General features: G+C 45.0%; 2 protein-coding genes across 3 annotated transcripts; one reads left to right on the plus strand and one right to left on the minus strand.

The window, feature by feature from the left end:
- Window positions 1-6034: 6034 nt before the first annotated feature.
- Window positions 6035-80525, minus strand: SGPL1 (sphingosine-1-phosphate lyase 1). Of its 2 annotated transcripts, none has more exons than XM_049789148.1 (15): window positions 80410-80525; window positions 79565-79632; window positions 48527-48689; window positions 44770-44837; window positions 34705-34852; window positions 29305-29381; window positions 26276-26404; window positions 18781-18869; window positions 15460-15565; window positions 12737-12835; window positions 11777-11926; window positions 9824-10062; window positions 9003-9149; window positions 7524-7644; window positions 6035-6493 (listed from the first exon to the last, which is right to left on the minus strand). In XM_049789148.1, the coding sequence occupies exons 2-15, from the start codon at window positions 79589-79591 to the stop codon at window positions 6353-6355; spliced, it is 1704 nt and encodes a 567-aa protein (XP_049645105.1). In that variant the 5' UTR covers window positions 79592-79632; window positions 80410-80525; the 3' UTR covers window positions 6035-6352. The 2 variants fall into 2 exon arrangements, with proteins under 2 accessions (XP_049645105.1, XP_049645104.1); XM_049789147.1 differs by having other exon boundaries at window positions 48527-48692.
- Window positions 80526-112344: 31819 nt separating this feature from the next.
- On the plus strand, window positions 112345-126238 carry TBATA (thymus, brain and testes associated). Its single transcript, XM_049788105.1, has 9 exons — window positions 112345-112391; window positions 113790-114010; window positions 116169-116321; window positions 119388-119473; window positions 121126-121293; window positions 123319-123400; window positions 123682-123823; window positions 124920-124966; window positions 126159-126238. The coding sequence occupies exons 1-9, from the start codon at window positions 112345-112347 to the stop codon at window positions 126236-126238; spliced, it is 1026 nt and encodes a 341-aa protein (XP_049644062.1).
- The last annotated feature ends 17941 nt before the right edge of the window (window positions 126239-144179 follow it).

Raw genomic sequence — 144179 nt, forward strand, 5'->3', positions numbered from 1 at the left:
GAAACCTCCAACATCTTAGAGGCTGGGGCCCGGGAGTGACCCCACAGGTAGCATCCCTAGTAGGGAGCTGGTCTCTTCCTTTGTCTTGGCCAATGTTTCCCACACATCCCCCCCCAGAAGCAGTGTCCAGGCTGCCCAGAGGTCCTGAGTGAAGTAGTCATCACCTAGGAGGGAGCTGGACCATCTACCCGCATCCAGGCCTTCCCTCAGCCCTAGAGGCGACCCAGTGACCCTCCAGAACTCTAACTGGCTCTTCCCCCAACAGGCATTTGGCTTCATGACGAGAGTAGCGCTGCAGGCAGAGAAGCTCGACCACCATCCTGAATGGTTTAATGTCTACAACAAGGTGAGTGTGACCATGGGCTTTGGGTGGGGCTTGGTCCTTGGACCAACCACTCCCTCTAGCTTAGTTGTGAGAGAACTTGATAATGCTAGGTGTGATCTTGGTGGTCTCCACTCCACTCCACTGGAGCTGAGCACATCTAAAGAGGCCCCCGAGTCATGGGAGCACTGTTGGGGAATGCCCCTATGGCAGAAGAAATGGCCAAGGGTCCGTAGATTTAAAAATGGCTAGCTAGAGGGGCTGGGACAGGTGAGGAATAAACCCAGTTACAGCCCCCAGCAGACAGAGCAGAACATTTGCTTAATGGGGTGGAAAGTCATAAAACACCAGCCAGGCACCAAGTGGACTCTGCCCACTGTGTCCCGGCTGGAAGAGGCCCCTACAATGGCTGCACCAGGCCAAAAGGGCTTAGTGTTCAGTGTCCAGCCAGCCCCAAGGTGGCTCATGGTAGCCAGATACTCTGTTTCCCTTCCATCACTGAAGTTCCCATTGTTTTAGGAGATGGGAGAAGGCAATTTTGGGAGGGTCTCCTCAAGGACATCAGGGGCTCCCCGGGAGACTGGTCCCTGGCTGTTCTCAGTCTATGTTTAGCACCCAGAGCCAGGACTCTCAGGTTCAGAGGGGAAGGCTGTGCCTCCACCAGCCGGCCCGAATCTGGTCTCCTTGCAGGTTCACATCACGCTGAGTACTCACGAGTGTGCGGGTCTTTCTGAACGAGACATCAATCTGGCCAGCTTCATTGAGCAAGTGGCAGTGTCCATGACATAGGCCTCTCACTCCCGTACCCCCTTCCTCCATCCCTTCATCATATTCTTCATGGGAAAAGAGGGAACTGCAGAGATGTGTAGGGACAAGTCTGTGCAGAAGGGGGAACCCAGATATCTGCCCCCCCCCCCCATGAAGCTCTGTATCCTGGGGATGCTCTGTGGTGACCTGTAGACTCTGAGTTCAGCTTTCCTCTGCCCCTTCCACCAGCAGCCAAGAGGTCCTTGCCAGGCTGTCTTGCTCCCTCTCTGTTCTCATTCCCCAAAAGGCGTGCTTAAGCCAGAGCCTATTGACAAACACATGTTTCCGGGCCACCAATAAAACTCCTGCTTCCCCTGGAATCAGACTCTTTATTTGTTCCAAGTTAGTCCAGACTGGACTCCACAGATGTTGAAAGTTGCCCTGCTGTCAGGCCATGCTTTTCAAGGTTCCAGGGGCAGGAAGAACAAACAGACTGACTGAGCTACCTTCCCTGGAGGAAAAAAATAGTGAGTATCACTAGGCAGGATGGAATCATTAATGCTAGATGCAGGGAGAAGACACAAGCTGAAGGTGCCAGGAAGGGAGTAAGGGGTTTAGATGCTTGACTTGCATGTGGCCACCCTGGCTTGATCCCTGGTACCACATACAGATTCTAGAACAAGGCTAGGAATGATCCCTTATCAGGGAGCCAGTGGGAGGGAGGAGAAAGAAAAGGGAGGGAAGGAGAAAAGGAGGGAGAAAGGCAGGAAGCTGCCTAGGTTCTAAATTAGCTGTTAAAAACAGGGTTATGGCTGGAGTAATAACACAGCAGGAAGGGTATTTGCCTTGCAGGCAGCCAACTCTAGTTGCTAGCTAATTGTTAGTTTATCCCATAGGGTCCCCCAGCCACCATCACCCCTAGCCTGCCAGGAATAATTTCTGTACTCAGCCAGGAGTAACCAACCCCTGAGCACCACCAGGTGTGGCACAAAAAACAAAGCAACCCCCCATCCCCAAATAAAAAGAGTGTCACTTGACGTTGCATCTAGAGCCATCACAGCCGAGTCACCCTGGACAATCCTCAAACAAGGGAAGAAGTGACAGCGGAGAGGTGGGTGGCAAAGAGTGTCCTCTGATAGCCCCGAGGGACTATCAGAACAGTCTCTGCAGCCTCTGCTGAAGAGAATGAATCATGCCAGTGTCCACAGCAAGCTCTTGGCAAAACTCAGCCAAGGCCAATTCCTGGTCTGTTGGGACCTGAATACCACTTCCAGCTCTGCACTCAGGAATAGCTCCTGGTGGTGCTTGGGGGACCATATGGGATGTTGATTCAAACCCAGGTTGGCCACTGCAAGACAAGTGTCCTACCTGCTGTACTACAGCTCTGGCCCCCTCTGACAATGTTAATCTAAAAGTCCCTTTGGACCCAGGTGACTGCAGATCCCAGTCCTGAAACTACCAGGTCTGAGGGCCAACCAGCACTACTACATCGTCAGCTGCTAATTCAGGGCACAGAGACTGGAAAATACCAACTGAGAGGGCACTGCTGGGAATAAGGCACCTTCCCGCAGAACACAAGCACGGGCAACACACGTTTAGAAATAAATGTTTATTCTACAATTAATGCAAATAATTAAAATGGTAAGGGCAGATGTTCAGGAGAGATTATGAAAAAAGAAACAGGGAAAGGGAAGCAGTGGACTCCAAGTCAAGAAAAGGCTCTGAAATGCCTGACTTGTTTCCTGGGACAGAGCTGGTGGCAGTCCACAGGGCTTCGTCCTCCCTTCTGTCACAACTGCGTTTAGCTCAAAGCAGGTCAGCATTACTAAAATGCCACAGAGTAGACCAAGGGGCCCACGTCTATAACCCCTTTCCCCCACTTCACAGACCGGTCTGGCCTCCGAGTCAAGTATATACACGTCTCGCAGTGGTCCTCAAACTATGGCCTGTGGGCCACATACTGTAATTGTTCCCATTTTGTTTCTTTTCTTTTTTTCTTTTGTTTTGATTTTTGGGTCACACCCGGCAGTGCTCAGGGGTTACTCCTGGCTCCACGTTCAGAAATCGCTCCTGACAGGCTCGGGGGACCATATGGGATGCCGGGATTCGAACCACTGACCTTCTGCATGCAAGGCAAATGCCTTACCTCCAAGCTATCTCTCTGGCCCCCCGTTTTGTTTCTTTACTTCAAAATAAGATATATGCAGTGGGCATAGGAATTTGTTCATAGTTTTTGATTTTACTATAGTCCAACCCTCCAACAGTCTGAGGGACATGAACTGGCCCCTGTTTAAAAAGTTTGAGGACCACTGCCTAGGGATCGGCCTCTGTTTGCTTCTGGGAAAGTCTAGATGGACCCAGAGTCACACTGGGAAAGCTGGGACAGATTTTTCCCTTCCTCTTAGAGGGAGTGAATCACCAGGCAGTTTTTTTTTTTTTTTTTTTTTTTTTTACAAAGATAAATGACTCTGAGGCTTTTCTCTGAGCCCCAAACCAAGTTCAGAGTTAGGACAAGAGTCAGGGTCAACTGGATCGACAGCCACTTGGTCCCCTGGCTAGAGACCACTCCCAAAGACTCAGTCACAGTAGATGATGAGGGTGACCCCCACCCCCCCCCCCAAAACATAGAGTCACGCTGTAGACCCAAGAAAGCCCTGGTTACAGAGTAGGGTCACAACAATCAGTGGGCCCTAATATCAGCAGAGAGCAGAAGCATCTCCCCACCAGGGGGCGGCCAACCCTTCACAAGCAGCTAGTTCAGGGCAGAGAAAGCCCTGAACCCCAGCTGGGATCTAGCTCCCTGTGCCTGAATAAACATAAGCCAACAACATGATGAAGATTGGGGTGTGGGGTGGAGGGGAGAGGTAATTTAATGACTTAATTGCTTTTGAAGAGATTATTGCTGCAGTTAGGGAGGGAGCGCTGAAAAGGGCTGGGGAGGGTAGGGTAGAGGAGGGTTCAAGACACACAGAAGAGTTAAGAGGCCAAGTACCATTTCCAAGTATAAAAACCAGTGATATTCAAAATGACAGGGCAGTGTGTTCAACAAGACAGCTGAATCAGTCACAGGACAGGGTGGTTTTTTGCAGAGACCAGTGTGACCTCTGTCCTTGCAACACACTATTATTAAGACATTTCTCCACTCCCACCCCTTCCCCATCAGTCAGACAGACACACAGAGACGACAAACCACTGCATGTTCAGTTAAAACAAAGGCGTGTGATTATCAGAGGGGATGCAGAGACCATGAACTCAGGTGGTCATGACCTCAGTAGTAAAGAACGGAGCCCTGGGGGACCCTGGGAAATGGCAGCTCATGCTTATGTGTTGATCTACTGAGCTGCAATTGAGCCTGCTGGAGGTTTGGACGTCTGGGCCTCTGGGCTACCTCCCACATCATGAACACACAGGAGGTGCCAGGGGCGAGTCCTGCCCAGTGCCGATCGTGGCTCTTCTCAATAGGTGCCCACCAGTCTGATGGCTGCTGGCCCATCACAGTTACGTGGAAGTACAGTGCTGAGGAGCCCAAAGGGAGTGGGAGACTCAGTCCCCTGGACTGTCCTGGCCAGTGTTACTGGGAAGGATGGTCAAAGGGGACCAGCCTCAAGAGGCTGACTATGGGGCATCCCTGAGCAGGATAATGGGACAGAGAAAATGGCTCTTTATTATCCTAAGTCCTCCTCTGCCCCTGTGAAAACATCACGGACAAGTCTGTTTGTTTCCCCAAGGTCCTGAGTCAGGCCAGGCCCAGGACTGTGTCTGGCTGAGGAAAAAGGCACATGGGATAGGGTCATTTTCTGAGCTGGCAGGGGCTCCACCTCAGTCAGGGCCCATGACAGGAAAGAAGGTAGGAAATGGGCACAGGGTTTGGCCCTGCCCTGTACCACCCTGAGCAACTTGTGTCATGAAGGACTCCAGGCCCAAGGCCACAGGTGACACTCACAATTTTTTCCTATTTCCAAGTATTTTCTCGCATCCTATTCAAGGCCTTAAAGTATCCAGTACCTACGGCTAAGTTCTCTCTAGTACCATGGGGAGCTGAATGAAGGGAAGAGGCAAGAAGAGGCAATGAGAGGAAAATGCCTTTTCCTGGACACTCTCGGGTCATCTCACACCTGAGAGGAGAACCAAGGCAGCTTGGGAAAGTGAGAAGCAGCTGCCTCTCAAGCAAACATCTCATCTGTGGTGGCCTAAAGTGAAGGGGAAAGAAAAGGGCTACTATGGGGACACATTGGAAGCCGGGTGTTCTTCTTACTCTTGTATGGAGAGGAAAAAAAAAAAAAAAGAAAAGAAAAAGGTTTCCCATCAATTTTGGCCCAGAAGGTTCTGACTGATCACTGCCAACTCACAAAGGCCAAAGGCCAGAAGAGGCCCAAGGCCTCCAGAATCTCCTATCACTTCCTTGTTCCATGAAATGGGACAAGCCAACATGAATATCATCACTTCAACCAAAGTCTCCAAAGATGATGGCAACCAAGTATCACGAGGGGCTACAAGCACAGAAGACAGGGACAAGGAACTACACTAGATGCTGCCTTTTACTGCTTTTAAGTTAGCAAGACCACATGCACCTGCCTAACAGGAATGGCCAGTCCATCAGTGTCCTGGAAAAAGTTAACGAGCAGCTGTAATAACAGTGCCTGGAACATAGACAACCTATCAACTCACAAGGGACAAAGGCACAAAGATGAAGCCACAATTATGCTCTCCTCCCCTATTCTTATCTTCTGTGTGCCCCCGTCTCCCAGCCCCCATTCTACCTCAGGTCCAAACAGAGAGCTGAATAGGACTCTGTGCTTGGGGCAGAGTTGACACCTGTCCGGGAAAGCATGTCAAACAGATTCACCCCATGTGACTCCATCTGATAAAGGTACCAATCTGTATGAAATAATAAAAGACAAAGTTCTGTCTCATAAAGTGTCCCCCAGTGCCCCTAAAGGAAGCAAGACAGGTGGGAGTTATCCACACGATTAAGTCAAGTCAAAAATGAGATAAGGTTAGAGACAGAATGGTTAAGACGATTGTGAGGATCACGATCCAAAGGGCAAAAAACCGATTACTTAAGAGAATCCTTTGGGGCATTCACAGTCAAGGCCACTAAAGAATGAGAGGAAGAGGAGGAAGAAAAGGAGGTCAAAGAGGAGGAGGAAGATCCTGAGGATCTGGTTATCCATGGCCTGTCTTCTTGTGCTCTATCGAGCAAAATTGAATGCTGCAACCATGTGGCCTGGCCCCTACCCCAAGAACCTTCTGAAGATCAGAAGCCTCTGGTGGGTTCTAGGTTCAATGGGGTTTGGGGGAACCGTTCATCTGGTTGGTCTGAGGCACACTGTCCGTGCTGAAAAGGCTCTCCAAGAAGACTGAGGATAATTCCGCCACCAGGTTCCGGTCTACAGTTGCCTGGGCCATGCCATAGATGGCGCCCTAGAAATTCAGCAAGAGAATTGTTATTACTCACAGGGGGCAAAGGCACAAAGATGAAGCCACAATTATGATCCCCTCCCCTGTTCTTACCTTCCATGAACCCCCCTCTACTGGCCCTCATACTACCTCAGATCCCAAGTCAATGGATGAGAGATAGCAATGGATGAGAGATAGCTGGAGAGATAGCACACCAGTAGGGTGTTTGCCTTGTATGCAGTCAACCTGGGAAGGATCCGGTTTGAAACCTGGTATCCCATATGGTTCCCCAGCTGCCAGGGGTGATTTCTGAGTGCAAAGCCAGAAGTAACCCCTGAGCACTGCTGGGTGTGGCTCCCAATCAATCAATAAAGTTTAAAAAAAAAAAAAAAAAGAGGGCCCGGAGAGATAGCACAGCGCCGTTTGCCTTGCAAGCAGCTGATCCAGGACCAAAGATGGTTGGTTCGAATCCCGGTGTCCCATATGGTCCCCCGTGCCTGCCAGGAGCTATTTCTGAGCAGACAGCCAGGAGTAACCCCTGAGCACTGCTGCGTGTGGCCCAAAAACAAACAAAAAAAAAAGAATGTCAGAATTTTGTTTAAAAAAAAAAAAGGAACCTTGTAAAGGAAAGTTCTCAAACTTGTCCAGATGAAACATACAATAGGATTTTCTGTAGGAAATTCTAGAAAGAAAACACATCGGCTTCCTCTCCTATGCCAAAATTGCTTTACAAATGACCATCACCACCTCAGACCTTTGTATGTCCTGTTTTCAAAAGTATAAGGTGTTTTATACTTTTTTATACTTTTATATACTTTTTTATACTCTTCTGAAGCAAATGAAAAATTAAAAAATACCCTGGGAATGTATGAGAGGTCACCAAACCCCAGTACAAATAATAAAGAGAGGCTTTATAATAATAAATGGAGCAGAAACAGGAAATGGTGTGAGGTCATCTAATCCCTTCAACAGCCACATCCTCGGTAGCACACTCCCCCCACCCCGTCCATACCTTTCCTGTAGTTTTTGCTTTGGGGTCCCCCCATGTCCATACCATTCCCGTGGTTTTCGCTTTAGGGTTCTTCATGATCTGAGTGACGGATTCCCGGACGTCCTTCAGAAACTGTATGGCCACTCGCTTCCGGGTATGCACTAAGGTGACGCAGAAATGTATACTAGGGAAGGAGAGAGACAAAGAAATGAAGCTTGGGAGAAAAGAGGGGTACAAAAATGTGCTCCCATACAGTCACCTCCTGTGCCACAGGGCCATGCTTGCACTACTTTGTGTAAACTTAGAACTGGTGCAAGTCACCCAAGTAAGTGGTTTTCAGCCCTGAGTGTTGGTCCCATCTGATGTTACGAGGCTGGGCAGGTGTTAAGGTTTCTCAAACTAAGACCCAAACAGGCAGGGTTCAGCTCAAAACTGTCCAAAAGCAAGTCCTTCGATTGTGTAGCCTTCTATAGAAATGATTTGATCCCAGGGACTGGAGCCTCTGGGTGAAGTCTGGAAGCCTTCAGACTAAGAAACTCAAACTCCCCAAAAACAGAGAATGGGGTACTGAAGGAGAGCAGAGGGGAGCAGGCAGTGTCCAGATGAGACTGGCAATGGAAGAGGTACAAGTCCCAGGTAGACCCTGAGGATAAAGTGTGTGGGAATGCTGAGTTAAAGGGTATCAAAGAATCCTTGATGAGACCCTAATTCCAACTGTAGTGCTAAGATCAGGGAGATCAATGTGTTTCTGGTGTGGGTGCTGAGAATGAAAAGTTGGAGCTAAATGTCATTCAGGTTATGAATCTAGTTATAAGAATTCATGGAGACAGGATGGACTGGGGAGCACAGAACGTGGAAAGAGTGAGAAGGAAGAGGCCGGAGTGACAGCACAATGGTATAGCACTTGCCAATCTGGGCTCGATCCCCAGTATCCCAGATGGGCCCGAGTGCAGAGCCAGGAGTGGCCAGGTATAGCTAAAAGATTATTAAAAAAAAAAAAAGCATGAGAAGGGGCAGGGTGGGGATCTTGTCACCAGTCACTGGTCTCAAGAAGCATGTTACTTCATATTCTGAGTTTCATCTTATTTATCTACTTGTTTTGGTGTGGGGCCACACCCAGTGGTTTCCAGGGGTCACTTCAGACACTGCACGCAGGGATCACTCCTGGTGGTGCTCAGGGGACCTTCTGGGACAGCATCTTTGTCCCCTTTCCAGTGCCTACTTTCTCCAAAAAATGCACATTATAGATTCCATGTCATATCTACTGAGTAAGTATTCTCGGAAAGGGAATCAGCAAGCAGCCTGCATTTTACCAGGCAAGGCAAGCAAGTACCTTCAGTACTGTTTCTCCAGCCCCTTTGTGTGTGTTTCAGAATAAAAGGAACTTGCTCTTCACATGGAGCAGCCCAAGCAAGATGGAACTCCTGCAGAGACTACAAGAACCCACAAGGGGCTGGGCCCTAGCAGTCATCATTACCATCAAAGTTTTTCAAAAGTGGCAGCGGAGAGAAACATAGCCAAGAGATGCTTCTGCAGGGTTACCTGGAAGGGAATTGTAGCTGGTTCAAGTTCCAGCCCTTAGCAGACATCAGGTTCGAGAGTCGAAATATGTCAAAGTCCCGGGAAGCCAGAGCAATGACTGACACCTGAGGGTTCCCCAAAACAAAGATGCCTTTGATGGTCTCCAATCTTGAATGGGGAAACAAACAGGGGAGGAGGGAGACAAAAAGAAAATTGAGTCATACATAGGCCATTCATCACCTCATTAGTCACCCAACCTCTCTCCCTTAGAACAGGAACCTAATTGAGGGGGAAGATGGGGTCCTTCCTTCTTCCTGGTGGTTTAGGAGAATCTCATCTTCTAAAATAAGAAGGTTCATGGCTCAAAGGCCCCATTTCTGCCTAGACCAGAGTTTGGAGTTAGGTCTAGGATGGAAGCAGTGGCTGTCACCTGTCTGCTTAGCTTCTGCCTCCGAGAGGTCCCCGGGGCCACACAAGGTGGCAAAGATGTACCTCAGCTAATCCTGGGGAAGGAATCCTTTCCTCTCTACAGTCTCCTAAAGTCATGCTTGCAAGTCCTAAAGCCACACAGGACTGTGATTCCCAAAGCCTGTGAACCCCAGGGAGACTTAGTAACAGCATATGACCATGTGTTAGAGTGTGCAGCCTAGTAGTTTTATCCCTAGATTGAGCTCTTCACTTCTCTCCCCCCACCATCTTCTCTCTCTCTCACTCTCTCATACTCTCTCTCTCTCTCTCTCCCTCTCTCCCTCTCCCCCCACCAGGCATGTGCAGGCAGGAGCTTTGTATCTCTAAGCAGACAGAGCAGGAGATGAAGCCGAGTCCCCACCCTCCATACATACTCAGACTTGAGGAAGCGAGTGGTTTTGATGATCTGTTTGGTGGCTTCCACATAGCCGCTCTCACCGAAGTACATCAGGGTGGCCCAGCAGGCTGCACTGATACCGCCAGGCCTTGAGCCCGCAATGTTTGGCGAAGCATAGAGGCCACCTTGCCAGTCTGTGGCCACGAAGAACTGATGGGCCCTGTACTTCTTTTCACTGTACAACACCACTGAGGAACCTTTGGGGGCATAGCCATACTGAGGAGGAGAGATCAAGGGGGGAGGTAGAGAGAGAAAGAGAGTCAGAAAGAGTCAGTACTTGTTCAGTCCTTCCCACAGAAGACCTGCCCCTGGGGTGCCTGCCTAGCACATGCCCACTTTTTCCTGCATGGGCCCATTTCTCAGCGCCATTCCCACTCACTCATGAAAAGAATCTATATGGGATATTGAAGTGCCAAGACCATGTAAGAAATGGAGGTCAAGAGTTCTATTTTGGGGTCAGGGCACTTGAGGCTCCGCAAGAAAACGCTTTATTGAGTTAAAAGCTTTACTTCCTGTGTTTTCCTTCAAGAAACACTCCAGAGCAGTGTGTCAGGACGGAAGTGAAGATAAATTTCCAGAGAAGCCAAGAAAGGTTTGATTCAATCCATTTGGGGCAACATGATCTGATTCTTACCTCTTTTTCCTTTTGCTTATAATAGTACAAAAAAAAACCCAAAAAAACGATGGTTTTCAGAATCTGGAGCTGACTGAATCCAGCCTTAAAATAAACTATGTAGGCCGGAGCAATAGCACAGCAGGGAGATGCTTGCCTTGCATATGGCCAATGTGGGTTCGATCCTCAGCATCCCATCTGGTCCCCCAAGCCTGCCAGGAGTGGTTGGTTACTAAGCACAGAGCCTGTAGTAACCTCTGAGCACTGCCAAGTGTGGCACAAAAACAAAACAAACAAAAACTATGTGAGGGCTGGGAGGAGCTTAAAGGATACCCATTTGGTTTCCTAGACCACTGGATGTGACACTGATGACCCCAGCAGTCTGGGGTCCCCCAGTAACCCCCCCCTAGCCTGAGTACTAAACATCAAATATACATTATGGGGGGTGCTAGGAGCCCTGAGCACTGAACCCTGAGAGCGCATGCACATGCACATACAAAATCAAATAAATGAAACTATTGGCTTGGCTTCCTTCATATAAAATGCAACCTCACAAACTCACTGACACTGATGTAGAATCAACCTCCCCCCTCAAAAAACAAACGAACAAACAAACTACACAGGGTTTGGTGTAGGAAAAGGAGCTGGAAAGGTGGTAAGGCAGGAAGACCAGCTCTGGGTCACTCTTGCTGGCCAGGACTTGACTAATTCTCTGGTCTAAAGCAAACTCCGAAGGAGAATTACAGCAGGCAGAGACTCCCGAGGCCACCTCCACCTCTGGATCAGTCTATCTGCTCTGGGTGGCTGGCACAGACAAAATGCAAATTCCAGTTTACAGAACTTCCCACTCCCCATAAGACATTATTAACAGAGTCTTGTCGCTTGAATGTCAGGAGTATAAAAGCTTCCACGTTACTGTTGTTCTCTGAGGGATTACAGTATTGACATCCCATCACTCCCAATAATCTTAAGGCTGCAGGGAGCCTTTTCCTAAGGCCACTGCTGGGGCCTCTCACAGTGTCAGTCAGTAGAAATGGAACTGCTCTTAGCCATGGGATGCAACTAACAGGTCTCTTTGCTTGGGGCTAGAGTTATGAGTATGACACATGCTTTGGACACACCCAACCTGGATTTGATCCCTGGCACTACATCTGGTCCCCTGAAAGTGCCAGGAGGGATCTCTGAGCAAAGAACCTGGAGTCAGCCCTGAACAAAGCACAGTAAGTCTGTCGCCCTATCACCCTAACCCCCAAATAGATCCCTTTTCAGGACAGCTTGTCACCTCCACCTGAGAGAGAAGAGAAAGCCAGGACTCACCTTGTGAGTATCAGCTGAAATGCTGGTCACACCTTTCACCCGGAAGTCAAAGGGTTGCTCTAGTGGGTATCCTGCTTTTTCCATGAAGACAATGAGAAAACCCCCCAAACAAGCATCGACGTGGAGAGGTATTTTATATTTGACAGCCAGCTAGTTAAAAAAAAAAAAACACAAACAAATTTCATGAATGGTGCTGAAACAAAATCTTTGCAAGGCAAGAGTAAAAAGGTAGGAGCTAACCAACAGCTACCGTGTCCATTATCTCTTGTGTTCTAAGAAGCTCTCTGGGACCTTCCTAATAAAGCTCATTTATGTAATGTATTTAGCCTTCGATGTAATAAATTTGAATTACAGTGCCTCGTTTATGGGCAGGAGCAAAAACTTGTTGCAACACTGAGCAGGGGAGGGAGATAAGGTGTCCTGAGGTGTGCTGAATGTCCCCCTCTCGGAACACATCTCTAAATGCAGATCCTGAGAGGCTTATTCTCCAAGCCCATGTTCCCTCTTGAACATGCTCTCTCTGCTTCTTTGCTTGCTTATTTCCACTCTGGAAAAGTTAATGTTGTCTTTTGAACACTTCTCTTTATCTCTCCCTTTACATCTTTACTTTAAAAAAAAATAAAAGTTGATTTGGGGGCTAGAGTAATAGCACACTGAGGAGGGTATTTGCTTTGTACATGGCCGACCAGGTTTGATCCCCTGAGAGCCACCAAACAAAAGCCAATTTCCCCATCTGAATGGAAATATCAGTACTACTTTAGAATATGCGGTGTCAACAAAGCCATTTACTTCTCTACATCAGCCCCAAGCACAGCCAAGGAGGGTTCTCCAATAGGCTGGTGACAGCAACCAACTTGGGAGTGATCAAACTAAACCCCCATAATTCTCCCAGCCAAGGGCCATTCTCCTAGTTTCACCTCCCACAACCTGAATACCCAGCAGCCCATTGCTCCCACAAACCTTGGCCACTTCAGGGATAGGATCCATCACCCCATGAGGATAGCCTGGGGCAGAACAGACCAGCATGGCAGTGTTCTTGGAGATGGCTCTTCTCATGGCCTGGGGTGAAAAGGTGAAAGGTGAAAGATTAATGAGAAGACAACTACATCTCCTCTCCACTGCCAGGTATGATAGGTCATGAGTTTTTTTTTTTAAGAGTTGGGTTATGTGGACCACATCCAATAGCGCTCAAGGCAAACTCCTGGCTCAGTGCTCAGAAATCACTCCTGGTAGGCTTGGGGCCCATATGGGATGCCAGGGATCAAACCTGGTTGGTCGTGTGCAAGGCAAACGCCCTCCCTACTGTGTTATCACTCCCCACAGTGCTATCACTCTGGCCTCTAGATCAGGGGTGGCAAACACATCTCAAGCCACATGTGGCTCCCGACCAAAATAAATGCGGCTCTTTGCCTCTTATCATTTTGTATACTGTGGCTCTGCCACGTTTGGATTTTGTTCTGCTGCTTCTGAGGAAAGACCTCTGAGGAGAGATCTCCGAGCACGTAGTCCCGCCCCCAGGCTGAGTCCTCCCTCTCCCATCCCTCGGAAACAACTGCATGGGCCAGAGAGCGGGGGTCCCGTGTGTCACATGTTGTGTCACATCTTGCAGTTAGTTCTTAGTGTGGAGGACGCAGCGCACCCTCACCATCACTGCAGGATTTTGACCCTCACTCAAAATGGCAAAATGCAGTATGTGTTTAATAGATTATTGTTAAAATTAGATGCTTTTGTGTGAGTGTTTTGTCAGTTTAAAATTTTGGCTCTTTGTGTCGAATTTGTTCGCCACCCCTGCTCTATATCATGAATTTTTCTGAGATTTGCTTCCTCACTTCTCCCATCTAGGAGAAGTAGTGGAGTGTAACCCTTCCTCCAACTTCCGGTTTCCCTACCCTCTTCTTATGGTATGTAAAAGTCCACCTGGATTACAAAGCCTTCCCCCACCATGGTGGGTGGGTTCTGGATAATAAAGAATGCTGGCTTTGGGCACAAGAGAGAAAGCATAGGGTGGACAGGCAGCATGGGGCAGGAGAGAATGAGATGGCAGATAGGCTGCACATGGCAGAGGAAGGCCATGAGGAATAAAGTGAGCTGACTCTGATGAGAATCTTTCTGACTGCTTGATGTATTATTTCTCCGCCACTACTCAGCTTCATCAGACCCATCAGTCTAAGTGATTATAATCACAGTGCCAAAGGTGGTCTCACCCAACATGTGGACTATATTTTTATTTTTATTTTACAGTGGAGCACGGGCCAGAGGGACCCATGGTAGGCTAAGTCTCAGAGACAAACATAGAGCCTACAAAACTGCAAAAAAGAAAAAATCTTGGAAAATGAATAAGGACTCAGGCAAAAGAGCAGGTTCCACCTACCAGAGGTGGAACCTGAGCAAGTGGATCAGAATCGACCACAGTACATGGTAGATCTGACAGTACCCAGTAAATCTGAATTCAGAGTGCTCAATAGATCTGACAGCTCCTGGAAATTGCTGTGTGACAAATGGTTCCTCTGATTGCCTTTGGCTGTCCAGGGCTCTAAGGCAATTCTGAGAGCACTCTGGGAACAGGAACTTCTATTCAAATGTAGGGCATAAAAAGAACTCTATAGGATAGAAGCACAGTGATAGGGCTTTTGCCTTGCATGCAGCCGACCCTGAACAGGCCCAGATTCAATCCCTGGCATCCCATATGGTCCCCTCATCCTCTCAGGATCAATTTATGAGCGTAGGTCCAGGAATAACCCCTGAGTGCTGCTGAGTATGGGCCTCCCAAAAAAAAAAAAAAAAGAACTCTGTAAAGGGCCTTAGCACAGTGGAGAGGGCATTTGCCTTGTACATGGGTTTAATCACTGGTAATCATATGGTCCTAGAGCCTGCTAGGAGTAATTTCTGAGCACAGAGCCAAGGGGTTAATGTCTGATCGCCAGGTGTAGCAAAAAAACACCCTAAAAAACCAAAACTCTGTAAGGGACCAGGGACACAGCTGAGCCAAATTCAATTCCCAGCATCTCATATAGTCCCTAAAGTGACACCAACAGTGATTCCTGAGTGTAGAACCAGGAGTAAGTCCTGAACACTGCTGAGTTAGCCCAATAATTTAAAATAATAGTGATAATAATTAATAAAATAACAAAGACAGTGAGAAAGAATAGTTCTAATGCCAATAAACTGACAATTTCTTTCCAGAAAAAAGATCACTAAGGCAATCACTATGGTACAAATTCAGGCGAATTGAAAGAGACAAGTAAGTCACACTAAGCAAAGTGACTTTTTGGATTTCACTCTAGGCACAGCGTTGAGTCACAAACAGGCTGCTCAAGTCTCGAATGAGGGGATAGACTATCTTTCCAAGAGAATGTGGGATCTGCGCAGAGAATGAAACAGAATCACAGGCCAGGGGCAATGCTGCCTGCTACAAGGAGAGAGCAGCAGTAGCCAAGGGCCAGAGTGGTAGCACATCCAGTAAGGCCTTTGCCTTGTACATGGTCTACCTGGGTTCAATCCCCAGCATCCCATATGGTCCCCCAAGTCAGTCAAGAGTGATTTCTGAGCGCCTAGATAGGAGTAACCCCTAAGCGCTGTTGGGTGTCCTCCCCCACCCCCAAAAATAATAGCCTTAGCTACAGAAAAATAACCCATCAACCAGCCCGACAAGATAACAACCAGGGTCTTTCACAGGGACTTACCCTCACATCCACCTCCATCTTCTTGTTCAGAGGCACCCGGATAATCTTCATCCCAAAATAATTGGCTGCTTTGTCAAAGGCAGCGTGAGCACTTACTGCAGCCACACTAAAGGGGAAAGAGGAAGAGGTCAGCTCACATCATGAGCTAACCTTGTAACCAGGAGTAAACGCCCGCAACATTTTAAAGGCCTTTCTCTTGGTTTTCTCTTTTTGTTTTTTTTTTTGTTTGTTTGTTTTTTTTGTTTTGTTTTGGGGTCACACCCGGCAGCGCTCAGGGGTAACTCCTGGCTCTATGCTCGGAAACCGCTCCTGGCAGGCTCGGGGGACCATGTGGGATGCTGGGATTCAAACCACCGTCCTTCTGCAGGCAAGGCAAACACCCTACCTCCATGCTATCTCTCCGGTCCCATTGGTTTTCTTTTTCTGATTTTCAACAGGAAAACTTTGACCATATAGAAAATGATTTGGCCAGCTGGGAAATGCTGCAATTAGCCTCCAGACCACTTTTTGAGGGCTCTAAAGCCTAAACTTAAGGTAAGAGCTAAAGATATGGGAAACTGGAGGCAGGTCCACAGTGCACTGCAGGTTGGGAAGGGGGAGCCTTCCCCCCAGTTGGCTCATCGAGGAATAGCACTGCCCAGGGAGCAGCTGCCTGTGTGACAAAGACACGGACAGCACACATCAGACTGCAGGGCAGTGACGAGAAAATGAAAATCAGGTCATCTGTGGGCCCTTGCAGCTCTGAACAAAGCTAGGATCACGGGGAAAAACTGAAATGAGAATTCCCATTTGCCAAGCAGCATTTCAAGTGATACTAAGAAGAAAACCTATTAATCTCCGCCACACACACCTTTTTCTTGAAGTTAAAAAACAAATATTTATTTGAAGGCACTGAGAAAGGGGAGGAAGAGGATGAGAGAGAGACAGAGAGACAGAGACACAAAGAGAGAGACAGAGAGAATGAGACAGAGAGAAATAATTAACACACTCCAGAGAGATGGATGGGGCTAGAGCAATAGTACAGTGGAGAGGGCACATGACAAATGTGGGTTTGATCCCTGGCACCCCGAGCCTGACAGTAATTCCTGAGTGCAGGGCCAGGAGTAACCCCTGAGTACCCTGAGTGTGAGCAAAAAAAAAAAAACAAAAAAACAAACAAAACACAGAGAAAGAAGATGAGAAGATCACGGGCTTCTCTAGAGGTGGTCAGAGCCCTGGTACACAGCCCAGCATGAAAGCAGGAAAGTGCACATCTCAGGAGGGAAGATGTGGGCCACCTGTGCTCGGGATCATGGATCAAAATAACACATGCACCATCTTAAAATTGACTCACTCCTTTGAGGGGGGGGCATCTCTACTAAGTACCAAGCAACAAAGATTTATGCTTGAAGCATAATGGATGTGGGGTCCCATTTACTCCTTTATTTGTTATTTGTGTATCCTCAAAGAGCTCCCAGAATGAGAAATTGATTCCCATCCTCTTGTCCCCTTTTGGGGGTAGATCTTGGTATGTTTATCGGCAGCAAATAATGCACACAGACAGGAGGGTTAAAGGGTAAAAGGTTGGTCCTTTGTCAGCCTGCTGCTAGCTCCAAAAAACACCTCGAGCCACCCAGCAAACTCTCCTAAAAGCCCTCGAACACCTCACTCCCCAACTATTTATTCCGCTCTCAACAGCGCCCCCACACGGAAGGTCTAAGTGGGACAACAGGCAAAGAATAATCTTTGTGTGTGTTGTGTGTGTGTGTGGTTTTTTGGGTCACACCCGGCAGTGCTCAGGGGTTACTACTGGCTCCAGGCTCAGAAATCGCTCCTGCAGGCATGGGGGACCATATAGGACGCCAGAATTTGAACTGATGACCTTCTGCATGAAAGGCAAATGCCTTAACTCCATGCTATCTCTCTGGCCCCGCAAAGAATAATCTTAAGGAAATGTTTTCATATACAACAGATGGGGAGCTGATCTAGGCTGCAATCATTCTATGTAATACATTCCTTAGTCATAGACACTGTGGGAAAAAATCATAAACTTAAACAGGATGATATAACACACTGCAGAGAGTCAAGTATCTATGGGTGGGTGCAACCAAATATCCAAAATGATCTTTATGGGGTGGCAACGTGGTCATTTAAAATACATTTGCAAGGGCTGGAGCAATAGCACAGTGGGTAAAACATTTGCCTTATACGTGGCTGACCTGGGTTCAATCCCCAGCATGCCATATTGAGCGCAAAGCCAGGAATAACCCCTGAGCACCGCTGGATGTGGCCATAAACAAATAAACAAATAAGTAATGCATTTCCAAGCTCAAGAGATGGATAATATGAGGAAGAAGACACTTGACATGCATGTAGCCAAGTCTGGTTCAAAGCCAGAACCATAGTGACCCCTGAGCACTGCCAAGAATGACCTCAGAGCCCCGCAAGGTGTTGGCCCAAATCCTCCCCTTCCCTCAGCCCATATACTGGATATTTTTCCTCCCAGAAACAACCTTAGCTTCCTCTGAACAAGCTAAGAAATTTCTTGTTTAAGCTTTAGGTTGTTTATAATAAATGTAAGAGAATCCAAAGTTGTGCTCCCTAACATTTTTAGGAGGACTTCATTCTTGCTTGAAGTAGCACACTACACAAAAACTTACTGTAGGAGCAGATATTAAATCTTTAACATGAACTGGTGGGTGGATCCACTTAGGATTTGGCTGAATGAAGGGATCATAATGCTAAGTGTGCAGGACAAAAGAACAGGACTGAAATCGCCAGAGGGAAAAAAACTTATTTACATTTTTTTACTTTTTTTCTTTTCTTTTTTCTTTTTCTTTTTCTTTTTTTTTTTTTTTTTTTGGTTTTTGGGTCACACCTGGTGGTGCTCAGGGGTTAATCCTGGCTTTGTGCTCAGAAATCACTCTTGGCAGGCACAGGGGACTATATGGGATATCGTGATTCAAACTACAGTCCGTTCTGGATAGGCCACGTGCAAGACAAATATCCTACCACTGTGCTATCTCTCCGCCCCCCCTTTTTTTTCTGTTTCTTATAGAAAATAGACTTTATATAAACTTTCAATTACATGGGGCTGGAGCGACAGCACAATGGAGAAGGCCTTGCATGTGGCCAATCCAGGTTTGTTTCCTGGCATCCCATGCGGTTCCCCCAACCCTGCCAGAAACGATTCCTGAGTGCAGAGCCAGGAGTAATGCCTGAACGCTGCCAGGAGTGTCCCCTCGAAAACAAAACAAAACAAAAAAACCTTTCCATTACATATCATAAAAGAGGAGGGAGAAGGTGAGAGGAACAGAGAACTTCCTGCACGGACATACATACATTTCTGGATTTTTGATCCCATTCTCAAAGGCCAGGTCCCGGTAAGCTTTGCAAGCCATGAGGATGCTTTCTGTCCCTCCAGAGGTGACCTAGAAGAGAAAAATGGCACATCTGTGAAGCAGGACCCACAGAGCCAACAGAAAACTTTCATTTTTTTTTAAAGAATTTTGTTTATTTATTTTGGTTTGGTTTTTGGGCTACACCCGGTGGTGCTCAGGGATCACTCTTGGCAGACTTGAGGGACCATATGGGAATCAAATTCAGGTCCATCCCAGGTTGGCCACGTGCAAAGCGAAATGTCCTACCATTGTGCTATCTCTCTAGCCCCAAGAGAAACATTTACTACTTCACTCTAGACTCTATCGAATACAGAAACACTTGGTAGGTTTTGTGTGCATGACAGCACAAAGGGTCTTCCAGAGAGGAGATAGGGTCAACCTTAATCTTGGATTAAGGAAGAGTTAAAACAACAAAGAATGTGTAGAAGTTTCATACTGTAAACGTAAAAAACTTTTTTTGTTTGTTTGTTTTTGGACCATACCCAGTGGTACTCAAGGGTGACTCCTAGCTCTGTGCTCAGAAATTACTCCTGGTCGGGGATGGGGTGAGGGGAGACAATATCGGATGCCGGGGGGGAATTGAACTTGGTTCAGCTGTGTGCAAGGCAAAAAACCTTACCCACTGTGTTATTTCTCTGGCCCTAACCCTTTTTATTTTTAATATTCATTCCAGCTTCCTAAGGGGGATAGAGGCATGGTGAAGAGATATGGCAAGGACAGGGGATGAAGGGTGTTTGACTTGCCCAAGCTGACCCAGGTTCCATCCCTGGCATCAAGGATGATCTACCCCGAGGCTTACCAGGAGTTATCCCTAAGCACAGTCAGGAGTAAGTTCTGAGCATCACTGGGTATGGCTCAAAAACAAACAAAAAGGAAAAAAAGAAAAAAGAGATGGAATGAGAAAGGGTGATGATAAAAGTTTCCAAAACTATCATCCACAACAGAAATACCAGTGGCTACAAGTCTGTTTGCGACATGCTATCCTCATCTACAAAGCAAGACATTGAATTTGGGCTCAGATCATTGTGGCAGGTCTGTGCCTTCCTTTGTTTAGAAATGAAAAGAAGGGCTTTTAGCTGAAGGCAGAGCTACAAACCTGCAGTGGCGTGCAACTGCATGCTGCAGTCCAGTGCCTGTGGTCTTGCCGGAAACCTCAGGATGTCACATGAGGAGCCAGATGAGCTGGCCAGGAAACCCAGCAAAGCTCAAGTCTGTGGTGGCTTCCCCGAGGTCTGGGGCATGAGCTGAGCAAGAACATTTCCAAATCCCTGCTGATCGCCTTCCTGTTTGTTGTTTAATCTGTTGTCTAGTAAGTCCATACCATCATTTGCTGGGCAAATCCTACTTACTCCATTAGCCATAACATCAGAATTCCCTTGCAATTTTTATTTCTCATCCCTGAATGCGGAGTTGAAACTCACTCCCATTACTGCCTGTTACTCCTGTACCTTAAGATAAAGCTGGCTTTAGTTGCACTATACGAGGACAGTAGCATCAATGTTGATTTGCTGGGTCAGCCAACTATTTCCTACAGTTATAATAAGTCTCACAAATTTGGGCCAGATTGAGAGCACAGTGGGGAGGGTATTTGCCTTGCACATGGCTGACCTGGGTTCAATTCTTGGCACCTTATAGGGTCCCCTGAGCCTGCCAGGAGTAATTTCTGAGCATCACTGGGTATGGGGCTCCCCCCCCCCCAAAAAAAAGGGGCAAAAAATCATCTAATCAATAATCCTTAAATGCAGGCCAAAAAAAAAAAAGATTTTGTAAGCCTTATAGGAAGTGAAATACAGTTTGTTATTCCTCCCTCCAAATCCTAAAAATGCTAGTCAGTGAGATGGCATAATGGGTATGCCTTCCCTGGGCTGGATTCCCCGTACCACACGGATCCCTGAGCACAGAGGCATGAGTGAGCCCTGAACCCAAACCAAAGGCAAACCAAATAAATCCTAGGAAAGAGATTGGTCGAGGAGCAAATGTGCACATTCTCATTCCTCCCCCAAGTCTTCAGGAAAGCAAGGAAAGGATGGTGGTTGGGGTTCCTTATTATCATATTAGTATATGGTGGAGCCAGTGCTCACAGAAGTAACAGAAAAGGGAAGTTCTCTAGACTGACCTTCAGAGAGAAAACCATGGGCACAGAATGGGTGAAACATGCCCCAAGCAAAGAGTATCCATCACTCCCTTTGACAAAGTCGGGAGATCCTGTTGGGAAAGTTCTTGCAAAATACAAGGAAAGACCTATATATTCTCAGACAGTGGAACAAAGCTTTGACTGGACCTTGCTCTGATCAGCTATTCAGACAGAAAATCCACTATACACCAGAACAAAATAAACCATCTAGAATCACTTGGCTTAAAAAGGAGGCAAAACAAAAGAAAATGGCACCTAACTATGCAAACATAGTGTAACCCCCACCCCCCAAAATCAAAATACAAAATAAACCCAATTCAGAGTTAACAATTTAGAAAAGAAGAAATTGGGGGGAGGGGGCACATCTGGAATGCTCAAGGTTTACTCCTGGCTCTGTGATCAGAAATCACACCTGACAGGTTCAGAGACCAGATGGAATACTGGGGATTGAACCTGGGGATAGAATCTTGGCTGGCTGTATGCAAGGCAAATGCCCTGCCTGATGTGCTATCACACCAGCCCCTCTATTTTTAAATGCCGGTTAGGCATGGACTAGACCTTCCCATCTCAGTCTTTATAACTCTTAATTGCTATCTTTTTGGATTTCACTCTAGGTGCTTTTTCTTTGTCTTGCTCCATAAATGTGACTTAGAACCATGTAAATATTTTACACTTATTAAAAAAAAGGGACAAATAACTAAATCTGGGTCTAAAGCAAGAAACAGACAATGAGAGTCTGAACCATTTCATCAAATATAAATATTTCATCAAAGAGAGGAAACAGATTAAAAGGTCGGATGACATGCCTGCTCTTGCATGTACCTAAACTGCCAGGGTTGGCTCTGGTCAACCCATCACCAGATGTGAGAACAACTGGGTAGGCCTACTGCAGGGTTGGGCTTAAACATTCAACTCCTCAGATCACATGGTTGGGAGTAGCCCTGCTCCATAAAGTCCCCTGAGTACATTTTGGACCCCCTCAACCCCATTCCCCAGCCCAAAAATAAAAGTTTTCCTCCTCCCCTCTCTCCCCAAAAGGGGCAAAGGAAAGAAGAATGATAACTTGAGGGGTTGGAACATAGCATAGTGGGGAGGACATTGTCTTGCAAATGGTTCAATCTTAGGCAGCCCCATATGCCACCCCCAGCCTGCCAAGAGTAACCTCTGAGCACAATCAGGTGTGGCCCCAAAACAAACAAAAACAAAACAAAACAAAAATCAAAGAAACTCCCATTAAGCACAAAGAGGTCAGTTGAGTGACACTATAATGAATTTTAGCACTCACAATATTCAGCAAATCACTGAGCCTCCTTCAGACAGATGCTGATTTCCAGTTTTTAGCTAGCATAAACAATGCAGTCATGACTAGACATTTATGCCAAGAAACACATTCTCCTTCTAGGCTAGATGCTGGGCAGCATTTCCAGGCTAGAAGGTTCAGAATCTGCAACTATGAGATTAATCTGTTCGACCACTGTTTCCTCTATGGCTTCTTACAAGCCGAAGGCCTGGGATAAAAAAGCTCAGGGGCTGTAAATATATCATCCTCTCCCTTTGAAGTCCCCCTTTCCTGGCTAGACCATGCCCGGTTCCATTTTTAACACTTTTTAAATAATATGTTTATTTAAGCACCATGATTGCAAGCATGTTTATAGTTGGGTATCAGTTATAGAAAAGAATACCCCCCAACACCAGTGCAACCTTATACCACCAATGCCCCCATCTCCCTCCTCCTGCCTGTGTTCTAGATAGGCATTCTATTTCTCTCACTCACTACCATTGTCATGATAGATGTTTGTGTAGTTATTTCTCTAACTGCCACTCTTTGTGGTAAGCTTCATATCATGGGCCCAGTCCTTCCAGCACTCATCTCTATTGTCTCTGGGTATTATTACAATACTGTTTGTTGATGTTGTTGTTTTTGGGTCACACCCGGCAGCACTCAGGGGTTACTCTTGGCTCTATGATCAGAAATCACTCCTGGCGGGCTCAGGGGACCATATAGGATGCCGGTATTCAAACCACCGATCTTCTGCATTCAAACCACCGACTTTCTGCATGCAAGGCAAACACCACAATACTGTCTTTTATTTTTCTTATATCCCACCAATGATTCAAACTATTCTGTGTCTATTTCTCTCCCTCTGACTTATTTCACTCAGCATTATAGTTTCCATGTCCAACCATGTATAGGAAAATTTCATGACTTCATTTTTCCTGATGGCTGCATAGTATTCCATTGTGTATATGTACCAGTTTCTTTAGCCACTCATTTGTTGTTAGGCACCTGGGTTATTTCCAGATTCTGACCATTGTAAATAGTGTTGCGATGAATATAGGTGTACAAAGGGCGTTTTGTATTGTGTTTTTGTGTTCTTAGGGTATATCCCTAGAAATGGTGTAGCTGGATTACCATATTTGCCAGCGTATAAGACAACTGGGCGTATAAGACGACCCCCTAATTTTGCAGTTAAAACATAGGTTTAGGCCTATATTCGCTGTATCAGACAGAACGTTCCCGTGCTGCATGTGCTGCATGTGTTCCTGTGCTCATGTACCACAGTGAGCCAATCACAACAAGCAAAGGTTCAGAGCTTATACTGTAATAGACTTCCTCTCTGACTCTGGCCAATCTGAGCAGGCTTTTGACAGTGTAGATTCGGGTCCAGAACATTGTCTAATTTGCATGCATCAAAAGCCTGCTTGGATTGGCTGAGTTAGAGAGGCGGTCCGAGCAGCCTTGCAGTGATTGGTGCAGGATCGAGTTGGAAAACTCGTTTTGTGGCAAATTCAGACAATTTTTGTTTAGCGGCATATTGAAACATTTTTCGGGATATACTCGGCGTATAAGATGACCCCCAATTTTCGGTTGACTTGTTTCAAAAGTCATCTTATATGCCGGAAAATACGGTATATGGTAGCTCAATTTCCAGTTTTTTGGAACAATCTCCACATTGTTTTCCAAAAAGGCTGGACTAGATGGCATTCCCACCAGCAGTGAATGAGAGTTCTTTTCTTCCCACATTCCTGCCAGGACTGATGGTTCTTGTTTTTTATGATGTGTTTCAGTCTCTATGGTATGAGATGGTACCTCATCATTGTTTTGATTTGCATCTCCCTGATGATTAGTGATGTGGAGTATTTTTTCATGTGTCTTTTGGTCATTTGTATTTATTCTTTGAAGAAGTGCCTGTTCATTTCTTCTTCCCATTTTTTGATAGGGTTAGATGTTTTTTTCTTGATAAGTTCTGTCAGTATCTTATATATATTAGATATTAGCCCCTTATCTGTTGGGTATTGGGTGAATAGTTTCTCCTGTTCTGTGGATGGCCTTTGTATCCTAGTCACTATTTCCTTTGAGGTGCAGAAGCTTCTCAGTTTAATATAGTCCCATTTGTTTATCTCTGCTTCCACTTGTTTGGACAGTGATGATTCCTCCTTGCCGATGCCTTTAGTCTCAATGTCATGGAGTATTTTACCTAAGTGTTCTTCTATAAACCTTATGGTTCTGGGTCTCATGTCAAGGTCTTTAATCCATTTGGATTTGACCTTTGTGCATGGTGTTACATGGAGGTCTGAGTTCACTTTTTTGCATGTGGCTGACCAGTTGTTCCAATACTACTTGTTGAAGAGGCTTTCCTTACTCCATTTTGTGTTTCTTGCTCCTTTATCAAAGATTAATGGATTATATATCTGGGGAACATTCTCTGAATACTCAAGTCTATTCCACTGATCTGAGGTTCTGTCTTTATTCTAATTCCTGTTTTAATGACTATCGCAATTCCTTTAAGGATACCCAAGACAGTCTTCAAAGAAGTGGATCAAACACCCTTGAAATTCATTTGGAACATAAAAACCCATGAATTGCTAAAGCAACCCTTAGGAAAAAGAAGATGGGAGGAATCACTTTCCTCAACTTTAACAGTTTTGGCTTTTTTTTTTTTTTTTTTTGCAAAGTGTCTGCCAGGAATGACAGTCTTGTTAGCAAGTGAATATTTAAACAGGTTGATTTTTCATGGGGCCAACCTAACAGTAAGAAATAACACTTGTTATGGGGATGCTTGGATAAATCTGCAGGCTCATCAGTAACTAGGAAAAAAAAAAAAGCCTGGGGCCAGAGAGATAGCATGGAGGTTAGTGTTTGCCTTGCATGCAGAAGGACGGTGGTTTGAATTCTGGCATCCCATATGATCCCCTGAGCCTGCCAGGAGCGATTTCTGACCGTAGAGCCAGGAGGAACCCCTGAATGCTGCCAGGAGTGACCCAAAACACAAACCAAAAAAAGGAAAAAAAGCCTGTTAGGAGCAACACTTCCAAGGCATTCTGGATAAACCTATCAATCCTGCATCAGCAGAGCATTCATGCTGTCTAGAGAAGGGGATCTGGTCCAAACAGCCCAAACCAAGAGTTTATCCATTACAGTCCAGGGAAATTATCAAGCATCCACTACAAAGGATGTTCGTCTTTAAATCTAAATCCTCCTCCCTGTTCCTTTATTCTAAAGTAAAACTCGCTATACAGCAAAATAATAAAAGTTGATTTCAAGATCAAGTAAAACTACCAGTATATTTTTATAAATGGGGTATGAGAGGGTCACACTTGCTGATGCTTGGACTTTCAAACACCAGCAGATTTAGCCTCAACACTAAATAAACAAAACCTATAGAATAGTTTGTAAAGTCATATAGATAAATGGGTAGGTAGACAAGTAGATGGGTGAAGAAAAAGGAAAATAACAGTAAACAGGAAAATAATGTTTCTAAAACATTGAAAAGAAAAATGTCTAGAAGATATTCACTAAGATTCACCCAGATGCATCAAGTGTGAAAGGAGACAAATGTGGCACATAGCCAAGAAGATTCTAGCCATAAGTGAAGGTCATGATGCACACAGAGAACTTGCTGAGTGCAGGAAGCAAAGCCACTGGGTTACAGGTAACCCAAGATGTTGACCATTTATAGGTTAAAAAGTTTTAAATATAAAAATGATGAGTAGGGGCCGGAGTGGTGGTACAGAGCAGTAAGGCATCTGCCTTGCCAGCACTAAGACGGGCCGCAGATAGATCCCCCAGCGTCCCATGAGGTCCCCCAAATCAGGGGTGATTTTCGAGCGCACAGACAGGAGTAACCCCTGAGAATCACCCAAAGAAAACAAAAACAAAAAAATGATGATTAATATTTTTAAACTGCTATTATTCTGAATCTTCTTTATGAAGGATCATGTTTCTTGCATAATACAACAGTTTTCACAACTTCTATTTTAAACTGAAAGATGTGACTTGGGTCTACTTGTTTATACTCACACATCCACAAGAGTCTGGGCCGCCATTGAACAGGGAACACGTGATCCGCACAACCTCTGCCTCGATTTTACGAAGTCCTGGGAAAATGTCAGGATGCAATGGATTGCTCCAAGCGAAAGCTCCATAAGCCTGCAAGGAAATAAAAGGCAGATGTGAGTGATGTCTGACTAATAAGTTGCATACACTAAAGCAAAAGCATGGGGCCGGAGAGATAGCATGAAGGTAAGGTGTTTGCCTTGCATGCAGAAGGTCGGTGGTTTGAATCCCAGCATCCCATATGGTCCCCCGAGCCTGCCAGGAGCGATTTCTGAGTGTAGAGCCAGGAGGAACCCCTGAGCGCTGCCGGGTATGACCCAAAAAAAAAAACAAAAAACAAACAAACAAAAAGCAAAGGTGTGATTCTAAACGCTGAGAACATGGAAACACATGTTCTCCAACCTAAAGAAAATTCAAACATAACAGAGGAGGCAGACATGCGAGTAAACAATAATGTGGTAAAGAACCGATGTGACTTTAAAAAGAACCAACTAAAACACTAAATGGACTAGTTTTGAAATCTTAACTCTGCCTCTCAGTGACAGCTGTTTTATTAGTCTCAAATGACCTCTCTGCAGCCCAGATTCACCAAGTGTAAAAGGAAACAAACGTGGCACATAGCCAAAAAGATACTAGCCAGAAGTAAAGGCCGTGATGCCCACAGAGAGCTTGCTGAGTGCAGGAAGCAAAGCCACTGGGTTACAGATAACCCAAGATACTTGTCCACTATGTGAGAGGCTTGAAGTGGGGAGGAACAAGCATCCTGGGTAGTCTGGAGAGGTCTAGAGGGAAAGATTGAACATGAACAGAGCAGCTGGAATTAAGAGAAGTAAAGCACAGAGTAAGAGCACAGTTTACTGGGGAGAGGAAGATGATGGGCGAGGAGTGGAGAAGGAGAGGGAGGAGGAGGAGGAAGAGAGAGAGAAAGAGAAAGAGGAGGATAAAGAGGAGAAGGGGAAGAAGTAAAAAGAGGAGAGGTCCAGGACCCAAACTTGGTAAGAGGTCCCCACCTGGTGCCAGAGAGATAGCATGGAGGTAAGGCGTTTGCCTTATATGCAGAAGGACAATGGTTCGAATCCCGGCATCCCATATGGTCCCCTAGCCTGCCAGGAGTGATTTCTGAGTGTAGAGCCAGGAGTAACCCCTGAGCGCTGCTAGGTGTGACCCAAAAACCAACCAACCAAACAAACAAACAAAAAAAGAGGTTCTCACCCAACCAACGTGGGGGCTGATTCCTGCTGTGTGATTAGGCACCAGAGAGCCATTATAAAGGACTGTTGCCCTGTTCCCTCTCTTCTTTCTGTGGGAGGCAGCCCAGAAAACACCAAAGAACATAATTTCTCCAGGACCCAAACCTGGTAAGGGTGGGGGCTGATTCCTGCCATGTGATTGGGCACCAGAGAGTCATTATAAAGTTCTGCTGCCATACTCTCTGCCTGCTTTCTGGGTGGAGCCAGAGGAGCGCGGCCATCGGCCATCCGCTTTGCTCCACCGATGTGCGCATCTTTTAACCCTCAAACCCCACCTCAGCACATAGTAAAAACCACACATCACAATGGGGAAACATCACAATGGTGAAACAATGCAGGATAATCCCATGAATATAGAATAAAGATGGCTGCTCTGATAACCTGAAAAGTACCAAACAGCTAGGTATCCTCCTCAGATAAGGTGTTTAGAGAAGAATAATAGAGGATGCTCATGGAGCTCAAAGAAAGCATAGACTTGAATGGAACACAAGTAAGAATCAAGAGGATATGAAGATTAAAATTAGAAAACTTCATACTGAAAAAAAAAAGAAAACTTCATACTGAAATAAGAGGTCTGAAAAACTCGGTTTATGAATTGAAAACTTCAATGGAAAGTCTCTCCACTGGAGTAACGGCAGCTGCAAACAAGGTCAGTGTGCCAAAGAATGAGATGCAGAACAACTCCACACAGAAGAGATTGGAAGAGAACCTTAAAAAAATGATCAGACAATGGTCTAAACTACTCAAAGAATGTGAACAGATGAAAATAGAAGTTTTTGATAAATCCAACAGAAACAACATAGGAATCATTGAAGTCCCGGAGACACAGGAAAAGAATAAGAAGAGTTTGAGGAAGAGTAAGAAGAGGAAGAGGAGGAAGAAGAAGAAGAGTAAGAAGAAGAAGGTGAAGAAGAGTAAGAAGAAGGGGAAGATGAAAAGGAAGAAGAAAAAGGAGGAAGGAGAGTAAGAAGAAGGTGGAGTAAGAAGGGGAAGAGAAAGAAATAAAGGAGGAAGAAAAAAAAGAAGAGAAAAAAAGACAAGAAAAGAGGAGGAGGAGGAAGCTAAGGATGTGGTTCACTTTGTAGAGGAGATGGCCTATATATCTCAATGCCTAGATTTGATCCCAAATGATCTCACAATCATGCTCTATCATTCTCACAACTTGTATGAATTCATGTATATCTGTATGTATAAAAATATGTGATATACTTGTGCATGCTCACATCTAATAAAGCAACTGTAAAAAAATATAGGCAGGGTTGTGGAGAAGGAGGGAGGGGCAGTGGTTGTGAGAGTGTTGCACTGGTGAAGAGGGGGGTGTTCTGTTTATGACTGAAACCCAATTATAATCACGCTTGTAATCAAGGTGCTTAAATACAAATTTTAAGGTTGTGAGCTAACAATAATAAAAAAAAAAGAGGAGAGGAGAAAGAAGAGGAGGAGAAAGAGGAAGAGGAAAAAGGAGAGGAGGAGGAAGAGGAAGAGGAAGAGGAGGAAGAGGATGATGAAGAGGAGGAGGAGGAGCCGGGCCTGTCTATCCCAGCAACCCACTTTGGACACAGGTAGAAACCTAAATCTCATGCTATTCATAGACACGATGTTTTTGGATGACCCCGGGGCATGTTCGTCTATGTTTAAGTGATAAAAACCTGTCTAAATATTTAAGTCATCACAAAAGGGCATCAAGAAACAGGGTTAAGACACCGTGCAGAGCTCAGGCCCTGCATGGGACCAGAATCTCACCTGTACCAGGAGCTCCGTCAGCTTCTCCTCCCCATTGTACACAGCGCCTGACGCTCGTCCTTCTTGCCAAAAGACATCTGCAGAGAATGTAAAGACCAGGGGGTCAGTATACAGGGAAACCTTGCAAGGCAGATCCTCATAATGAGCAGGAAGAAATCCCTCTGAGTAGTAAAGAATAATGATTTGGGGAAAGCATATTTTTAGATCAAATCAAGAAAGAATTCCAGGGGGCCAGAGTGGTGGCTAAAGCAGTAGGGTATTAGCCTTGCACACGCTAATCTAAGACAAACCGCAATTCGATCCCCAGGCATTCCATATGGTCCCCTAAGCCAGGAGCAATTTCTGAGCGCAAAGCCAGGAGTCACCCTTGGGCATCACCAGGTGTGGCCCAAAAAGCAAAAAAAAAAAGGGGGGGGGAAGAATTCCAAGAAATAACACCCTGCCTGTAAAATATCTTCAGTCCCATCAAAGGTGTGAAAAAGAAATCCAGCAGCCTCTAGGCTAGTAATAATGCTATCTGGATCTGGGTCCCAATATCCCCCTTGATTTCACTCATTTTCTCATCTATCTATAACTCAGTTTGGCCCTTCCAGACAATTCCTCCTTCCATCCCTTCCTACTGCATCACAGGAAGCAGAATTTGTAGGAAAAAAAGCAAAGTATAAAACTTCAGTCTACACTGATCAGAGCTGGTGACAAGATACCAAATTCATGACTAGACAAATCACAGTGAAAAATCCTGGGCCCAGGATCCTCATTCAGAGGCAAGCACCTGCTTCCAGCTATTTAGGATGAAGCATGGGGATGGGGGGGCGCAGTGAGGAACAGGACCCTAGGCTCGATCTCAAAGGGGCTTGTGAGCCAGTACAACGGTAAAAGCTGCCTTGCATGCAGCTGACCCTGGTTGGATCCCAATACTGTATTGGGTCCCCAAAGCCCTGATAAGAGTGATCCTTAAAGCAAGGAGCCAGGAGTTAAGTAAGCTTTGAGCACAGCTGGGTATAGCCCCCAAACTAAAACCCAAACCAGCAAAAATTCAAAAGAAATTATTCCTGATCAGAAAATAAAACTAAGTTTCATCTTTCTGTCTCCAATGCACCCCCAGAGTCATTCCATATTACATATATATTAGGTCCTTTTGTGAGAACATGGCTGTGCATCATTTAAGGTGGACAATGAGAAAACAGTACAGAAACACCCCAACTGAAAAGGACTCTAAAATCAGTACTTCTGGGGCTGGAACAATAGTACAGTGGGTAGGGCATTTGCCTTGCATAAAGCCAACCCAGGTTCTATCTCCGGCATCATATGGTTCCCTAAGCACAGCCAGGAGTGATTTCTGAGTGTAGAGCCAGGAGTAAGCTCTGAGCACAGCTGGGTGCAGACTAACTTTGACATGCTGCCAGTCTGCTATGCCTTACTTTAGAGCAGTGCTTCTTAATTATTTTCTGTCATACCCCCCCTAGGAAGAAGAAAACATTTTTTGCACCCCCTGTGCGACTGTAAGTAGTATCTTTATTAAAAAAAAAAACTTTAATCTGCAAAACAAAAATATATAAAATAATTTGAGCTGATTTTTTAATCAGAGGTGATGTTTGGATTAATGGCTACAATGAGCTTGTTTTGCAATGTATAGCGGAGTTTGAAGCAGGACACAGCAACTCTCAGCTCCAGAAACATACAGAGACATAAACACAGGACTTAGCTTGTTATGACAGTGTTTGCCGAGGTCAAACGTGCTCCCCTTTACAGAGTCTCTCGCCCCCCCTCCCGGGGGGTGTGCCCCACTATTTGAGAAGCACTGCTTTAGAGGCTCTAGTCTGTGCCAAGGATGTCTTCAGAGCATTGCCTGCCAAACTTTTTAAAATAGGCAGCATGGATTCACTTCCAGTTCTTGGGTACTCCAGCGTAGAACAATGAGCAGTGACTCAAAAATGGAAGAAAAGAAATATGGTGGTAATGACCAGCCTTCAGAAGACAGGAAGTGTCGGTGGTACAGATCCCATAGTGAGCACCCCTGCTTTCTGGCACCATAAATATCAGACTGTGCCTTGTTTTATTACCCAACATAAAAGCCCCAAGCACACATAAATGAGATATTTTAAGAACTTGTAAAAATACATTGTGGTACTTTAAATGGGATCTTAGGGAGGGAAAGGACATTAGTGAGAAAAACTAGTGAACTAGATAAATAATTGAGTATTATAGAAACATTAATTGGGGGGGGTGGGCCACACCTAGAAGTGTTCAGGGGTTACCCTGGCTCTGCATTTAGGAATTTACTCTGAGTGGTACTCGGAGGACCATCTGGCATGCTGGGAATTGAACCTGGATTGACCAAGTGCAAGGCAAATGCCCTACCTGCTGTGCTATCCTTCTTGCCCGTGCTATCCTTCTTGCCCCCAACACCAATATTTTAGTTTTGCCCTATCTATTAAGCTGATTTTAGATGTGAGTAACATGGGAAGCTGGACAGAGTATATGAGAGACCTCAGAATTGTCTTTGCAAATTTACTATAATAGGCCAAATTTAAGTGTTTACTTTTTCGTTTTTTTATTGAATTACAAAGTTCTTGATGATTGAATTTCAGGCATTCAATATCCCATCCTCCATCCCTTCCAGTGTCCAATTCCTTCCACCAAAGCCCCCAGTTTCCTTCCCATCAGCCCACCCTAAGCCTGCCTCTATGGTAGACACACTTCTCTCTTTCTTTTCTTCTCACCCCCACTTTTAGGCACTTTGGTTCACAGTACTGTTACTGAGAGGATGTGATGTCATACATGCCACTTTACCTCCTTTCAAGACCTACTCTTGGTCCAGAGTAACCCCTGCCTCCTCTACTGCCTCCTCTTACCAAGCTAGGGGGTTCCTGCCCTGATCTATCCCACCCCCACACCCTAACTCTCACCCCAACCACAAGGGGCAATCTTCTTACTAAGGACCAGTTGTCATGTTTTCCATTTTTCTTTTATAATCAACTTGGTTTTCTTTGATGGGATTCATGGTGAATTTTTTTGTTCTTTAATTTCAATCTTTTCCAAATAACATAGTGAAGATTTATTTAGTTTTAAATAAAAATACTATATAAAAAGATAAATGATGATTAAATTTTTCAGAAATCTTTGCATACAAATTTAATTGTTGCCTTTTATCTTGTAGAAAATAAGTTACAAATTATGACAGAAACAAAATCAAACTATGTAGACAGAAGAAAAATACAACAAAGCCCTATTATTATGAGTTTTATACTACATATAAATGTTTTCCATTTTTATTGCCTTTGAGAGTTAGTTGTTCCCCAACTTATGTTTCTTTGAATCTTTTTGTATCATTCCTCTCCCCAGACTCACTTTACTCTGCATGGCAATCTCCATAAGGCTAACTTTTTAAAACTGCTTTAAAAACATAATAGTATGTAACCAATATGTGTTTGTGTTAGAATTACAAGTAAAGGGGCCAAAGCCATGGCACAAAGCAGTAAGGTGTCTGCCTTGCTGGCACTAGCCTAGGATAGACTATGGTTCGATCCCCTGGCATCCCATATGGTCCCCCGAGCCAGGAGTGATTTCTGAGTGCATAGCCAGGAGTAACCCCTGAGCGTCACTGGGTGTGGCCCAAAAAACAAACCAACAAAAACCAAACGAACAAAAAAGAACGAATTACAAGTAACATTTACTCAGCACTGTATCCAGGTATTACACATTCACATATGAGATTTCATTTAACATCTTGACTCACCCTTTCAGGTAAACACTATTACTAAACTAAGTCCTCAGTTAACATTGTCAACAGGGCCTGGAAAACTGTGGAATTGAACTTATGAGAACTTACTGAAAAGCATAATGACCAACAAGAATTAAGTTCTTCTGGGCTATTTCTGGGGACACACACATGGACATTCTCATTCTCTCTCTCTCTCTCTCTCTCTCTCTCTCTCTCTCTCTCTTTATATATATATATATATATATCTTTCTGTATCTCTCTCTTTGTATCTCTCTCTCTGTATCTCTCTCTCTCTCTCTGAACTTCTCAATAAATACCCTAAAATACTGGCTCTAGTTCAGAGGCAGGGGTTGTCCCAACAGCTCTGGAACAGTGGGACACTGCCAGAAAGAGTGTCAACCCCGCACAGGGTCATCCCTGCATCCCCACACTCAGGCTGTGCCGGACGCACAGATGAACCTAATGAGTGTGTGTCTCTGGGATACAGGAGGGAACCAAAGTACCAGCAACCTGAGGAACCACACAAACTCCACAGAGCAGGCCTGGTAAGTAAAAAGAGCAGCATTATTCAGGGTTCTACTGTCTCCCCATTGTGGAGCCAGTAATTGGGGCACAGAGAAGTAACTCACCCACCCAGATCATCCTGTAAGTATGATTCCATATACAGGCTGATTCCACAGGTTGGCTTTCATTTAACATTAAGCTTCCCTTAAGTGGCTTGTGTGTTTAATATATAAAAATACTAATATTATGGGGGGCGGAGGGCTGACACAAGTGGTAGGGCGTTTGTCTTGCACACGCTAACCTACAATGGACTGAGGTTCGATCCCCTGGTGTACCATATAGTCCCCCAAGCCAGGAGCGATTTCTGAGCGCATTGCCAGGAGTAACCCTTGAGCATCACCAGGAATGCCCCACCCCCCAAAAATACTAATATTATGATAGAGAAGGAGAAAGGAGTGAAAAATCTTTTAATTTATTTTGCCTTTTGGGAGTCACACTCAGTGGTGCTCAGGACTTACTTGGCTCTGCATTCAGAAATCACTCCTGGGGCTTGGGGACCATATGGGATGTCAGAGACTGAACCCTAGTCAGCTATATGCAAGGACCTACCCACTATCCTATCACTTTGGCCTTCCATGATTTTTTTTGGTGACAGAATTATGGTGGTTTTTATTTTTTCCCTTATGCAGATTTTATAGCTCCTATAGATGAAACTGCATTTCATTTTTATGACATGCATTCTATTTGGAAAAGGCAATTCTATTTTATTCAACAGATGAAAAGAAATAGACTAAAGTTCAGTGTCAGATTTCTTTGCCTTAGAGATGAAGGAGACACAGGTATAATTTGTAAAATCATAGATATTATTTGTGGAGGTCAAGGCTGGAGAGATACTACTTGCCTTGTAGGGCATTTGCCTTGCATGCAGCCAACCTGGGTTCAATCTCTGACACTCCATATGGTCCCCTGAGCACCACCAGAAGTAAATCCTGAGTTCAGAGCCAAGGGTAACCCCTGAGCACCACTGAGTGTGGTTCCAAACTAAAATGTGGAGTTCAATCAGCCTGTAAGATCAAGACTGACTTTCTGAGTACCTTGTACTTAACCTATGTCCACTGTTGAAAGGGCCCCAGGAGGGCCACACTGAGGATGCAGCCTGGAACAGTACCCACCCTTAGAGCTATATTCCTTGAGCCTCTCCAGAACAGCAGTTGGGCTGAGGCCTTGGGCAGGCAGCACTTTCACGTACTCTCGGTCTACTTGCAGGAAGGACATGTTCTTGTTGAGGTCCTCCTTGGCCTTGTTCACCTTCTCCTGGATCTGCAAAAGCAAGACACGCCAAGTTAAGGGAAATACAGAGAACCTGGCGGAGGGATAAAGAAACAGTGATGGCACCAAGTACCCACTTAGGGCTGTGGAGTTTCCTGTTGGGTGTTTCTCATAGGCAGGAGTACTGACAGGTATACTGCCAGGTGTACCCCTTACTCTCCCCCAAAAAACTTAATAAAAATAGAAATGTGCTGACATTTGGACTGTCTGTCTGCTTTCTGGAAGGTGTAAGTTTCTCAGACGTCTTGTCAGTCTTTGTTTAATTTTTAATTTTTTTTATTTAAATCATTTGTGATTTCAAATTTATTACTAGTTGAGTTTCAGACATACTGTGTTTCAGTCAGTCCCACCACCAGTGCCGACCTCCCTCCATCAATGTTCCCAGAGTCCATCCCATGTCACCATTACAGGCCTGTTTTTAAGTTTAGTAGTTCAAATTTGGGTCCATGATTTCAGTGCTATTGTCTCTGTGGCTTGGTTATTTAGTTCTGTCCTTTCTGACCCCACCAAGGCACCTGAGTCACCTTGGTACCTGGCCCCCGTTATTTCACATCTGTCTTTCTCCTCCCCCACCCAATCTCTTTCCTTCTCCTCTCTATACTCAGGGGCCAACAATGTTCTCGATATTCCCTCACCTCTATCTGAACCACTGTCTCACCTATTGTAGTTCCTCTAAGCATAACATACAGTATTTGTTTGGGGGCCAGACCCAGCAGTACTCCTGAGCTACTTGGCATAACTGCCCCCCTGGCAGTGCTCAGGGAAATAAGCAATGCCGGGGGACAGAACCTGGGCTATCTGAGAAATCTGGAAAGTCTTTTTTTTCTCTCTGAAGGCCCAGTCTTTCTGCTCTCTCTTCTGCCAGACTGGCATAACCACAGCTGAGCCTGACTCTGCATTTGCCTCAATCAGCTCTTCCCTCAGGGCTGCACCTGGACTTTGCACTGGTCTTTCCAGTAGATGCCTGTAGTCTATCGAAACAAAGGTGGAGCCAAGAGATAGCACAGTGGGGATCACAAACACCAGACCAGGCAATTTGGGGCACACATTTAACTGCTGAGCTATCTCCTCACACACAGCCGCAGGATCCTTAATTGTGATAAGAGGGAAGAGCATCCTGTCTGTGGCATAATAACCAATGATGGCCACTTCTTTCCCAGCTTTGGAGACATGATCTTAAATTAATTCACAGGCAGGACCACTGTGGAGGGCTGACAAGCAGTGACAAAAGATTTAGGCAAGGGGGACACAATGGAGGAAACTTCCATACCTTATGAAGCTTCTTTTAAGCTTCATAAGAGACAGAAAATGCAAGAATAAGAGACAGTGGGCAGGGGGCGAGAGTGATAGCACAACAGGTAGGGCATTTTCCTTGCATGTAGCCAACCCAGGTTCAATCCCCAGTATCCCATACGGTCCCCAGAAAGAAAAAAAAAGAAAGAAAGAAAGAAAGAAATGCTGGACAGGGGCAAGAGGTGGAATGATAGGTCCTGTGAGGAGAGGCCAGAGGGTCGGGTTGCACACAGAGGCCACGGGCCACAATCCACGAGTGTCCTGGAGGAAACATTTCAGCAATGTTTAAGGTCAAGCTGATGTGTCAGATTTCCTTACAACTCAGATGTTCTCATGTCTAGCTGTGAATTCAGACAACACTGGAAATCCCCTTACTTATGCCCCTTCCAGATATTCTGTAGCAGTAGAACAGTGGCAGGTAGAAATGATCACTGGGAAAGGTGAGCAGGCAACCTATGGTTGGGTGTCAGTCAAGTTCTAGATAAATTATTATGCTTTGGGGGATGGAGAAATAGTACAGCAGCAATTAGGATATATGTTAGGTTCCTTCTCTGTCACCACCTCGAGGTCCCCCCGAGGTCTGCAAGGAATGCTCCCTGAGCACAGAGCTATTCTAAGCTCTGAACACCCAAGTCTGTGAGTCCAAACAAAACTTGTGAATTGTTCCTGTCAACAGGAAAACATGCAGTAGGCCAGCCAAGTTCCCATACATAAGCCAGATGCTGTTACAGAAACAGACCAAGAGCCTGACCAGTATTTCCCCATCCCCATTCTTGCCTCAGCCTCTATCCCATTATTCAATGTTAATTTCTTCATTGAACTGATTTCAAAACTCAATGAAGATATATTTATATACTTGATGTCATCTTTCCCATTAAAAGGTAAGTTCCATTGAGGAAGGAACTTAACAGTGTTTACCACTTAGCACCAGCACTGGAGAGAGCTTTGAGCCCACAGATGCTCAACAGACAGGGTTTTCTGATTGGTAGGCTGGTTTGGGGCCACAGTTAGCAGTACTCAAGGCTGACTCCTGGCTCTGTGCTCAGGGATCACTCTTGGCAGGGTTCAGAAAAACAAGAGATGCGGGGGATGGAATGTAAGGTCAGCCCTCAGCAAGGCAAGTGCCCAGCCCACTGGACTATGCTGCAACTTCTTGGTAAACATGTTAATTAAGATGATATGGTTAGGGGCCGGAGAGAAAACACGGAGGTAAGTCATTTGCCTTGCATGCAGAAGGTCAGTGGTTCGAATCCCGGTATCCCGTATGGTCCCCCAAGCCTGCCAGGGGCAATTTCTGAGCGTAGAGTCAGGAGTAACCCCTGAGTGCTGCCAGGTGTGACCCAAAAAACAAAAAAAAAAAAAAAAAAGAAAGAAAAGATGATATGGTTAGGGGCCGGAGCAATAGCACAGCGGTCAACCCAGGATGGACCCGGGTTCGATCCCTGGCATTCCATATGGTCCCCTGAGTCTGCCAGGAGCAATTTCTGAGCACAGAGTCAGGAGTGACCCTTGAGTGCTGCCAGGTGTGACCTAAAAGCCAAAAAAATAAAAAGAAAAAGAAAAAGATATGATTAGTGAACAGAACACAGCACATATACACATATTCAAAATAACTTTGTTTCTGAGCTGCAAAGTCCCCTTAAAAAGTCAAAAAAGGGGGCCAGAGAGATAGCATGGAGGTAAGGCATTTGCCTTGCATGCAGGAGGTCATCAGTTCGAATCCCAGCGTCCCATATGGTCCCCCGTGCCTGCCAGGAGCAATTTCTGAGCCCGGAGCCAGGAATAACCCCTAAGCACTGCCGGGTGTGACCCAAAAACCACACACACACACACACACAAAAAAAAAAAATCAAAAAAGGGAAGGTGGCGCTAGAGGTAAGGTGTCTGCCTTACAAGCGCAAGAACTGCGGTTCGATCCCCCGGTGTCCCATATGGTCCCCCCAAGCCAGGGGCGATTTCTGAGCACATAGCCAGGAGTAACCCCTGAGCGTCAAACGGGTGTGACCCAAAAACAAAACAAAAAAAAAAATAAAACAAAAACAAATCAAAAAAGGATTATATAGTTTTAAATAATGTTCAATTATGTTATTTGACCAATCTAAGAAGGAGTTTCAAGACCAGAGATACAGCTCAGGAACAAGGAATTCATGAGTTTGACACTCCAAGAAACCTAAGACCATGTGACCTCCTGGTGCCATGCCTGGGAAGCCCCAAGCTAATTCTACTAAGATGGCCTTGGTTGTCCTCAACACCATAGGACCTGCCAGCTCCACAATGGACCAGCAGGCCTGTTGGTTGTTTCCAACCAACATTTTTATGGTAGTACAACTGCCATCCAAGTCACAGTTCAATGACAGTACAAATGCAGAATTGTCTGGTAGGCTTAGGAAAACTACAAAGCCTCCCTCAAATCCTGCACCTCTAAAGGCATATGCTACTATTGTTACCTTCCTGCTCCCAAGATAAAATCTATGGTTCCACTGCTCTCTAAGATCACAAATCCTAAAAACTTGAGGAAGGACTCAGGTACTTTGTGTGGACACACATAGAAGTTAATAGTCACAGTTTGTGTTTGTATTTTCCAGGTTGTTGTGGCTAAGTTACAGACGTGACTGACATAGGAAGGGACCATTACCATAATTGCATCCCTGGCCGAAGCAAGTGAAGATTTGGTGAAAGCCTGGTGAGTTTCTGCAGTCTTACGTCACACCACTTATTGGAGGGTCTCTGGGCCTGTTGAGTGCTACTTGGTGTCCCATAACCACCACCAAATTGGAGTAAGTTCCCAAGCCTTAGCATTTTTCTGACCCTAAATCCGAAGGAGAAAATTGTGACTATAGACAGAAAATAACACGTTTGTTGATCTACGGAGAAAGCTGTTATTCTTTTAATTCTAGTCCATTTCTTGTTCCTTTCTTCTCCTCTGTGTCTTACTGCAAAGGCTAAGGCAGATATACTCAAAGGGCTGAATGACTTAAAGAGCAAAGAATTATTCTTTTTCTTCATCTCCACTCCAGCATCCCTCCACTTTCCCACATAAAAGGCACATATAAAAATAATTGATTTAAGAAAAAATAGAGATGAACAAAATAGATTAGAAGAAAGAAGAAAACAAATAAAGAAAAAATAGGTAAATAAATTGGGCCAGCACATCAGAGAGAAAAGGTTTCCAATTTCTAGGGACTTCATCAATGGCAGGGGTGAACTTTGCTAAATTTTTGGATAGACATAATTTTCATGTTTGCTTGCTAAGCAATATGATAGCGAGCACTGTAAGAGGAGTCTACTTTATGTAGTATCCTCTCCTGTCTTGTGCATCAAGGTTCATTTCCTGAAAATAAACTGATAGCATAGGCATTATGTTTTAATGGTAACATCGTTTGAATTGGAGAAGGAGAAAAAAAGGAGAAGTAAAATTACAAAATAAATAAATGAAAAAGAAAAGAAGAAAAAGAAAAAATAAGATTAAAAAAAAGAGAGAAGGGACAATAGTAATCTGCAAAGACATAATCATTGAGTGAGGCCTGCAACATAAGTGCCTTGTGTCTTGCCTAGTTCAGTGGCCTCCATGGTCATAAGCTTTAGGTCATAGTAGAAGACATAATCATGAAGTATTTTATCAAGCTATTGTCAAATTGAGAACTGTATATGAAGTCTAATAAATTAGAGCACTGAATTTTTCTGAATTTTGTTCATCTACCTATTTTTCCTTAATTCAGTTATTTTTTAAGCGCTCTGGCTCATCCCATTATGGGTCAGAACTCCAACCACAACCTATGAATAGATTTCTAATGTCTATATTTAGAATAATTTTTCTATGTTTAGAATAATAATGTCTATATTAGAATAATTTCGGGCCCGGAGAGAAAGCACAGCGGCGTTTGCCTTGCAAGCAGCCTATCCAGGACCAAAGGTGGTTGGTTCGAATCCCAGTGTCCCATATGGTCCCCCGTGCCTGCCAGGAGCTATTTCTGAGCAGACAGCCAGGAGTAACCCCTGAGCACCGCCGGATGTGACCCCCCCAAAAAAAACAAACAAATGGCCCGGAGAGATAGCACAGCAGCGTTTGCCTTGCAAGCAGCCAATCCAGGACCAAAGGTGGTTGGTTCGAATCCCGGTGTCCCATATGGTCCCCCGTGCTGCCAGGAGCTATTTCTGAGCAGACAGCCAGGAGTAACCCCTGAGCATCGCCGGGTGTGGCCCAAAAACCAAAAAAAAAAAAAAAAAAAAAAGAAAAGAATAATTTCTAATGAGTTTGTATGCAGTGGGCTCCTCTATGTTTGCCTAATCTGTATTGTAAGCTGTCCATGCATATATTATAGATAGCCCTGTTAAATATTATTCCCTCCCCCCGCAATTCAGAATTCCTTCTATTCTCTCACCCTCTCAATCCTGATCCATTACCTCCTCTTTTTAATCCTCTTAACCCTCAGTTCCTAATTCTTTAGGAATTAGGGCTGTCAACCTAACCCCATTAAGTTGCCACCAATACCAAAAGCAAAAGGACATCCTCTCAATCCCTCATCTCTTGCTCCGGCAAGAAGCTGCAACCACCACTCGTGCTGACACAATCCATGCTGCCCTCTTTCTATCCCCCACCCCAATGTGGACTATTGCTTGCTACTGGATTCAGCTCTAGAGAGATCCCCAGCTTGAGGACACTACCTGATCCCTTACGGCTACAAACCATTTCTCAGACTTAGTTAGACCACAGTATAGGATGAAACTGTGCCCTGGATCTCATCCTCCTCCCCACAAGATTATCTCAAAATACTTAATGATCTAAGGGCAGGAAGCCCTACCACATCACCTAAAGATGAGATGATATCAAAAGACACTCTGTCCTTTGATCAGTGCAAAAATCAAGATCATTAAAATATAGAAGACTGATTACAACAATCATGACTAAGCAAAATTTCTGGAACCATAAAGAAAGACTAACCTAGACTCCATCCTAGGATCTGTGCAAAAGCCAAGATCTCCAATTACAGAGGACTGACAGTGATAACCACAACCAAGCAGAACATTACCTGGAACCACAAAGAAGGACTTTGGGGTTTGACAATGAACAGATACGAAGCCTGTAATTGGGCTCATGACAATATGTTTCAACAGCTGACACATCCTATATCTCTTAGGCCAAAGGAATTTCCTTTCTAATTTCCTCAATACTTGATGTGCCTATGCAAAACAAAATAAAACTTTGCCATAACAGTCCCCCTCTTTTTTTTTAAATTCATATTTATAGCTTCTAGACAGGGGATCCTATCCATTTTCTTTTCTTTTCTTTTCTTTTTTGGGGGGTGGGGCACACCCGGTATGCTCAGAGGTTACTCCTGGCTATTGCACTCAGAAATCACTCCTGGGTTGGGAAACCATATGGGACGCCAGGGATTGAACTCAGGTCCGTCCTGGGTCAGCTATGTGCAAGGCAAAGACCCTACCACTGTGCTTTTGCTCCGGCCCCCCTTTTATTTTTTAAATCAGAACCATAGAACATGAATCATCTTGTTCTGCTTCATATTTCTATGTCTTCCTACAAACTGAAAAATAAAGTGTATAGTACCAGGGACAAAGCAGTCTCTTGAGCATTGAATGGAAATAAAAAAATGATCAGTCTTAAATACCAACTCAAAGCTAATGACAATAGAATCAAGAGACCCAAACCACAACAAGCTATACACAAAAGGGACATGTTACATTAGCAGTCCAGGGAGCTAAGGGTGGAGGTATGGAATGCATGCTGGAGGCAGAGGGAGATCATCACTGGTGGTAGGAACTGCCCTAATTCACTCTCACTGTGTACCTTCAATATGACTGTGAAAGATTTGTAATTCACATTGGTCTCAATAAAAATTAAAGAAAAATAAAAGAAAGAATGAAAGAAAGAGAAAGAAGAAAGAAAAAGCAAGGAAGAAGGAAGGAAGAAAGAAAAAGAGAGAGAAAGAAAGAAAGAAAGAGGGGCCGGGTAGGTGGCGCTGGAGGTAAGGTGTCTGCCTTGCAAGCGCTAGCCAAGGAAGGACCGCGGTTCGATCCCCCGGCGTCCCATATGGTCCCCCCAAGCCAGGGGCGATTTCTGAGCACATAGCCAGGAGTAACCCCTGAGCATCAAACGGGTGTGGCCCAAAAACCAAAAAAAAAAAAAAAAAAAAAAAAAAAAAGAAAAGAAAGAAAGAAAGAAAGAGAGAAAAGAGAGAGAGAGAAAAGGGAGAAAGGAAAGAAAAGAAAAGAAAAGAAAAGAAAGAAAGAAAGAAAAAAGAAAGAAAGAAAGCAAGATATAAAGAAAGAGAGAGAGAGAGAGAGAGAAAGAAAGAAAGAAAGAAAGAAAGAAAAAAAAAGAAAGAAAGAAAAAAAGAAAGAAAGAAAGAAAAAAGAAAGAAAAAAGAAAGAAGAAGAGAAAGAAGAAAGAAAAAGAAAGAAAGAAAAAGAAAGAAAGAAAGAAAGAGGAGAGAGGAGAGAGAGAGAAGAAAGAAAGAAAGAAAGAAAGAAAAGAAAGAAGAAAGAAGAAAGAAAGAAAGAAAGAAAGAAAAGAAAGAAAGAAAGAAAGAAAGAAAGAAAGAAGAAAGAGAGAGAGAGAGAAAGAAAGAAAGAAAAAAAGAAAGAAAGAAAAAGAAAGAAAGAAAGAAAGAAAGAAAGAAAGAAAGAAGAAAGAAAGAAGAAAGAAAGAAAAGAAAGAAAGAAAGAAAAGAAAGAAAGAAGAAAGAAGAAAGAAAGAAGAAAGAAAGAAAGAAGAAAGAAAGAAAGAAGAAAGAAAGAAAGAAAGAAAAAGAAGAAAGAAAGAAAGAAAGAAAGAAAGAAAGAAAGAAAGAAGAAGAAAGAAAGAAAGAAAGAAAGAAAGAAAGAAAGAAAGAAAGAAAGAGGGGCCGGGCGGTGGCGCTGGAGGTAAGGTGCCTGCCTTGCCTGCGCTAGCCTAGGACGGACCGTGGTTCGATCCCCCGGCGTCCCATATGGTCCCCCAAGAAGCCAGGAGCAACTTCTGAGTGCATAGCCAGGAGTAACCCCTGAGCGTCACAGGGTGTGGCCCAAAAAAAAAAAAAAACGAAAGAAAGAAAGAAAGAAAGAAAGAAAGAAAGAAAGAAAGAAAGAAAGAAAGAAAGAAAGAAAGAAAGAAAGAAAGAAAGAAAGAAAGAAAGAAAGAAAGAAAGAAAGAAAGAAAGAAAGAAAGAAAGAAAGAAAGAAAGAAAGAAAGAAAGAAAGAAAGAAAGAAAGAAAGAAAGAAAAAGAAAAGGCACATATAGGGCCTGCTTCTGGCAGGCAGACACTTATGAGGCTCTTAGCAAGGTGGTCTGAATGGAGTTTGGATTCACATGGCTTTTGGCTGGACAGAAATGACATACTAAAAGGCAGGCAGCTGGGCAAGGTACAGGAGAGGAGAAAAAGCAGTTAGCCAGGGTTGTGCCTAGTTTTTATCTGGAGAATGATAAGGAGCTAGGGGGAAGGGGAAGGATCTTACTGTCAGCAAGGATAAGGGCAAAAGGGATGAAGAATTCACAAGAGAAAGGGACAAAGAGAAAGGAAACAACCTACAACCAGCATATTTAGCCCAGATCTGATCCTCTACTTGTTTCTGTAAGGGACATGTCCTAAAACATGCCAATTAATGCTTTCATAGAAGGTTTGGCCTGCAAAGCCCTCATGCCTTTTGCCAAAGCCTCATCTATAGCCACTAAAGTCCCCAGCCCCCAGAAAAATACCAGGGAAGTCCTCCCTTAAACATTAGTAAAATGACGTTAACAAATGTAGGTTGTTGAGCTAAAGTGATAGGATAAGATGTTTGCCTTGCATTACTTCTTGGGCTCAATCCCCAGCATTCTATATGGTCCCACAAGCACCACCAAGAGTGATCCCTGATTATAGAGCCAGGAGTAACCCCTGAACATGATTGGGTGTGGCCCCACACAAACAAAAAATAGATTGTTGAAATTGTCTTTTGCCTCAAAACAACTTCTGGGGTTTACAAATTCTCAGAATTAATGTTACAACAATTTGGCACTGAAACCCATGAGGTGACACATCTCTGAATTTAGTGTAAAGATTGCTTAAGGAACAAGGTCACTTCTGTTGGGGTTTCTCAAGTCAAATTCACCCTGCACAAATGTCTCATCCCTCCTTTGGTCAAGAATGAGGGAGAAAGTGTTTCTCCAGTTTAGCAAGTTCAACACTCCTAACCTCTGAAGTCAGACAGGGCGGGTTTGTCCTGGGCATTGCAAAACCTTAGCAGCTTCCTTGGCACCAACCACTAGATGCCAACAACCAATCCTACTCTCGAGAGATAGATCAAGGGGTGGATTGAAGGTACTTCAAGAATAGATTGAGGATCCAAGAATAGATTGAGAGATCCTGGACCTGGTGATGCGAACCTCATGGTTCTGTGCTCTGCCCCCTGGAAGAGGCTGAAGCCAGCCTTGTCTTGGGGGACCCTATGGTACTAGAAACTAAACTTGGGGCCCCATAGCTGCTCCCTCATTTGCACCATCTTTCTTAAGAGCATGTATTCTCTCCTGTTTCTACCACCAGAAATGTCCCCCAAACATGGTCCAGTGGTAGTTAAGTTCAGTCCATAGACATACAGAGGCCGGATGTCATTCCAGGAAGGACAGGGGAGATTCACGCACCTTTCGGCCAATGATGGGGAACTTCCTCATGAGCCTAAACCATTTCTTTTTAAACCGAGACCATAAACCTGGAAGAAAAGAAACAGTCCTATCAATTCAAGTTCCCTGGCCATGAACTTCACAGCACACACAGTGGACAATTCACTCATCCACCTCCTTCACAACTTTATTTGTCTTCAGGTGGCAAAAACAGAGTTTATTTCATTTCCATTAAAACCATTGTTTTTGTTTGTTTGTTTGTTTTTGAACCACACCCAACAGTGCTTAGGAGTTACTCCTAGAGATGCTGGGGGATTCTGGAGATTAAACCTTGGTTGGCCGTATGCAAGGCAAACGTTCCCTTTTCTACTATTGCTCCAGCCCCAAACCATTGCTTTTTCTTTTCTTTTTTTTGGTTTTTGGGCCATACTCAGCAATCTTAGGGTTACTCCTGGCTCTGCACTCAGAAATCCATCCTGGTGAGCTCAGGGGCCCATACTGAATGTTGGGGATCAAACCTGGGTTTGGTTGCGTGCAAGGCAAACATACCCTACCCACCGTACTATCACTCTAACCCTCCAATTATTTTTTAATTTAACAATTTTTTGAACAATTAACCTATTTGTGTGCACAATTACACATAATAATGGAAAGTCTCTTATCCGCATCTCTCGTCTGGCCCTCATCCTAGCATGAGATAATGTCAATCCGACTTCTAGGAACATTCCTTTCCAGAATTCCTTTATTTATATAAAAGCAAAAATAAAGAAATGTTCTAGAGGCTAAAGGAATGGCACAGAGGGCAGGAATGTAGGCCCACATTCAATCCCTAGTATCAAGTGGTTCTTTTATATACAAAACTTAAAACTTTACTAATAATTCCATTGACTTTGCTCATTTTGGGAGAGCCAAAGCAATAGTATAGTGGGAAGGGCTTTTGCCTTGTATGATGCCAAACTGGGTTTGATCCCCAGCATCCCAAATGGTCCAGAGCCTGCCAGGAGTAACTCGAGTTCCACCAGGAGTAGCCAAAAAAAAAAAAAAAAAAAAAAAAAACCACCACCACAACAACAAAAAACAAAAAAACAAAAAAAATGCCAAGTACATTCTGATACTGTCCAAGACCTTGTTTTTCTCCTTAGGAATATATTAAAGTAATCATTGTTTTTACTAGAGGGCCCTGGCCCACTACCAGAGAGATCTGGCTGGGATCTGCTAGTCTAGTACTGTGGCCTAGCAGTGCATTAATAAAATAAATTTAAAAAAAATTTTAAATATTGGGGCCAGAGAGATAGTACAATGGGTAAGGCACTTGCCTTGGGGCCTGGAGAGATAGCACAGCGGTGTTTGCCTTGCAAGCAGCCGATCCAGGACCAAAGGTGGTTGGTTCGAATCCCGGTGTCCCATATGGTCCCCCGTGCCTGCCAGGAGCTATTTCTGAGCAGACAGCCAGGAATAACCCCTGAGCATCGCCCAGTGTGGCCCAAAAACAAACAAACAAAAAAAAGGCACTGGCCTTACACACAGTCAACCTGGGTTCAATTTCTGGCATTCCATAAAGTCCCCCAAGCACTGCTAGGAGTTATTCCTGAGTAAAGAACCAGGAGTCAGTCCTAAGCAACATCCAAAAACAATTGAAGAAAAATTGAGGACTGGAATGATAGCACAACAGGTAAGGTGTTTTGCATGCAGCTGATCTAGGTTCAATCCACAGCAATCCATATGGTCCCTCAATTCTGCTAGATGTGATTTCTTTTTTAGTTTTTGGTTTTGGGCCACACATGTGATGCTCAAGAGTTATTCCTGGCTATGCGCTAGAAATCACTTCTGACTTGGGGGACCATATAGGATACTGGGGATTGAACCCAGGTCTGTCGTGGGCCAGCCGTATTCAAGGCAAACACCCTACTGCTATGCTATCACTCTGGTTCCTGCCAAGATTGATTTCTGAGCACACAGCCAGGATTAACCCCTGGAAACTGCTGAGTGTGGCCCAAACCCCCCCCCCAAAACCCAAAATATTAGGGCACTCTAATACAAGGTCAAAAATGCACTCTTCAGACTTCACACAAATTTTACACCTCAATTCTTTTATTAAGCCTACTTCACTGTGAAGAGTGGCAAAGAATCTAGGCGCATTGTTGTTTGTGGTGTCATCACTAGAAACTGGGAGTGCTTATCATGTCTCTTGACACAGCAATTTGACTCAGTAGCTGAACTATGGACACACTGCGTTAAAATCAGGACCATAAAGCCCTGGTCTGTGCTGGCAGACCCACAACAAAGACCATGAGCAATAAGATATCACTGAACAATGATCCCTAACCCCGCCATCCTCCTGACACCTGCAGTTCTGGCCTAACCCCCGTGTCTGTCCTGTGCTCCAACAATAGTACTCCCCTCAACAGGGATTCAGAGTTTCAAGTCTCAGCAAAATTTCTCAGGAGTTCAGACTTTAGACTCCTCTGGGCAATATACGAAAGAATGTTAACTTGATCAGTAATTGTGGGTGGGGGGACCTCCATAGAGCAAAGTGCTAAAATAACTTGGCAATGCTATCATAATTATCTTCCATCTCTGGAGAAGACAATTTTATCTACAACGAAAATAAAAACTGCATGTGAGGGCCAGAGATAATACAGTGGGTAAGGCACTTGCCCTGCCGGCGCCCATTCTGGGTTTGATCCCTGGCATACCTATGGTCCTTCAAGGCACCAAGAATGAGCCAAGAGAAGGCAAGAGTGAGGCCCAAATCAAAACCAAAAAAATCCAGGGTCCAATCACCAACACTTCAAAATAAATACACTCAGACTGCAAGTGGCAAAATAAAAACAGTGTTCTGTGTGAGTATGTTTGTTCTACTTTATGAAACTACAAGTGTTAAAAACTAGATTAAAAAAATGCTACCAATTGGTCATTTGTTTTAACCTTAAAAAATTAAACACAAAAATTAATTCCGGGCCGGGCGGTGGCGCTGGAGGTAAGGTGCCTGCCTTACCTGCGCTAGCCTAGGACGGACTGCGGTTCGATCCCCCGGCCTCCCATATGGTCCCCCAAGAAGCCAGGAGCAACTTCTGAGCGCATAGCCAGGAGTAACCCCTGAGCGTCACAGGGTGTGACCCAAAAACCAAAAAAAAAAAAAAAAAATTTATTCCGATGTAAAAATCATACAGATGTGGAAATAGTGAGGTGAAAAAAGGAAATTTAAATGTCAGGTAAAGGAAAATTGACCAACCGATCACTAGCAGCTGAATCTCACTGATGTCTATAAGTCACTCTCCCAAAAGTACTATTATTAGCTCAGGTATAGAAGGGCACAGACCCCTGAACATGGAGCACTGGCACTAAGCTTTCTCTCAGAGCCTGGGGTAGGACCTGGCGAGGTAGAAGGCCTTGACTGTGGGCCTGGCATGAGTTTCAGCCAAACATCACAGAATTTTCACTAAAAACAATAAACTAGAGTGAAAGCAATCTGGGCCCTGCTTGGGGGAGTCTGTGAGCTCCGGTTATGTGCAGGCAAGAAACTGGAACTGAAAGTGCCTCTTCTAGCTTGGGTGAGTGGCTGTGCAGTCTCACAATGACTCGCTTCTAAAAAGCGCTGATATGCCTGGCAAGTTCAGAAAAATCTGTGAAAGTAGTTGCCCTGGGAATGACGACTGAGTCAGTCTGACAAGGATTCCACCCTCAATCCATGAACAGATTTTTAAAAGTCAAAACCAGATCCAAAGGCAAAAAAAAAAAAAACACTTGGGAAGTATCAAGGGCCAGTCATACTCACTCTCAGGCTGGAAGACAAACTGGTAGAGCCATACCACCAACAGGGTCCAGAGCACGCTCCAGGCAATCAGCTGCCATGGCTCATACTTGGTACAGTGCCCATTGACGTAGTTTTTGGCTTTTGTGGAATAGACCTCCAGAATCTCAAAGTAGGGTTCGAAGGTCTTCTAGAAAGACAAAATTACATTCAGAAATCACATATGCTCCTAGTTTTTCCCAGCTGTCAGTATTCAAGGGCAAAAGCCATCTACAATGTCACCCTATGGCTACATATCTATCATGACTCAAGCCCTACAAAGCTCTCCCCCCCACCCCCGCCAGTCCCTCCAGTGTGCACTGGCTCTTACTAGTCAAGTGGAATTGGATGTAACTATTTGAGGGGGGGGGCACCTAGCAGCACACATGGGTTACTCCTGGCTCTGCACTCAGGAATTACTCCTAGCAGGTTCGGAGGACCATATGGGATGCTGGGAATTGAGCCCGGGTTGGCAGCGTGAAAGGCTCTTGCCTTGCTGTGCTATTGCTCCAACCCCAATTTGGATCAAGATTTTTGATCTTCTACCTAATCTGTAAAATAAAAGCTCAGCTAGATCATCACTTCCATTCTAAAAAATGGTTCTTCACCATTGTTCTTGGTTGCAGGCTCTGAAAAAATCTCAACCTGAAGGACTTTCCCTCCTCTACTTTATTTGAATGTTTTCCACCCTCTAAAGCAGGGGTCCTCAAACTTTTTAAACAGGGGGCCAGTTCACTGTCCTTCAGACTGTTGGAGGGCCAGATTATAGTAAAAACAAAAATTATGAACAAATTTCTATGCACACTGCATATATCTTATTTAGAAGTGAAGAAACAAAATGGGAATAAATACAATATGTGGCCCGCGGGCTGTAGTTTGAGGACCATTGCTCTAAAGGAACAGCAAACTGTTTCCATAAGGATCAGAGAAGAAAATATTTTAAGTTGTGCAGAAGGCCAAAAAGGCTGGTACCAACTCAGCTTGGCTCACTGAGCACAAACACAGTCCCAGCTGGGCAAACATATGCACCAGGAGCCCCAGAATGATTTCTTGACACACACTGAAACCCAATTCCACCTACTGTAAAAACAATTTCTTTCAGCAAAATTCAAAAATTCCATCATGAGCTCCTGGATGGTGCAAAAAACAGGCAACAGGTTGGTTTTGATACATAGGCCATATGACCGATGAAGTCTATTCAGAGGTCCTTATCTGATTAAAAACATTCTTTAAATTTGTTTTTAAATACATTTGGAGATTGAATGATAGCACAGCACAGGAGGGGGCATTTGCCTTGCATGTGGCCAACCTGGGTTTGATCCCTTGGCATCCTGTATGATCCCCAGAGCCCACCAGGAGTTATTTCTAAGTGCAGAGCCAGAAGTAACCCGAATACCACCAGGTGTGGCCCAAAAACCAAAACAACAATAAATTTTTTTCAACACACAGCACAAACAAACAAAAATCTGTGGGCCAGAGCAGTGGCGCAAGCAGTAGGGCATTTGTCTTGCACAGGCTAACCTAAGATGAACTGGGGGTGGACTGTGGTTAGAACCCCAAGTGTCCCATATGGTCTACCAAGCCAGAAGCGATTTCTGAGCACATAGCCAGGAGTAACCCCTGAGTGTCACCAGGTGAGGCCCAAAAAGGAAGGAAAGGAGGGAGGGAGGGAGGAAGGGAGGAAGGAAGGGAGGGAGGGAGGGAGGGAGGGAGGGAGGGAGGGAGGGAGGAAGGAGGGAGGGAGGAAGGAAGAGGAAGGAAGGAAGGAAGGAAGGAATGGAAGGAAGGAAGGAAGGAAGGAAGGAAGGAAGGAAGGAAGGAAGGAAGGAAGGAAGGAAGGAAGGAAGGAAGATCTGAACATTTACTAAAATATGCCACTCACAAAAACGAATCTCTTCTATTTAATTTTCAAAATTTGTCTGTGCCTCTTAACAGAATTTATCACACTCTGCCTTGCAGCCCACGTATATCGTTTATCTCCCTGAGCATATGGTGGATTCTAGACCACAAGCTCCCAGGGTGCTTTGCACAAAAATGCCCATTATTCATTTATTTTGCCAACACTTACTGAATATCCCCTCTTGTGGTCAGAGCAGGTAGGGTGTTTGCCTAGCATGCAGCCAACCTGGGTTCAATCCCTGGCACCCAGATGGTCTCCTGAGCCCTGCCAGGCGTGACCCCTAGCAGAGAGCTAGAAGTAAGGCCTGAACACGTCCTAGTATGGCTCCAAAACAAAACAAATCAAACATAAACATCTCCAGTGTTTTTTAAGCATTAAAGTGTGTGTGGGAAAGGGGAGATATTAATCTCTATCCATATGTTATCTATCTGGTTACTATATATTCATATTATAAAAGCACAGATTCTGGGGCTGGCGAGATGATGCTAGAGGTAAGGTGTCTGCCTTGCAAGCACTAGCCAAGGAAGGACCATGGTTCGATCCCCCGGAATCCCATATGGTCCCCCCAAGTCAGGGCCAATTTCTGAGTGCTTAGCCAGGAGTAAACCCTGAGCATCAAACAGGTGTCGCCCAAAAAACCAAAAAAAAAAAAAAAAGAGCACAGATTCTTTTTTGGGGGAGCGGGGGCCACACCTGGCAGTGCTCATGGGTTACTGCTGGCTCTGCACTCAGAAATTGCTCCTTGCAGGCTTGGGAATTGAACCCAGGTCCATCCTGGGTCGGCCACATGCAAGGCAAATGCCCTCCCGCTGAAAAGCACAGATTCTTGCTCTTACATTTGTGTATGCAGGTATAAATGCTTGGGCATACATATGTGTTTAAAATGATACATATTACCAAAAAGACAGACGTGAAATATGACTGAGCAAAGTCAATGAAATTATTAATGATAAAGTCGAAGGCTAGTTAAAGAGTGAAAGAATTATCTAAGCAGAGAAAAGCATTGGTGGGGGATGAGTTCTGAAAGATAAAGAGAAAAGAAGGAACTAGACAGTATGTAATGAGACCAAACCCTAAGCCTCTGATGACAGAAGTAGATTAACAAGCAGTAGAGAAAGTGAGAGACAGGAAGGGTAGGGCAGGCTGGGAATGACAGGGTACAGTGGAGGGCACTGGATAGTGGTAGTGGCCTCAAAGGGCAATAACTTTGTATATTAAGGCTGCGAACATTAAGATTATTGTAATCAAGTTACAAAACTTCAATTAAAAAAAAATTCGGGGCCGGAGAGATAGTGTAGTGCGGGTAAGGCTACATGCACATGACCAACCTTGGTTTGATATCCAGCACCCCATTTGATTCCCCTGACCCCTGCTAGGAGTAATCCCTGAGTGTAGAGCCAGGAGAAAGCCCTAAAGCACTAGCAGGTATGGCCTCAAAATAAAACTTCTGAAAATAACAGGAAGGAAGGTTGGTTCTCTATGCAAAAAAGAAGTTTCAAAGAAAATAGAGATATTTATATCAGGAGAGAGATAGTGGCTATAAATGCAGAGACAGGGTGAGAAAGGCAGGACTTGGGGTGTGTTTTAGAGAGCAAAGAGCCAGACATACACTCTGGAGTGAATAAAAAACTGGGACTATCTGGGGCCAGAGCAATAGCACAATGGGTAGGGCATTTGCTTCGCACACAGCAGATCCGGGTTTGATCCCCGTTATCCCACATAGTCCCCCGAGCCTGCCAGAAGTAATTCTTGAGTGCAGAGCCAGGAGTAACCCCTGAGTGCCACCGGGTGTGACCCAAACACCAAAAGCAAAATCAAAATAAGGCTGGAGATGGGGCCGGAGTGGTGGCGCAAGCAGTAAGGCGTCTGCCTCTCCCGTGATAGCGTAGAATGGACCACAGTTTGATCCCAAGCGTCCCATATGGTCCCCCAAGCCAGGAGTGATTTCTGAATGCATAGCCAGGAGTAACCCCTGAGCATCACTGGGTGGGGCCCAAGAACAACAACAAACGGCTGGAGGAAGGACATGAAAACCTAATTAAAATGACCTTGCAGAGATCAAAATGACCAAATGACCTGAGAGATAGTAGTCTGGTTAAGGTGCTCACAAGAAGCTAAGCCCAGATCCCAATTTAATCTCTGGCATCACATATGGCCTCAGCAGAGTAGAATGACCCCACATCACAGAGCCCTGAGTAAGCCCGGTTAACCCGAGGTGTAATCAAAAGCCCTTCCTCACCCGCCAAAAAAAAAAAAAGAGGAAAAAAGCAGAGTGGAAACATAAATTGACAGGTATTTTTTTTTTTGTAAAGTGCTGTTAGTATCTATTCACATTTGAAATGATATATATTCATTTTGACTTCAAAATTCTGTACCTACTTTGTACATATATACTTTGTATATAACTAGGCCTACTGAAGTATTCTATTCATCTCTTTATAACAGTTACAGAATACAAATAATTTCCATGTACAGAGAAATCATTAAGTGACAATACACATACTTTATAGCTATACTATGCTGCATTAAAGAAAAATCTCTAAAACATACTTTTGACTTGAAAAAAAATCAAATTGTAGAAAAACTAAAAGGATAGGTCTTGGGGCCGAAAGATAGCATGGAGGTAGGGCATTTGCCTTACATGCAGAAGGACGGTGGTTCGAATCCCAGCATCCCATATGGTCCCCAGAGCCTGCTAGAAGCGATTTCTGAGTGTAGAGCCAGGAGTAACCCCTGAGCGCTGCTGGGAGTGACCCAAAAACAAAAAGGATAGGTCTTTTTTGTTTTGTTTTGTTTTGTTTTGTTTTTTGGGTCACGCCGGGGTGCTCATGGTTCACTCCTGGCTGTCTGCTCAGAAATAGTTCCTGGGGGCCGGGAAGGTGGCGCTAGAGATAAGGTGTCTGCCTTACAAGCGCTAGCCAAGGAACGGACCGCGGTTCGATCCCCCGGCGTCCCATATGGTCCCCCCAAGCCAGGGGCGATTTCTGAGCACATAGCCAGGAGTAACCCCTGAGCGTCAAACGGGTGTGGCCCAAAAACCAAAAAAAAAAAAAAAAGAAAAGAAATAGTTCCTGGCAGGCACGGGGGACCATATGGGACACCGGGATTTGAACCAACCACCTTTGGTCCTGGAGCAAGGCAAACACCGCTGTGCTATCTCTCCGGGCCCCAATAGGTCTTTTTTATTGGTGGTGGGAGAACAAATGTGTCAGTGCTGGGAACAATGAGATGTATCTGTGAGTAAGTTCAGTTTCATGTGTGGGTTTTTTAATTGGCATAGTAGTCCTATTTCATTTGTTTTTAAGATAATTTAGCAATAGATAAATAAAAAGTTGACAATTTTTAAGAGGGTTACTGAAATCATCCCAGGAAATAAGTAAACTGAGTTTCATCTTAAGCACTATGGAATTGAAGAAGATCATATGGATATCATTGGAGTTTTGAGGGGATTTTGTTTGTTTAGCCTTTTGGGCCACACCCAACAGTGCTCAAGGCTGACTACCTGTGTCTGTGCTCAGGGATCACTCTTGGTGATGCTTGGAGGGCCATATATGGTGCCAAGATGTGAACCAGGGTCAGCCGCATGCAAAACAAGTGCCTTAAACCCTGTCATTGCTCCAGCCTGAGCCATATGGATTTGAAAGACATTTTTGGAGGTGGTAAAAATTTAAAAATAAAAATAAAGAGCTTGTTAACTCACTTGATTTAGAAAACATGGAGTAAGAGAACAGACTATAGAGCATTTCAAAATTTCAAGTTCTAGTTTGAGAGACTGGGGTGTTAAGTGGTATTGCCACAATGGGGAAGAGAAGTAGGGAAGTTGAAAAACAGAGAAGAGATTGTTGGGACCTGAGTTCTGAACAAGGCAGGACGCCATTTTGTAAGAACCACATGACAGAACATCACAATCCTATTTCCATTAACACCGCCCCAAGCTACCTGGCCATACCAAGTAGCCTATCAGGAAAGGTCAAGGGAGGAATAGGAAGGTACTCCTAGACAATAACCAATCATTATAAAGATCATCAGGAAAAAAATGGGAACCTCCCTATATAATCTTCCTCATGACCTTGGGCAGGATTCATTTCCTTTGGGAGATGACTCTGCCTAGCCAGTTTGGGGGGGGGGGCTTTTTGGGCAGATGAATTAAAGTATTAAACTGCATTCCCATGGTTGGAGTGATAGCACAGGGGCAAGGTGTTTGCCTTGCCCTTGGCTGACCCAGGACGAACTTGGTTTCAATCCCCGTTGTCCCATATGGTCCCCAGAGCCAGGAGCGATTTCTGGGAGCATAACCAGGAGTAACCCCTGAGCGTCACCAGGTGTGGCCCAAAAAACAATAAATAAATAAGTTTGTTTATTCTTATTCTAGTTGTGTGGTCTTGTCCTTTGGAGTCTGGACTCTAACAAGATTTCTCTGAAAAAGCTAATGATGTGCTTCATGAATATGTACAGGCAGTACTGTGGTAGGAGCTTGGAAACTCAGGAGGTAGACCAGAGGCCCCATAAATGTTAGTTGAAAACATTCATCCTCTTAGCTATTATTAAGCCACAGTCTAATTATCATTAGGCAAGTACTCGGCTCCCCAGAGGGGAGCCCATGGAAACAACTTATCTGCAACCCCCTCTTAGTTCTTGGTGACCATTCCCCAGGGCCCATAGTTGCAATCAACAACCTCAATCTTGCACAGCAGGGAGGAGTGGCAGGCAAGTGCTTCCACCAACCAAGGCATGTCAGCATTTCCAGAGCTATGTGAATCATCCAAGTGTGAAAATTGGAGTTAAACCAGATGGGTGAAGGGTGCAAGTGAATTAAGGGATAAGAGAAACATCAAATTAGCTATTTCCTTCCTCGTGATACTAGTTGCTAATTCATTCCAAAACGAAACGATAACAATGTCCAAAAAGGATTGCACCAAGTTTATGAGCCCTTTAGAGCAATGACTAAGAAAAGTAGTATCGCTATTGAAGAGAATTTAATGGTTTAAAGCCCATTCAGTTAATGAAGGTAGTCCTTGCTGATATTTTTAGGATTATGTTCAGCAATATAATTTTCTTGGGAACTTCCCCAAGAGGAAAGATGCGTCTTTAGCTCTATACTAAGCTCCTCCCTAACTGGGAGCCTTCTTTCTTTTCCTTATATATTTTTGTCTGTTTGACTGTTTTTGTTTTTGAGCCACACCAGGCAGAGCTCAGGGATTTCTCCTGGCTCTGCGCTCAGAAATCACTCCTGGCACGCTCAGGGGGAGCCATCTGGGATGCCAGGGATTGAACTTGGGTCTGTCCCAGGTCAGCCGAGTGCAAGGCAAATGCCCAACCACTGTTATTACGCCAGCCCATTTTTCCTTATACTTTCTAAGAAACCTTTTCTATTTCCTTTAAAAAAATTATGATAATGGGAGTCCTTGAATTCAAAGTCCTTGGAAATCTCCTTAAGAGGAAATAATATTTCTGCATTCTCTTCCTCCAAACACTGAATGAGGGGCTGGAGAACTGGGGAGCCTGGGATCAATCCCCAAGAATAAGCGGCTCTTGCTCCCTTGCAAAGCAACCCCAAGAGCAGCCCTTAAACACTGCAAGATATGACACCCTCCTACAAAAAACTAAAGCTGAATAACACAGACCCTGAACAAATTCTAGAGAGTTTTGTTTGGTGATGGTGATGGTGATGGTGATGGTGATGGTGATGGTGATGGTGATGGTGATGGTGATGGTGATGGTGATGGTGATGGTGATGGTGGTGGTGGTGGTGGTGGTAGTGGGGGGGAGAGAGAGAGAGAGAAAGAGAGAGAGCATGCACATGTGTATACGTGTTTGTGCGCGCACGTGTGTAAAACTATTTGGTTATGGAAATTACAATTTCTGGTTACTGTAGCAAGTACATGCCTAGCAGGTAGGTGTGAGCCCTGAGTCTGAGGCAGGACCCTCACAGATCTCCCCTCCACTACCAGTGTGATCTTGGGGTCTCCACATCCTGCACTGCCTGGTACACATCAGGCCATCCCTCCCCCACCACAGGGTTCCTGGGACCTGATGTTTGGCTCCTATTGCATAAGATAGAGAAATTGCATCTCCTGGCCTCAGCCCAAAGTTCCTCTAAGTTACTCCCAAACAAACCAAAGCAAACACCAAAGTTCCCTCTTCGGTGAAAAAGTACCCAGGACACCCTACTGCAACACTGGGCTCTGGGGGTACCATGTGCTATCTCTGGAAAAAAGATGAGCATGTCCTTGGGGACTTAACAAATGGTACAAATCCCAGACTGGGCCCTGATGAAACACACCAAACCCTAGGGAAAGCAGAGAATCAAAATGCTGAAGGAAACTTTAGGTATCAATCCCACATTTCCACTTTTGAAGGTTCCCTAAATGCAGGGTTGCCGGCAATCAGGGAAACTGGTCAAAGGGGGAGGGAGTCTTCCAATTTAATGCATAACCCCCCTATTCTGTTCTTCTTTTCTCCAGTTCTTCTCCAAGTGCATGAGCACTTGGCAGGGAGCTACTCATAACCTTCCCAAGAATAGGATTTTCTTTCAGACCTTAATGGTCTTTGCAGCACCTACCTTAAATATATGGTACAGTTCATAGCACGCTCAAATTGTATAGCTAGGTCATGGCTAAAAATAAATATCTAGAAGGCACAAAAACTTAAATAACTATAATGACTATCTCCCACCATGTCTTTTACTAAGAGTATTAAAAATGTTGTCTATATATATGTATATATATTTCCAGATTCATCTATAATTTAACACTAGTTTCTGGCTTAACTTAATCTACAAATCATATCTCTGGTAATACAATAACTATAAAGGGTCATTCATGAAGGACTTTGACTGTTCATCTCCACTGATTTACTTGGCCTCTATTTCCTTATCCAAAAGAGAATAATGGGGGCCGGGCAGTGGCGCTAAAGGTAAGGTGCCTGCCTTGCCAGAGCTAGCCTTGGACGGACCGCGGTTCGATTCCCCCGGTGTCCCATATGGTCCCCCAAGCCAGGAGCAACTTCTGAGCGCATAGCCAGTAGTAACCCCTGAGCGTTACCGGGTGTGGCCCAAAAACCAAAAAAAAAAAAAAAAAAAAAGAGAATAATGGTCATGTTGTACCTGTGTCTGTGAGTGGACACATTTGGGTGTTTCACCTCCAGTGATATTCAACAGAAGCCCTGGCAAAATTTCCAGTTTAAAGCATCCCTTTACACTGTCCAATATGTATTTATACCTGCTTAATATGTATTTATAAAATGACACAAAGAATATCAAAAAAATCTTTAAAAATCTTTTAAAGCTGTATTAAAGAAAAAAAGTGAATTTTAGTGACATGGAGATAAAAATAAAGTCTGAATTGTCAAATGACAATGCATAAAAAGAAAAACAGCCCTTCTCATCTTTCTTTTCCAATCTAAAGGTTTAACTAAAAGATTTAAATAAAAACCTAAAAAGAAAATTCAAAATAGCTCATATTTTATATTCAGCAAGCCTCGTAATGATTATATAATTAAGAATCTATTGGAAATTATGGAGTCATCATTGTCAACTTTTCTCTTTTATTTTTCATTTTGGGCCACACACATCAATGCTCAGGGGTTACTCCTGGCTTTATGCTCAGAAATTGCTCCAGGCCCAGGGGACCATATGAGATGCCGGGAATTGAAACCGGGTCTGTCCTGGGCATGTAAGGCAAACATCCTACTGCTCCAGCCCCATATCTACTTTTTTTTTGTTTTTTTTTTTTATTTTTGGGCCACACCCAGTGGTGCTCAGGGGTTACTCCTGGCTGTCTGCTCAGAAATAGCTCCTGGCAGGCAGGGGGGACCATATGGGACACCGGGATTCGAACCAACCACCTTTGGTCCTGGATCGGCTGCTTGCAATGCAAACGCCGCTGTGCTATCTCTTCGGGCCCATATCTACTTTTCTTAATCATGATGGATTCTCTCAGTTCCCATCACTTCAACCAATTCTGTGAATCTGGAACCTGCTACATGTTAGACCCCCAAATTTCAAACTTTCCAATACAGTCCTATAGAAATGTATTTTTGTGCAGTGACATGAAGAGAAAAGCCATTATCCTCACTTTGCAAAGCATCAGAATTTATTCTGATAGCCTGCTTGTCGGGCCAAGTTTAGGATCTACTGAAGTAACTGGTAAAGTCCAGGAGATTCTAAATTGCTTAGCCACATGTTTCTTTCCTATTGGTACTAATCCACAGCTTGCCAAGTGATATCAAACACTTTTGGTTCTCCAGTTACGTCAAGAGAACAGGAAATTCTCTAAGCAGACTTCCCAAGTGGCACTACTGTCTCCCTATCATTTTAAAAAGCAAAACCAATGTAGTATTACACCAACTAGGCAACTGTCAGACAATGGTACTACACACACACACACACACACACACACACACACACACACACACACACACACACACACAAGTTCACCAACTTTCCCAAAGAAAACATTCCAAAATGAATCATTACCAGGTGAGAAAACTATCTCAGTGGGTATTTCCATACCCATCCTGGATGAGGTTTATTTCCTTTGTGCAAATACAAATTGAATAAAGCCTTTCTCTATTAGTAAACAGAAGCACACCATCACCATCTGTACTAATTTTACTCAAATTGCAAGGTACCGACCATTTCCAGGCAGAAAAAAGTCCCGACTCTTTCACCAAGCTTCAAAATAAAATAATGGCTGTCAATATTTCCCAGCCCTGGTCTGGGCTGACCCTTCGAGACCTTTTCAAAAAGGGGTGGGGAAGAGGGCAGATTCCCCTTTCACATGGACTATAGTAGCCCAGCGCCACCCCCTACACCCTCTGACAGAAATGGCCCAGCACTACAACTTAACCTTATCAAGCTGCCAGATCACCATATTTATTTCAGATCTACAAATCCTACCTAGACCATATGGCCTGACTGCCATAATGTCAGCTCAGTAGTACCACAGGAAATCTGATAAGTAATGCAGAAATCTATCCACATCTACCCACTGAACAGAAGGCTCAAGTAGCACTAACCACAGCCCAGCAAATAAAACCTTAAGATGCTGACTTTAGTAACAATATGGAGAGATAAACAATCATTTCATTGTGACCTGTGTTAAGTTGTAATAACTCCTCCATTTGCCTTTGTCTTGTGTGTGCCTACAAGGAGGGAGGGTAGGGAAGTGGGTGAAAGACTGGGGACACTAATGAAGAGAAAGTCACACTGGTGATGAGATTGGTGTTTGAATGTGCCTGAAAGGACTATTTATGAGTAACTTGGAAAATTACAGTATTATAATAATAAAAATTCTTTTTTTTTTATGCAATGGTATCTCTTCTTCAGCAATTCCTGACCCTTCCCATCAATCATCCCTGAAATTCTTCTCTGCTATAAAGATGTCAAGTGTTTCCTACAGTTTCTGGCAGTCAACCACTATTTTCTGAGAGCCTCTTAAAAATATGTTATTCACAGGGGTCAAAGTTCACCCAGTGGCTCCACTTCAAACTTTCTCTTCTCTTGATAAACACTGGGTTAGGTAACTACCCATCAAGTAACAGGGAAATGACAACAAAAAGATCAAGAGGGGTCATGACAACATACATTAAAAAGGTAAGACGTGAACTTAACTAAACAGAATGAACATTTTTTGGGGGTGAGTCACACCAGGAAGCGCTAAGGGGTTACTCCTGGCTCTATGCTCAGAAACATCTCCTGGCAGGCTTGGGGGACCATATGGGTTGCCGGTTTCGAACTACCATCCTTCTGCATGCAAGGCATGCACTACCTCCATGCTATCTCTCTGGTCCCATAGAATGGACATTTTTTTATAAGTAATCTCATGGTTGTTGCTACACTAAAAATGATGGAAGAGGAAAAACTAATGGTTAAGTAATTGTTCTGGAGCAAACTGATATTATAAGCTATAAGCAGGCTAAAATACCAACTTCACATGCCGAATGGAATCCCAAGACATGGAAAAGAATACCAGAAAGAAGAATGCTAAAGAAAGAATACCAGAGAAAATAAGAATGCCAAAAAAAAAAAAAAAAAAAAAAAAAAAAAGGTGGAAAGCCAATGCACTAACAGTTAAGAAAATCAGGGTATAGTGTAGGCCTTGGCCTATAATCTGTACAACAAACAAACAAACAAGATCTCTAATTCCAGAGGTTTGACTGAGACAACTGCAACCAAGCAGATCTTCTAGAAACATAATGAAATATTCTATCCTAGGCTTCATCCTAGGATCGGGGCAAAAACCAAGACCACCAATTACAGAAGAGTGATTAAAACAACTGTGATGAAACACAACTCCTAGAATCGTAAAGACTCCTTCCTATATTCCATCTTTTGACCTGTGCAAATACCAAGATCTCTAGCTACAGAGGTATGATTTTATCATCCACGACAGAGCAAAAAATTTCCAGACACCACAAAAGGATTTAGGGAAGAATAAAAGAACAGAATAGAACAGAGCCTGTAGTTATTCCCATGACAGTATACTTCAAGGGCAGAAAAACCCTGTATCTCTTAAGCCAAGGGAATTCCCTTTCTAATCTCCCCAATATTTACTGTGCCTATGCAAGAAAAGAGAAGCACAAATAAATTTTTTTAGTTTTGTTATTGTTGTTGTTTGTTTGTTTTTTGTGCTTTGTTTTGTTTTTATTTCAGGATCGTGATTATTATGTGGTTGTGATCTATATTGCTGTCGTGCTTTTAGAGTTTTTTGTTTGATTTTTTTTTGTATTGTTGTTATGTTTTTCTTCCTTTTTCCCTGTCTTCTCTTAAATTGATATTTATAGCCTCTAGGACTCCTCCCATTTTTTGCTTGATTTTTGCCCCATTTTATTATTGTTTTTTTCTCTTTCCTTCAAACAGAACCACATAACTTGTTCCACCTCACAAATGGAGGGGGAAATAATGGAGGGTACCAAGACCAAACAGTCATATGAACATTAAGTAGAAATAAAAAAAAAAAACGATCAGACTTAAGCACTAAATCAAAATCCAATGACAACAGAATCGATACCCAATTTACAACATGCTAGACACAGCGGGGACCACTTATACTAGCAGCCCAAGGGGTAGAAGAGGAGGGTATGGGATGCATGCTGGGAACAGGGGTGGAGGGAGGACAGCATTGGTGGTGGGAATGCCCCTGATTCAATGTCACTATGTACCTAAAATATTACTGTGAAAGATCTGTAATCCATTTTGGTCAAAATAAAAATGAAAAAAAAGAAAGAAAGAAAGAAAGAAAATCAGGGTAGGGCTGGGGCAATGGCTCAAAGAATTGAAGTTCAAGTTTCACGTGTCTACGAAGGTTCCCATGTACCACACCAGGAGTAACCATGAAAGAACAGCAGATGTGCCCCTACCCCCTACCTTATCTTACCTTCTCTCTCTCACTCTCTCACTCTCTCTCTCTCTCTCTCTCTAATTCTCTTTTCTCACTCACACACACACACACACACACACACACACACACACACACACACACACACACAATCAGGATTAAAAGCCAAGGAAAACGGAAAACATTTCACCATCAGAAGATGACTATTTCAGAAGTTCCACAGAGACCTGGATTCCTTGCCTAAGAAAATGTAGCAATTCTGCTCAGCTGATCATAATGACCAGAGTTGACTAAGGCTTGGATGGCTAAACCTCAAGAGAGCCAGTTTCCCTCCATTCCAATCACACATACACAGCTCTCCAACTGCCTCTCCCAGTTTGAGAGACTTGGACTACAGACAACACCCACATCTCAGCTCTAAGAGTTCAGTCACTCTTTTCCTTTTTCCTTTTCCTTCAATAAACAATCCAGAATAGCAAGGCCTAATTCTATCACTGTGGAATCATTGACAAAGACCAGCTTTCTGGGCAAGCTACTTCCTTACAAAACTGTCCTCTTCTCAAGTCATGCCACCATGAATTGGCATTTCTCAGATGCCAACCATCCAGTGGACTTTACTTCATACTACTTCTCAAAAGACAAAGAGAAGATAACGCCATCAGCAAAGGGCATTGGGAGTCTGCTTATCTTAGAGAAGACACTCAACTCTGGAGAAGAATCAAACAATGGTTTTGACATCTGAACCCTCTCTCTCACCAGGTTTGAGTAAGAGTTCAAATAAGGGAATAGAGAGACCAATTTTATACCATGGAGAACAGCATATCTATCATGGTTTAAACTTTACATTTACTCAACCCAAGAGAAGGCATTTAAATACTGCTGACACTCCTGACTGTTCAGTGAAATCTGAGCAAATTTGATGCCGGGCTGATGCTGCACAGAATGTTTGCAAATCTGTACGCACACTTGGCTTTCACTCACAGCAGTTCACCTTTCCAGCAAGCTCCCCAGCCAAGCTCCAGGGGTATCCAGTTCATGAGCACTTTCTGCCTTCTGACATGGATATCACCAAAATCAGAAATGGCGATCATGACTCACTCAGCTTTGGAGCAACAAAATGCATTTTCCCCCCATAGCTCAGTTCCCAGAACCTAACTGTCAAATACACAGACTGTGAGAAGTGCCCCCTCCCTACCCCGGAAGTACCAAACTGACAGTTTTCAGAGTCATCTAGTTTCCTGAAGCAGTTGGAACAATGGCCCAAAGTCACTTCTACCCAGCAAACCATCAGGCTCAGGTCCCACCAAGGGTGTGAACTGCTGTAGTATTTTTCTCCTACTTGCAAACCTCATTCTTCGCTCAGCCTGGAAAACCCACACATGCTACTTGCTTCCAAAAGAAAGAAGAATAGAAACTGGTTTGAAATGTACACCAAGAAAAAGTTTAACAAAATCTGGGTGAAATTATTGTCCAGAGGGACTAAGAGATCGTCTAATATAATCCACTTTGGCGATGAAGAAAATGAGGTTCAAAGACAAATCCTAAAAATGACAAATTTCTCAGGAGTCAATTAATTCAAGGCAGAGCCTCAAAGTTCTTGTTATATATGCTTTACAAGGGATTCCATCAGACAAATATATGGAAGAAACCAGAAGTATGTCTTCTGGAAAATCTCCTCTGGGAATGGCATTCCAGCCTGGAATTCTTTCTGTACATCAGAACTCCTAATTCCCCTTTTTTTAAAATAAAGATCACCCGTAGTTGCTTATAGATTACTAAGCCCAAGTTGACTCACTGTCTGACCAGCTGCCAAACTGAGAGTCCTCTGTCTCTCAGACAGATGCCCTTTGAAACATTGCCATTTGCAATGCTGTTACTGAATGAAGTATCGTGCATATCACTTTATCCCCTTTCAGCATCCAGTTCTTGCCCAGATTGATCACTTCCAATTCTCATTGTCATAGTGGTTCCTTCTCTGCCCTCGCTGCATCCCTCACTCTTTGAGGCAAGTTTACCCACCATAGACCAGTCCTCCTAGCCCTCTTCTCTACTGCTTCTGGAATATTAATAGCATACAATCTATTTTCTAAATATCCCACGAATAAGTACGACCATTCTATGTCTATCCCTCTCTCTCTGACTCATTTTTCTCAGCATAATATTCTCCTTATCCATCTATGCAACAATGTTGAAAACCACAGTGTCTAAATTGGAAACAAAAAAGCAGGGGAGAGAGACTGGGTGGGGGGGAATGTCTGCCATAGAGGCAGGCAGGGTAGATGTCAGGTGGGAAACTGGGCCATTGGTGGTGGGAAATGTGCCCTGGTGAGAGATGTTGGAGACTGTACAGACTGAAACTCAATCATGAACAACTTTGTAACTGTGTATCCCATGGTGATTCAAAAATTTGTCTATAAAAATAATAATTAATAATAATCAAAATAGGGTTGGGGAGAGAGCATGGAGGCAAGGTGTTTGCCTTTCATGCAGAAGGATGGTGGTTCAACTCCCGGCATCCCATATGGTCCCCGTTGCCTGCCAGGGGCAATTTTCTGAGTGTAGAGTCAGGAGTAACCCCTGAGTGCTGCCGAGTGTGACCCCAAAACAAAAAATAAATCAAAATAAAGTAAAGAAAGGATATAAAGAAGATGAAGTGAGGTCAGAGAAAGGACCACTATGACAATAAGAGTTGGAAGTGATCCATCTGGGCAAGAACTGGGTGCTGAAAAGGGATAAAGTGATATGCATGTTACTCCATTCAGTAACCGCATTGCAAATGGGCAATATGCAAAATGCTCAAAGGGCATCTGTCTGAGAGAAAGAGGGCTCTCGGTTTGGCAGCTGGTCAGGCAGTGAGTCAACTTGGGCCTTAGTAATCTATAAGTAGAAGCCCTCACTCAGGGCCCATACAGATCGGCAACCCTCAAACCCATCAACTACTCCCCCAGGCTAGTCCTCAGGCTTGGACCAGCTGTTCCATGCAGTCATATCCCTTAAAGCAAAGCTTCACTTTTCCTTCCTCCTTTTTCACCTCTCACACAAGATCCAACATGTAATGAAATGGTTCTTCCAGAAGAACCAGAAATCCAAGCCTTCAAGCAGGACTCAGCTATTGAGGAAAAGAACAACCTGTTCTGGTCAGTTCAATGATCCTGACAGATAGCATTACAGATTAGGGATGAAGTTTAATTATAATAAGAGTTAATTTCTTGATTTGACTTTCCTTCAGCCCTAAAAGCACAGAAAGCAAAGCTTCATAGAACTTCCAAGTGCAAAATAAACAGGGCAGAAAAGGCTCTAGTCTTCCGTGCCTCGGAGGCATTACAGTTCATCAGGAAAAAATAAAGGGCCCAAAGGGAAAAGTCCTCTGAGCCATTAAACAAGTTAAGAATTGAGCAACAGGGGCCGGGCGGTGGCGCTCGAGGTAAGGTGCCTGCCTTACCTGCGCTAGCCTAGGAGACGGACCGCGGTTCGATCCCCCGGCGTCCCATATGGTCCCCCAAGCCAGGAGCGACTTCTGAGCGCATAGCCAGGAGTAACCCCTGAGCGTCACCGGGTGTGGCCCAAAAACCAAAAAAAAAAAAAAAAAAAAAAAGAATTGAGCAACAGATCCAAAAGGAGTATAGTCAAGCCCATGGTGAAAGTGACTGTCTGAGGAGGTAAAATCCAGACCACAGTATTCTCAAGAATTCTTTCTCCAGAATTCCCCCAGAGGTGTCAAGAGATACAAATATCTGAAAGAAGAAAGCTTAAAAGCCCATGCTTTTAAGACCTGCATCAAGAATCAGACACTGGGCAGGAGAGATGGCTCAATGGTTGGAGTGCATGCTGTGCTCATGATGAAAATTCAGGTTTGTTCCTCAGCACGCTATGGCTCCCTGTGCACTAGGAGTGACTTGCCCCATCAAACAAGCAAACGAACAAAAGAAAAGTAAACAAAAAAATCTCATATAAAATAATGGCAGGTTCAGACGAGGGGTCTGTGCTTGGCCAAGAAACATCCATTCTTGGGGTTCTGCTTGAGGCTCTAATTAATCTTCTGATTAATCATAATCCTGTCCCAGCAGAAAGATACTGTAGAGCCCTGAGTGAAGGTGCCTTGCCCAAATGCAGAGAACCACCTGCCTGGGGAAATGGGGTGCACAGTTTGGCCCTTAACACCCTACTCATTCATCAGCCTCTTGGTACTGAACCATTCACTTAAGGCCTGCTTCTGGGCCAGGCTTTCATTATACAGTAGCCCAAGTGGCGCCCTCCCTATGACCAATTGAAAGTCAGTCCTAGATACATAGCCTTATAAAATACAAATAGAACTAAAAAAAAATTTTAGGGTTTTAAGGAGGTAGCTTCCTTTCTCTTTTATTTATTTATTTATTTATTTTTCAAATAGCAAAAATTTTGAGCAAGGGAAGAACTAAGAAAAAAGAAGCGTCAGCAATACAAGCTCAACCCCTTCCACCAGCATGAGTAGGTCTAAGCACCGGAATATTTCAGCAAAAAACTTCCCCACCACTGGGAGCAAACAGGCCACAGGAGGGAGCCAGAACCCCCAGGTTTTCCAGGCCAGTCAAAACATCTGAGAAACTGGAAAGAAGAGGGAGATACACTGTCAAAAGTGACTTTTTGGGGAGACAAAGGGGTACCCAGCAAGGCTCAGGGGTTACTTACTCCTGGCTCTGAGTTACGCTAGGATCACTGCTGGGAGTTCTCGGGGGACCAACTGGGATGCCAGAGATCTATCCCAGGTCTGCTGAGTGCAAAGTACTAGCTGTCCCTGCTCCAGACCCAATAATGACATTTTTAAAAATACATCTCTATGCTGAGGTTGGACAGCAAAGGAAGATGATGCTGAGTTAGTCGACCAAAGGACTCTGACAAGTCTCCTGTAGCTTATGGAGAAACCTCAAGTGCATCAAACGCAGCTCCGTGAACAGGAGTAGGGAACGAGGGTAGAGATGACAACATGAAGTTTGTTCACAAATATCTTCTTTGCCTACAGCAGCAAGGCCAGCTGTGAAAACTTAGGACACAGAAGCTGACAAATTTGCTGGATTCTGACACTCAATAACCAAAAGGGTTTACTGGGCACTCGCGTGCACATAGGCACCCCCAAAGGAGTGTCATCCTCTGAAGAACAGAAAGGAGCATTTCCTCAACAAATAAGCCAAGTCTGCAAACAGTCCCAACTTTCCCCTACATGATCTAGATTTAACTTCCCCCCAAACATCATGATTGGAGACATCTGCAGCATTGCTTCCTTCTCACATGGTGTCTCTGACCAGCAGGAGTGATTCGCTTTGTCACTACATTAAAATACTGGGACTTGAGCAGAGTCATTGCACAGCAGGGAGAGTGTTTGCCTTCAATGCCGCAGGCCTGAGCTCAAACCCTGGCATCCCCATATGGTCCCCTGAGCATTGCTAAGAGTGACTCCTAAGTGCAGAGCCAGGAATAAGCTCTAAGCATTGCTGGGGACGCCTCCCTCCCCCAAATCAAAGGATAAAACAGAAACAGATCCCTGGATTCCTGGCTGTGGATCAGCAGAGAAAAGCTCTCTGGCAAGTTCCTTCAACATCTACTCCCAAAGAAGCTATGTACACACTGAATGAAGACAGACTTAATTTCACATATGAAAAGCTCTTCAAACTAGCTGATAGTGCAAAAGGACCAATATGGCTACTTCAGTACTCAAGAAAGTCCCAGGCACTCCAGGGGTACTCAGTCAGGTGGATCAACAGCTAGGTGTGAGGAGCAGGGGCGCTCAGGAACCCCGAGGGACCACACAATATCAGGGATCAAACCCAGGTTGAGACATGTAAGGTATGTGTCCTCAGCCCTGACTATCGCCAGGGGCACCACTTAAGAAATTTGTATGTGTATGTGACCCAAGGTAATATGGGTATATGAGGTAGGTATGCAAATCATTTGTTGATAAGACATCACAAGGAAACTTATTTAACCCAATTTGATCCCTGGTACCATGTAGGATCCCCAGCACCAGAGTGATCCCTGATCACAGAGTCAGTAGTAAGCCTTAAGTATCACTAGGTATCTTCCCCACTCCAAATAAAAAAATTAAATTAAATTAAAATTGGTCCTAATTCACTGTCCTTATGCACCTTAAATATAACTGTGAAAGACTTGTAATTCACATGGGTCTCAATAAAACTTACTTTTTAAAAAAAAGAAAAAAAGCAAAAGATCATTAAAAAAAAAAAAACTAAAATAAGAAAATTAATTTAAAACGAATTTTTGGATTTTTCACAATCTTCACTTAGTTCCAGAGTTGTTGAACTAAGGGTCCAGAAAATCCTATAGGTTACTGGTGACAGAGGATTCTGGTGACATGGAAGCTATTCTTTTCTTTTTTGGTTTTTGGGCCACACCTGGCAGTGCTCAGGGGTTACTCCTGGCTGTCTGCTCAGAAATAGCTCCTGGCAGGCACGGGGGACCATATGGGACACCGGGATTCGAACCAACCACCTTTGGTCTTGGATCGGCTGCTTGCAAGGCAAACGCCGTTGTGCTATCTCTCCAGGCCCTCTATTTTTCTTTTTTTTTTTTTTTTTTACATTTTTTTTAAAACTTGATTGATTGGGGCCGGAGAGATAGCATGGAGGTAGTGCGTTTGCCTTGCAAGCAGAAGGTCGGTGGTTCGAATCCCGGTATCCCATATGGTCCCCCGAGCCTGCCAGGAGCGATTTCTGAGCATAGAGCCAGGACTAACCCCTGAGCACTGCCAGGTGTGACCCAAAAAGAAAAAAAAAACAAAACAAAACTTGATTGATTGGTTTTTGAGCCACACCTGGCAACGCTCAGGGGTTACTCCTGGCTCTGCACTCAGAAATCGCCCCTCACTGACTAGGGGACCATATGGAATGCCGGGAATCCAACTGGGTCCCTACTGGGTCAGCCACATGCAAGGCAAATGCTCTACTGCTTTGCTATCTCTCCAGCCACTGGAAGCTGTTTCCTAGTTGTGAAAGTTGTAAATATTGAAAGCTATGCTAACTATAACCATGTAAAATCTGCCATATTTGTGCAGTGCAAATGCCTTCCCTCCCTGCTAGGAAATTTCTTTGCCTCTGTTCACATATTGTTCACATATTCATGTAAAAACTCCTGAACTTTAACTGTCTGCTTTTTGGACTTTTTCTTCTCAGTATCTATTACAATATGACTACTTTTTCCATTAGGAGTAAAACAATTATGTATTCATCTTCTATTTCTACAAGCATCACAATTTTAATTTTATCAGAGGGGGTGGAATTACCTCTTTCATAGAATGAAAATATTATGTAAAGTAAAAAAATATATTAAATTTAGATTAGATTGATAGCATAGCGGTAGGGCGTTTGCCTTGCACACTGCTGATAATGACAGACCCAGGTTCAACCCTCATAACCCCATTTGGTCCCCAAGCCTGCCAGGTGCAATTTCTGAGCACAGAGCCAGGAGTAACCCCTGAGCACCACCAGGTGTGGCCTCAACCCATCCCCAAATTATATAAGCTAAGTAAAAACAATTCAATTACTTATACCTGGCCCAGCTCCCACAACAAGGAAATGACATCTAAGGAGTGAGGTTTTCTCTGAAAATGTTCCCCCAGCCCTTGTGGTGACTTTTGTACAATTCTATGAATACACAAGAAACCACCAAGTTGTGTATTTCATGATCCAGTAATTTTATTTATACTCATCAAATGTTCTTGCAGCTCGGATCAATTGAAGATTCTTTGAACATACATTCCTCCCCTCCCCTGCCCTGAAGAAATGTGTAAACTACACATTACCATTAAAAACACGATGATTCTTGGCATTAAACAGGATCTTGAATTTTTAAGAGCCTATATTTCAAGTGAGTGTTGCTGTCATGAAAATCTTTTTTTTTTTTTTTTTTTTTTGTGGTTTTTGGGTCACACCCGGCAGTGCTCAGGGGTTACTCCTGGCTTCATGCTCAGAAATTGCTCCTGGCAGGCACGGGAGACCATATGGGACGCCGGGATTCGAACCGATGACCTTCTGCATGAAAGGCAAACGCCTTACCTCCATGCTATCTCTCCGGCCCCCATGTCATGAAAATCTTAATCTTCCCAAGCCTTTGACTCATTAATAAGTCTTATTAAAACATGAGTAAGGGGGGCCAGAGAGATAGCATGGAGGTAAGGCGTTTGCCTTTCATGCAGGAGGTCATCGGTTCGAATCCTGGCGTCCCATATGGTCCCCCGTGCCTGCCAGGAGCAATTTCTGAGCCTGGAGCCAGGAATAACCCCTGAGCACTGCCGGGTGTGACCCAAAAACCACAAAAAAAAAAAAAAGAGTAAGGGGCAGAGCGGGGAAGGCATTTACATTGCATGCTACTGACTTGGGGTTTGATTCCTGGCATCCCATATAGTCCCCTGAGCCTACCAGGAGTAATTTCTATTTTTCTTTCTTTTTTTGTTTTTTGTTTTTGGGCAACGCTCAGGGGTTACTCCTGGCTCTGGGTTCAGAAATCACCCCGGCAGGCTCAGGGAACCATATGGGATGCCAGAAATCAAACCACCGGTTGGCCCTAGATTGACCACGTGCAAGACAAATGCCCTACTGCTGTGCTGTCTCTCTGGCCCCACCAGGAGTAACTTCTGAGTGCAGAGCCAGGAGGAACCCCTAAACACTGCTGAGTGTGACCCAGAAAAAAAAAACAAAAAACAAAACCCGAGTGATCTGGCACATTATTGAACCTCTAAGCCACAAAACATTGAATAAAACTAGATACCAATAAATTCAACAAAAAAGCGACAGTCTAAAGATAATGCTCTGGACAGGCATGCCTCATGAGAAAGCCTGTGATAATATCTTGATCAGAAAAAAAATTGGGGGGGGGGGGCCAAACTGACAGCACATCAGTAGAGTGTTTGCCTTGCATACAGTCAATCTGGGATGGACCCAGGTTCGATCCCCAGCATCTCATATGGCCCCTCAAGTCTGCCAGGTGCAATTTCTGAGCTCAGAGCCAGGAGTAACCCCTGAGTGCCTCCGGGTGTGGCCCAAAAACAAAACCAAAAAAAAAAAAAAAAAATTGTTGGGCAACATAATAGAATATAGGAGTGTTTTTTAATTTGCCTCCAGTATCTGGAACATTCCATGCCATTAAGGCATAATTTTGAGTCTTTCCTGTCTAGTATCACTCCTGGCGGTGCTCTTGGACCATATGGGATACTGGGGATTGAACCTGGGGTCTGCTTCATGCAAGGCAAACGCCCTCCCTGCTGCACTATCGCTCCAGCCCCATCTTGGCACTGTCTTTCTGGAACTCTTTTCAAGCTCACCAGCCAAAATGAACTTTCAAAAGAGCGAATTTAATGCTTTCAGCAAGTATCCAGTGGGCAGACAAGGTCTCCTAAAACGACTGAATGCAAAATGTGAATCTATGACAGAGACACAGCTATCCCTGCACCTAGCTACTATATAAAAGCTACTTAGCTTTGCCTGAGATGTAACTGCTACAACAGTCCTTTGCAAATCAATCTAAACCTGGCCCTTAACAGTCTATATACTGCTACCATCAACTGTTTATTAATATTCATTGGCTAAAAAAGAATAAGACTGCAGAAGAGATTATATTCTGTAAATGTTCTTCAAAACTCAGGAGTGGCCACCATAGTTAGAAATAATCGGCCCTGTATGCAAACATTGGCGATTGCCACTATCACACCTTTACTGTATTTTTTTTACTCTTATCCTTTAAGGAAAAAAATACAACTTACTGAACTTAAAAACAAATTACTGTAGTAGAATGCCTGTCTCGAATACAGGCAGGGGATGGGAAAGGGAGAGGGGGTAATGTTGCACTGGTGAAGGGGGGTGTTCTGGTTATGACTGTAACCCAACTATGAGCATGTTACTTAAATAAAAAAATATATTTAATAAAAAAAAGAGAGAGAAAGAAATAATCGGCCCTGAGTTTAGCTTATATTTTTTTAGAGAATCATTTTCCATCTCTGAAAAAATCTTTCCTACTTTAGGTACCAGAGCAGAGTGGGTAAAGCACTTGTCTTGCACACAGCTAACCCAGGTTAGATCTCTATCAGCCCATATGGTCACCTGAGCTTCACCAGAAGTGATCCCTGAGTGCAGGGCCAGCAAGAGTAAACCCTGAACAACACTAAGTGAAGCCCCCAAACAAAAGCCCCCCCCCCATTTTTTTTTCTACTTTAGATTCTTCTGGTATATACTGCCCAGCTTACATTTAAGCTATAGTTAGTGATTTTGACCAGTGAAAAGCTTCCTAAAAATCAAACATACTCAGCAATGCTGAAAACAGAAAAAGCAGTCTGCAACCACTCTGTCACGGCACTGGGGAAGAGATTCAACACAGCAAGGAGAGCTAGTACTGGGGATTTCTAAAAGCCTGAGAGGCCATTAAGATTCTAAGGCAGGCCACTGGAACAGAACTACTTGAGAGCTGCCAAAGCTTCTCCCCTTCTGTTATCAGCGAGAATGCCTTTCACACAGCAGGCCCCATTATCCAAGACTGCTTAAGCACCATCTTTTCCTCACAGGAGCCTTTCAAATGTAACTTGACCTAGCAGTGCTGGGTGCAACCTGCTGGGTGGACTCCCTTTCCTCCACACTTTCCCAAAGGGCAGGCATCCCCAGGCTCCAGGGATCTCTGGTTTCCAGTTAAAACTTCTAAACTTGGGCTTTTTTTGGCACTCTTGTTTTTCTTTTTCATTCAATGTGTTATTATGTCTCTTTATATATATACATATATATGCATACACACACATACATATAATTGCCCATGGTTGAGTTTCAGTCATAGAATGTACACCATCTTCACCAGTACACATCTCCCACCCATGTACATCACTTTCTCCCCTTCCTACTGTGATTGATCCTCATCTCTATCATGTCTGGATAGTATGATCATACTAGCTTTCATTTTTCTTATATCCCACAGATGAGTGAATGAGTGAGATTATTCAATGTCTATCCCTCTCCCTTTGATTCATTTCACTCAGCCTAATAATCTCCAGTTGAAGTGGGCCAAATGAAGATCAAATGCAGAAGGAATATTTAAGGCCCATTTTCCCCTTCACTCTTTTCCTGTGGGGACCAGAGGTTGGTGGAGGCTGCATTCATCCAGGTCCCAATGCCTTAAGGAAGATTCTAGAAAATGCTCTTTCCCTTGCCCCTTCAAACATAAGAGTGACAGAGAGATCTTCAATCCACTATTTATGCATGCTATGCTGGTCCATGCTAACCTTTGTATTTTGGTTTTTGGGTCATACCTGGTGGCACTCAGAGGTTACTCCTGGCAATCTCAGGATACCATAAAGGATGTCAGGAATTGAACCCCAGTCAGCCACATGCAAGACAAACTCCATACCCATTGTGCTATGGCACTGGCCCCTCCATGCTAACCTTAAATAATCTTGCTAAACAATCCACCTCTCAAACCAACTGTTGGAGACTGCAGGGGGGATACATAATATCTCCTTGCAAAAACACTTCTAGTCTATAGTCATAAAGCTGGCTCCTATCTCCTCTAACCTTACTGTATAGATTAATTGGTTCTGTGGGTTTACCTACACAGAGCTAGAAATCAGTTCCCTATGGGGAATTCTTAATCCCAGACTGATTCCCAATTTTGCTACAACTGGGTCCAAGCTATGTGCATCAGATTGGGCAAAACCCAATTAAGAAGACAAGTGTTACTAAAAATTCCTCACACCGAGATTGCAAAGCCATGTCAGGTGGGTAGTCAAATCTAGTTTATTTACTCTTATTACAACCCTATTCTTCACACCAAAGGCTGGAAAATTATGTGATTCTTTTCGTATTTTGTTTTACTTATAAGATAGGATCACCAAAAATACAGTACTAATTATGGTGAAGTACTAATTATAGGCAATAAAATGTTCAATTTCTTATCAGTCTGCATGAATTTTTGTTTGTTGCTTTTTTTCTCTTTTTGATTTTTAGGCCACACTCAGCAGCACCCAGGTTATTCCTACCTCTGTGCTCAGAAATCAATTATGGGATGCTGGGAATCAAACCCGGGGCAGCAGAGCAAATGCCCTATCCTCTGTACTACCTATGCTCCTGCCCCTCCATAAATTTTCTTTGCTTCTTCTAAACAAGTCTACAAAGTCACCCAATCCAAATAACAGAAAAGAGCTAAGTCCTTTATCAGACATCTTGAGACTCAGCAGGAATGCATTTCTTAAAATAAAGTATCAAAGGTCAAAGATAGGGGCGGGGGGGGGGGGGGGGGGGGGGGGGTGGGGGGTGGGGTGGGGGGTGGGGGGGGGCGGGCGGTGGCGCAAGAGGTAAGGTGCCTGCCTTGCCTGCACTATCCTTGGACGGACCACAGTTCGATCCCCCAGCATCCCATATGGTCCCCCAAGCCAGAAGCAACTTCTGAGCGCATAGCCAGGAGTAACCCCTGAGCATTACCGGGTGTGGCCCAAAAACCAAAAAAAAAAAAAAAAAAAAAAAAGATAGGGGCGGGAGAGATAGCATGGAGGTAAGGCATCGGTTTCGAATATGGTCCCTCAGGAGCAATTTCTGAGCCTGGAGCCAGGAATAACCCTGCTGGGTGTGACCCAAAAACCACAAGGGTCAAAGATAAACTCTAATATCTGGAAAGATAAGATTTCTTTCGTATTAAAAAAATATATTGGGATAGAGCAGGGGTCTCAAATTCAATTTACCTGGGGGCGCAGGAGGCAAAGTCAGGGTGATCCTTGAGTGCAAAGTCAGTAGTAAGCCTTAAACATTGGGAGGTTTGACCCAAACAACTAAAACAAAACAAAACAAAACAAAAAAGGATTCCTCTAGGGCAGGGCCACAAAATGTTGTATGGAGGGCCATTTGCTGCGGGCCATGAGTTTAAGACCCCTGGGATAGAGTTATAGCACAGGTAGGGCATTTGCCTTGCATGTGCTGACCTGGGATGGACCCAGGACTGGATTCGATCCCCAGCATCCCATATGGTCCCGAGCCTGCCAGGAGCAATTCCTGAGTGCAGAGCCAAGAGTAAGCCCTGAGCACTGCTGGGTGTGACAGAAGAAAATAAGGAAGGAAGGGAGGGAGGGAGGGAGGGAGGAGGAAGGAAGGAAGGAAGGAAGGAAGGAAGGAAGGAAGGAAGGAAGGAAGGAAGGAAGGAAGGAAGGGAGGGAGGGAGGGAGGGAGGGAGGGAGGGAGGGAGGGAGGGAGGGAGGGAGGGAGAGAGGGAGGGAGGGAGAGAGGGAGGGGGGAGGAGAGGGGGGAGGGGAGGGGAGGGGAGGGGAGGGAAGGGAAAGGAAAAGAAAAGATAAGGCATCTGCCTTGCCGGCGCTAGCCTAGGATGGACCATGGTTCGATCCCCTGGCGTCCCTTATGGTCCCCCAAGCAAGGAGCGATTTCTGAGCGCATAGCCAATTTCTGAGCCAATTTCTGAGCGCATACCCAAGCATCACCGGTGTGGTCCAAACCCCCCCCCCCAAAAAAAAGGAAAATAATAGCTAAACAAGAGATTTTGTTTCCAAAATGAGAAGAGTGCTGCAGAAATCTTGAAGAGGTAAAGACTTAAGAACTTTACTATCATGGAGTGACAGTGCAGCAGGGAGGTTGCTTGCTTTGCACATGTCTAAGGAGGGTTCAATCTCCCGGTATCTGTATGGTCCTCCAAGTCACCCTATAGCCATCTCTCTGGCACCCCAAATCACCAAGAGTGATCCCTGAGTACAAAAGTAGAAAGAAGTATGTCTTGAACACACCAGCTGTGACTCAAACAAAAACAAGAATTTCTCCCTACTACAGAGATGTTATGATGCTGTACATCCTCCAATCCATTTTGTTTTGAGGCCACATCCAGTGATGCCCAGGGCTTACTCCTAGCTCTGCACTCAAGTAATCAGTTTTGGCAGGGCTTGGAGAACCATATGGGGTGTTAGCGATCAAACCAGATCGGCCAAGTGCAAAGTAAACTCCTTTATCCACTGTACTCTCTCTAGATCTCCAAGATCAACTGCAAAGTAACTGGGTTTGATCTGTGTACTAAAATGCCCCAAGCCACACTATAAGAGATGTGTTAAACTCAGGTAAGACTCATTCCCAGCCAAGAGAACAAGAGCAGCCAGATACCAGGCAGGTCAGTCACTACCCAGCTGACACTGGGGCAGATCATTCCTGGCTGTGGGGGACTGTGCTATATGCATGACTGTGGCATCTGGGTACATTCCTGATAGCTGGCACCTATGTCCCATGCACAAAATTGTCCAAAAAATTGTCAAATGTTCTTTTTTTGTTTGTTTGGAGGCCACACCTGATGTCAGGGCTTACTCTTCAGTATTCAGGAATCCCTCCGGGTGGTACTCGGAGAATTTTAGGGGGTGCAGGGATCAAACCCAGGTCAGCTTCATGCAAGGCAAATGCCCTCCCTGCTGCTTTATTATTGCTCCAGCCCTGAAATCGTGAAATGTTCTTAGGTACATAACTGCCTCTGGTTTGGTGACAGTTTGGGGCCTAGATTAGCATTACCTCTCTTATCCAGCCAGCACTACCTTAACACTCAGGACAGCCTTGATTTCCCTCTGAGGATAGGAAAAGAAAAAAGCCCTTCGTTAGCTTTGCAGCAAGATTTTTATCTGTAAAGAGACAAGTATAGGGAGACTTGCAAAGTGAATCTACCCTCTGGCACTAGGAAGGAGAAGTATAGGATAAAACAGTATTTGTTGAAGTGGAGAGAGGTTGCTAAGAAAGACCTGTCTTGAATTCCCTCTGGCAACCTCACAGGTCCCAGTGGATGAATTATACACAATCCTACTCTCTCTGTGACCTGGGTGGAAAGTCTTAAGAGCCCACGGCAAGTCACAAGTGAACAAATGGAAAAAGGCAGGCAAAGCTTTGGCATCAGAAGAGGCAGAAGGGCAGGAATTTAGTAAGGGCATCCTGGGGCAAGTGGCTCCACAACAGGGTATCGACCTCACACGTAGGAGGCTCTGAATGGGCTCCCCAGCACTATTCCACGTCTCCAAGTGCCATTTCCAAATGCCAAACCCAGTCTAGCCAATAGAGGGTGGGACACTCAGCAATTGAGAGGCTCTCTGCCCATCATTAACAAGACAATATGTGGAACTGAGTTGGGGGGCAAGGAGTGCACCTCAGTCTGAAATTGGTGTTTGGACTCCTCATGCTCTCCAGGTTGGGTTTTCAGAGTTTACAGACTCGAAATAACTGGAAAGACTCAAAACGCTCTTACTGTTCTTTAATGAGCTTCCTCAACGATTGGCATCTCACACCTATAGATGTCATGTCTGATATTTCCCTACAACATAGTCAAGTTTACACTTCCCCCAATACATATTTCCCAAGTGCCACCTACAATGCAAATACACTACCTCCCTTTTGATCAGAGGGAAGATTCTCCAGGGCCTACATTATCTATGTACACTGATGCCTCTCAACCTTTTAGATCATTCTACATCAAAGGTTCCTTGACCTACTGCCCTTTCTCATAAAAATGAAAAAAAAAAATGTATACAATGGTCCCTCTCCATTTGATCAGAAATCTACCTTCTTTTATTTTTAAATGAACAAACAGAAAACACCTCAATGGCACTTAAGGCATCCTGGATCTTTCCAGAGCTACCAACAATAACAGGGTGAGGGGCAGGAGCTGTGAACTTTGGGAAATACTATTCTAGACTAGCAGAAGCAAAGTTAGCAACTAAAGAAAGAACCCGCAAACAAAACAGATTCCCAAGTTTCTTCTCTGAATCAAAGCACTCACCACTCAGACTGTGAAATGACAGGTTATTATGAGACGTGATAAGCAAAGTTGGGCATATGTGAAGCCCCTCAGACATAAGCCCCATCCCTTACACATACATGAATACATAAGAGGGAAAACAGACACTCCCGTTGTTACAGGTCATTTTGTATTAACCCTCTAAGAAGCCAAGAATCATGAGCATTGAGCAGAGGAATTATTGGTGATTGATTCCTTTGGCTTATTTATTTCCAAGTTATCCAATAGAACTGCTTTGATGCTAAGAATTTAGAATTCCGGGGCCGGGAAGGTGGCGCTAGAGGTAAGGTGTCTGCCTTGCAAGCGCTAGCCAAGGAACGGACCACGGTTCAATCCCCCGGCGTCCCATATGGTCCCCCCAAGCCAGGGGCAATTTCTGAGCACATAGCCAGGAGTAACCCCTGAGCGTCAAACGGGTGTGGCCCAAAAACCAAAAAAAAAAAAAAAAAAAAAAAAAAAGAATTTAGAATTCCGGGGCCGGAGAGATACCATGAAGGTAAGGTGTTTGCCTTGCATGCAGAAGGATGGTGGTTCGAATCCCGATATCCCATATGGTCCCCGAGCCTGCCAGGAGCAATTTCTGAGCATAGAGCCAGGAGTAACCCCTGAGCGCTGCCAGGTGTGACCCAAAAACCAAAAGAAAAAAAAAAAAGAATTTAGAATTCCATATGCTGTTTACTATTGTCTGATCATCCATGAAATCTGAGGCAAGAAAACTCTATTAGGTAGACTCATTATAGTTGATCTGTGCATTCCCTGATTTGTCTGTATGTCTCAGAAATCAGCTTGACTCTCAGCCTCAAAGTAGAACTAATCACAATCTATTTTCTCTTCCCCTCCCAGAAATTTAGAGATTCTACCACTGTAGGAAATCAGCACCAGGTAAGGAAAAGATAGTATTATTTTGCAAATTCTGAGAAGTGACTTATTAAAAAGCGACTCCAGTGTGGGAGAGATAGTCTTGCTTTGCAAAAGGTCAACCCAGGAGAGATCCCTGAGCACAGAGCCAGAAGTCAGCTGTGAGCATGGCCAGGTGGTCCCCTGAGCACCACCTGAATCGAGCCTCTGAGCACAGCAGCCCCTGAAATCTATATGAGGTGCTGACCAAGGCCCTCCTTCCAATAAAGGGAACCCATATGTTTTTTTTCTCTCAAGTTCTTTGGAAGTTGCCCAAAATTCTCTCTCACACACACACCACAGAGCCACCATGGGATCATAAATGCTCTGAGCATAGAACATCACTCTGGCAGACATTTACTGGGGCAATACTCTCTCTTTCTCTCTCTCTCTCTCTCTCTCTCTCTCTCTCTCTCTCTCTCTCTCTCTCTCTCTCTCTCTCTCTCTCTCTCTCTCTGGCAGACATTTATTTACTGGGGCAATTCTCTCTCTCTCTCTCTCTCTCTCTCTCTCTCTCTCTCTCTCTCTCTCTCTCTCTCTCTCTCTCTCTCTCTCAGAAGAAAGAGGCACACAAAAGATCTCTGGAGAAAAGGCAGAGGCGAACATAGCAAAGCAGGCACAGTCCTAAGCCCAACTCAAGCACTTCAAATCAACAGCATTTGCTCTTACCCTTCCCAGGAGCCTTCAGATCGCTTTTATCCTGTCTAAACAAACAAGATAAGAATGCTGACCTGATCTCAACCCACTCTATAAGCTACGTCCACCCATCAACAGAGGTTTGGCAGACACCAACAAAATCGAACCGAGACTTTAAAACTGCCCTGGTGGTATGGAATGGAAAGGGATCCAGGACTAAAAAATAAATGCAGTCATGTATCCGTCTAGAAGATCCTAAACCCCAAAGAATGCTGAGTTCCCCAGAGGAAGTGTCGGTGGTGAAATGCACACACACACACACACACACACACACACACACACACACACACACACACACACACACACACACACACACACACACACACACACACACCCCCCACCTCTCTGGAATAACAACAAACCCAAGGGACAGGTGGTGACTTTGGAGAAATGAAGATTCCGAATACTCACCAACATCAGAAGGTCCGTGCTCGGCATCTTCCGCGCCGCCGCCTTGCACACCCTGCACGGCTACCCCTCTGCAAAAAAGGGAACTGGATTTGTTTACAGGGACGCCTCCAAACGCCGGCCTTCGCCTGCCCAGATTTGCTCGCGCGCTACCAGGCAATGGTTGTCGCGCGCGGCGCTGAGAGCTCAGATTTCACTCCCCGAGAGCACAAGCCGCGCCCAGCGCCGGCGCCCGCCAATCAGAATTCTGAGGGCTCGCACGCATGGCCACGCCCAGAGCTTGCACCCGCCAATCAGAATCCTGAAGGCGCGCCTACACACCACGCCCAGCGTCCGCTTCCGCCAATCAGAATCCTGAAGGCGCGCCTACACATAGCCACGCCCAGCGCTTGCGCCCGCCAATCAGAATCCTGAAGGCGCGCCTACACGCCACGCCCAGAGCTCGCACCAGCCAACCAGCGTCTTGCGAGAGCGAGGATAGGCCCCGCCCAGATCGCGAGTCCGCCAATCAGAATCCTGAAGGCGCGCCTACACGCCACGCCCAGCCCTCGCGCCAGCCAACCAGCGACTTGCGATAGCTAAAACAAGCCCCGCCCAGAACTAGTGCCGGCCAATCAGAATCCTGCAGGCGCAAGCTCGCCCACCTCCCGCGGGTCAAATCCCCAGGAAACGCCTCGGCCTCCCTCCTGACTCCGCCCCTGGACCCCATCCCTTTCTCCCCAGCACCGTCCGGAGTCTCCGCCCGGCCCAGTCCGAACTTGCACCAGGCCTCGGCCCGGGCGGCCCCAGCCAGGCCTCCTCCCTCCTCAGGACCCCGCAGGACCCTTCCGCCTCAGGCTCCCTTGCACCTCCTCACTCTGGACCCAGCGGAGTCTCCCGCTCCCGTCCTCGCGCAGTGCGCACTCGCCGCTGCAGCAGCCGGCAGCAGGCCGCGGGCTCCCCCTGCTTGGCCCCCCGTGGGCGGGCTGCCCCTGCCGCCGCCGCAGAGATTGCAGGTCCCTAGGCCGCGGCCCCACCCACTATGCTCCCCGCCCGGAAGTGGCCCGCGGGGCTCGCCTCCCTTTGTAGTCAGTCCCTCCCTCCGCCCGCGGCACCCGAGCGCCACCTGCTGGCCGGGCAAGGGCCGACACCAGGTCTTCGCGGGACCTCAAGGGTTGAAGCGGTCCAGGAGTGGCTTCCCGGAGTCACCATCATCTTCCCCATCATCTTCCCCACCCACCCCCCAAAATTAAAATCAGTTCACTGTCCACTCTTGGTTCCTTGTTAGACGGAGGACAGCCTGCGAAGTCAACTGTCCAAATTGATCCAGAACAGTAACTCCAGATGGGTCTTCCTAAAACCTAGCTTCTGGGTCCCAGTAACTGAAGGTGGACATTGCAAAAATATATGAGCCATAAAGGTTTCTGAACAAAAAAATTTTACAAATCAAATCATCTCCCCCGTGTTGCCCTTCTTGAGAAGAAGAGATCACTGTGGGAGAAGTTTAATCAGTCTGCTGTGTAAAGTTGCCTTTATTATTTATTTTTTTATTTATTTGGTTTTTAGGTCACACCCGGCAGCGCTCAGGGGTTCCTCCTGGCTCTTCACTCAGAAATCGCTCCTGGAAGGCTTGGGGGACCATATGGAATGCCGGGATTTGAATCACCGTCCTTCTGCATGCAAAGCAAATGCACTACCTCCATGCTATCTCTCCGGCCCTGTAAAGGCCTTTAATAAGATTTAGTGGTTGAGGACTGGGGATTGATCACTTGATTGATAACTTGTCTTTCTGTAGACTTCCATGGAGGTCAGGGATGCTTAAAAAAGGAAATCTTCCTTTATAAAATAAAGTTTATATGGTCCACACTTGCTTCCTGACATGCCCACAATGGAGAAAAGATCAGTCCAATGTGATTTGTCAAAGTAATTTGATGAACAGTCTTGGGAATCGTCTTGTATTATTTTAGTGGCCACCAATCTCACAAAAGACACATTTATTTTCCAAATGCAAAACCCAATTTCAAGTGCATGATCTATGTCTGGCCCAGTGAAGCAAAAGTGGAAGGCAGCGTAGGAACATCACTGATCTTTCCTGCACTGTTCTTTGTTTTTCTACCCCCATCCCTGCCAACTCACAAGTAGTTCTCTTATCTCCAATGTGGGCATTTGAGAAGTGATTAGGTTTAGACAAAGTCATGAAAGTAATGGAACTGATATTCTCACAGGACAAGCAAGCCAGACCAGAATGTTCTCCACACCTGTACCAAGAAGGTCATATAAACACACAATGAAATAACTGGTATTTGTAAGCCAGGAAGAGTTCCCTCACCGAAAACTTGAATCTGCCAGCATCTTGATCTTGAACTTGCCAACCTACAATGAATATTTGTTCCTGAAGTCACCTAAACATAGTAGTTTCATACAGTAGCCTGGGCTGACTAGAACATTAACTTTGACAATTAAGTGTTTGGTTGGTTTTGGTTTGGGTCCACACCCGACCAACAGCTGTACTCAGGGATTACTCCTGTCTCTGTGCTTAGAAATGGCTCCCGGTGGGGCCAGAGTGGTGGTGCAGCAGTAAGGTGTTTGCCTTGCATGTGTCTGACCTACAAAGGACTGAAGTTTGATCCCCCAGCGTCCCATATGGTCCCCCAAGCCAGGAGCGATTTCTGAGCACATAGCCAGGAGTAACCCCTGAGCGTCACTGGTGTGGCCCAAATTAGGAAGGAAGGAAGGAAGGAAGGAAGGAAGGAAGGAAGGAAGGAAGGAAGGAAGGAAGGAAGGGAGGGAGGGAGGGAGGGAGGGAGGGAGGGAGGGAGGGAGGGAGGGAGGAAAAGAGAAAGAGAGAGAGAAAGAAAGAAAAAAGAAAGAAAGAAAGAAAGAAAGAGAGAGAGAGAGGGAAGGAAGGAAGGAAGGAAGGAAGGAAGGAAGGAAGGAAGGAAGGAAGGAAGGAAGGAAGGAAGGAAGGAAGGAAGGAAGGAAGGAAGGAAGGAAGGGGCAGGGGAAGGGACGGGAAGGGAAGGGAAGGGAAAGGAAGGGACGGGAAGGGAAGGGAAGGAAATGGCTCCTGGCAGGCTCAGGGGACCATATGGAATGCCCGGGATTGAACACAGGTCCGTCCCAGGTTGGGGGTGTACAAGGCAAAAAGCCTTGCTATCACTCCGGCCCCTACTTTGCCAAGAACTATGCCAGGCATCTTTACCTCCAAAGTCCTGTCTATATCCTAATATCCCCAGCTCAGGTGATTTGTTTCCCTATTTGCACACAAGGGTGTGATAGCCCAAAGAAGGTAAATGATCATTCCATAGGCACACAGCAGGATGGGCTAGACTACATTCTGGGGGTGGGGGTACGGTTGGGGTAGTTACAGCTTCAATCTGGGAGGACCTAAAACCTACACATTGATTCCTTAGAATGAAAGTGTGACAGAGTTGGAAGGGCCTTTCTGCAATTTGCCAGTTCAGCTCAACCCTATTATATATGAAGGCACGTTTTGACAGAGCCCAGAAAATGTGTGTAGGGTGTGTGTGTGTGTGTGTGTGTGTGTGTGTGTGTGTGTGTGTGTATACAATGTCTATGTGAATTCATGCACAAAAAGAAAAGAGAAAAGAAAAAGAATACAATCAAGGTTTAATAAGCCAGAGCAATAGTACAGGGGAACAAACTTGCCTTGCATGCAACTGACCTGGCTTCTATTGGCACCAGATGGTCTCCCCCAAGTTTAACAGGAGTGAGCCCTGAGCACAGAACTAGGAGTAAAACCTGAGAATAACCATGTATGACACTAAAGTAAAACAGAGCAGCCACATTAACCAGCAAAGCATCAAATAGAAGAAATCAGGCCTAAACAATCCAGAAGATAGAGGGAGAAAATGTTGCCCTTAGCCTGGGAATTGCAGTCACTCTGCAACCAATGAAACAGAATCCTAGCTATTGTTTTCAGATGTTCTACCTGTCTTCATGGATGCCTAGGAGCAAATAACATGTAAGAGCACATATGTCCCCATCCACCTCCTGTGGAACTCACCTAGAACCAGGGCTCAGGATAGATATTGGAGTATAGAGCTCTGACCTGCTGCCAAAGAGCAGGCAATTGGAGTGCCTCAGTGCCTGAAGCTGTCCTACTCCCATCCTACAGCCAAAAAGAACATTTAACAAGCAGGTGAACTTGATTCCAGTACTCTCCTTCCACTGGGGACATAGAGGCTAAAGGTCCCTCTGAAATGGGAGCAGCTGGCCTACAGTAGATAACATTGAGATGACAACAAGGTATATTGAGGTACTGGGAGACATGTCACAGGTATCAGAAGTCAGAGTGACCAGGCCTCTAAGAAGCCAAAACTCTTTTCTAAGGAAACCCCACCTTGCCCCAGGAAGGTGAACCATGGCCTCTAGACTATACCCTCAGACCTAGCAAAGCTTATAAAAACCCAAAGAAATAAAAAACTTCCTCAGGCAGAAAGAAACCAGGCAGCCTATGACAAAAACAAAAGAACTTTGAAAACAAGTGATGTAGAATGGCTTACAGGTCTCCCTGACCACACCTGGCCTTCCTTGGGGGTGAGTCTAGGCTCCTAGCCTTCAACCCAAGACTGGCAGCGATTGTAGGAGAATAACCAAGTCCCAATCACCTCTCCAGAATGAGTAGGCTCACCACCTCTTCACAGGTCCAAGAAGAGATGCCAGCCCGAGTCTCCGGGCTGGGCAGAACCAAGCCTAGGCCTGTTGCTTTATTGCTCAGTCCTGGATCCAGCTCCCAACAGGCCTAGCACATGGCTACTGATCTGTCCTTTCAGTCATGCTCTTTTCTTTGGGAAAAGGCTTTCCCAAGCACTTCTGATGCATTTTCTGGCAGATTCCGTTTGTTTGTAGGTCAGTAAATACCAAACCAGCAGGATTCAATGTAAAATATATTCCACAAGTTGTGGTGTCACCCTAGGTACCAGATCTTCAGCCCCAGGCAGACGAGTCTGAAGAAGCAAGGTAACTGTGAAGGATTAATAAATCAAGCCAGTCAGGATAGAGGCAAGGAGTCCGTGGCTTCTTGTCTAATGGTCTCTCTTCCTGAGCTAAAAGCCAGAACTGCCTCTTTCTTGTTTTTTTTGTTTGTGTTTTTGCTTTTGGTTTTTGTTTTTGTTTTGGGGGCCACACTCAGAGATGCTCAGGGGTTATTACTCCTGGCTATGCTCCTGGCTCAGGAGGCCATATTGGATGCAGGGGATTGAACCAGGTCCATCCTAGATCTGCCCTGTGCAAGGCAAATGCCCTACCGCTGTACTATTGATCCAGCCCCTGCCTCTTTCTCCCTTCCCCTGTCTCTTTCTTTATTAAACTGATACCCATACAATGAGGTGCTGCAGGGTGAAGTAAAATCCAGATGGGCTTTTACATTTCAAAAGAAGAGGTTTACCGAAAATAAGAAAACGGGTAATGTCTTTGTTTTGGGTTAAAGGCTGGGTGTCATCTCACAACCCAACACTCTGTTTACAGGAATTATGGAATTACACTGTTATAAACAGGAGGATTTCCTGCTATTAAGTGAGTAAGCACTTGACATTTTATCTTGAGCTTCAAAGGATTTTTAGGTTTTTCTTTTTCCCACTTGCTCTTCTCCTAATATTAAGAAATGTTTCTAAAAGTGGCATTTAGTTTTGAACTGGGACATGACTACAAAAGAGAGAAGAAGAACTAATAGCACCTCAAGCATAGACCTGAAGGGCTGCCCCTCGTTCACACATATTGTTGTAAGGCTGACAAAGAGTAGGTTGGCATGGCCCAGTGATTTCATCAAACCACCAATATCTGAAGGACCTTGCATGTCTGAACTCCTGCCCCCAACCAGCCACTTATAAGACCCTAACTTGAGTTTGGGAGGACATTTGTTTATTTGTTTGTTTGTTTTAGAGTCCACTATTTTTTGGGTTTTTTTTTTGGGGGGGGGTCACAGCCAGCAGCACTCAGAGGTCACTCCTGGCTCCACACTCAGAAATCACTCCTGGCAGGCATGGGGGACCATACGGGATGCCAGAATTTGAACCACCATCCTTCTGCATAAAAGGCAAACACCTTACCTCCATGCTATCTCTCCGACCACATGAGTCCACTATTCTTTAGAAACAAATCCACTATCTTCTCAGATTGATAGCACTTGAATAAAGCAATTTTTCTTGTGACTTAGCAGTAGATCACTTGCCTTGCAGGTGTGAGACCTTGTTTAATCCCTAGGGCTCAGAAATCACTCCTGGGGTAGGGGACCTTATGGAATGCCAGAGATTGAACCCAGGTCAGCCACTTGCAAGGCAAATGTCTTACCTGCTGCACTATCATTCCAGCACCCTCCATAGGATTATTTTAAACTTGAATGAGAACAATTATGCATGAAGTTTACAGATGCCTGAAGTTGCTATGAATGAACATGTGCTTAAGGTAAGATAATATTTAAAAAATGACATTAAAATTGGGTCAAATTAAGTTTTGGTATAACTGCAAACCATAAACTACAAACATAGTCCCATATAGTTGGTTTGGTAACTCAATCCCTAGGTAAGCAGCATTGCCAAGAGTGATAGGAATTTCTAGAACAGGGTAATGGATTGAGGAAGTTCCAAAGCAGGAGCCAGAGAGATAGCACAGTGGTAAGGCGTGCCTTGCAGGACGAATGGTGATTCAAATCCCGGCATCTCTTATGGTCCCCCTGTGTCTGCCAGGAGCTCAGAGCCAGGAGTAACCCTTGAGCACTACCAGATGTGACCCCAAAACAAAAACCAAAAAAAGAGAAAGTTCCAAAGCAAGCAAAGGACAACTTACATACCACTTTCAAGATGGTAGTTACAATCTAAAAAAAAGTATTAATAAAACCAGGGGGGGTGTTTATTTGTTTATTTGGGGTTCACATCTAGCAGTGCTCAGGGCTTACTCCTGGCTCTGTGCTCAGGGATCACTCCTGGCCTCAGGAAGGGCACCAGATGTGGAGTCAGGGGTCAAATTAGATTGAACACAGTATCGGCAAGAGCCTCCCCCTGATTTCTTCCCCTACATACTTTCAAAAAAGTCTTGTAAATACAGTCGAGACATAGACAGTAGCCAATGAGAATAGGCCATGCAAATCTGGCTATATAACAGCTCTCTAATTTGGTTAAAAATGTAGAGAGTGGTAGGGAGATGCTGTCAGTTTTAGCATTAATAACTGTGATTCCAAAGTCATGGTGAATAAAACAAGAAGAAATCTTGTTCTACAGAGACAAATGGAGTTTGGGATTTCTGTGAACCTGGACTGACTTTTTACCTGCATGAACATTCCAGCAGGATATTGCAGAGCTGAGTGGCACACGGGAGCATTTCTCCAGTGAAGTGGGTCTATGCTGCCAGCTAGCTAGTGTCCCTGGCCAGCTGCATGCAGAGTAAGTCTGCCACTGGTGTGAAAACTTGCCAGATGTGTGAGCTGTGCCCAGGGAACCATGCCAACCTGCTGAGACCTGTGGAAGGATCCAAGGATGCATCTAACACGAGCTTCTGTTCTCTAGCACTTGAATTCTGCATCCTTCCTCTGAGGAGGGACAAAAGCCACATTCAGGCCTATCCTCCCAGAAACTCTGAAAAATCCACCTACCTGGCCAGTTCTCCAGCAACTCTGGCCATGAAGGGTGTGGCCCACACACCTATATTTTGAACAGCCCTAGATAATAAGTCTAGAGTCACTCAATTCTCCCCTTCCTCTTCCATATTTGTGCTCTGGGCTCACAGTTTGTGGGAATGCCTGGAAATGGGAGATGAATCTACTGGATCTCATGCTGCATATGTTTTGTGTCTTTGGAGACTAGGGTACCTACCCCTGGGTCTTCCTTTTCTCCCCCTTCCAACTCTACCCTAAGTCTTCCCCTCCCACTTCTAGAAACATCTGTGTTGATTCACCCTGTCTGGCAGCATCTTGTCAGGAAGGGCCCTGGACCACATGTTCTGGTTGGGCAGATCCTAGGCAGGAGGGGAATGATGTGACCCATGCCCTGGGAAGTCAAGTTCCCCAGTGTTGACTCAGGGCGGGTGGGGGGGAAGCAATGAAGTGGCCCCAGAGCAACCCAAGTACTGCATAAACAGGACCAAGGGGGTATTTACCAGCATGACCCAGGGTTACTCCTTGCCAGTTCCTGCAGAACCGGTTTCCTGGCTCACTCACTTTGCAAAACTGGGACTCCCCAGCTGTGTAGCACCTGCACCCACACAGCCCAGGGCTAGAGGGCGAGGGGGAGTAGAGGAGACATCTGTTTCCATACTCAGATCAAATATTTTGTCAAGAAGTTTTCTCCAGGGGCCGGAGAGATAGCATGGAGGTAAGGCGTTTGCCTTTCATGCAGGAGGTCATCGGTTCGAATCCCGGCGCCCCATATGGTCCCCTGTGCCTGCCAGGAGCAATTTCTGAGCCTGGAGCCAGGAATAACCCCTGAGCACTGCCAGGTGTGACCCAAAAACCAAAAAAAAAAAAAAAAGTTTTCTCCAGTAGTTTTCAATTTCACTTTGGGTTTTTGTTTTGTTTCGTTTTATTTGGGAGTCACAGCCAGCGTTACCCAGGGCTGACTTCGGGTTCTGTACTCAGGGATCAATCCTGGCTGTGCTGGAAGTAAAGCAGTTCCTTTGTGGTACTGGAGATAACAATACCCACAGTCAGCCACATATCAAGAAAGTGCCCTATCTACTCTACTATCCATCTCTCCTGCCCTTTGTTTTGTATGTTTTTGTTTCAGACCACACCCAGTGATGGTGAGGAGTTATACTCCTGGCTCTGGGATCAGAAATTGCGCCTGGTAGAGCTCAGGAGACCATATGTGATGCCAGGGATCGAACCCTGGCAAGGCAGATGCCCTCCCTGCATTGCTCTTGCTCCAGCCCTCTCCTTCTGAAGCTTTAAATTTAACTTGTTAATTTTTTATTTGGGGATGGAAACTTCTCAAGTGGTGCTCAAGAGGCCCCAGGGTCCCTCCTGGTGCTTTTTGACCAACTAGAGTGGCAACTGAATGCTTCAGTAAGGGTGTCTGAGGAGATGGCCGGTCCCTGCTGTGTTGGAAATAACCCAGAAGTGCGTGGAGGACACAGGACTGCACTCCTCAATGCTCAGGGCCACAGCTGCTGATCACGGGAGACCATAAGATGGCAGGACCATAAGATGACTACATACAAGGCACATCCCTGTACTATTGCTGCACTACCTCTAGTATTTTAATTAATTAATTAATTAATTGATTTTTGTCTTTTGGGTCACATCAGGTGGTACTCAGAGGTTACTTCCTAGGCTCTGCACTCAGGAATCACTTCTGGAGGGCTCCAAGGATCATATGGGATGCCGGGGGTAGAACCCAAGTCAGACAAGTGCAAGGCAAGCTCTCTACCCACTGTACTATTGCTTTGGCCCTATAATTATTATTATTATTATTATTATTATTTTAAATGAGGGGATTATTTTCAGTATTCGGCGGGACAGATCTAGGCAGAGCAGGAATCCAGCACAGCTTGAGCTGAGCACACAGGCTGAACCAGAAATAGTCGATAACAGGAAGTGAATTCTGGCTGAGGAAACTGGCATGATAAATGCAGAAATCCAGTGCTGCAGAAAAATAAGTGTAAGGAGAACGGGATGGAGAGGCTGGCATACAGGGCTGTAAGGACAGATATCTAAGACAGGTGGGCAAAGGCACATGCCCAACCAAGTGATGGAACTCTTCCCATTTTGGGATGTCTAAGTCTTGTGATGACTTCACTCTTCATCCAACTCTTAAAGTGGTAGATTGGTTGCCTTCATGAGCAAAACAAAAATGGCTTCTCTAGTGCCCCTCTCAGGAAGGATACTTCAGTGTAGAATTAAGTCACAGGTTCAAGAACTTGGAAAAGGGAGAAGAAAAGTTAAGTACTGAAACAGGGATGTGTGGACAAGTAGGTATGTGGACTGTGGAGCAGAGTGCCATGTGCCCTCATTTTCCACAGATAGTAGGGTAGGCCCAATATTCTGTTGCTCCAAGAAAGTGAGAATTTGAGAATTTCAGTCCTTTGGAGAAAATGTCTGTATTTGAAAATTGTGTATGATGTTCTGGGCACCTGCTAAAGTTGAGGATTCTTCTCATTTTCTTTGCCAGAGGAACTTTAGCTCTGTGTATTAAACTATGGAAACCATTTCAGCATGTGTGAGAGAGAGACAGAGAGAGAGAGAGAGAGAGAGAGAGAAAGAGAGAGAGAGAGAGAGAGAGAGAGAGAGAGAGAGAGAGAAAGAGAGACTATTGACTATTTAGAACTATTTAAAGGTTTATCATTTGTCTCATCTTCAGAAATGACCAAGAATGCGTTTTAGCTCTCATGGAGTGCTCTATTTAGGTCTTAGCTGTTTACAGCCTCCATATTTTCTTGGAGCTGCCTACAGACCTTTGCTTGTTCAAGCTCTGTTGAAAAGAATATTGCTTCAGAGAAGAACTAGGCCATCCCTAGAGCGGAGGTGACATGCTATGTTGAAACACAGCCTCGCCTCCTGCTCTCTTGGGCTCTGGGAGGCCAAGGCAGATCCCTTGTTATTCTCTATTCACAACAGGAAACAGTCAACCAGAATACTATCTGGGGGAAATGTTGTTAGGGCATTTTTATTCTTCCCATCATTTGAATCAATTATTTTGTGATCACAGCATCAATTTGTGAATCACTCCTATTTGTAAATTCCATCTTTCTCCTCTAAGGTAAAGGGGAAAAAAATCTCTGCACAATATTATATAATCTCCATTTTTATGGTGATTATCAAAAAACAAGTGTTCAAGCAAGTCAATTATTTTGAAGGCTTTTAAAAAAATTTGTTTGTTTGTTTTATTGTTTGGGGCCATGCCCAGTAGTGTTCAGGCTCTGCACTTAGGAATCATTCCTGGGAGGCTTGGGGAACCATATGGGATACTGGGATTAAACCCAGATCAGTTGCTTGCAAGGCAAGCGCCCTATCTACTGTACCCAGTCTTTTGTTGTTGTTATTGTTTTTTGGGCCACACCCTGTGTCCCTCAGGAGTTACTCCTGGCTCTGCACTTAGAAATTATTCCTGGACGGGGCCGGGCGGTGGCGCTAAAGGTAAGGTGCCTGCCTTGCCTGCGCTAGCCTTGGACGGACCGCCGTTCGATCCCCCGGTGTCCCATATGGTCCCCCAAGCCAGGAGCAACTTCTGAGCACATAGCCAGGAGTAACCCCTGAGCATTACTGGGTGTGGCCCAAAAATCAAAAAAAAAAAAAAAAAAAAGAAATTATTCCTGGTAAGCTTGGAGAGCCATATGGGAATCTGAGGATCGAACCTGGGTTGACCATGTGCAAAGCAAATTTCCTACCATTGTGCACCAAAAAATTCACAAAATAAAGAGTAGATCTTAATGAATTTGGAGGGCCCTCAGAGATTATGCCTGGGTTTTTTGCTAAAGAGTGACCCCTTGTGGTACTCAGGTGCGCTTATGTAGCATTGAGGATTCAAACGTAGGTAGGTGGGGTGGATGTAAGGTAAGTGCCTTATGACTTTTGTTAGGGAAGGAATATCCATAACCCAAGACCCAGAGCATCTCCAGTTCAACTGTTTTTCAGGAAGCAATTGAGGACTGGAAGCAGAAGTGAACCTTTATCCTGAGCTGTGAGGGACTGTAGGATAAACTCTTTTGATCTTTAGCTAAAAAGCAGCAGAACTAGAAGTACTTGCCTTGCTTATGTGATGCCCAAGATTTGACCCCAGCACTGAAACAAAGCAAAGTAATAACAACTGAGAAACAACAACTGCCATCTAAGTCACCATAATCCAGGATGGGCCTATATCATGTTTGTGTGTTAGAGGGTTTCTTATTTGTTTGTTAGGAAAGGACATATCCTGCAATCTGCAGAAACTACTCCTGGCTTTGTGTTCAGGGGTCGCTTTTAGCACTGGCAAGGCTAAAACTGGGTTAATTATCGATAGAAAAAAAATGCTCTGCACTCATTAGGCCTTCACACTGATGTTTGACTCTCTCCCTCTTTCTCTCTTCTCCTCTCCTCTCTCCTCTCTCTCTCTCTCTCTCTCTCTCTCTCTCTCTCTCTCTCTCTCTCTCTCTCTCTCTCTTTCTCCCCCTCTTCCTCCCCCACCTTTCTCTGCATAAGATGGAAAAATCTTGGGGAGAATATCTAAACAGGTCTCCTATTTAGTTATAAGACTTGTTGTTTTTTTTTTCTATGCAGAGTTGCATGTCTTAAATGAACATAGGCACACCATGTATGTGCCCTAAGCACTACCAGTAATGATCACTAAGCACAGAGCCAAGAGTAATCCCTAAGAACAGCCAGGTGTGAACCCCCCCCCAAAAAAAAGACAAGTAAACAAAAAGTTGTCTCTGTGGTTAAAATTGTAAAATGAGATAGAAATGAAAGAAAAAAAAAGATTCTTGGGGCCTAGTAATGTGGCTCAGTAGTAGAGAGTCAGTCTCAAATGTGTGAGGCCATGAGTTTGACCCTTGGTTTTACCTTACAACACTGAGTTCTAGTCCAGGCACCTCAATTATGCAACCCTCAATGAGAATCACAGCCAAGGGTGAATAAGAACAATGATAAAGGGGAGGGAAAAGGAAAAAGAGCCACATGGCACTCCCTATGTCTGAGCTAGTAGGGTTCGACATGAAACCAGCCTCATTCCGTGTACTCTGTGAAAAAATTCACATTCATAGCCCAAGTTTACTAACCTGTATCTGGTGAGCTATACCACTGAGTTATTGCAACAGGATTGGGGGGGGGTTCTCCTTTCTTTACTATGAGATTCCTTCTGACAATGGTTTCTCCCAAGTTCCATTTATTTGTTAGCAGGAAGAAGCTACATGAATGGTGCTGCTGTCTTTCTCCCTCCTTATATTAATAAGATAAACTGTGTCCCCTTAATTTAAGAGTTGAAGTCCTTTGCCAGGGGTCCTCAAACTTTTTAAACAGGGGGCCAGTTCACTGCCCCCTCAGACCACTGGAGGGTCTGACTATAGTAAAAACAAAATTTATGAACGAATTCTTACGCACACTGCATATATCTTATTTTGCAATGAAGAAACAAAACATATACAAATACAATATGTGGCCCACGGGCCATAGTTTGAGGACCACTGAAACCCCATGCCTTAAAGTATGACTTTATTTGAAGATAGAATCACTACAGAAGGAATTAATTTTTGTTTTGTTTTGTTTTGTTTTTTGGGGGGGTCACATCCAGGGGTGCTCAAGGGTTACTCCTGGCTCTGAACTCAGAAATCGCACCTGGCAGGCACGGGGGACCATATGGAATGCCGGGGCTGGAACCACTGTACATCTGAACTGAACCGTTGCGTCCAACCTAGGTTTAATCCCTAGCATCCTATATGGTCCCCTAAGTACCACTAGAAATAATCCCTGAGTGCAGAGCAAAATTAAATTCTGAATATCCCTGGGTATGGCCTTCAAATAAAAACAAAGACATTTACTTAGACACATGTCAAATGCATACTTTTACTATTCACTTTTTATGATATTCAAGTATCCCAATGTTGAACCATCTCATGAACTACATAACAAAGATCTAACTTAACCTTCCTGGTTATTGCATCATTTAAAATTCTAATTCATATGAACATTTTTACAATTCCTCCAATGTACAAACTATTCTAATACTTGAAAGCAAGTTGCTGGGGCCAGCACAGCGGTAAGGGTTTACCTTGCACTCAGCCAACACAGACCGCAGTTCAAGCCCCCAGTGTCCCATTTGGTCCCCCAAGCCATAACCCCTCAGTATCACCGGGTGTGTCCCCCCCCCAAAAAAAAGTATAGCCTGAAAATAGTACTGAGGGTAGAATGCTTACCTTGTCTGCAGCTGACCCACATTTGATCCTGAGAGCCTGCCAAGAGTGATTTTTGAACACAGAACCAGTGTAAACCCTGAGCACTGCTAATTGTTGCTCCCAAACCAAAATAAACAAAACAAGTCCAAATCAAGGCTTCTAGCAGAGAATCAGTTCAAAACTTATATAACCAAGAATCCACAGAGGTTGTCTGAGCCATTCCCCAACTGATAAAGAAAATATTTGGAAGTCTTCTATCCCTCGTAACCCATGGCAGTAATAATAACCATCAATAGGAATATGGATCCATCTGTGAATTAGGTATCTGGGGAAGAGAACTTCAAAGGGAAACTCCAGAAAGAACCCAGTGAACTGAATGATTTTCTTGAACTTGGCACATAAAGGCCCTATGCTCTCTCTGCCTTCATCTTGCCCATCTCCTAGTGGCTAGGCCCTAGGCATAGTTAGAATGGCTGTGAACAATAGCACAGTGGTAGAGCATTTGCCTTGCATGCAGCTGATCTAGGACAGCTGGTGATTTGAATCCCAGCATCCCATATGGTTCCCCAAGTCAAGAGCAATTTCTGAGTTCATAGCCAGGAGTAACCCCTGAACATCACTGGTTGTGGCCCAAAAACCTATATATATATATATCACCAAACAACAAATTTGGGGAACTTTAGAGAGTGAGCACCTATTAGTAAGTTTTCTGGGCCAACTTCCATAAACAAGTTGTTGTGTGCAACCTGCACTTCTGATAACCTCAGCCAAGAAGAACTACTTAAAGTTTCCAGAACATACCATAAATAAGGTGCTCACATTTCTAGACTTCTGCACTTGTACTTCCTTCTGAAGAGAATGTATTCTCTTTCCTGACCTACTAGGAGCACATTCTACCTTCTATTCTTTTGTAGTGCTTCCTAAACATATCTACATGATTTCTAAAGCTCAAGCCATTCTATGGCTTCCCGTAGTTGGGGAATCTATTGAAGTTGGGTATTTTGTTGTTGTTGTTGTTGTTGTTATTTGGGGGCCACACTCAGAGGTGGTGCTCAGAGGTTACTTCTGGCTCTACACTCAGAAATTACTCCTGGTGGTGCTGGGGAGACCATATAGGATCAGGGGATCGAACCCAGGTTCAGGCCTGGTCGGCTGCTTGCAAGGCAAATGCCCTCCCCATTGTGCTATTGCTCCATTCTTGAATATTTTATCTTTTCATTGTTAGACTCTAGCTTCTTCCATGTGTAAGTACTCAATAAATATGTGTCTAATCAATGATTTGGTGATTAACCTGGAAAAAATGATAGATGTGAGAAGCAACTTTAGATGCCTAAAGATCTGTCATCACAGAGAGGGCCTAGAATTAATGCATGTGACCATGGAGAGAGAACAAAAATACTGACTAGATACTTCCAGTTCAATAATCAGAGCTTCCTAGTGAAAAGACTACACAGAAAAATAATCTAAAGCACTTAGTACCCAGAGCTGTTTCAATGGCAAACTTGGAAATTTAAAGGGAAGAATTCAGGCGTGGAATGAGCGAATGGCAGGACTGATGCATTAGACTCTGATTCATGCTTTCATTCATTTCCTGAATATTTATGAGCACCAGGCACTGCCCTAACAATGCAATAAATTAGCAGAAAACAAACACACCTTGTGTAAGAGCCAGGGCATATTACTAGTGGCTGACTGAGAAAACCAATGAATGGCTGCTGAACCTCTTGGAGATTACAGACATAGAGGGAACTCTGGAATTGTAAATATAAAGGAGGGGCAATAAAAGAATGTAAAGGGGAAAACTTGGGGTCAGAATCAGAGAAAGAATCTTACCATTAGAAAATAAAAAGGACTCTATAGGGCTGGAGCAATAGCACAGCAGTAGGGCATTTGCCTTGCAAGCAGCTGATCCAGGATAGACCTGGGTTTGATCCCCAGTGTCCCATATGGTCCCCAAGCAAGAAATGAGTTCTAAGCAAATATCCAGGAGTAACCCCTGAGCATCAGGTGGCCCAAAACAAAATTTATAAAAGAAAAAAAGGGGGACTCTAGGAAATGTTTGGTTCTGTGACCTTCAAGCTTTCTGAAGCACTCAGCCCTCCCTCTTTTCTGATGCCTTCATTTCCAGTTGCTGAACCTTCTGGAAGGCTGCTTTAGGCCTGTCTGTATCTGTGTGTGGTAATCAATGATAGGTAATCAGATAACTTGGGTTGTCCCAGGAAAATTAGGTGAGCAAACTGTGTAAGATCTTGGATTACACTTTACTCAGCCCCCTTCTCTTCAAGACTATCAGAAGACTAGTCACATAGTTTTCAGGACAATAGAATGTCAGGCAGTGGCATCCTGCTTGTACACCAAGACCCTGGCAGACAGTCAATTTTCAGAGCTGCCAACCCTCCTCAAAGCATCCAACCTTATGGGCCACCTTCCAGAAGTCCATAAACAAAGCAGAAAAGCTCAGGTGGGTCAGCCTGGGGACATGTGATCACAGATTTGTCCTGGAGAGGGATGAGGAAGTGCACCCTATGCTTTATGGTGTTTGGCACTAAAAGGCCAGCAAGCAGTGAGCATTCACTGGAGGCCAGTTCTTTGATTACTTGTTAATTGATGCCTTACAGACCCCTATGTTGGCAGAATTATTATCCCTATTTTATATACAAGGAAACAGGTTTAGCAAGTGTCAACATTTATCTAAATCACATTGGTAGCAAATGTCAGGACAGAGAGTTTGCAGAGCCCACATTTCTGGTCTCTGTTTTGTGGTGTTTTCTGGGGGACAAACAAGGACCCCATAAAGCATATGTATAGACATGAACTACTCTCTGAACCCCAAAAGTAGATTCATAAGATAGCTCTCTCTTTCTCTTTCTCTCTCTTTCTCTTTCTCTCTCTCTGTCTCTCTCTCTCTTACACACACACACACACACACACACACACATACACACACACACACACGCACACACACACAACTAGAAACAATGTTTTTCTAGAGTCTAAAACTAGAGTTCACAATATTGGCAAAGCCAAAGGAAAATTGTTAACTGGAAAACTGTTTTTTAATAAAAAAAAAAAAAGGTATAAAAATGACCAATCTTTCTACATTTAAGTTCCTGTATCCATTTAAGAATAAAAAAAATTCAAACACAAAAATGAATAAAGAATATGAAAAGAAATTTTAACACATGCAACATATGAAAAATAGCAATAAAGCATATGAAAAGATATGCAGCCTCATTTATTAAAGAAATGAAAACATTTACAAAAGAAAATCTGGAGTGGGTATATTAATATCCCAGAGAATAGATTTTAGAGCAAAGGAAATTACTTGAGGAAAAGGTGATAATAAAATATGAATCCACCAGGAAGACATAGCAGCCTTTATTGTGTGTGTTCAAACAATATAGTCACAAAATATGTAAAGAAACTGATAAAACTGAAAATACATGGCACATCTATAAAATGAGGAAGACACTCCAGTTCTCCTTTCTCAATGATTGATATAATCAGATGTAAACTAAGAAAAAGGGCTAGAGAAATAGTACATTAAGTAAGGCACCTGCCTTGTACATAGCCAACTAGGATTTGATCCCAAGCACTACATATAGTCCCCTGAGCACTGCCAGGAATGATCCCTGAGCACAGCAGAGTATGCCCCCCAAAATAAAAAAAAATCTGCAAGTTAAAAAGAAGCAATTGTATTCCAAGGCAACATGATCTAATTGATATTAATAGGACACACTAGCCAACATCAGCAAAAAACTGTTAAAATGACCATGGGTTATACATAGTCCAATACAGAGTCTGTACTGAGCAGTAAGCAAAGAGTTAAAATCATATAGAACACGTGCTCTAATCCCAATGGAATTAAAATTAATATTGGCAGTAGAACTACAACAGAAAATATTCAAACTTTCGAAACTTTAGTGTAAACTTCTGATCCATTTATAAGTCCAAAAGGGGAAGTATCAAGGAAATTAAAAAAAATGACAGTGAAGAAAGAGCTTGTCAAAACTGCACACTGCTAAAAAACAGGATTTAGAGGGAAATGTATAACATGACATTTGGACAGTAGAAAAGAGAAAAAGTCTCAAATCAGTAATAGAAATAAATCCTCAATAGAAAAGAATAGGCCAGAGAGATAGTATAGTGGGTAGAGCACTTGCCTTGCATAGTTATTGACCCAGGTTTGATCCCTGACATCCATATAATCCCCCTGAGTTCTGCCAGGAGTGACAGCTGAGCACTGCTAGTTGTGGCCAAAATAAATAAATAAATAAATGAATATAAAACCAAGGGCCAGAAAGATAGTACAAAAGTTAAGGTGCATGCCCTGCATGTAAAAGGCTCTAATTTGGTCCCTGGCATCAAAGGGCTATTGCTGTGTATGGTCCTGGAGTCCAAGAATACTAAGCATGGTACTTGGGGCTGGCGAGGTGGCGCTAGAGGTAAGGTGTCTGCCTTGCAAGCGCTAGCCAAGGAAGGACCCTGGTTCGATCCCCCGGCGTCCCACATGGCCCCCCCAAGCCAGGGGCAATTTCTAAATGCTTAGCCAGGAGTAACCCCTGAGCATCAAATGGGTGTGGCCGAAAACCAAAAAAAAAAAAAAAAGAATACTAAGCATGGTACTAACAGCCCCTGAGCAGTGCCCAGATGGTCCAGGGAATGCTCAGTACCTCAGGACCTAGGTAGCACTTTGTCCTTGGCCCTCACATTCAACTGTTAATCTGGTCGGTCAAGCATCCCCATAAGTGCCTCCAGGCACTTCCTGGTTCTCACTTGGGAGGCCCAATATAAAAGAAAAATATACTAGAGCTGCCAGATATATCCCCCAAACATTTATGTATATATATATATATATATATATATATATATATATATATATATGTGTGTGTGTGTGTGTATACACACACACACACACACACACACACACACACACACAGAGACATTGGGGCTGAGGTGCCAGCACAGTGGATAGGGTATTTGCTTTGCATGCGGTCTACCTGGGTTCGATCCTTGGCATCCCCTATCCTGAGCCTACCAGGAGCAATTCCTAAGAGCAAAACCAGGAGCAACCCCTGAGTTGCTGAGTATGGCCAAAAAACAAACAAAAAAGAATAAACTAGAAAAAGAAAATATACTGAAAGTCAACAGGAAAGAAGATTATTAAAGCAGAAATCAATGGAAATGAAAACCATCCAAAATAGAGAGAAACCAATAAAATAGAGTTGATTCCTTAGGAAAATTAATTGGCAAGTTTTCCCTGAGCTACACAAAGAAAATAAATGAAAAATAACTAATGTTAGGTGCAGGGTCCAGAAGCCCCCCAGGGGGGCCCGGCCAGCAGGAATTAGCTGGGAAGGCTTCTCAGACAACCGCACTCCTATTTTGCTGAGTAGAAGAACAACCACACCTGTAAAAAATCTGAGAGAGGTTAATAATAAAGACCTAAGGCAATATCTCACTGCTCAAAGGCGTTTATTGAAATACAACTCCTTCTTTTATAGTGAAGGAGAAGGGGGCAGTACAAAGGTGCTGTCAATCATACTTTTGGCGCGAAGTGGACAGTGGGCTAGGGGGCTGGATGACCTTCAAGCTATGCTGAACGTGCTGTTTCAATGGAAACTTTTAGTGTCCTTCTAGCTGCATTCCTAATTGCTTGACTATCAGGAAATGGTGCAAGATGTGTTTGTCTCAGTGATCTTGAACAGACAATGTAGCATATACTTATTGAAAACAGCCTAATTCACTCCGGAATGTGGTCTTAAGGAATGGGGCCTAGTTTCTGATAACTGTACCAGGCAGTTTTTACTCTCCTCCGGGCTTAGAGCTAAATTATGTCCTGCAGCTGCACATTCTTTTCTCTTAGCTCAAAAATTTGCAGCAAGACTGCATATTGCTTTTAGGTGAAAAGCTGGGCTATGGCAGAAAGAACCGCAAAATGTCCTCAAACAAGTCAGTTCCCAACAGTTAGGAATGTAACAGAATTAGGACTAGAGACTTAAAAGGTTAATTAAGGGCGGGGCTAGAGAGATAGCATGGAGGTAAGGCATTTGCCTTGCATGCAGAAGGTCGGTCGTTTGAATCCCGGCATTCCATATGGTCCCCTGAGCCTGCCAGGAGCGATTTCTGAGCATAGAGCCAGGAGTAACCTCTGAGCACTACTGGGTGTGACCCGAAAACAAAAACTAACGAAAACAAAAAAAACCAAAAAGGTTAATTAAGTGGCTGAAGTCATAGGTGGTAAGGCAATTGCCTTGCATGCACTCAACCCAAATTCAATCCCCAGCTTCCCATTTGGTCCCCCAAGCACTGCCAGGAGTAATTCCTGAATACAGAACCAGGATAATCCCTGAGCATTGCTGGGTGTAATTAAAAAAAAATAGAACAATAAAAGTATACTATGAACAATCCTATAAAAAAAACACATTTGACAACCTAGAAGCAATTAACCAATTCCTTCCAAAATGTGCCTGATAGATTATCTGATAGCACTATAATTATCCCAGAAGTAGTCTCCACAATTTTGAAATGCTAAAAATCAAAAACTTGAATGATTTTGCTGGAAAATACTTAATGTAGTTCACACAAATGTTACACCATCTCTTCCAAAGAAACATGTAACAGAAGAATACATACATTTCCCAATTCATTTGCTGAAGCTAGTTATTAGCCTTACATAAGATCATGAAATCAAGGGAATTACAATACTCATGAATCCAGGTCAGCAATCCATAGCAAAATATTTACAGACTTTGGTAATACAGTATACACAATAGGACCAAGTGAAACTTATTCTAGAGATACAAGGCTGCTTCAACGTCAGAAAATCAATCAGGCTGGAGCGATAGCACAGCGGCTACAGCATTTGTCTTGCAAACAGATGACCCAGGTACAATCTCCGGCACCCATAGGGTCCTCTGAGCCTGCTAGGAGCAATTTCTGAGTGCTGCCAGGTGTGGCCCAGAAAACAAACAAACAAAACACACACACACACACACACACACGAGAAAATTAATCAGCACAACCCACCCTATTAGCTTAAAAAAAAAAAAAACGACAGCAGGTAGGGTGCTTGCCTTGCACGTGGCCAACCCAGGTTCAATCCCCATCATCCCATGGTCCCGAGCCCACCAAGTGTGATTCCTTTTGTTTGTTTGTTTTTTGGGTCACATCCAGCAGTGCTCAGGGGTCACTCCTGGCTCTATGCTCAGAAATCGCTCCTGGCAGGCTCAGGGGACCATATGGGCCGGGATTCAAACCACCGTCTTTCTGCATGCAAGGCAAACGCCCCACCTCCATGCTATCTCTCCAGCCCCCAAGCGTGATTCCTAAGAGCAGAGCCAGGAATAATCCCTGAGCACCACCAGGTGTGGCCCAAAAATCCAAAAAACAAACAAAATTAAAAAAAAAAAACACAAAGATAATAAATTTATATTTTGATAATAAAAATAACTGGCAAATCAACACCTATTTATAATAAAGACTCAAAATAATAATAAGAGAAATTTCTTCAACCTGAATTTATTTTTGGTTGTTCGGCCACACCTAGTGATGTTCATGGATTACTCCTGGCTATGCACTCAGAAATTGCTCCTGGCTTGGGGGACCACATGGAATGCTAAGGGAGCAAGGCATATGCCTTACCGCTTGCGCCACCTCTCTGGCCCATTCACATCTACAGAGGGGACCAGAGCAATAACAGCGGATAGTGCATTTGCCTTGCATGCTGCCGACCCAAGTTTTATCTCCATCATCCCATATGGTCCCCCGAACACCACCAGGAAAGACCCCTGAGCGTAGTGTAAGGAGTGAGCTCTGAGTACCATCAGGTACACAAACAAAACAATCTACAGTGTATGGGACCAGAGCTATAGTACAACAAATTGGACATTTGTATTGCACATATGGCCTGCCTGGGCTCAATTCCTAACATTCCATGTGATCCCCTGAGCCCAGCACTAAGAATCTCTGGGCACAGAGACAGGAGAAAGTCCTGAGTACCACTGAGTGTGTCCCCCACAAAGAAAAAAAAATCTACAGAATATAACAAGTATTTATAACCAATTTTATTTATTTATTTATTTATATATTTTTTTGGTTTTGGGGCCACACCCAGCAGTGCTCAGGAGTTACTCCTGGCTGTCTGCTCAGAAATAGCTCCTCTCTGATCCAGGACCAAAGGTGGTTGGTTCGAATCCCGGTGTCCCATATGGTCCCCCGTGCCTGCCAGGAGCTATTTCTGAGCAGACAGCCAGGAGTAACCCCATGAGCACCACCGGGTGTGGCCCAAAAAAACAAAAAAACAAAACAAAACAAAAAAGAAATAGCTCCTCTCCTGGCAGGCATGGGGGACCGTATGGGATGCCGGGATTCAAACTAACCACCTTAGGTCCTGGGCTGGCTGCTTGCAAGGTAAACACCTCTGTGCTATCTCTCCAGCCCCACCAATTTTATTTTTAATGCTTTAACAAATGCTTATCTCATAAAACCAGAAACAAGATGTCCAATACCCTTATATTTTGTTTTATTTTGGAACCACACCTGACCTAAAGCTGGGTGACATGCAGTGTCAGGCAACCAAAATGGGCCTCTTTTATGCAAATATACACATTAATCCTTCGATCTCTCTCCCCAAACTTCTATTTTGCCATTATTTATTTAACATAATATTTTAAATTCTAACCAGTAATGAGGCAAGAACAGAAATAAAAGGCCTATCACTTGTGAAAAATTTGAAGTCTCTATTTACTGTATGATGTACATACAAAAAAAATCCTGGCAACAAATTTCCTTGACTAACTAGGCCTAGTTGTTTTTTTGTTTTTTTTTTAGGTCTTCATAAGAAAACTTCTATAAAACCTCAGAAGAATAATTGCTATAGAACATCCAAGGTGGTCCAAGCATCCATGTAATGGAAGAGCAACAAACCTTCATTCCACAGGGACAGACATTCCTCTTGGGGTGAGGGGACTGCCAGACCCATGTGGTACCTTACCTCTATCTGTTCATCTGTATCCTCTACAGCAGGGGTCTCAAACTCAATTTACCTGGGGACCGCAGGAAGCAAAGTCGAGGTGATCCTTGAGTGCAAAGTCAGTAGTAAGCCTTGAACATTGGGGGGTGTGACTCAAACAACTAAAACAAAACAAAACAAAAAAAGATTCCTCTAGGGCAGGGCCACAAAATGTACGGAGGGCCGGAAACGGCCCACAGGCCATGAGTTTGAGACCCCTGCTCTAACAGTATCGCTGTAATAAGCCTATAACACCAGCAAATATTTCCCTGAACTTGACTTACCATTTCAGTTCAGCATCTAACCTGAGAGATGGGTCACCGTACCTCAATCTATGACAAACTACTCTGAAGTTTAGGGGACAACTTGGACATATCATGGGTGTTGACATGAGGAATAGTTTTGCAGGTCCTAATCTGTGGGGATGTGGCACTATCTCCAGAAAGACAATGTCAAGCCTGTGTTTGTGCAGGAAATACAGATGATGCCCCTTGGGAATTTGAGGAATGAAAGTGGGGAACCCCCCCATACTTTTTTTGTGTGTGTGGTTTCTGGGTCACACCCAGCACTGCTCAGGGGTTATTCCTGGCTCTAGGCTCAGAAATTGCTCCTGGCAGGCACGGGGGACCATATGGGATGCCGGGATTCGAACCGATGACCTCCTGCATGAAAGGCAAATGCCTTACCTCCATGCTATCTCTCTGGCCCCAGAACCCCTCATACTTTTGAGGTCAGATATATGAGAATAAAAGAGAGCTAGGGGGCCAGGTCAATGATATAGCAGGTAGGACATTTGTCTTGCATATGACAAATTCAATTTCAATCCCCAGCACCTCTTATGGTCCCCCCAAGAATTGCTAGGAGTGATCCTTGAGAGCAGAGCCAGGAGTAAGCCCTGAGCACCACGAGGTGTAGCCAAAACCAAACAAAACAGAGAGAGAGAAAGAGAGAGATAGAGAGATAAAGTTTCCCCCGACTGTCTCCCACAGCTAGATTTCAATATCTATTTAAATCTATAATTATAAAAAATATAGTATTGGGTACTGGTAGAGAGACAGAGCAGACACAGCAGAAAAAAAGTCCAGACATAGATGAGCAGTTAATGAACACTGATTGGTAGTAAAATGGTGATACAAAGCACAGAAAGGACAGTGTTATAAATCCTGGCAGTGGATCACAGGAGTATTTCTTTTCTTTTCTTTTTTATTTGATTTGGGGCCTCACCCAACAGTACTTAGGGCTTATTCCTGGCTCTGCTCTTAGGGATCACTCCTGCCTGTGTTCAGGGACCATATGAAATGTCAGAGATCAAACCCAGATTGGATGCCAGAGTGTGTCCCTCCCAAAAAAATTTATACAATCTCCCTCTCAAACTATTGTACAGACCATTTTTCAGACTGCAGTGGGTGGGATTGAAAGCATGGGGCGTAGGGGAGAAAAGCTGTACAGGGAAGGATTGGGAGATGCAAAGAAAGAAATAGGTTTTCATGACCAGATGGGGCCACTCACAATGAAAATCCCCCAAGTGTGTTGGACATGGCAAGGAAGGGGCAGCCAGGTCAGTAGGGAAGGACGCTTCTCTTCTTTCAGACAGAGCATGATTCATCCTGTAGTCACCAGATCCCCAGAAGCATGAAAGAGGGGCTTTCAGACGCTCCAACTGAGTCAGCTAAAGTCTGAGCTTACACTCAAGTCCGGGGCTTTCCTCCCACACTAAGTACTTGGGGAAGGAGCAACATGCCTGATTGTCCATGGGTGGGCAGGGCTAGATGGGTCAAGACAGTGAGACCTTGAGGACAGGACCTCAGGATTGGACTCAGGCAAAACAATAAGTTGTGGCTCTGGAGTTTGGTAGGAATAAAAGCTTTGGCAAAGAGCCGGCTTTGTCCTGTTCCCCTGCAGAAGAAAATTCCCCAGGATTGGGGATAGCGGCTTGGGGACAAGTTGGAGGGAACTCGCCCCTGAATAAGCAGACTGTGGTGGGTTGCAACTAGTTAAGGGGTGCTGACACTGCTGACCAATCACCGAGAAAAGCCCAGGGGTGATGGAGGTGAATGATGTCCAAGAGTCAGAGACACCCAAGTCAGAGAGCTGCTGTGACCACCAATATAAAACTGGGAGGGCACAGAGCCAGGGGGCACCGGGAATCCTGAGCCAGAGAGAGTAAAGCTGAATTGGAGTCCACCGAGTCTGCATTAGATTCATCTCCTGGGGCAGCTTCCACTCTGGGACCCAGATTCCTAGAACAGAACAGTTGCTCCACCAGTACAAGGGTGTACACACACACACACACACACAATCAAGCTGCCATATATTACTGCTTTGGTCCGGTTACGTGAGAGAATTTCTTTGAGTTTCCTCTAGGAGAGTGGGAATCATGGATGGCGAAATATAAAGAAATGAGAGCCTACACGAAGCTATGTGGAAGAACAAGATGCTCTGATTTTAATGTGAAGAATCAAGTGTATAAATGGAGTTTTTTCCAGCCACAGTTTTTTTCTATTGTATGGAAAAAAATGTTCTCCTATGTTAAATTACAACATGACTCTCTTGTAAATGGAAAAAAAAACCAAAACAATTCACATGGCTCTTGATGAATAGATACATTTCCAGTAAGAATCCAGAGTTAAAAAGAGAAGATAAATTTTAACATCTTAAAGCAGTTCCTGTCTGGCTAATCCTGGATGTTAATACTGATTAGAGAATTTTGCAAGGAGCCTGTTTTTCCTATTTTATGAGGGAACAGATTTTGTTTTAGGGGCCACTATAGATATCTAACTTCCTAAGGTCTGACTAAGAAATAGTTTTTTAGAAAAAAAACAAGCTTATCTGAAAGAGATGCAAATCTATCTGGTGAAGGTTTTCTCAATAGCCCAGTGCTATTTCCAAAACTTTGGATGTAAGTTCTGAGGCAAGAGTTAGTTAGCAAATACTCCAAGTCCTTTAGAGATGTCCAAAAAGCAGAACATTCCTGTCACTACCCACAAAAGGAAGCACGTACCAGACGTGGCTTTTGGCTTTCCTGGTGCAGTGCCTAATTTTCCTCCCAAGAAATATCTGCCAGAAGGCCCATTGGAGAAGTCATTGACCCTTGCGTAGATTACTGGCTATATTTCTGACATGGCTGTGACATTATATTTTTTACTTTTATTTATTTGATTTTTGTCTCCTTTTCTACTATAGAAATTAGGCCTTAGCCTTTCTACACTCACAAAGGAATTTCGGTACCAAAGCCCGCCAAAAGCTCCCCGCTGGCTAGTCTATCTGTGACTCTTACTTCTAGTATAACCTGGCGCCAGCAGCTTGTTTTTTCTGAGTCTAGCTCTATGATGGTAAACAATTATTTCCGTCCCCCCAAAAATCTATTTTCCAACAACTACATAAACATCATAAATATCTCTGTCTCTCTTCTCCTGGTTTCTTAAAAAATCTGCTTTTTGCTAAACCAAAAACATCTCTAGCTCTTGTTTCACAGCCCTCTAGCAGGGCTCTTTCTCACCTACATCGAATAATTATTTGATATGTAAATTCTAGGGCCTGGCCTCATTGGGAAGATCCTCTGCTCTTTGTTTTCCCTGAAAACACCTTGCATACCAGAGTTTGTGCTTAAAAATGTCATTGGCTGACAGTAAATTTGTCTCTCGTCCCATGGACGTGGGTCCCCATACAATGCATTTTGTGTGGTCTCATTTATTTCATTTTCATATTTCATATTCATCCGCCTTGTGTATCCGCTTATTCCCAGTGAGGATTATCTGACCCAAAGTTTTCCTTAGGGACTCAAGTTGTCCGCAGCACATTCCTTTCTTTTTAAAACTGCAACGGTATTTAGAAGACAGTGAGAAATAAAGTTGTGTTTTCTTTTGTTTTTGGGCCACACCCGGTATCACTCAGGGGTTATTCCTGGCTATGCGCTCAGAAGTTGCTCCTGGCTTGGGGGACCATATGGGACGCTGGGGGATCGAACCGAGGTCCGTCCAAGGCTAGCTGAGGCAAGAAAGGCAAGGCAGGCACCTTACCTCTAGCGCCACCGCCCGGCCCCAATAAAGTTGTTTTTAAGTATCTTTTGGTGCCGAGTTTTCTAGGGAAAGAGAAAGTTAATCGAGGCTATATTTGCCTGTAAAAATTCTTATACTTGGGGCCGGAGAGATAGCATGGAGGTAAGGCATTTGCCTTGCATGCAGAACAACGGTGGTTCAAATCCCAGCATCCCATATGGTCCCTGAGCCTGCCAGGAGCAATTTCTGAGCATAGAGCCAGGAGTAACCCCTGAGCGCTGCCAGGTATGACCCAAAAACAAACAAACAAACAAACAAATAAACAAAAACATCCTTATGTTTGGAAGTAAAAGGTTAAACTATATACACACTTAATACTGCATTAGGGAGATTCATATTTAAGCCAAATAAATGTTATCAAGCATGAGAAATATCACCTTTCACTATCAAAAATCTTGGTCAGCCATTCACGCTGAGGGAAGACTTCTCAGTAGGCCTTCTGATGAGATTCTGATTAGATAATGAGAGGTTCATCTTTAGGCCAAATATTTGTTATTAAGCACAAGAAATATCACCCTTACTGATCAGAAATATTAGCTAGCCATCCGTGCTAAGGAAAGGCTTCTCAGTGGGCCTATTGATGAGACATTCATTAGACTGTGGTGGAGAATGTTCAGGAGCAGAGGCGTTTGCCTAGAAAGCCCACACTCAGGTTTGAATTCCTATCCTCAACCTGGCACCACTTTGTTTGTTTGTTTTTGTGTAATACATGGTGGCACTCAGGGGCTACTCCTGGCTCTGCATTCAGAAATTACTCCTGGCAAGCTCGGGGCACCATATGAGATGCCAGGGATTGAACCCAGGCCCATCCCAGGTTGGCCTCATGCAAGGCAAATGCCCTACCACTATGCTATTGCTCCAGCCCCATCACTTTTAAAGGCCTAGGGTCTGGGGGTCAGAGAGGGTGTTTGCCTTGCATGTGGCCAACAGTGATTCAATTTACACATCCCATATGGTCCCCTGAGCCTGCCAAGAGTAATTTCTGAGCACAGCCAGGAATAATGCCTGAGTATCACTAGTTGTGACTCCAAAACATAAAACAAAACTAAAGGCCTTGGCTCTGCCTCTATCTCCCTCTTCATGGCCTTCCTCCCAGCCTTCACATGCACTGACACTGATTTAAGACTGGGAGGTGCTGAGAATAAACAACACACACACATACACACACACACACACATACACACAACACATCCACATCAAAGCACATCCAGTGAGTGAACCGTCTTGTTCTAGGACTGTTGGCAAGACACAGAGTGCAGAGCTGATTTTACCCCTTGTGGCCTCCAACCTCAACATACTCTGAAGACTCAGTTTCTTTACCCCCTTTCCTTCAGCTCGGCCCTTCAAGGAATAACTCATTACCCAAGGCTTGTTCTCAAGCAGAGGACTTGCCCCACTATACGGTCCTGCCCCAGCCGGCACTTGCTAATAGAGAAGATGTAAGTGATCATCTCTGGGGCTCCAGCACCCCAGCCATGCACCATGTCCACAAGGGACCCTCATTGTACAGCCTACAGAGGGTAAGAGGCAGTGAGAAATCACCCATGGTTCAGCCTCTGCTCTGGAAACAGACAAGCTTGGTCTCTGGGCCAGAGATAATAAGCCCATGGCTCAGAGACGCTAGGAGAGCTGTCCGAGTTCACACAGTGAAGGAGCAGTGCTTAGTATGGCTTAACATGTCTGAAAATCTCTGGCAGTAGGATAGGCCACTTAGCCCAGAAGGTGCATCTCAGTAGTACCATAGAATCCTCGCTCAGCATCCCAGTCAAGGACAGAGCTGCTTGAGGACCCCTGGCACCTTCCCTTCCACAGAGCAGTTTCCTACAAAGTCATTCCTGAAACAGGCTGTGAGGAGGAGGAAGTTGGTCTGACAAAGTGGATGATGCCCAACCCTCAATTATCTTTTCACTTTTCCCCTCTGCCTGCAGCTCTCCTTCCCTTCCTTTCTCCCCTTGCTAATTGAAAGTTCTGAATGTGGGGTCAGAGAGATAGCATGGAGGTAGGGCGTTTGCCTTGCATGCAGAAGGACAGTGGTTCGAATCCCAGCATCCCATATGGTCCCCTGAGCCTGCCAGGAGCGATTTCTGAACGTAGAGCCAAAAGTAACCCCTGAGTGCTGCCGGGTGTGACCCAAAAACAAACAAACAAAAAAAAAAACCCAGAAAACAAAAAACAAAAGTTCTGAATGTACAGGGACAGAAATATAGTACTGAGCAGTTGTCTTTCATGCGGCTGACCCAGGTTCAATCTCTACATCTCCTAAGGTCCTGTGAGCCCTGCCCGGAGTGAGCCCTGAGCAAAGGGCCAGAAGTAAGTCCTTAACACTGCTGGCTATGTCCTCCCCCCCCCTCCCCCCGCCAAATTGTTTTTTTGAAATCAAACAAACAAGAAAGTTCTGCATGTAGACTGAAGAGGGGTCTGGGAGGATGACAGGGACTCTGGGGTGTGCCTGGGCACCAGGGCCAATAAGAGAGGTACTGAGCAGAGGTTCTGAGGTGTGAGGCCAAGTAGCCTAGCAACCTGTGCAATGAGTCATAAAGCAGACAGGCTTTCTCTTCGGAATGAAGCCTCCCCTGCTGCTGCTGTGGGATCCTCCTGTCCGACCCCCTTAAGTTCATCCACCTTGTCTAGTAGACTCCTGTCTCGGTGAGTCTGGCATGGGGTAAATGGGCAAAGCAGACAGACTGAAGAATAGAAGTTTAGTCTCATATGGTTCTGAGCATTCCAATCCTGCCTATGCCTAATTCTGGGGGGGGCAAGGGTGGAGACAAGTGTGAGCAGGGCCAGATATTTTGGGATTCAAGCTGTCCCACCTGCAAAAGACTGGGTTCCCAGAAGTGATATGGGGGATCTTGTGAGCGGCCGAGAAGACCCAGTAAGAGGGGCAGGTCTTACATTTATAAGGGGATACCACGGGTGGGTGGAAACTGCTGCTCACAAAGATAAGTGCCAATGAACAAAGTGTTGGCTCACCTATATACACGGGCATGTGCTGTGTTGGTGCCATTTGGCCCACTCAAGTATCCAGCACAGAGAAGATCCTTCCCCAAAGCAGGTAGTTTTGGGTTTCTAAAGACTTTTTCTGAGGCTGGAGAAAGAACACAGTAGGGAGGGCACTTGCCTTGCATGCAGTAGGTTCAATTCCTGGCATACCACATGGTTCCCCAAACTCAACAGGAGGGAGAACTGGTAGATGTAGCAATAAATAAATAAATAAATAAATAAATAAATAAATAAACAAAAGAGAACCAGTATGATAGTACAGTGGGGAGGCCTTTTGTCTTGGACATGGATAATCTGTGTTCAACCTCCATCATCCCATATGGTCTCCTGAACTTGCCAGGAGTGATTGCTGAGCACAGAGCCAGGAGTAACTCCTGAGCACTGCCAGGTATGGCCAAATACCAAGAAGAAGGAGGAGGAGGAAGAAGAAGAGAATGAGGAAGAGGAGGAGGATAAGGAGGAAGAGGAGGAGAAGAAGGAGGAAGAGGAGAAGGAGGAAGAGGAGGAGAAGGAGGAAGAGGAGAAGAAGGAGGAAGAAGAGGAGAAGGAGGAGGAAGAAGAGGAGAAGGAGGAGGAAGAAGAAGAGAAGAAAAAGAAGACTATGATGATAATGAAAAGGAGGAAGGAGGGAGGAGAGAGAAGGGAGGAAGAAGAACGAGAAGAAAAGAGAAGAAAGAAGAAGGAAGAATAAAGAAGAAAGAAGGAAGAAGAGAAGACGAAGAAAAGAAGAAGAAGAAGAAGAAGAAGAAGAAGAAGAAGAAGAAGAAGAAGAAGAAGAAGAAGAAGAAGAAGAAGAAGAAGAAGAAGAAGAAGAAGAAGAAGAAGAAGAACCCAAACAAAATCCCAAAAGCCCTTTCTAGAGGTCTATGGGACTTAATTGTGCTCAAGTCCCGGCCCAGGCAGCCAAGATGCCCAGACACCCTTGAAAGGAAGCTCCACCACTCCATCTCTTGGAGCAAAGTTCCAAACCCTGGGCTGGGGAGAGCCACTACTGCTTAGCTGAGTGACCTCCTGATCTGTCTTCCACCACAGCAGGCAGTACTGCTGGTCCCCACTGCATCCAGGAAGCCTGGTCCAGGAGGATCGCTGGGGTCCTTGAGGATTCTGTTACTCTGAGTGTTAACTCTCAGAATTCACTGACTTCCTGGTCCAAACTGATACCTGTACTGCAACTCTAGTAATTTGGCTAGGTCTATAAAAAGGTGGGGGGGGGGTCAGAGTGATAGCACAACGATAGGGTGTTTGCCTTGCACATGGCGACCCAGGACAGATCTGGCATCTCATAGGTCCCCCAGACTGCCAGGAGCAATTTCTGAGTGCAGAGCCAGGAGAACCCTTGAGGGTCCCTGCATGTGGCCCAAAAATTAAAAACAAAAAAACAAATAAGCATGGAGGGAGAAGGAAGAGGGAAAGAGGGAGGGAAGAAGGGAGGGAAGGAGGGAGGGAGGGAGGGAGAGAGAGAGAGAGAGAAAGAGAGAGAGAGAGAGAGAGAGAAAGATATGCAGGTTAATATTTAGATTAATCACAGATTTAAGACTATTTTTTGTCCACTTCACTCAATTAGTCTGTTTACAATGTAGTGAGGGCCAAAGAAATTGTATCAAGGCTTAAGTCATTTGATCTGTGTGTGGTCAGCTGACTCTGCCTATGGCCATACCCCAAGAACCCTGGGAGTAAACCCAACTGAGTACAGAGCCAGGAGTAAGGCTTATGTTCCCCTCAAATTAAGTATGTATATATATATGTAAAACAAGTACTTTAAATGTGAGCAATATTTTTTATTTCTTTTATAAGTTATTTTATTTTGGTTTTTGGGGAACCACACCCTTACTCTAACTCTGTGTTCAGGGATCCCTCCTGATGGGCTCAGGGGACCACATGGGCCACATGGGATGCCAGAGATTGAACCTGGGTCAGCTAAATGCAAGGCAAGTGCCCTATCTACTGTCCTATTTCTCCAGTCCCCATACATAAACTCTTTAAATGTAAATTTTTTTGTTTTTGTTTTGGGCTCACACCCAGCAGCATTCAGGGTTACTTCTGGCTCTATGCTCAGAAATCACTCCTGGCAGGCTCAGTGGACCATATGGGATGCCAGGGATGGAACCCGGGTCAGCCGCGTAAAAGGCAAACACCCTACCCGCTGTGCTATTGCTCTGCCCCTTTAAATGTAAATATCTCAAATGAGCATATATTTCATGCTTAAATATTAGAATAACCACCTTCTAAACAAAGGTTTAGAATATTACCACTAGTCATCCCCTCCGTGACTTCCCCCAGCAGCTCAATGTTGGGTTTAACATTTTTTGTTTTTGTTTGGGGCCACACCAGGCAGCACTCAGGTTACTCCTGGCTCTGTGCTCAGAAATTACTCTTGACAGGCTTAGGGGACCATAAGGGATGCCAGGGATCAAACCTGGGTTGACTACATGTAAGTCAAATGCCCTTCCCGCTGTGATTGCTCCAGCCTGGGATTTAGCTTTTTTTTTTTTTTTCTTTAGAGTCTGTGTCCTATGTCTGTCCCTAACCAGTGTACTTTGAAGGATCTCAGGTTTTACCCCTTCTGAAACTTATTGCCCTTGCTTAACTCTTTTCGAGAGACATGGCTATTTTGTGGCTTTATTTCCATTTCAGACAGTGTTGGATTATTTGACCAAACCACCTCTCGCTCCTCTGTTCTTCTACCCTTAGGCTTTGGACTGGCTGTAGTCAGTCCTGGCTCACCCCTAAGAATCTCTCTCACTGTAGCTCTGGGACATAACTGGTTAGGGAAAGTGGTTGACAAAAAAAATTCATTGAGAGAAAATATTATTACCTTCTGTCTGTTTTGGTTTGCACGCCCAGTGCTGTCTTCTGGATTTCCAACAGGCCCCATTCCACCCCAGAACTAAGTGGACTTTATTCCTCTTGAAACAATGACCACAGAGGTGAACATGCAATTGGTTGAGCACCCACCCACCAGGTAAAGCTCTGAACATTCTCCCAACGCCCTGAGGTGCAGGGCTGGGTTTGGAAGACAGGGACCTTATGTGAGCAAGCCAGGAACCCCAGTCCTGCTTTCCCTTTCACTATCATTAGCCAAGCTCTTAGAGGGTTCTTGAACCCCAGCTGGTTCGAACTGCAGGCTGGTCCTGTCATTGGGTCAGTGATTGGGATACAGAGCATAGTTAGCAGTGGTTCTCTGAGGGACAGGGAGACTAGCTAATGGTCACCTTTTCAGAAGGTTTGCTTTATATCTTTTTCTATTGGTTTTTGTTAGGGATCACACCCAGCAGTGCCTAGGGCTGACTCCATTCAGGAACCACTCCTGGTGGGCTTGGGGGACCAGAGGGATGTCGAAGATCAAACCTGGGTCAGTCCTGTGGTACAAAGCAAGTGCCCTACATGCTGTCCTCTCTCTCTCTCTGGCCCCTGTTTTATTTCTTTAAGTCTCAGAAGCAAATCAAGGACGAAACAGAACACTCGGGGACCTGGTCAGCAAGAGCCTCAGAGGGCCCAGGGGGAGACCACCTTGCTTAGAATATCCAGAGCCCATCTTTACTCCTCCAGAGGGACCCCGTACAGCCAGGGCCACCAGGAGAAGGGCAAGCAGACTTCGAGCAGGCAGGTGGTCCAGCAGCATCTGACCAGAGAGCAGCCAAGCAGGGAACTTTGCTGGAGTAGGGGGGGGGGGGGTCAGCAGCCATGTGTAGGAGCAGGGAGCACTGTGGGTAGGGGTAGAATCCAAGAGGGCGAGCAACTCGGGGAGAGTAAGGAGTGTTCCCTTGTGTTCTTGCTGTTGCTGTTCCACACTCTGCTCTTCTGAGAAGCCCCCCCCCCCCAGAACCAGGAAAAGGCTTGTTTGAAGTGGTCAGGTCAGTGGGGGATGCTGGGTCTATGCCAAGGCTGCCTTAAGGTTCTGAGGGTGGGGTGGAGTGGCAGCTGTGTTTGGCTTTGTCATGGGTGGCCACAATTGTTTGGCTTGGGGACTGGCCCTCGCTGGGCCTCCCCCTGGCCCGGGAGTTTCATATAACATGCCTTTGCTCCATGCCAGGTGTTTGGATGAGCAGGTGGGTCTGTCTGTGGTTTTTCTTTGTGGCTTGAGCTGATTTCTGGGAAAAAAGTGGGGTCCTTGGGGCTTCTATCCAAGTGCTCGTGATTGGATCCTAGTTCTCTAAGGTATTTCGGGACAGCATTAGGTTCCCTGGGGCCATACTGGCACCAAAGGGGGACTCTGGGAGTGTCTTGGGGGGTGACAGGGAACCCCAGAAGCCTGAGTTCAGTGCATCTCAGGATGAGCTCTGCTGAGCACTTAGCACTGAGCTCTGAGCTCTGGCACCACTGTCAGGGCCCACAGCTTCCCCCTGGCCCTCTCCTGCAGTGCGAAGATTGAGCCGAAGTCCGAAAAAAAATTGGGGCTTAGGCCCAAAAGCCATGAGAATGGCAGGCTGCAGAAAGAACTAGTGGTTCCGGAGATGCTGGAATTTACTCCGATCCAGAAAGAGCCCAAATCCTTGAGCACCTACCGCTTCGGCAACCTCAGCCATCACTCTTTCTTCTCCCGACACCACCCGCACCCCCAGCACATGGGCCACATTCAAGGTAGGACCACCATGGCTATTTTCCCCTTGGGCAGGGTCTTGGTGGATCAGGAGGTGGGCCATGGGAATGAATGTTTTGGGGGGGAATGCCCAGAAACAAGGGGGCTTGGACTTCCCCTAGGTAGATTGTGAGGAGTACAAGCCGAAAGGGGAGATGCACCCAGATCTCCTACATCCTCCCCTTTTATAAATTAGAAAAAGGGAGGGAGAAGGGACTGGCTCAGAGCTTCAATCTGGATTTAAACTCAGGTCTCTTTGTCCTCTCACTCAACACCCACTGTGGGTGATAGCGTGATAGCATGATAGACACTGGAGTGATAGCACAGCAGGAAGGGCATTCATTGGCCTTGCATGCCTCTCACCTGGGGTTGATCTTCGGCATCCCGTATGGTCCCTTGAGTACTGCCAGGAATGATTCCTAAGACATAGCCAGGAGTAACTCCTGTGTACCACTGAGTGTGGCACAAAAACTAAAACTAAAGCAAAAACTAATTATCCACCGAACATCATCTGAGTGTGGCTCACAAGTCAGGGACATCTTGAGCCCCCTTGAAATGCTCTAGGGAGGACAGAACAGACCAAGAACAAGAGTGCAAAAGATGCCAAGACTAGGAGGGGGAGTCTGAGCAGGAACAGGGCAGGAAGGTGGAGAGCACCTGAGAAGGCCATGAGCTTTGGAAGTCTCAGGAAGACAGTCTAGGCAGGGCCATGACTGCCTTGTCTGATAGAGCAGCAGCAAAGATGCCAGTGAGCAGAGGCAGGAGAGACAGAAGTGAAGAAGGACTGGAGAGATAATGCAGTGGGGAGAGCATTTGCCTTGCAGGTGGCCAACCTGTGTTTGATCACCGACATCCCATATGGTCCTCCTGATTACCTCTAGGAGTAATTCCTGAGTGCAGAGCCAGGAGTAAATCCTGAGCACAGTCAAGTGTGACCACCTCCCCAAAAGAAGGAGATACAGGAGGCAGTGAGTCCTCAGAGTCCGCCCCCTCCATCCCCATGAAATCATCTTCCCAACTCAAATGAGAGCCACAGGATGACAGAGCAAAGAAATGAACCAAATTCTCTGCTGGCCTCCCTGGATGGACACTTGGGCCAGGGAGGAAGCAAGGGAGTTGGTGGCCCTATTCTGTAGACATGCCAACTAAAGGGCAATGCCAACTTTAAGTAGAAATGACAGAGGAGGGCCAGAGAGAGAGCACAATGGGTAGGATGCTAGCCTACCTACTGTATGGGCATGACTAAGGTTCAATCCCCTGCAAGGTCTTCCCAAATACCATCAGGAGTAATCCCTGAGCACAGAGCCAGGAGTCAACCCTAAGAACCAGCAGGTCAGACCCCCCAAAAACTAACAAACAAAAAAATCACCCAGGGGCCTGAATGAAAGCACAGCTGATAGTGCATTTTTCTTGCATGCTGGGTTTGATCCCTGACATTCTCCAGTGATCCCCCAAGTATTGCCAGAAGTGATTCCTGAATACAGAGCCAGAAGTAAGTCCTGAGCACTGCTGGGTGTGGCCCTAAAACCAAAACAAACAAAAAATAATCCAGAGCTTCACCAACCCTGTCTCTCTGACAGGCTGACAGCTAGCAGGATGAGTTATGTCTGTACTGAGAATGAGGTCCCTGGTCTCCAGCATGGAGCCCACAGCTTTTTGGTCTATTGGAGCTGCAGTTCTGGCCCAGGTGCTGGTTTTTGTTTGAATTTTGGTTTGGGGGAGACACACCAAGTGGTGCTCAGGGGTGACCCCTAGTGGAGCTCTAGGGACCTTTATAGGACAGGATGGGGCCTTACTTTAGCTCCAGTGTTAGCTCACAAGTCCAGGGCCTGTGGACCATCCTCAGCTGAACATTTGTGACTATAGTCGCAGACCTTACACCCCCCACACACACACACCTCCATCCCTGTTCTGTGGTCTTTACCCCTCCATTGTCTTTGTGCTCACATTGTGGTTCCCTCCTGGCTTACAAGAAAGAGCTCAGGAAATGGGGCTTTCTGTGACTCAGCACGGCCCTCTTCTTCCATTCTAAGCACCCAATATCCTTGAATCTTGGTGTCCAAAGGCCTTTGCATTCCTTAACCTCCTACTCCTGCTGGCTGCCTGGCATTCTTGGAGGTCTACTTAAATCTCCTTTTCCTCTCCTTGAACACTTCCCAGATCTGGCTGGGAACCGTGTGTGCACAGTCAGAGAAGTGCTTTCTTATACCCAGCTGCCTCACCACTCGAACTTGGGGTGCTTTGTGAAGATGCCTCACCTCTCTACCCCCGTGGGAGACCCACAGTCCAATCGGGAACCACTGCTATTCTCTGGTGAGTATGTGGGCTGCAGCCCCACAGCCCCACACCTTGAGCAAACCCCTCCAGAGAAAGCCCCCTGTGGAGTGGGTGTCTGAGAAGGAAAAGACCTTTTAGGGGCTCCCACTTTCATTCATCGTCTCCAGCAGCTGCATTTGTATTACTCCCCATTACCTTCCGATGGGCTTTCAGAATTGGGTTCCACCAGCTTGGATTTGAGGTGATTGTGTTGGGAGTGTGGAGAGAAGGGGAGGGGGGTAGATGTACATGGAGGGAGCCACCCCTGCCCCCTGGACTCACTGCAGGCTTCCAAAATCAGGTTGGGTCAGGTGAGCCAGGACAGGTAAAAGGTCAGCCCTGGACACCTGCAGGGCAAGAATATGAGCATAATTCCAGTCCCATGAGCAGTCATTAGATCAAGTTGCACCCAGGTCCACTTGATATGAGGAGTGTGGGCATGACCCCAGCACCCATTTCTTAACACATTGAAGTGGAGATTGTCAACCAATCCTGACCTCCATCCAGGTTTCAGGACCTTCATCTCCCCTCCAGGAAGGAAACTCAGGAGGAGGCCAATAATAAAATGAAATCATTTCATTTAGGGAAATATCGGGGGTGGGGGCCAGAGGAAAAGTCATGATTTTGAGAGAAAGCACAGGCTTCCCCCCAGAAAAGCAGAGCTGAGGGGACCCCCCCAAAGTTAACTGAAGAAATGGCAGGGCCAAACCAATTGCACAGTGGGGGGGTGGGGGTTGCCTTGCACATGGTGGACCCTGGTTTGATCCCTGGCATCCCATAAGGTCCCCTGAGCTTGCCAGGAGTAATTTCTGAGTGCAGAGCCAGGAGTAACCCCTGAGTGCCATCAGGTGTGGCCCAGAACCCTCACAAAAATTGTCACACCCCCAATGGTGACGTGGGCAACCCCCAGAATGGGAGTGAGCCCTGTCTACAATGCAGAGTTGTATTTTACAGAGGCTTTACAGAACTTTCCATGCACATTAGAGACTACCACTAGAATCTGTTGAGTGGAAAAGCTTCAGCTCTTTGACGGTCTCCATTGTTCCTCTCACTAACTTCCCTTGCTCTTAGGTGGGGGTTTGGGGCCCCACCTGGCAGTTTGCAATCAGGGCTTACTCCTGGCTCTGTGCTCTGAGATCACTCCTGGCAGGCCCCCGAAGACCACGTGGGGTGCCAGAGATTGAACCCACTGTACTATTCCTCTGGTCCCACTCACTGCTCTTGAAGCATCTTCTTTCCTGAGGGGCCTACTGAGCCCTTCATCTTATGAAGCCTCAGTTTCTGCATCTTCAAAGACGTGCAGGCTGCAGATCTTGGGGCTGCTTTAGTGCTGGGGAAAGAGCGAAGTCTCTAATCCTTCCCTGGAAACTCATTGCCAGCAGCCCTCTCCCTCCCTCAACAACAAGTGGAGGACCAGGAAAGGGAGCTGGAGTCACATGATTGCTGTTCCGTGATTTGCAGCATCAGATAGAAAGAACTTTGGAAATACTGTATTTTCCAGCATATAAGATGACTGGGCGTATAAGACAACCCCCTAATTTTGCAGTTAATAGGTTTAGGCCTATATTCGCTGTATCAGACAGAATGTTCCTGTGCTGCAACTGTATGTACCACAGTGAGCCAATCACAGCAAGCAAAGTTTCAAAGGTTATACTGTAATAGACTTCCTCTCTGACTCTGGCCAATCTGAGCAGGCTTTTGACAGTGTAGATTCGGGTCCAGACATTGTCTAATTTGCATGCATAAAAAGCCTGCTTGGATTGGCTGAGAGAGGCAGTCCGAGCAGCCTTGCAGTGATTGGTCCCTTATCATAGGCACCTTTTCTGGCAATTCCCTGGTGGCGTCAGTTAATCTCCCCCACTACATGAACCAAACCACACCCCATCCTCAGACCCGAGCACTGAACCACCAACACGGTTAGCTAGGTTTTGCCAGAAGTGGCCCCCAGATCTCCTGAGTACTGTTTGGGAGCCCCCAAGAAAGAGATTTGGAAACTCTGCGGCCTGATTTGTTTGTTTGTTTGTTTGTTTCGTTTAGCAGCATATTGAAACATTTTTTGGGATATACTCGGCGTATAATATAAGACGATTTTCGGTTGACTTTTTTTTTGTTTCAAAAGTTGTCTTATACACCGGAAAATACAGTAGTCACTTCAGTGTTCAGAAAACAGTTCATCAGACAGTTAGCCATAGAAGGGGCTGGAGTCAGGTTCCAGAGGCTTCTGCAGAGACAAGCCTTCCCCTTTCTCAGACTGCAGAAGGATTGGGGTAGGAGGTTCAGCTGGGAAGGACTGGGGGAAGCTGTCCAGAAAGAGATGTGGGATGAGCAGGCAAGGAAAGGAGATTCAGAAAGTCTTTCTGGCATGCCCTTGATGGATGCCCTCAGTAAAGGCCCAATGGTTTAGACTCTGGCATTGCCTGCCTGGGGCTCACAGGCCTACTAGCATGGAGAAGGTAAGAAGAAACCACATATATGGGTACAGGAGTCAAACCCTCTCTAGCATCTCCCAATAGAGCCGGGGCAAGACTAAGGATGGGGCAGGAACAGCAGTTCCTCCAGAAGTGGCTACACCTCTGCCTTTAAAGGGCTATCTCCCCATTTTTATATTTTTTGTTTGTTTAGGGGCCATACCTGGCAGCTCTCAGAGATTACTCCTGGCTCTGTGCTCAGGAATTATTCCTGGCAGGCTCTCGGGCCATGCTAGGATCAAACACGCAAGGCAAAGGCCCTACACAATGTGCTATTGGTCCCATCCTTCCCTTTTTCTTTAAGACACAGGATTGGGATGGGAGAGATAGAAAAGGGGTAAAAGTACTTGCCTGGCATGTGCCTGACCCCCGTTCAGTCCCTGGCATTACATGGTCCCCACCAACACCCCCCCCAAGAGTGACCCTTAAACACAGATCCTGGCGTAGTACACATCACATCCCAGCTGGCCAGGTATGCCCTCAACTCCTTCCCCTCCAAAAATAAAATATGTGGAGTAGGAACCCAAGACCCAGCCATGCTGGGAGGTTGAGGGGAGAGTATAGGTGTCAATTGGTAGGCCCTATTTCCCCACAGAGGCCTGGAAGAAGGAATTGAAGGAGCTTTCCTCCCAGCTGACCATCTCTACCACCCACCAGCCAAAAGACAAAAGGGAGGAAAAGGTAGGAACAAAAATGGAGTGCATTCAACCCTCCAGCTGGTGGGGTAAGGGAGGCATGAGAAAGCCCAATTAGGGATAGATGAAGCCCCAAGATCAGAGAAGTGGCCCAGTGAGAAATTTGTGAAAGGCCCATAGGAGAGAGGGAGAATATTTAGTCATAGGTGGGGACACACTCAGCACAAAAGCTCCGAACCTGAACAGTGCAAGGCATCTGAAGAGTCCAGGGGAAGGAAGGATTGCCAGTGAGGGGCACTTGAGAAGGAGGAAGGTGGGCAAGATGGGTTCGTTTCTCATGTCTCAGTGTAGGGTCATGACTGGCTCCTAAGCGATGGAGAGAATCTCTGGAGGTCTTTAAAGTTGCAGACCCTATAAGGACAGTGGCAGGCAGCTGAAGAAGGAGTTCCCTGAGGCTGACCCATCTGCCCTTACCTTGGGCCACTTGATTCTCAACCCTGCTCTGCAATAACTCAGTGCTGCACTCAAGGTCACTTAGCTTGATCCTTGTTTTTTTTTTTTTTTTTTTAGCTGGTGCCAGTTGGTAGAGATGGTCATCTAGAAGGAAAGTTTCTTCATTTCCTTCTTTCAGACCTTTATGAGGGAGCAGAGCCTACCAGTTGATACTTATAAACCCCTCTGAACCCCCCAGTAGTGCTAGATCTTGAGTTCCTACTTTACATATTTTATTTTTGGAGGGGAATCAAAGCAGTCTGGGCTTTGATTTTTTTCTTTTAAATGGGCATGAAGAGATGGATAGATAGTACAGTGGGGAGGATATTTGCCTTACACACAGCTAACCTAAATTCAATCCCCGATATCCCATATGGTCTCCGGAGTACCACCAGGAGTGATTCCTGAGTGCAGAGCAGGAGTAAGCCCTATGCTTCACCAGGTGTGGCCCCAAACCCAAAAAATTGAAAAACACAATTTTATAAAATGAGCATGAAAGGGCTAGAGAGATAGTACAGTGAATAGGGCACTTGTCTTGCATGTAGCTGATTCCTGGCATCTCATGTGGCTTTCTGAATGAGCCCCTTCAGGCTTGATCCCTGATTGCAGAGTCAAAAGTAACCCCTGAGCACCAACAGGTGTGGTCCAAAAACAAAAAATAAAAAAATTTTTAAGGAAATAAAATGGGTATGAATGCCCCATTCCTCACTGCAGGCACAGGAGTTGGTGGCTTTGGGGCTAGTTCTCTCTAACCTGGTTTAGGATTGTCTCTCAATCAAGAAAATATGCAAGTCTAGAGGACAGAACCGGGCTAGCTAAGCTGGAGGGAGGGTAGGTAGGGCTAGAGTGGCCTGGCCCAGGAGCCTGGGTTCAAGCCTCTGAAAGGACAGCACTAAGGGCCAGCCTAGAGCATATAAGGCCTAGGAGATTAACGGAAGTTAATTTATTTAGATTAGTTTAGAAGCTTCAGGAAAAAAGAGATATGGCTGTAATATTAGAGCACACCCCCCTCCTGCCCTCACTGGGGCTGGAGTGAAGCTGGTATGGTTGATATATAGGCCTCTGTAATGCTGCCATCTGGGATTCTAGGAGATGAACTAAAGGCGCCCCCTGCAGGATCTGGTGGGCACCTTCTTTCTGTCCCTTCCCTCTGCTTCCCTTTACACTGGAGTCTGGTCATTTGTATCATTTGTATCCTAGCCAGAGGAACTTCAGCGGGAGCAGGGGGCCAAGTACTCAGCACAGACGGGGCGGCTCATCCCCCCACCCACCAGAGCCACCAGCCACCGCATCCCCTATCAGACGCGAGGCAAAGCAGCCCGGAGAAAATATGGTGGCCCCCAGGCCTTCATCCTAGAGGACCAGGAGCTGCTGGTAAGGACCTGGCCTGGCTATGCCTTCCATGGGCCCTGCTGGGCCTCCAAGACTCTGATGATCAGTCCTTTTCTCCTTAAGTGCTTTATCTCTCAAAACCTCACTCAGTTCCATGAATACCCCAGTATTTCTCAAAGTGACTGTGGGCAACTACATTGGACAATCAAGTTGGGTTGGGCAGCTTCTGGTGCAATTGTGGGAGGCATTCGTGATTTTTTAACTGAAAGGGAGTAGTAGGCCAGATAAGTTTTAGGATACCTAGCCCCAACTGAGAACCGGAAGGATAATTTAGGTAGCAGCATTTAGAATGTTTGTGGAGGAAGCCAAAGATAGAAGAAAAGGCAGTGAACCTGAAGGCTGAACCTTGTAGAACTTCCATCCTCTCAGGACAACAGCCCTGCAGCCTGCTTGACTGGTCCTGCGAGCAGCCTTCTGCTCTGTGATAGTCTGGTGTGGTCTACCACAAAGCCCAAAGCCTATTCCTCTGAGTTCAAGGTTCCTCCTCAGTCCTTAGGCAAGACCATGACTTAATGAGGGAGACTCAGGCATCAGAGGTGTCTGCTAAAATATACCCCCATTCTGGGGCCAGAGCTATTACAGCAGGGAGGGCACTTGCCTTGCATGAAGATGGTGCAACTGCAATCCTGACATCCCATAGGGTCCCCTGAGCCCTGCAAGAATTGATTCCTAAGCACAAAGCCAGGAGTAACCTCTGGGCACCACTTTGTATGACCCCAAAACAAAAACAAAAATAAATCAGATGGATTTGTTCCCCAGGAGCAGCCAAGCACTACCCCTCCTTGTGGCCCCTTGAAAATGGACCTTCTCCCAGTGCCTCAAATCAGGCCAGGGCTTAGGGAGAGCAGACAGGGCCTGGGACCCTCATTCCACCACTGATGGGATGATGAGGTCCTGCCAAGCAGCATCCTGCACCCCAGGCTCCTAAGATCAGATGACTGTGCTGGGACTAAAACAGGGCACTTTCTCCACTGCAGGGCGGCTTCACCATGCCTGGAATTGGGTTTTCGGGTTCTCTGGGGAGGGGGCACAGGGCAGGTAAGTCGAACTGGGAGAGAGAAAGAGAGAAAGGAGAGAGAAGGGGCATGGGCAAATGGGGAGTGATGGGGCCATGCAGAGGAGGGTGGGCCTGAGAGGGAGTGGGCACCTAGAAGACATAGACCTGGGATACCCCAGGCCCTGTGCCCACTCTGCCAAGGCTGAGGCAGAGATTCTGGGCACTGACAGCCCCCCCCAGGTCCTAAGAAGATGGACTGTCAATCTCTGAGGGACCCCCACTTTCCTAGGATACCAGAGACTCTGCCTCCTACCACAGGCCTCAACTCCAGCCAAGAATAGACCCAGCAACCACCAGCGCCTTGCCCTAGGGGTGCTCCGTAACCCTCCCAAGGCTGAACCGGATCTTTCTTTTCTTGACTGGAGGAAACCGGGGGAAATATGGCCAGGAGTGGTAAAAATGGCAAAGTTCGAGGAGACAGCTGGGAAGCAGGGCCTGCTATTGGACGGCAGGCAGCCGGGGAAACTGCTCCACTGGGAGCGCCACACCTCTCCGGTCTTACTTCCAGTCTCTGAACCCTTTAGAATGGGTAGGTTTGCAGGGTCCCTGCATTTTCCACACCAGGAACAAAGGGATTCAGAATTCGGTGCGTCTCCAAGCGGCCAACTTGTCAACTCTGACTTGACCTTCCCAGTGAGGGACCTCGGGGGGTACAGTCCACCCAAATGGGAAACAAGGGAAATGTGGTTCCATCTCCTGGCTGGGACCCTCCTCTCTCGGGTCTCAAATTTCTCATCTGGTATAAGATGGTGAAGAATCTTCTTTTGGGGCTGTGGGAATAAAAAGAATCTACAAAGGGCAAAGTCCTTGGATAGGGGTGGGGGTGAGGGGAACCATCGTGGGCCAACTAGAGGGTATGTCCCTGGGACCCTTATTTCCGGGGAGTCCACTACCGGTGCTGCTGCTGGAACGCCCATCGGGGCATCTGAGCTGGGCTTGACCACCTACAGGTTCTGGAGCTCCTGTGTCAAATCCTGCAAACAGATTGCTTGACTTCTATCCAATTGTGGCTGCTTGGCGCTCCTCAAAAAGGTGAGGTGGCTCCACAGAATCCCAGTCACTAGCCTCTGAGCTCTCCGGAGCCCTGTAGGACACTCCCCCCCCCCCCCCACACACACACACCGTGTCCTCCTCTCCCATCCTCAGCAGATTTCCATGACCTTTTTCCTGGAAAGACCCCCTCAGCAGGCCTCAGCTCCAGGGAGGGAGGGAGAAATGCAAAGACCAGAATCAGCAATCCCAGCCCTGCCCCAGCTGGGAACACACATGGGGGCCTTGCCTGACTCTCACCCATGAGCTCTGCTTCTTTCCAGAGAAAGAGCTCGCCATCAGGCTTTTGAACACAGCAGTGGCCCAGCTCCCTTCCCCACCTTCCGTTTCTCTCTTGGAGGAGAAACTCCTCAGTCAACTCCAAGAAGTTCAAGAGCAAAAGAGAAACTTGCTTACATCCTACAGGTAGGCCTGGGTGCCATCTTCCTCTACTTCCACAAGCTAGGGGGTCCCAAGAAGAACCTGGTATAGGCTGCTCCCAGGTGTTGACTCTCCCAGGATTCCCAGTTCTGCTGGTGGGCACTCTACCAAACCACACAGTGGCTACAGCTATCAGGATCCCCCTGGGGGTGACCTGTGTCACTTGCTTTAAGTTGGGGTCAGATAAGCTTCATCCATGCTCTACAACCTTTGGGAAGGTGGAGCAGGGATGGGGCACCAACATGGGCCAGTGCCCTGATTATGGCCTGGCTCTTGAGGGGAGGGGCAGGGAAATAGAAAAAAACTTCCTAGGTAGAATGGTAGGGTCTGCATGCATCCCAGAACCACCAATATTCACCATGGTCCCCTGACACTTCAAACTAGGAAGTCTTCAATCCTTTTAGTCCATTCTATCAGTTGCCTAGGCAACACCAGCTGCACATCTTAGGGGAGAGAAGAAGGTTCAGGAACAAGTCAAATGACTTGGAAATCACCAGGCAGATGGGCAGAAGAGTTGGGATGCAAACTTAGCACAGCAGCCTTCCAGCACCCAGTGCTCGCTCACAGAACCTCATTATGAATGCAGATTCCTTGGCCAGAGTGATAGCACAGTGGGGAGGGCATTTGCCTTGCACACTAATGATCCAGGTTTGATCCTCAGCACCCTATATGGTCCCCGAAGCACCGATAGAAGTAATTCCTGAGTGCTGAGCCAGGACTGAGTCCCTGAGGACTGCCAGGTTTAGCCCAAAATAAAAACAAACTAGGAACATTCTTCCCACCCATAAATCCTTCCCAAGGGAAACAGGAGTTCAAGGAGGTGTTTTGGCATGGAAGGAGCAGCAGCTGGACTGGTCCAGCTTTCTGTGGCTCCAGGAGGCAATAGACTCAGTCACTACTATATAAGGACATATGTGTGTATGTATGTATATATATTCATATGTGTATATGTATATATATTCTTGGGACAAGGGGGTCATGCTTTGTGGGTCTTCAGAAGGGAAAATCATGCTTTCCTGCCCTCCCATTAGTTGTTCCCCTACTCCCAATTACCCTAGTTTCTCATCTATGTTTATTGCAGCCTATCCCAGAAGAAGTTGCCACCTTTACAAAGAAGCGAAAAACCAGGTAAGAGCCCACATAATTTATCATGCTTGGGAGGTGTCTTCAAGGCACCACCATGGCTAGTTTCTTCAGATGACTTTAGGCAACCTGGAAATGAATCTTTGCTCTCGGTTCTGTCCCATTGCTCATTGAGTCCACAAATGCTCTTTTTTTTTTTTTTTTTTTTGAGATGCTTTGTTTTGGGGCCACATCTAGCAATACTCAGGGCTTACTTTCAACTCAGGAATTACTCCTGCAGTACTCGGGGAACCATCTGGGGTGTCAGGGGTAGAATCTGGGTTGACTGTGTGCAAGGTAAATGCCCTTCCTGCTGTTCTATTGCACTGGGTCCCACCACAAATGCTTAAACACTGTATGTGTGAGACTCAGGCTCACTAACCAAGAACTGAGCCCACAATGGATGTAGCAGGGCCTGACCTAGTGGTATGCAGACAAATGCAGCTATCTGAGGGGGAACTGCTGCAGAACACGCAGAAGGGCCATGTAATGAGAGACAGTGAGAAAAATAGAAGCAAGAGAAAACATGATGGGCAGACTGGCAGGGTGAGGAATCTGTCAGGAAAGATAGCATCTGCAGAGGTAAAGAGGGAGGTTTGCTGGAAATAATGTCCTAACAGATGTCTTCCTCTGTTGGTGAAGAATCATTAAGCCAAGGTGGCTGGGCCTATATTAATGGGGACAGGATAAGAAATAGGGGGAACAGTGTGTAGGAAAGTCTGTGAAATGGCTGAGCTGTGGTCTCCCACAAAACACCTGGGGGTGTACCAGAAGGTAATAAGCATAAAGAGACCCCTCTGACTATTGGGGAGAGAATTGACTATAGGAGCATGAGATGGGGTGGAGAAGAGTGGAACAAGGGGCTGTTGTATCAGCCAAGAGCCTCAGACAGGGTCAGAGAAAGTGGCAGGTGAAGATATATATTTGACTTTCCCTCTAGACTCAGAGAGAGTCTACTATAGGCATTTGTTTTCTAGCTTTTTATCACTTGGGCTAGAAAGAAAGCAGGAGGTGGTCCAGTGCCAGGAAGGGATCCCAATCCCTAGGTCCCAGCAGAGCCCAGAGGCAAAGCTGGACCTGGGGAAAGCTCGCATGCATAGCTGCCTGCTCCTATCTGGAAGCCTGGCAGTGGGGAGGGAAAACCCAGGGCAGGGGTCAGTCTAGCCTCCTCACTCTCTCCTGCCTTCTGTTTTCCCAGAGTATCTGGGGAAGGCACAGGTCCTTCGAATGCCTTTGCAGCACTGTCCAGAGGAAAAAGTGGTTTTGCCCAAAACCTGAAGCTGAAAAGAGACAGCTCCTCTGCCGCCGAACCTAAGAAGATGATCCTGGTGCAGCCTAAGAAATTGATTATGCCTCTCATGGCGCAGCCACAGCAGTATGTGTTGGCCTACCACATAGAGCCCATTAAACTGTTCTCTCCCAGGGAGGAGGACATACCTCCCTCCTAGCAGCAAGAGGTCTGGGCTTGGGGTCATTTATTTCGAGACATGGAACCACTCCAACTTTCTGACAGAAAGCCTAGCCTATACCATCCCTATTCCTGAATCTAGGTACTAGGAACCGACTTGCAGAGCAGTAAAGTGTGGTTGACAGTTAGGACAAGTTAAAGAAGTGCTTCTGCCTCTCCTTGAGTCCAGGCTCCATTTAGAATTGAGAGCTGAGGTTGCAGCATCCTTATGATCATCCAGTCCCAGTGTCGGTCCCTCCCAGCACTGGGACGGATTAACTGATGCTGTGCATGGTTCTACCTATGGTTTCTGTAGAACCTCCTCCTCCTCTTCCTCCTCCTTTTCTTCCTTGTCTTCTACCTCTTCCTCCTTCTTTCATCTTTTCTTCTTCCTTCTCCTCCTCCTCTTCCTCCTCCTTCTCCTCCTCCTCCTCCTCTTCCTCCTCCTCCTCCTCTTCCTCCTCCTCCTCCTCTTCCTCCTCCTCCTCCTCTTCCTCCTCCTCCTCCTCTTCCTCCTCCTCTTCCTCCTCCTCCTCCTCTTCCTCCTCCTCCTCCTCCTCCTCCTCCTCCTCCTCCTCCTTCTTCTTCTTCTTCTTCTTCTTCTTCTTCTTCTTCTTCTTCTTCTTCTTCTTCTTCTTTTCTCACTTAGCAGGCAGGGGGGAGGAGGGAGCAAGCGAGGGTCTCTTCTTCTTTCTTCTTTTCTTCTTCCTCCTATTTTTCCTCCTCTTTCTCTTCTTTTTTTTCACGTAGCAGCGGGGGGGGGGAGAGGGAGTGAGCGGGGGGGGGGTGGTCTCTTCTTCTTCTTCACCACAATTAACCAAGTTGTCCATACTACAGCAGTCATTCCAGGCATTAACTATTCCAACACCCAATCCCATCGCAAGCGTGATCTTCCCTTACCCAGTAACCCCAATTTCACACCACTTCCCTAGCTTACCTCCATGTAGGCACAACCCAATTTTTTTTTTACAACACAAAGGCAAATGGAATGATCCAAATTAGATCAACACAGGTCAATTCAAAATAATTATATTTCTCCATGGTATGACTAAAGTCAGTATCTAAGGATTTGCTGGGCTGTGTGTGGGTTATGCTAGTTGAATATTCTATGCTACTGAATAGGCTCACTGAAGTGTAGAGAGTTCTATGGAACTTTCCCATCACATTTCCTGGGATCCTACTGGGCTGACACTACAAGATATTAAGGTGTTGCGATGTCTAAGATTTATAGATCTAAAACAAATTAGGTGGCTTGGAAGTTTGATAAGGTTAAGTTGCAGAGGTAGGCCCTTTCTGTCAGAAGGTGTAGGGGGTAGTGCTGGGTTGCTGTAGTTCATGCAGAAAAAAAGAACCTTCCCCCACCTCTCTGAGAAGGCTCCATATATATTTGCCTGGATCAGACTATCTGAGAAGTATTGGCAGCCATTATTTTCTTTAAGAACGTTTGTTGATTCTCCCAAAAGCCACAGAAGGAGAGGACTTAGGTTACTTCTGCTTTAATAGATGAATAAATCAAGACTCAGAACAGTGAGGTTGTTTGTCCCAGGCCATGCTCTCAGCAAACTGGATTCTTGAATCCTTGATCCTGCGCAGCTGCTGTGCTTTGGCCTTCCACACAGAACCTTACTGAAAAGCATACACTTTAACAAATGGACAAATGGCAAGAAGCAGGAGAAAATGAAACAAGCTCCACACATCTCTGCCAGATGGGCCTCGCATGCAGATGATAAGTCTATCCTTTAATATCCAGCAAGGATGACTTGGACCGTCTGGAAGGGAAAGGTCTTGAGATTTCAGCAAATTCTTTTTTTGGGGTGGGGGCCCACACCTGGCAGTGGTCAGGGGTTACTCCTGGCTGTCTGCTCAGAAATAGCTCCTGGCAGGCACGGGGGACCATATGGGACATTGGGATTCGAACCAACCACCTTTGGTCCTGGATCGGCTGCTTGCAAGGCAAATGCTGCTGTGCTATCTCTGCGGGCCCCAATTCAGCAAATTCTTTAGAAATGTGGGAGTGAAGGGGTGCAAGCAATGAGGCATTGAAGATTTATGATGTTATGGTCCCTATGGGCTGAGCTCCCACTCAGCTCGCCTTACTCCAGTCCACAAATTCATAGTTGGCAATGCCGTTTACCTTCTACCAGCTCAGATGAACTCTCTGCCTCAGGCTCTTTTCAAATACTTTGTTTGCACAAAACACTAGTTGACAACAAACTCCCACAGGGATCAGGGTTGGCTAGAGATTTGCTGGGAACCCTGAGAACAGCTTTACTAGAGGTCTTTATTAAACCACCTGCCATTTGAAGTCCTTTTCCTCCTCTCTGCTCCTCCCTCCCACCAAGTCCCTGTTTTAACCTCCCCCCCTTTTTTTAATTTTTAAAGTTTAAAATGTGGAAAGCTTCACATAATGTAAAATTGGCCATTGCCAGCATTTTCCATGTACAGTTGGGAGAAATGAAATATAATCTTACTGTTGTACCACCATCAATACCATTTAGTCCCAATTCCTTATCTTCTAAAACTCTATGTACTTACTGATCAAGAACTTGTTCCAAAGGCCGGAGTGATAGCATAGCAGTAGGACATTTGCCTTACACATGACCAACCTGGGACAGACCTGGGTTTGATCCCCGGCATCCCATATGGTCCCCCAAGCCTGCCAGGAGTGATTTCTGAGCACAGAGCCAGGAGTAACCCATGAGTGTGCCGGGTGTGGCCCAAAAACAAAAAACAAACAAAACAAAAAAACTTGTTTCAAAAATCCTCTAAAGATGTGATGTTCAAGCTTGCATTTAAGCCCTAATGGAGCACAGTCATATATTTGCAATTCAAATATTCAAATTCAAACAAGAACAGAATTTGTGGTCGTGGAGACTGAATATTTCATCATGGTGCTTTCTGTTCACAGATACTAAAAATAATAATCGAAACTATTAATTTCTAGGTGATAATAGCAAGTGAAAAAAATATCAGATAACTGTTAGACTCTCTTGCAAGGGATTTTAGGTGTTTTATTGTTTGTATTTATGCCATAAAAATTGCCTCTTAAAGGGACATGGGGGCCAGAGCCATAGCAAAGTGGGGAGGGTGTTGGCTTTGCACATAGATGACCCAGCTTTGATCCTCAGCATTCCATATGATCCCCGATGCACCGCCAAGAGTAAATCTTGAGTGCAGAGCCAGGAGGAACCTCTGAGCACTGCAGGGTCTAGCCCCAAAGCAAAACAAACAAAACAAAAAAGTTAATAAGGGACATGGGATGAAATGAAGCTCATATCCAGAAATTAATCTCCCCCAGGCTGGCTATATACAAGGCCATAGTCCTACCTATTGCTCTATCTCTCCAGTCCAACTCAAATTGAGAAAGAACAAGTGTCCCTTTCATTAGCCAGTTGTAAAGTTGACAGGAAGTACTTCCTCAGGGTCAGAGCCTGACTATTAAGTGCCATGACCACACCACCTTGGGGTGATATTTGCTTCCTTACCAATAAGATATCCCGAGTCACATGACTGCTCTGATTTATTCCTGGAGGCATCCAGTGGTTAAGCTGTTCCCTACCTCTTGCCTGGTCCCTAACTGATCCCACTCCTAATCCTGCCTCAAAAACAGTTGCCAGGCCCAGAGAGATAGCACAATGGCGTGCCTGCCAGGAGCTATTTCTGAGCAGACAGCCAGGAGTAACCCCTGAGCACCGCTGGGTGTGGCCCAAAAACAAAAACAAAAAAACCCAAAAAACTAAAAACAAAAAAAAACAGTTGCCAACCCAGAATTGAACCCTGCTTCTCTTGGAATCTTCCAGAAGCCTTTGTGGGGACCTCTCCTTCAGAAAACACATACCCTTTATTGCATTATTTGCTTTCTGCCTCCACTAAAGCAAGACATTCAATTTGAGGCCACAGGCTTGCCCTGTGTGGCCTGTGATTTGAGGAGTTAGCATTTAACTGATGTGGTCCAGCTGTTCTGCTTTGTTTGTTTGTTTTTTTTTTTCCTGTTATTTTTTTTTCTTGCCACTAAGCATTTCTTGACCACCAGAGATAATTAACCCAGGCTTAATGATTGCTTTGGCGCTTTCTGCCAGCCAGCAGGAAGGAGAGAAAATAGTGCTTAATAGGAGCTTCTCCTACCTTTATTCACTGCTTCTAAGTCAGGATGGACCCTCAAATGTGCTATCCATGCATGTAAGGGCACAACTAGCTAGTGCCCCATATGGACAGCAGCAAGCTGAAAGGTCTATGATTAATGTGCTCATCCCAGAGCCTCTTCCAAAACCCAGCCAGGGATCAGACCCAGGACATGCTTGGTCCTGCCCTGAGTCATTTTCTCTGCAAAGTCCCTTCTTACTATGGCCATTTATCCACTAATCCTTCTTTCTCACTGGAACGGCTCATAATTCGAAACCCAAACTATCCAGTCAAATAGAGTCCCCTAATGCTAATGAAGGCATCAATATTTTTTAATGTCTTTCTCTGTCCCTACCACTCTGCTTAGCAGGGTTTTGTTGTTGTTGTGTTGTTATGGTTTTGGTTTTGGTTTTTGGTTTTGGGCCATATCTGGTGGCACTCTGGGTTACTCTTGGCTCTGAGTTCAGAAATTACTCCTGGCAGGCTTGTGGAATCATACGGGATGCTGGAGATCAAACCCAGGTTAGCCGCATGCAAAGCAAACACCCTATCTACTGTGATATGGCTCTGGCCTCTGCTTAGCACTTTTGAAGCAATATCCCACCTTGTCCCTGTTTTTTTTTCTTTTCCCCACAGTATTCAGGCCCTTGAACTTGCTAGTTACAAGTACCACCATTTTTTTGTTTGTTTGTTTGTTTTTGGTTCACACACGGCAGCGCTCAGGGGTTACTCCTGGCTCAGTGCTCAGAAATTGCTCCTGGCAGGCAGGGGGACCATATGGGATGCGGGATTCAAACCACCATCCTTCTGCATGCAACGCAAATGCCTAATCTCCATGCTATCTCTCCAGCCCCCATTACTTGTAATATCATCTTGGCTTCTTCCATCAAATTCTCTTAACAGGAGATTAAATAGTATTAGCTCTGAATTTTTGAAGAGGACACTGAGGAAGGGTAAAGTTAAGTAGTGTTTGAGAGCTATCAAGTAGCAAGCCAGGCTCTGTACAGTACAGTAGGAGCAGTGTGGAAAGGTCAGAAAGAAATTGAAGCGTAGAGTCTTGAGTCCCCTCAGAACCCTAGTCCCCAGACCTGATCTGCTGTCTTTCTAAAGCTGCCAATTGTGCCTCTGGAACCTAGTTTGCCAGCACAAAGGGAGAAACAGTCATCTGAAGTGTGCCCACACATCCTTAGAGAAAGGCTAAGGGCATGTGGAGGAGAACAACAAGGAATGAAATTTGTGCACTTAGGTTTTGGTGTGAACCCTCCAAAAAAAAAAAAAAGTAGGATTAAAGGTTGTAGCAATAGCACAGCAGGTGGGGTACTTGCCTTGTATGTAGACAACCTGGATTTGATCTCTGGCATCCATATGGTCCTCTAGGTCTCCAGGAGTGAATCTCGAGTGCAAAGCCAGGAATAAGTCCTGAGCACCAGTGGGTATGGCCCAAAAACAAACAAAATGGGGGAGATTTGGAGTGTCTTATTTGGGGGCTCAGGAGTTACTCCTGTTTCTACACTCAGGGATTCACCCTGTCAGTGTTTAGGGTACCTTATGGGATGCTGAGATCAAACCCAGGTCAGCTGGGTCAGCTGTGTGCCAGGCAAGAGCCCTCCTTCGGTCCTATCACTCTGACCTTGGAGAGTCTAACACACTAATTTTGTCCTGCTTTGAACATCCTTAATCATCCTCATTCCCACCCTCATTTACCAGCAGTCCCTGAGACCCCAGACTCTGCCCCCCCCCCCACTTTTCCAGCATTTCCTGGAGCTTAGGGGCCTCTGGTTGTCTTGCTCTGATCAGTCTTGTTTCCCTAATTCTCTGTATCCCAATGACAATAGCCCTGAGACCCTGAGTCTAACCTGCCTGGGGGGAGGGGGGGGTCACAATTACCTTTAAGCAAACATCCAGTGCAATCAGTTATGCCCAGAGATGGAAAGTCTTGCCCAAAGTCACGGATCAAAGAAAGTTCTGAATGTGCTGTATCCCATTGCATACCGAATGACAAAAAAGGTAGCAGTTAGAGATCTGATTTCATCCACCACAGATGTTGGTTGAACACTTAGCTTCATATAAATACCAGAACTATTGTGTCCTGAACACAGCTCAGGCTCAGTTCTGTGCCATTATTTGACCAAATGAAAGGAGCTACTGGGTGGTTTGAAGACAGGCTGGGCCACTTATTGTGTGACCTTCTTCAATTATTCCACCAGTGAGCCTTAACATCTCTTGTTTCACTACCAGAAAGCATATTCTTGTGTCCTGTTAACATTTGACATTCCAGACCTGAAGCGATAGTACAGCAGATAGTTAGCTTGCCTTGCATACAGTTCACCCAGGTAGGATCCCCCTGATCACCACCAGGAGTGGTTCCTGAGTGCAAAGCCAGGAAAAAACCCTGAACACCTCAGGGCATGGCCGAAAAATAAAAATAAAACTTCACATTCCTGTAGTGAATTTCATCCTGACATTCTCACTTGGTTGTAAGACCATCGGGAGTGTCCTAATAGGTAGGACTCTTTCTGGGGGGCTTTCTGAACAATTCTCACTTGACTGACAATAAAAACCCATCACAACAACTGTATAAACATTTGGAATTTATTTGCCTCAAGATACTCCTGATTAGGGGGCCCGAGAGATAGCACAGCGGTGCCCTGCAAGCAGCCGATGCAGGACCTAAGGTGGTTGGTTCGAATCCCGGCGTTCCATATGGTCCCCTGTGCCTGCCAGGAGCTATTTCTGAGCAGATAGCCAGGAGTAACCCCTGAGCATCGCCGGGTGTGGCCCAAAATAAAATAAAATAAAATAAAAAGATACTCCTGATTTTAGTATTTTCCATTAAGTGTTAATATAATAATGTACCCATATCCTTAAGTATAAACTGAACCATCTAATTTTACCCTAAAAACTGGGAAAACTTAGTGACTCAAGAATAAGGTGAGGTGGAAAATGCAGCAGTCACTGGTAAATTCCAAAAATAAAAATATATACCCAAAACAATTAAAATAATTGAGGAATCACTAAGTTAAATGTTTTTCAATATTTATTGCTGAAGAAAAACTGTAAACTAGCAACAGCAACTTTAAAACTTTAAATAAAGCAGAAAACCATTGCCTAACAGGTAATCAAGCTAAATTACAAGCTAAATCCTTCAAAACTGGATTCCTCCTCCTCCTCTGTATGTCCAAACATAGCTTCAGCTGTATCTGATGAGAGGGTATTAGCGTAGACATTGTCATCATCACTGAGTTCGCAGATATCATCATCACTGCCTCGGTCTCATACAAAGCGTGGAATATTGTGGGTTAAATAGTTCAGTGGCTAGTCCAGGCGAGCATGATTCCCCCCACACCAGGCGGGTCTTCAGGGCCACGCCTGGTTAATCGGGCCCTGGGGGGAGGGGGTGAGAAATTCCTCCCTAGGCATCCAAAAACTACAGAGGCTCGGCTGGGCTCAGAACACTCCACATGCCAGGATTTCGTGTGCCTTTGACTGGTATGATGGGGGCTCTGGGCCGGACAGCTAGCCATAGGACCCCTGGGCTGACCACTTAGTCCAGGCGAGCATGATTCCCCCCACACCAGGCGGGTCTTCAGGGCCACGCCTGGTTAATCGGGCCCTGGGGGAGGGGGTGAGAAATTCCTCCCTAGGCATCCAAAAACTACAGAACCGCACGGGGGCTCACGCCCTCGTGCGTACTTCATGTATTCAGAATATTCCTTATTCTTGTGTTATGTTTTGCGTATACAGAATGTTCATTTTGTATTCTGCCCTTTCCCACACCCCTACAAAGCTCTTTTTTACTCCTTAACTCTCTAACCCCCTCTCAAACATCACTAACCTACATTACTCTTTTTAACTTCAGTAGTGTACAATCCTAATCACAGTCCAAAGCTGTGCATTGTGTGTGACAACCCCAAACTGTTTCAAGATACATAAAATGGACACGTATTTCTTTAGAATATTTTGTGTTTTTTCTCTGACAGCTATAATTCTTACTAAATGTTGTCTTATACAGTGATGATTCTAACCACTTTTTATCTTCTCTTTTTGAGCTGTTTAACAAGGAATTTTGGTGGAAGAGTCCCCCAGTTTAATGCTTATGATTGAACCATGTCATGGGAATCATTGGAATTGTTCTTATGGCCCCCATATGCGCCAATAACCCCATGTGGCATTGCTTTTTATTTGCATAGGCACATTAAAATGGGAAAATACTATACATACAAATAAGATCCTATCTGATAGCGATTGGAACACACAAATCTTGTAGTGCAAAGGGACCTTACACCCTGAACATTGACATAACGACCTGGCACAGACCTCAGAAGAAAGGGCATAATCCATTCTCCCCTGAACCAGGGAAGCCATCCACGAAACATCCAGGCTGGTCTATAACATCACCTGGAAGCAATCCTCTACCACAGAAGACCTACACTGCTCAGACTTCGACCTGCTCAAAAGAGACTTCCCTTAACACTGAGAAGACTTAACAACAACAACAACGAACTGCTTACAGGGCAGGGCTCCCTGCGTTGCCCTTTGATTGTGAGGTAAAAGGAGAGGATGCTCCACATCCTGACTTCAATGTAAGATATGCAGATTCCAGGATCTTTAATACAGAAACATGATACCAACAACAGAGACTGTGTGAAAAATGAAAGTGTGTTGGCACTACAGACAATGTATTGGATTGGATGATCTAACTTGCCTGGAGCCTAGACTTGGTCTTGTGCCAGGAAACTTCAGGGGTCTGGTCTCTTTGTACTTAGACCAAGGTTATTTCTTTCCATGTCCCTCATATTTTGGTGGGCCTATGCAAACAACAATTGCCACTCTAACACCACTTTTACTGTGCTCCTTTGACTCTAATCCTTAAAAAGAACTCACTTAAAATTTGAGGTTAACTTAAGCTAATATGCATGTATATGGAAATGTAAGAAAATACTATGCCTGTAATGTTTAAGGAGTTACGTAAGTTTTATGGCTTTAGATTGCCTTGTGTACTGTTAAGAAATATTATAATGTGTTACAATCTGGGGACTTGAGGGACAAAGTATTTGTACATGGATTCTGTCTTATTTATCTTAATGTTATTTGGCTGAAATTTCAAAGTTAAGATATCAGCAAGGGGACTTCTTCTGAGAATTATGCTATGGGTGATTGTCCTTCCACTGTAACTTTACCTTGTCCTCTTTCTTTGCACCCTTGTTCTCATAATAAATAAATAAAAAAAAATTAAAAAAAAATAGTTCAGTGGCATCCAGTTCAGTTCAGCTGCCTACCTCTTCATCTCAGCAGAGACTTGTGGACTGAGCTGAAACACCGACCCCTCCAGCAGACGGCAGACTAGAGACTATGTGCATTTGATTCCATGCACACGTGCAAACCCCCCCTCCCTCTCTCTCACCCTCTCTCTCTCCTTCTCTCCCCCCTCTCTTTCTCTCTCACCCCGCCCCCCTTTTAGGCAGCATGGTTTGCAATGGCTTAGGCACCTAAAGGGGTATTATGCATGTTACTTTATCTCCTTTCAGTGCCCAATTCTTGTCCAGAGGGATCATTTCATCACTGTCCTAGTGGTCCCTTCTCTGTCCTACACTGCACTAACTGCACTGCGCCGCTTTTTGTGGCAAGCTTCCTATATGCCCATGTTTTAAAAGGTCATTTATTCTGGCATAAATAAAAATAACAAAGGCCCTAAAATCCCTTGCAAGAGAGCCTAACAGTTTTGGCTGATTTTTTTTTCACTTCCTACTATCACCTAGAAACTGATTATTTGTATTTGCTTGTTTTTATTAACAACTGTGAACAGAAAAAGAAACTATGATAAAATATTTGGTATCTATGGCCACAAATTTTGTTCTCATTTAAATCTGAATATTTGAATTGCAAACAACAGTCTGTGCTGCCAGTGCTTAAGTGTAAGCGTAAAAAGTCAAATTAAAAGAGGAATTATTGGATAAGTGAGCTGGAAATCATTCCTCTGTCATTTTCTCTCTCTGTGTGTGTGTGTGTGTGTGTGTGTATGTGTATATGTGTGTGTGTGTGTATGAGTGTGTGTGTTTTTGTTCATACCCAGCAGTGTTCAGGGATCAAATGTGTTCCTGACTTTGTGCTCAGGGATCACTCTTGGTAGGACTCGAGCTATATAAGATACCAGGAATCAAACCAGGGCCAGTCGTGTGCAAGACAAGTGCCTTCCTTGCTTTACTATCTCCAGCCCTTTTATTTATTTTTTTAGAGCCAGAATGATAGCACAATACGGACCCAGATTTGATTCCTGGCATCCCATATGGTTCCCCGAGCCTGCCAAAAGTGATTTCTGAGCCAGGAGTAACCCTTGAGTACAGCTGGATGTGACCCCTCAAAAAAAACCTTTAAAAAAACACAGTCTTGAAGTGATTATAATTGCTATAGAGAGTAGACTCAGGACATAGCCAGAGCAGGTAAACTTCCAATTTTTTCAAGTGAAAAAATGCATAAGTTATACACAGGATTTAATTATCATACATTAACAATACATTCATGTAGACTGGAGCCATAGCACAGTGGGTAGGGCATTTGTCTTGGATGTGCCTGAGCTGGGTTGGATCCCTGGCATCCTATATAGTTCCCTGAGCCTACCAGGAGTAATTTCTCAGCACAGAGCATTTAGTAACCCATGAACACAGCTGGGTGTGGCCGAAAACTATATATGTGATATATATATGTGTGTTTTATATATGTGCTTTTATGCCACTGGAAATTACATATTACCTTAAGTTGCTTAGTTTCACATGCCTTAATTATTTTTTTGGTTGTTTTTTTTTGGGGGGGGGGGTCACACCTGGCAGTACTCAGGGGCTACTTCTGGCTCTATGCTCAGAAATCGTCCCCGGCAGGTTCAGGAGATCATATGGGATGCCAGGATTTAAACCACCGTCTTTCTGCATGCAAAGCAAACACCCTATCACTGTGCTCTCTCCGGCCTCTCTTTTTAAACTTTTATTGATTGATTGATTGATTGGTTTTGGGACCACTCCCAGCAGTGGTCAGGAGCTACTCCTGGCTTCTGCACTCAGAAATCAGTCCTGGCAGGCTCGAGGGACCATATGGACCATGGACCATGGACCATATGGAATGCCGGGAATGGAATCGGGTTCCTTCAAGGTCAGCCAAATGTAAGGCAAACACCCTACTGCTGTGCAATCTCTCCAGCCCCTCACATGCCCTAAATTCTATTTCTGGGAAAACAACAACAACAACAACAACAAAACTAGGTGACAGAAAATTGGTAGTAATTACTAGGTAATGTACTTTCCTACAATGCAACTGACCCCAGTTTGATCCTAGTACCATATCAGCAACCATCACCTCCAAAAATAACTCAGCACCCTTGGCTGTGGCCCAGGAGACCTAAGCACCTGGGAGGAGGCCAGGGTAACTGCTGGCACCACAGGCCTGAAAAGCACCCCATCTTTGAACTCTCCAGCTGTGAGAACCAAAGCCCCTGGGCCTAGGATCAATGTGGTTCTAAGCCCCCAGTAAAGCCACTGTAAAGTATTTTTTCACACTACAATTTCCCTATAGGCAGAAGTTGTTAACTCAAAGATAAAATGTACCCTCTAAAGCAGGGGTCTTCAAACTACGGCCCGAGGGCCACATATTGTATTTATTCACATTTTGTTTCTTCACTTCTAAATAAGATATATGCAGTGTGCATAGAAATTTGTTCATAATTTTTGTTTTTACTATAATCTGGCCCTCCAACAGTCTGAAGAACAGTGAACTGGCCCCCTGTTTAAAAAGTTTGAGGACCCCTGCTCTAAAGGGTAAGACCCTCCCTGTTCAGCTAAAATAGATGAACTAGGTGGGTCCAAATGTTATACCAGATAAGGACCCCCTCACACAAAGTTAAGTCAGCAATGAATTGGGACATCAACCCAGAGCATGATGTGATTCCTGTTCAAATGGAAATGGGCCAATTATGTATGATTAGAAGGATGATGCTTGCATTGTTGTATTAATCAATAAAATGCTTAGATGTTGAAGCCTGTAAAGCCCTATATAAACTGCTTGAAGATTTGACTCGGGGCCCTTGTCAACTCCACTAGTTGGATGAGACTTGGATCTCAGCTAGCTGAATAAACTTCCTTTTGCATCTTGCATTATCAGAGGTGGTCTTTGACTCATTGCCGATTCGGATGGTCATCTGGACCCTTACACAACCACCAGTCTGTTTGGCTGACAGGAAGGATCCTCAGGCCCCAAATACTGCTTGTTTTTTTATTTTAGGTCACACCCAGCAGTGCGCAGGGCTTATTTCTGGTGGTACTCCTGGTGGGCCCACACACACCAAATCAAACTGTATTAGAAAAATATAAAGTGATGTAATGCCTTTTTTTTTTTTTTAATTTTTGAGCTACACTCAGGGCTTACTCCAGGCTCTGAACTCAGGAATCTTTCCTGATGTGCTCTGGGACCATATGGGATGCTGGGGATCAAACTTGTGTTGGCCTTGTGTTGCAAGGCAAACTCCCTCCCTCCAACCCCAGCTATGTAAATGCATTTTTATTTTAGAGTATTTTCAGACTTTTAGAAAACTTGCAAAAAGACCATAGGATTTCCTGAGTGGCCTAATTCCTGACTCAGTACAAGCTCATAATTGTTATCTTCTTACAATTCATGGAGCAACGATGAAACATCATTAAGCATAGTAAATTTTTTGTTCTGATTTTATTTTCTTTGCCTTTTCCCTTGCTGGCATCCCATTCAGAACAACTAATGACTTTCATGACTTTTCGGGGGAGGGGGGGTGCAGCACACCTGGCCACACTCAGAAGTTGCTCCTGGCTCTAAGCTTAGAAATTATTCCTGGCAGGTTTGGGGGACAATATGGGATGCCGGGGATCGAACCTGGTTCTGTCTTGTCAAGACAAATGCCATCCTCACTGTGCTATCGCTCTAGCTCCACCTCTGACATTTGAGACCACCTCTTCTTGGCTGCTAGAGTCTCAGACCTTTCTGTCTTTGAGATGCTTAGCTAGTTGCTGAGATACTTGTCAGAAAACTAGGAGAATATTCTCCCATGGAGAGGCATATGCTGTTTCTCTCTGGGACATGAAGATTACAAAGGGAAGGGAAAGCAAAGTGAAATGCTTTAGGATTTCTTTGGTAGATGACCCTTTATCTAATATATTGTTTGCAAACATTTTCTTCCAGCCTTTACATTTTACTGTTTCTACCTCTTGCTTTCATGAAACTTTTTACTTTGCTATATTTTCACTTATATTGCTAGTGCTTTGGGTTTTATATACCCCAAAATACAAATAAGAACAACTAGTGCTAACTAGCTTCCCAATGTTTTCCTTCAAATGCTTATATTATCAGGTCTAATATTAAAACCTTGGATGTATTTCAAGTTAATATTTGTGAAAGGTCTCAGAGTTTCAGTTTTGTTTTCTACATGACTTAATGAAAGAAATTGAAAAGCATATGGAAAGCTACTCTGTGTTCATGAATCGAAGTCTTAATTTAGTATCATAGAAAAGTATATCTAGTCATCATTTATAGATTCAATGCAGCACCTATCAAAATTGCAGTCACAGTGGGCCTGGAGCAATGACACAGCAAACCAGGTAGGTGGTTGCCTTTCACATGAAAAATCTGGGTTGGATTCCCAGCATCCCATATGATCCCCCTGTAGTTTATGAACACAGAGTCAAGAGTAACATTACCCTTGAGCACCACAGGTATTGCCTCCAAACAAAAATAAAAATATTCCAGTGACAGAAGGTAGGAGAGAGTTCTGAGAAGGGAGGAAGACAGTGCAAGGCCCAGAGCTGATTCTTAGCACTACATTCCCAAACCCTCCTTTAGCACTTCCCAAAATGCATTGCCTGTCCCTGGGATTGTCTGGCCTGCACAAGTGGGTATCATTTTGCTGGGAGTGGTCCCTGGGCTTGGGAGTCCAGCACTCTACATGTGCTCACACAATCCAATGATGGACAGTGCTGGGGGAAAAGTGGTAAAAATAAGCCATGAGGAAAAGATTCCTTTAAAGCATAACTGATAACAAATGAAATGGCCCCTACAGCTTCACTGATTTGTCTTCAGAATGCCTGGTGGCCATCATCAGTGCATTGCTGAACAAGGGGCCAATCAAAAGCCCATGGAATTATCAGAATCAAAAGAAGCAACTCTATGCCACAGCCAGAGCTTCAAGAGGACAAATACTTCTGGGGATTGACCTAGTGGAGAGAAAAGCAGGATGTGGGAGTCACTGTTGTATCCAGTGAGATACCTTTGTGAGATATTTCATAGAAGAAGTCATAATTCTGAAAAGTCACCTTATATTTGTGCTATTAAAATGCTTTCCAAGGGCCAGAGCCATAGCACAATAGGTAGGGTGCTTATCTTGCATGCAGCAGACCCAGGTTCAATCTCTGGCATCCCATATGGTTCCTCCAACCTGAAAAAAATGATTCTTGAGTGTAGAGCCTGAGCACTGCTGGGTATAGTCCAAAAAACAAAAATAAACAAACAAACAAAAAAAGCTTTTCAGGTTGGAGAAATAGTGCACATGTCTAATCTAGATTCAATCCTCAGCACCTATGGTCCCATGAACAAAACCAGGAGTGATTTCTGAGTGCAGAGTCAGGAGTAACCCCTAGATATTGCTGGGTGTGACCAAAAACATAAAATAAAAACCAAATGAATGTTTTTCAATGAGACTGATGATAATTTAACTTTTCTGCATTTAACTTTTCTGAACAATTGCATTAGTCACCTTGCAGCTAATATTTATGTCATCAAGCACACTGTATATACACACATACTATTTATCAAGAGTCACTAATAATTGGATTCTGCCATTTTTTAAACATTGTTCACATCAAAAGTATAGATGCCCTTAAGAATCTGGAAAAGGATATGCCAAGAAAGATATGATTTAATCAGTTACTTGGAAATCAGCCAAATTCACTTAAGAGAGGGGACAAAAACACATTAAATGACGAAGAAGATGTTTCCCCTTCATAGGATTATTGATTTGTGCATATGAATGGAATATTATTGATTTACTTTATCAGCAGAAATATATATTATTTGGATCCTAAGTCTATTTTGCTCTATAATTTCAGCCATTAAACTCAAACTTTCCATTAAATCCAATCATTAAAATATTCCACCAATTTTCAAGCTTAGTCTTCTTGCCATATAAATGTATTCTTTTTCTTTTCTAACTTTAGCACAGAAAAAGCATTGTTAGATGACTTTGTAAGGTATAAAACATGAAGAGATGTTTAATCTTTTAATCAAAACATGAACTGGAATTCATGAGAAACATTAAGTTACATGTGGAGAAAGAAAATTTTTACTAAATTGCTTTTTGAAAGGAATGTGTTGAGTCCAAAACCCTTTGAAATCAACTTTTGTTTGGTTTTTGTTTTGGGGGTCATACCCGGTAGTGATCAGGGTCTCTGAGCTCATGAATTATTCCTGGCAGGCATGAGGGACCACTTGGAAATGCCAGGATCAAATCCAGGTCAGTTGTGTTGAAGGCAAATGCCCACCCCAATGTACTAGCACTCTGGCCTCTCAACTTCTGCTGGTTGTTAAATCTCAGAAAACCAATAGTTGAGTCAAGCAAAGAAAAAAAACAAACATATGTTCTCACGATATTTATGTATGAGTCCTATGGGGGGAAAATGAAAAAGAAAAGAATAAAGTTATTATCTTCTTTTTTTTTTTTTTTTTGGTTTTTGGGCCACACCCGTTTGATGCTCAGGGGTTACTCCTGGCTATGCGCTCAGAAGTCACTCCTAGCTTGGGGGGACCATATGGGACGCTGGGGGATCGAATCGCGGTCCATCCTACGCTAGTGCTTGCAAGGCAGACACCTTACCTCTAGCGCCACCTTCCCAGCCCCAAGTTATTATCTTCTAATAATAAAACCAACAACAAAATAATAGTTCCCCTGACATGAAGGAATTTTTTGCTTATTGGGGCAAGATCTAAATCAGCTTCCAAATCCACTGCAGCTTGTCTAGTTAGACAACTGATCTGACTCAGCTGTATAATAAAGATGCTAAGGCAACTTCACTACTTAAATTATTCCATGTTTGGGGCTTTTATTCAAGAGGACAGCCCAAACCCAGCATTCGTTCACCTTCCACAGACAGACAACCTGAAAACTCTCTTAAGGTCTGGCACTTCTCCCTCATGCAAGACTCAGGAGGCAAAACCTGCTGGATGGGGGCTCAGCATATGTCATTCTCTACCTGCCACTTCTCCTCATGCCCTCTGTTACAACACCAATTTGGAGGGCCCCCAAAATTCAGAGCAGCTTTCTGAGGGTTCCTATCTCACACTAGGCATTCCAACTTTGGGGAGGGTGTTGGTTTGCACCCAGTGGTGCTCAGGGCTTACTGCTCGCTCTATGCTCAGGATTTACTTTCAGGGGAACCCTATGGGGTGCCAGAGATAGGAAGACAGGCCAGACCCCTGTAAGGCAAGAACCACTCTCACAATACTAGTTCTTGGGCTGATAACCTGTTTATCAAGATCTGCACTCAAAAAAGTGACTCATCCAGAGAGAAAAGAACAAATGAGGACATTTGTGAATTCTTTTTTTTTTTTTTTTTTTTTTTGTGGTTTTTGGGTCACACCCAGCAGTGCTCAGGGGTTATTCCTGGCTCCAGGCTCAGAAATTGCTCCTGGCAGGCACGGGGGACCATATGGGACACCGGGATTCCAATCGATGACCTCCTGCATGAAAGGCAAACGCCTTACCTCCATGCTATCTCTCTGGCCCTGACATTTGTGAATTCTAAAGTGGCAGCCTGAGGGGCAGGGCCTGGAGGGCCTCAATGGGCAAAGGCCGAGGACACACTCTCCTCTCCTTTATCTGACCAGTATCTGCCCACACGTATAGTTGCTGCCAACAGGACGTTCTTGGCCTGCCTGTCTGCTCACTGATGCATTTATTTCTCCCTCTGTCTTTGGCTGGGATGGAAAGGAGCCAGAGCTCAAGAGCTATTAGTTGTCTCTAGTTTCCAGGAGCAATGTTCAGATTGTGAGGGCTTGCCAGAGGAGCGATGAAGGAGAGAGCAGAGGAGGTTCACAGGCCTTCCCTTCTTGCCCGGGCTCCTGGAGACTTACCATCCATGGCACTGGGGATAGCAAATAGTTCCAGGAAATCTACAATAGGAGCCATCTGGTCAGCTGAATAGAGAGAATGGAAAGATGAAGGCTTGTGGGTTGATTTGTTTACATTCATTATTTGTTTTGAGGCCCTACCTGTAGATGATCAGGGGTTATTCCTTGACTTTGCATTAAGGGTCCCTCCTGATGAACTTGGGACCATATGAAATACTGAGGATCAAATCTGGGTCAACCACCTGTAAGGCAAATATCCTACCCACTTTACCACTTTACTATTGTCCAGTTCCATGTTTACTCTATCTTGTTTTTCCTTTCTTCCTTTCTCTTCTTCTCTTCCTTTCTCTTCTTCTTTCTCTTTCTTTCTTTCTTTCTTTCTTTCTTTCTTTCTTTCTTTCTTTCTTTCTTTCTTTCTTTCTTTCTTTCTTTCTTTCTTTCTTTCTTTCTTTCTTCTTCCTTCCTTCCTTCCTTCCTTCCTTCCTTCCTTCCTTCCTTCCTTCCTTCCTTCCTTCCTTC

The sequence above is a fragment of the Suncus etruscus genome, chromosome 15, assembly GCF_024139225.1.
Source record: "Suncus etruscus isolate mSunEtr1 chromosome 15, mSunEtr1.pri.cur, whole genome shotgun sequence".
Classification (NCBI taxonomy): Eukaryota; Metazoa; Chordata; class Mammalia; order Eulipotyphla; family Soricidae; genus Suncus; species Suncus etruscus.

What these genes read in the sequence shown, in the direction of transcription:
- SGPL1 (XM_049789147.1), bottom strand. Translation starts at nt 79,591, where the DNA reads ATGCCGAGCACGGACCTTCTGATGTTG. An exon ending in CAGCTACAATTCCCTTCCAG is followed by an intron (nt 7,645 to 9,002) that starts GTAACCCTGCAG and finishes CTCCTTCCCTAG; the next exon opens with TATACATTTCTGCGTCACCT. An exon ending in AAGCGAAAACCACGGGAATG is followed by an intron (nt 6,494 to 7,523) that starts GTATGGACATGG and finishes CTGAATTTCTAG; the next exon opens with GGCGCCATCTATGGCATGGC.
- TBATA (XM_049788105.1), top strand. Translation starts at nt 112,345, where the DNA reads ATGACCACAGAGGTGAACATGCAATTGGTTGAGCACCCACCCACCAG. An exon ending in GCACATGGGCCACATTCAAG is followed by an intron (nt 114,011 to 116,168) that starts GTAGGACCACCA and finishes AACACTTCCCAG; the next exon opens with ATCTGGCTGGGAACCGTGTG. An exon ending in AAGACAAAAGGGAGGAAAAG is followed by an intron (nt 119,474 to 121,125) that starts GTAGGAACAAAA and finishes TCCTAGCCAGAG; the next exon opens with GAACTTCAGCGGGAGCAGGG.